This window comes from Motacilla alba, chromosome 7 (assembly GCF_015832195.1).
Source record: "Motacilla alba alba isolate MOTALB_02 chromosome 7, Motacilla_alba_V1.0_pri, whole genome shotgun sequence".
Classification (NCBI taxonomy): domain Eukaryota; kingdom Metazoa; phylum Chordata; class Aves; order Passeriformes; family Motacillidae; genus Motacilla; species Motacilla alba.
The window spans coordinates 4,242,729-4,386,907 of NC_052022.1; the positions used below are offsets into that span (position 1 = coordinate 4,242,729).

General features: G+C 40.3%; 2 protein-coding genes across 5 annotated transcripts in view; both read right to left on the minus strand.

Moving 5' to 3' along the window:
* Positions 1-19,110, minus strand: part of ARHGAP15 (Rho GTPase activating protein 15) — a 320,771-nt gene extending 301,661 nt beyond the window's left edge. The window contains exons 1-3 of the mRNA XM_038142951.1: positions 18,984-19,110; positions 18,764-18,824; positions 1,927-2,106 (exon numbers count right to left, since the gene is read on the minus strand). Of these exons, the coding sequence (XP_037998879.1) occupies positions 1,927-2,106; positions 18,764-18,787 (204 nt within the window). The 5' untranslated portion in view covers positions 18,788-18,824; positions 18,984-19,110. The remainder of the gene's footprint in view (positions 1-1,926; positions 2,107-18,763; positions 18,825-18,983) is intronic.
* Positions 19,111-33,181: 14,071 nt separating this feature from the next.
* Positions 33,182-91,722, minus strand: KYNU (kynureninase). Of its 4 annotated transcripts, none has more exons than XM_038143277.1 (14): positions 91,625-91,722; positions 86,259-86,448; positions 80,879-80,999; positions 74,144-74,226; positions 68,458-68,519; positions 67,078-67,149; positions 65,513-65,587; positions 64,039-64,185; positions 57,736-57,834; positions 56,913-56,986; positions 40,122-40,174; positions 38,598-38,683; positions 34,708-34,938; positions 33,182-33,507 (listed from the first exon to the last, which is right to left on the minus strand). In XM_038143277.1, exons 1-14 carry the CDS (start codon positions 91,679-91,681, stop codon positions 33,355-33,357), a joined length of 1,503 nt encoding a protein of 500 aa, XP_037999205.1. In that variant the 5' UTR covers positions 91,682-91,722; the 3' UTR covers positions 33,182-33,354. The 4 variants fall into 4 exon arrangements, with proteins under 4 accessions (XP_037999205.1, XP_037999206.1, XP_037999203.1 ...); XM_038143278.1 differs by having other exon boundaries at positions 91,541-91,669; XM_038143275.1 differs by lacking the exon at positions 91,625-91,722 and adding an exon at positions 90,854-91,005.
* Positions 91,723-144,179: the final 52,457 nt, after the last annotated feature.

Below are 144,179 nucleotides of genomic sequence, written 5' to 3' on the forward strand. Positions count from 1 at the left end.
CAAGCTTTCAATCTATTATGTCGGAGCCAAGTTTGCTTGGTAAAATGACATATACTCGGTAAAATTCCGCTTTTATGTAATTAGCTACTAAAAAAATGCAACACAAAGCAACTTTCCAGCTCCCAGCCAATGAACGTATATTGCACCTGGTGTGGTTGTTGGGATACAGCAGTGAATATTTATGTCTAATTTAACTTTTTAGAGCCCTTGCTCTGTAACAGTCCAGCATACTATCCCCCAAACTAAAGTTATGTAACAAGGTAATATCAACAATGAGAAACTGCATGATAAAATCCTGCCCAAAAGTGAAAAATGCTAATTTTGTCTCATTTAGCAGCTGGATACAGAAATGCTCATTAGTTTTAAGAGGGTTAATCCTTTTAACTTTTGCATATTGATATGCCAATTATGCCTAATTGTACAAGAGGCATCAGTCAAGGTAATAGTGCATAAACACATGAAAGTTATTAAGTACATCCCAACATGTAATAAAGTAGGTGTTAATTGGTAGCTGAGTTCTGCAGGCTATTGAGGTGGATAATTCATTGAGAGATGGATCACTTGTAATTTCTCTACATAATTCCTTTTGCAGTCTCATGCTGTGATGTTTTCATGCTTGTCAAAAACAACTGCAGCCTAGTGCCTTTTGTTAAACACAGCCAATAAAATGTTAGGCACCATTAAATATACTTAACTTTTAAACTTTTTCAAAGGTACAGTTCTTCCTGGTATTACATTACAGTATTCCCAGTGAATTATTATAAGCACTGTTCCAAGTTTTTGGTGGAGGAACACTGCAAGTCAGATAAAAGGGGGAAACATATGCAGTGTGTCTGAGGCAAAGAATATAATTTAAATAAATGGTAAATGAGTATCTTATCAGCTGCTAAGATCTAAACAGATTTTTCACTCAAGAAATATAAGGAGAAATGAGTCAAGCTACACCAGAGAAATTAATCACTAGAATAACATATTTCTAAATACTTCTAAATTTTGAGGTTTAATTTTGAGTAAAAAGGAAATACTGAAGGTCTTGTGGCTATCCTCCATTTAATAACTTTGTCAAAAATCTGAATATTTCATAGGAACCCATTTCATGAACAGCAAAAAAAAAATAATGGTTGGCATGGTTGTGAGAAGTGGCTGAGATCTGGGACTCTGTCCCCAGCTAACAGAGTTTTCCCCCTCATTTGCATTCTCTGAGAACAAAATGGATCTGGAGTCCAAAAAAGTGGCTAACATTGCATAAATAATTTTGTAACATCGTATGGCCTCAGCTGCAAGTTGCCACCATTATGGAAGAAAATTAACCAGGGGAGACTCATACCAATCAGTTTGTTTAGTAGCTCACAAGGAGTACAGGGGCAGGGATGCAACTGGCAATAGAGTTCATCACTAACTATTTAATTTAAAAAAAAAAAGCTAATGGATAAAAAACTACTCAACTCCTTTGACTCTGTTTAGTATTGAAATAACAGCATACATTCAGTGTCTGATTTTTGTACAATTCATTCAGTCTTACGGCAAGACTTTTCTTTTTGTTACAAAGTTATTTGCAGAGTTTGAAATTTCCATTTGTTTTCTTCTGTCTGCTTTTAAAGTTTGCCTTTTGAGAAACTGTGAAATGTATCTGAAACTGGAACCTGCTATTCTCTACTTACTTAAGCCTTACTTAGGTGCTGTTACGACTGAGAGTTGAAATGCTGAGTAGATGTTATGATCATGGCCACCAAACCCAAATCCTGTATTTCATGAAGGAAAATTGTTATTCCAATGCCTAGAGATACTCCTAAAAATGTATTAGTGACTTTAAATCCCTCCTTTCAAAGGATGATAATGGAACCAGTGTCTTAACACGCATAAAATAAATCTGTAGATTTTTTAAAAATTGGAAGACTCAGAAAATATTAGGAGTGTTTTACTTACGGGCTCGGCGACTTTCACATTCTCAGAGAGAATCATAGATTTGCTTTGGCTCAGCCTGTCGTGGTGACTGTTGGAATTTTTGATCCTCATTTGAACAGCCCCTGTGCTATGGTGGGAAGGATTAGGCTTTTCAGAGGCTGTATCAGAAGTTGAAGACCTTTCCATGGTTGCTGGGTTGACCTGAAGAATGTGAAATAAGAGCATTAATCTAGGGACTCCTCATACAAAAACGTATCAATGCCAGGTCTGTGTCACTGCATTCAGGAGAAGAAGCAGAATTGTCTTGCTGGCAAGATCTTGATCATCTTTGAACACCAGGATAACTATCAGCTGTGTCAGCCTGCAGTTTTATTATTGTCCTTATCACCCTCCCATCCAAACTGCCTTGGAAGAGTTAGTTTATGTAAAAGATTATCCTTATCTCAAAAGCCATTCTCCTCCATGGTGTAATCTCCCTGCAAGCCTCTGCCACGTCCAGCTGGCAGCCACTCCACTTTGTCTTTGGCCCTGCTCACACGACACATTTTAAATCTTGCAAAGGGAAAGGACACGCTGTGAAGCCAATTAACATATCTTACCTCCACAGTCCCACACGGGCCAGCTACAAGTGCATCTCAGGGCCACACTGAAACCCTGCAGTGTCCTGGAGCCAAACCTGGAGCTGATAAAATAGCCCTTAATTTTCACAATCTTACCAGCAGCATGGATGAGATTTTTGTTTCTCTGTCCATTTTTAAAATCTGAAATTGAGAAATGGCTGAGCTCTCAAGCCCTTGGATGGGGAGTGGACCTAGAGAGATCACAGTGCTGCTGTTCAGCCTCCCATTTTAGTGTTAGAACAACTCAACTAACTCCCTTCTAGCTATTCAAAACATTTTTTGTAGGCAAAAGTTGCTTTATGTTTCCTGTAGAAAACACCAAGACAGTGATGTACAACACTTGCTCTGTTTTCCTCCCCTCCTTGCTCACCCTCGTACTACTACATGTAGCTCGTGGGTGCAGCAATCTACTGAGAGTCACAGGAAAACTGGCTCTTTATATTGCTGTGTAACCACATGAGAAAATGTGTAAGGAAGAGATACTATACAAGCTGAAAAAGCTGGTTTCCCAACTATGGAGCCAGGGAAATGGAAATCCATTTAAGAGCAGTTATAGTATAAACTGTTGAAGAATCAGCGTTTTCCAAATGGGTTGGAGAGCATGGCTATTTCTAGCAACACCCTGGCAACTTCTGAAGGCTCTGAAAGATTAAATTCCTTGATTTCAAGGAAGCCTATTACTATGAAGACATCAGAGCAGAGAACACAACATCCTGGCGTGAGGGTGGGAGAGGGAGATGGGGAGCTCTGCTGCACATCTGTGGGCAGGACCACAGCCTGTACAGGTGGGAGGACACAGCTCCCACAGCTTCAGCCTCTCAGCACTGATAAAATTATCCTTCACAGGAAATTGTCCTTTATGTAGAGGATGATAACAACAGGTCATGCAGTCAGAATGGCTGAGGGTGGAAGAGACCTTGGTAGGTCCAACCCGTTCAAGCAGGAACACCTAGAAGTGGTTGGCCCATGTCCAGAAGGCTTTTCATAAAAACCCAGATTTTCTGGGGGGATTGGATCACATCAAAGATCACTTATTTCCAATTCCCCTGGCATGGGCTGGGACCTTATATGCACTCATGATAGCACCCTCGACAAAAGAAAGGAAGTGCTTTAATATTAGCCCATTTCTCTCTCAAAATGATGTGCCATGATAGAAACACTGAATTTAATCTGGAGAAATCCATACCAAAAACAAAGCTTGTGCCCATTGGCTGTTTCCTGCATTGACTCAGTTACTCAAGGATCCCCACAGAAGTTGAACCTCAGGTTACAGAAATTAAATTAAAGCTGTTTCATGTTACTTAGGAGCATGCCTGCCTCTGACTGCTGCAGAGCTGGTGTATTGTACTTGAGAAAACTCTTTCCAAGGATCTTTGCTGGGCAGCACTGTGTGTTCTCCCTCCCCAAGACACTTCTCACCACCCTTCAGAGCAGTCAGCACCCAAATCCATGTCACAGGGATACTTTGCCATTTTGGCAGTAAGGACTGCAGGAGCTCCAAGCAGGAATTTTTTTTTCTTTCCTCCTCCTAAACTTGGAGAGTCAAACCATTTTGTATTTCATGTTGGTATCAAATCAAAATTGCTTCTCAACAGATTTTCAGTAGGCTCCAGGCTGGAGAGCAGATCAGACTCGAGAGACGAGAGCAGCACTGGCTCTGTCACGGATCCAATATTTGGCTGGAGCACATTGCTCAGATTTTCTTCTGAAATCTCCCACCTATAAAGCTCTGACATATCCCTTCTCGGGAGCATTATGAGTTTTAATTAGGTAGTCTCTGCCTGGTGTTGTCAGTACATGTTGTGCCATTAAGAAGTTTAATAGTGTGACAAAGTCACGCCCTGGATGACAAGTAGGAGCACAGTCAGTAAATGGCAGTGCTGCAAAGACTTCTGAAACTCTTGGTTCTAATCTCATTGAACCTTGGTTAATTTTCCTGAAATTTGAGCTAATTTGCATACATCAGAGTATTACAAGGAGGCTTTCCAAGATATTAAAATTACAGGAGCTACTATAAAAGGAAACAACAACAAAACCAAAAATGGAGCAGTTCCACCATTAGATTTGTCTTAGTGTAAAACACAGTGAGATCCTGCAGAATATGAAGGAGGTCTGGCATAATATGGAAGAAAGGTACAAAGATTTTGCCCTTAGGATTTTCAGGTAGGAATCCTTTGCTGTCCAAGCTCCAGGCAGGCTCCTGACAGCGTTACCAGCCCTACATGCCAGTAGATGGCACCCTGAATATGAGCTCCACAAACGCAACAGCACGACATTTGCATTTGCAAGGAGGATTTGGTAATCCTCAGACTCTGCCCTGCCTCTATTGTTTGCTTATTTTTGTTCTTTTTTTTTTTTTTTTTTTTTTAATAACAGAGGGGAAGACCATCAGGAAACAGATAAAATATAGTCAGAAAACATAAAAAGGATCCTATCTTCTGCATTTATGGGTTGGTGCTTCCAAATTGTTATTAGAAGCATCAGGGCCAAGTTTGGGCCCATTTTGCTGGGGAATTTGTTTTGCTCCCTTTGGAAGGCAGAGCTGCCAAGCCCCATGCAACTGCTTGTGTGGCACTCCATGTCCATTATATAATTATCTAATTTGCCTTTTGGCAAACAGTTAGCATCTGGATATAAATTTCAGTTTTGAAACCTCCTATGGTTGATTTGCTAGAGAAAGGCATTAAACCAAGGCAGAATTTCCCCTCCTCTCCACCTTGTCGTTTAGAGTGTCCCTGGAGTAAAGGGGCAGGACAACTTTGAGACATTAACCTAAGAGAAGGGAAACAAGGATACACACTCAAAATTCCTCTTGGAAATACCTGGTTGGGGCACTGTGGAACAGAAGGGGCAGGTGGGAAAAGGGTGAGGAGTAGTCAGGGGCAAGAAAAATCCTTGACATGAGGACAGATGGATGATGCAGGGAGAGAAAACTGATTCATAGGGTAGGGAAAAGAGGTTACAGTAGGTATGAGAAAGGAGAAATTTAATTTCTGGAGAGTGGGTGAATCACTTACTTATGGGGTAAGAAGCACCACCAAGCTGGAGGAACAAAATCCCATTTTTGGCTGCAGCAGCAAAAGCAATTCAGTCCTACACAACCAGTCACTTTCAGAGATAATTCAGAAGGTCAAAAGCCTTCTTTGAAGGAGGAAGTCCTTTATCCTTTCATTAAATTTGCAGCCTCAGTGGGCCAACTCTTGCAAAGACTTTTCCCACAGACGGGTCCATGTGTTTGGAATGCTCCAGGAGGATGTAAGTCTGCTCCAGTAAGTAGCATAGCAACCTCGTAGTGCAACAGATTGAGTTAAGCCAGAGCTCAGGCACCAGCTACAGGGGAGAGCTGGCTGATAAACATTCAAGTGGCATTTGACAGTTCCTAGAGAGTTTAAAACTCCATTTTCTAAATGTACAGCTGACTTTCAAACACATGGTGTGGAAATAATGAGGGTTGTAGAGGTGAAAACCAGAAAGGTTATTGCTGATGCAAATCCACAGACAGCAAAACCATCCCAGTTCTGAGAATCCACCCCAGGTTTAGAGAATTCACAGCAAATAGTGAAGATCAGATCTCCTCCTTCCCCACAAAGTGTTGGGAATTGCCAAAACTATTCACCAGAAGATTTTCTGTAATATTTCATTTAAAAGTAGAGCTTTCACAGAATCATGATGTTTGATGACAGTGAAAATATGTCAATTATTTTTGTTTGATGGGGAAAAAATATTTTCTGTCCTTCTTGAAAAGAGAAGGGAGATGACAAAGCAAACAAAACGAAAGCAAACCCTTCTGTTGCTATTTAGAGTTTCTATCAAAAAATCAAAAATACACTTTTTAGCTTTTCGAAAAAAGGAAGATAGTGAATTGCTCTTATCCCTACCATTCTTACATCCTTTGTAGTTGAGCTATGGTTTCTGTCTCAGAATGTAAGTCTGTTAAGTACTGCCCTCCTACAGCACGTCATGGACCTAGAATGAGTTTCATATTGAAATTGTCAGTATTTTAATCCATTTTATACATGCTAATTTGTCCAAAAAGTCACCCTATAATGAGTGAACTGATTGGTATTAGCCAAGAACTTTATTTCCTGAGTTTTGCTGCAGTACTGGTAAAGTCAGTATATAGATTTTCTACAAAGCAGAGAATTAATTCTTCAAGAAACAAGAAGGTAGCAGTATTTCCAAATTTTGGCTTGAGCTGTGCCTACGTTTCCTACAGCTACATACAGTAGAAGACAGAATGCAAAGGATAATTCAGCAGCATCTTGTACCAGAGAAGCTGTGGCTGCCCCATCCCTGGAAGTGTCCAAGGCCAGATTTGATGGGGGCTTGGAGCAATCTGGGATAGTGGAAGGTGTCCCTTGGCAGAGGGTTGGAACAAGATGGTCTTTAAAGTCCCTTCCAACACACATCACTCCAGGTTTCTATGATTAAACAGTGGTAACATGTATTTTCTCCAAAAAAGGAAAAAAACCAAAAAACCCTAATTAATAGAACTCAATTTTGTTATATATTATGATATATTTTTCAGTATTTCTAAATAAGCTTTTAATTTCTCCCACGTTTTCTCTTAATGACTTGCACCACTGTTAAATCAGAAGCATAATGAGCATGAAAGTTCTCGACACAGCAGAGTGCAAACACTGCAAAACTGAAGTGCATCTTGTTGCACTGACTAATTTAAGTACTTTGCTCAAGAACACACAGCACTTGAAGAGCATGGACAAAACCTAATGCAACAATATCACAGGAGGATAAAAATCAGCACTAGGTTCACCATCACAGCAGACCTGTGAGCCTGCAAAACCACAAAAATGGAAGCAGAAGTTGCAGTTAAAAACAGAAAAAAAAAAAACCCAAGAGAATGCCAGACACGTGGTGGGTTGGAGCACTCCTGTTAAGGAGACGGTGTCGGTGTGTCTGTGAAAGTGCTTATCACCAGAATCAAAACAGCCATGTAAATAGTGCTGCTGTTAGGTTTTGTCCTTGACCTGTGCTGCACTGATATCTCTGCAGAGGCATAGCTCAGGGCAGCAAGGGCTCAAACACACGCAATGATGGAAAATAAAGATGCACAAATGAAAAAAAAACTACAAGTAAAGAGAGAGAATAGCCAGGAAATTGCTCCATATTTTTGTTGTTTTGTTTGTTTTTTTTTTCAATTATTCCTATCTGCACTTTGCTGTGTCTGTTTTATTTCAGCCATCCCCACCGTGCTGCTCTCAGAGCTGACACATCACACCCCTGTGCCCAGGGCAGGGACCCAGACAGGAAAGGCTGCTGAGGGATACAGTGTCCTGGGCTGGTGCCCAGGAGTGTCCTGAAGCCAGTTTATCTGAGTACTGGAAAGCAGAGAAACCCATTGGACTGAAAATACAAAGCAGATATAACCTTCCTAAGTCTTTTCATTTGCAAAAAAATAAAAAAAAAAAAATTAAAAAAAAATCAGGTACTTAGGAAGCAGGATTAACTTCAACCATCACTCCTACCTTTAATCAAAGCAGGAGATCAGTTGTGACACAACATCACCACCGCCTGGTTCTTTACCCCACTTTTGTGTCTTCACATCAGATGGACAATAAACCAGAATTTAGTGCCGGGTTCAACCTGCTGTAAAATGTTCAATGTCCTCAACCCAGCAGCTCAGTTTCCCTTATCATGCAAAACTGCAATCTCATCCCAAAACTGATGCACCCTAAGTCCTACAAAAACCATGTTCACCAGCATCAATTGTCACACCCTCTTTTAATTTTTTACCCTGTTGCAGTCATATTAGAGTTTTGCTGGTGTCTCAGAACACACAACACACACAGCAAGGATCATGGAGCTCCTCTAAAAGCTGGCTTTGTAATTTCTCTTTTCTAGTCCAGTACTTGTGGACTTTCTGCAAATAAAAGCAGAAATGGCCCACTCCAATTTATGTGTACAGTTACTCAGCTCTCTGCTGTGGTCAAAGAGAAGAGCAAATCATCTTTTATGCTTTGTTTGGAGCCATATCTCACTGTCCAGAATTTCTCTGTCACCATGTGTGGCATAAGCTGCCCGAGTCGTTATTCACAATTTTTTATGCTCTGAGGTATATCATTCAGGCTCTATGAAGGGTGCACCTAAAGGCAAATTTCTCCACACAGCTTGACCCAAATCATATAATCAGGGAATAACTGAGCTTGGAAAATACCTCTAACATCATCATGACAGGTCCATCACTAAACCATGTCCTGAAGCATCACATCTCTATGTTTTTGAACACTTCTGGGCACTGTGATTCCACCACTTTCCTAGGCAGCCTGTTCCAATGCTTGATCACCCTTGCAGTGAAGGAATTTTCCCTAAAATCCAATAGAAACCTCCCCGACACAACTTGAAGCCATTTCTTCTTCTCCTATCACTTAGCAAACCATCTAAGTAGTAACTCAATACAAGACTAAAGCATTAAACAAGTCTTTAGGCTGAAAAACCTGATATCTGTGAGATTTTAATCTGATCCTTGGTATGATGACAATTTCAACTTCTCTGATTTATTCTCTAATATTGAGAGAAGGCTATATTTTACAACTCATGGTTAGCAACTACATAACTCTCACAACAGAAATCTCATGTACCAACCTAATATCCAGTAGGAACAAAATGTGTTTTCATATAGCATAATTTCTTTCTGGCTTGTGCAATACAGAAAAGGTGGTTCCAGGCAGGTCTTACAGGCCTGATTCTGATTTTGAGCTGAGGCTGATGGAATTACAGCTGAGCAACAGCAACATTAAGGGCCTCTGAGAAGAGAGACAAAGCATTCATTACATTATGGATCAGGCAAGGAAATGCACTTTGTAACACGAGGGAAGGGCACAGTCTTGCCCCATTGCACAGAAGAAATGGTTTTGTTCAATTTTGGGTCTAAGAACATACTTAAAGTTTGTTTTTTTTGATGACTCATTTCCTAAGAATTGAAGTATTGGAGCGTGGTACTTAATTTCTCACTCCTGAGGGTTTTCCACAGATATTAGGGATATGTTATTCTCTACTTACAGCAGGTCACAGACCCACACAAATGCAATCTGCATCCCACAATGCCTTACAGATTGTACAATTGGCACTTCAGTGATTTCCTGTCCTGATGGGCTAAAACTATGAGTGGCTTATTGATGTGAAGATTAACTGCAGTCTTTTTCTACTTTTTCAACAAGTAATAGCACACTACAAAATAATTTAAAAAAATAAAAATTAAGGGATAAAATATAATAACAAAGGGCTTATATCAAGTCCCACTTTCTAGCAAGTGGCAGAAAAACATCTTATCCAAATGTATTCAATGGAAATATTGTTAATTTTTACAAATTTTTGCTTGATTTCTCTCCAGGTTTGGATGGAGGGAAACATGAAGAGAGAAAATCTGTGTGCCTCTTCTGGACTGGCAATGGTTATCAATAAGGATTTAAAAGGGGCTCAAAGTCCTCCTTTGTGTTATTCTGGAATTTCATAGAGGATGATAACCCCAGAGTCTATTCCCTTCTATACTTAGATAGAAGAGCAGGGCAGAAGACAAAGGAAACCAGGAAAAATCTGCTTGGTCTCTACAGGGTAGAGACTTGCTCCCTCTGGAAATGCTTTCCTGTCTGTCTGGAAATGTTCTGAGAATTAGAAAGAGAGGAGAATGAGAGAGTTACTATTCCAAAGTTTTGTGGATACAATGACAAACACTTCACATCCACATTTTATGACTCCAGATCAGCTCTAATCCTGTGATGCTCCATGACTTGCTGTCTGCAGGTCTTCCCTGCACAAATAAAACTTGCTTGGAAATGTCACTGGGATATTATTGAAAACAACAAAACCACATTTAATGGGGTAAAAGAAGTTCATCAAGTGACTTTATATGGTCATGCCTGCTCTTGCACCACTTAGTTTCCTAATTATGTGGAAAACATGGGAAAGTTACATGGGAAAGTCTCAGCAAAGGTAGCAGTTGTTTCAAAAGTTCTTGTGTCCCAATATATCATATGGGATAGCATAATGGAGTCTATTTTCACCATTCCCATGTCAATTCACTATCTCAGCTTCCAATGGAATTTGAAGCTAAAAGTATCCTTTGTGTACGGTTTGGCCTGCATATGTTCTGGGAACAGTTGTCCATAGTAGAAATTCAGTTGAATATGTAAAAGAACATGCCTGAGGAAAAAAAAAAAAAAAAAAAAAAGCTACTTCTAGGTCTTCCTGCTGGCAGCACCTTTAATTTCTTTCTGGATTGCTTCTCATCCAGGACACCTGCCTCTATTTTCTGTGCTGTGCAAGCTAGACTACAATCCTCCTGATGGAGAATATTGGTTCTATAGATTAAAAACCAATCTGTGAGTATCATCCCATGCCCAGCACTTCCAGTGCTTCCTATGGCCCTGAACAGCAGGGCTGGAATGGTTTGGACGTTAGACCAATGGCATTAAGTAATTTACAGCAGCATAAAATTTATCCTTCATGCATTTAATTGGCTTAACTCTAAATATGACCTAATAAGTGCTAGAGGAGAATGTTTGGTTATTCCTGACATGTCCTACTCATAAGGAGAAAAAAATTTCCTTCTACCTCTGTCCTTTATTCTAAAGTTTTATTTATTCCAGATAAGTACAGAGTAGAGCCATGGCTTTGCAAACACCTCAAGACTGACCAGTCTAAACTCATTTCACACCTGCACCTGATGCTTGTTCATGGTAACTTTTTAGTTTAAAGCTGTCTAATTCAGAATTTAAAAAAAAAAAAATCAATGTTTTCTCTAGGAAGATCACATAAGAATCACAAATTTTCCCCGGTGCTTGAAAGAAATCTGTTCCTATAGTCTAAATGTTCAGAAAAGTGTTGTTACTTTTAATGTTGCCAGATCTGGAGTGATGAGATACTATGGGAAAGGTTATTCTTGCAGTATTTACAGATACAAGCAGAAGCAGAAGTGACAGAAATTTCAAAGTAAGGCTGCTTGAAATACTTCCAGCTCAATTTTGCAGAACTTCTCCTCACAGAGATTTGGATATTCATCCAAGCTTTCCATGCTTACCTGAACTAGACATGTGGTGATGGTAATTTTGGAACAGCCCAAACTCTCTGGAGAAGTAGAAGAGTTTGTACCACAAGACCAACTGATGTATTAGAAAAATATTTTTTAAACACCTGAAAGCTTGCTGCAAATAGCCAAAGAAACAAACTTCCTGTAAGTTCTAAATTTCAGAGCTTTGCCACCAGAAATTTTGGGCTCAATTTGCCAGGGACAGGACTGTCCCAAGGCCTGCTTGGGTAGGATGTGACAGACCCTTTGTGCCCTCCCCACAGCTCCACTGGATGATTCATTGGGAGGAAGCATTTCATATTCACCACTGAGTAAAACGACACACAAGTTTTATCTCACTCTGCCTCTGAATCAGTGGGGCGCTACTGAACATGTGGAGCAGTTTTAAGTCATGCCTCACTTTGCCCTCCAGCCCTCAGTTCCTGCAGCAGCACCATCCCCTTCACCAGAAAAAAATGCCTTCTTGAGTTCTGTAATGCCTCTGGTGAAGCAGCAACAGCAGTTTTAACCTCTTAGAGTGTCTGAGAGCTCCTCAGCTTAGCAGTTTCAATGCACATTTGCTATGTCTTAATCCTTTTTGCAGTTCCATGTACCCATCATCCCACAGAAGACATCTGTCAAACTGAGATACTGAGATTATTGAATACCAAAGGCTTTAAATCTACTCAGACTTTAAAAATAAATTAAAGAATAAAGTGAATTTATGATAAACTTATTTCTCTTTTTATTTAAAACTTACAATAACACTTTTTTTTTTTTTTTTTTTTTTTTGCTGACCCTGTGTGCCTCAATAGTTCTACAAAGAGGTGGCTTGTCCTTTACCCGGGCAGAGAGATGCCCTCCCTCCCACTCCCCCGATGATGTTTGACTTCCTGTGCTGTGCACATGAAACAGTCCCTCCCACCCTCTCCCCATCTCCCATCATCTCTATCTGCAGCAGTTTCTGTGCTGTGATCCTGCAGCTGTTCCCTTACTTCTTCTCACTGCTCCCACTTCCCATCTGAGGGAGGAAAAAAATCCTCCAGACACTTTTAATCTGTTCCCACACTCCATCCCCACTTTCCTCTGCGGAGCTCCTGGTGCTGCACTTCCAAGAGAGGCTGCTGTGAAATGCAGCAGAGACGGCACCTACAGCTCTAGGAGAAAACTTTTGAGCTGTTGCAGGAACCAGGAGGGGAAATTCTTTGTGGTTTGCTTTGAGCAAGCCCCTCTTCTGCATTTCATAGGGCCCCCAGGATGCTTTCTTCTGCAGCAGGAGTGTCTGCCCCAGCAGGCTGCACCCCAGCGCCACGTGGCACAGAGGAGACAAAGGCCCTTGTTCGGTGTGATAACATCTGATATCACATCGTGCAGCTGAGATGTCTGCACAGGGAAATACCAAGGGTGCTGTGCTGTCAAAAAAGTTAATTTCATAGACTCATATAATGGTTTGGGCTGCAAAGGACCTTAAAGATCATCTATTTCCATGATTGCTTTGATGACACAAGTAGTTTGAGCATAGACTCTGTTAATTATATATATATAGATATAGATAGATAGATAGATAGATATAGATATAGATTTTTTTTTCTTTTTGTTGCAAATGAAATTCTTTAGTGAGGGACCAGAGAACTTTATCTCACTAAGGTGCTTCCAGAAAACCTGGTACACATTTTCTGCAGGCCAGGAGGCCACCGCCACCTGTGTCCCAGCACAGATGTGCTACACACAGCCAAAGCCAGTGCCAATGGCACCAGGAGCACAGCAGAGCCACCTGCAAGCACCCACACTCATAGTGAGACAGTCACAGCCATTCGTCTGCCCCCAGCACTGTTCAGGGCAAAAATACTTAATGACTCTTACATTTTCCACTGGGTTTATGAGGTAGCATCCTCAAATCCTTTTTTGGATGAAATAGCTGCTCTCAGCTCAAATGAACTTCCTGCAGTCCAGTGCACCTGAATTAAAGCGTCCTTAGACTGCATCAACATTGTTCCCTAAATACCTGAATTTTGCTGCAGGTACAACTCTGATAAGAAATATCTTCATTTAACTTCTTTCATTATTTTATTCTATACAATTTTTGCTCCACATCTTAATAGATTTCCTCTTTTCAGCTACCCCCACTCCAAGAAAGGTTTTACAAAAGACTCAGACTTCAGAAGAAAATGAAAGCTGGAAAGGAAGTTTTCAAATTCAAACTCTGTGCAGCAATTCTGAATGTCTCAGGTGTCTGTGACTGCATCCTACTCAAGCAGGAGCTAATGCTGGACTGTCCAAAAGAAATTCAAGAATGGCTTGAAGACATCACTCCCTCTAAGCTTCTGCTAAAGCTCAGGGCACTCCTTGCCTTTTCCATGGTTTAGGATTAATGAAGGAGGAGGAACTGACATGCTTTCACTTGGGCTATTTCTGCTTTCTTTGGCATTCCAAGAGCAGATGGATTAATGGTAGATAGATTAATGCTAAATGGGTTAATTCTAAATCTAAAAATCATCACAAGAATTTGATTACTCGTTACTATGCTTTGTTGGTTTTGTTTTGGTTTTTTTTTCCAATAAACTAGCGAAGAATGCAATGTACGGCTGATAATGGAAATGTTAATCTCTCTGGATCAAACCTCAGCACTACTCAGCCCAACACACAAACGGCAGCATGTGCCAGAACTCTGAGAGATGGCAAGGCAGATGTGACACCCTCCCAGGTGTAAAACATTTATTAATTCATAGCAAAACTGTTTTTGAGAGAGCCCAGGGAGGCTTCTGTTGGTGTTTGCTGTGGGTGTCCATGGTGTGGCCATGGGGCCCTCCTGTGATGTGTGTGTGGGCTTGGCTCTGAGCCCCAGCTGCAGCAGAGACAGCAGAAAGCTGAGAGCTCCTGACACCCAGCAGGCTGGGGACAGATCCCCCATCCATGGAGGTACTCTCCAGAACCCTCTCAGAGACAGAACTCCAGAGCTTCAACTGCTTTCACAAAACATCTCTGTCATTTCCTTCCTCACCCTCAAAGGAAGAGAATTTGTAACATCCTGAGTAGCAAATAAACAAGTTCAGGTGCCAGGGCTGTGTCCTGCCCAAGAGCACTTCCAGTAACTGGTATCTGATTCAGCACCAAATACAGAAGAGGTTTTGCTCAGGGTGTGGCAGAAAAAGAAATCCAAAACAAAGAACGAGCACGTATTCAAAGCGTGTCTCTTCAGCTCTAAGCCACGTTCACTTCCGTTTCCCTTCCTCCTCATCTCAAGTTGCAGGTGTACTGAAAAGTGATGGATGCTTTGCAGAAGGAATCATAAGTCCCTTTAAGTTCATTTGTTGAGGGACTCTGCCTGCTTAGTGTACCAGGCACAAGGTTTGGAAGAAATATTCATGAAAACCACAGTAGAAACCCACAATACCCAGCTTAACTGCAGGTGAATGGTTTAATATCTGTCAGTCTCCTATGGCAGAAAGAGTTATATGTATCTTAAACAACCTACCACCAACCCTAGCACCATCAAACTCAGTTAATTTGTTGAAGAAATGCTTCAGCAAACACCTGAGCACTCCTTGAGTTAATGCAACACACACAGTAGCTTAGCAGATAATTTGGAGAATATAAATTTCTATTTAAACCTCTGTTACCTTTCCTACTTAATTCTAAAAGCATTTCTTTCTCATAAGTAAGGTGAGTGAAAATAAAGACAAATTAAGAGGAAAAGGTCAACATTTTTAAGCATATATGAATTTTGGTTCCTATTTTCTGCAAACAGGATTTGTTTTACATGTGCCAAATGTCAACATTTCCAGATTACTTTAATATTAACCAATAATGCCCTGAAAAACTTCTCCAGCATGGCCTGGATGCTTCCACTGACAGCTCTGGCATGGGCTAGAGTTGCCCCATCGTCAGTTTGCAACATCTGAACATCTGTGCCCAGAAAATTATTTCCTAACCTTCCTAATGAAAATCCAAGTGCTTTCCTTTTGCTCCTGTCTCAGCCAGCCTGGAAGTTTGCAACCCAGGGAGCTTCAAGTTGTGGCAAAGATGATGCAACACTCTGTGACACTCACTCTTTAGGTAAAAAATAGCTCTGCATTGAGGAAGTCCCAGTGTAAATGAGGACCTAGCCGTGCCTGTTTTGTAGTGAGTCTCCAAAACAACCTTTTTATAGTATTTCTCAAAGCAGGGAGGACTGACAGAGGCTTGCTGAGGGCGTGAAGGCACGATCCCAACACCCAGCACAGCAAGGAAAACATCTCTGTCCTTCAGGGGCTGGTGAGAGTGAAATTCAGATTCACTGGTTGAAGCAGACCCACCTTAAGAGGTTTCAGAGCAGGTAACACCAAAACCTCCTCACCTAGGACCCCAAATGCTGAAGGCAGCAGGGCATTCAGCCCACCCTGACCCTCAGAGGTCATGACAGCAGTTTGATGGTGGCAAAAGCTGCAGGAAGCCACCACAGAAAGGAAAAGGAACAGTTTCATGCAGGTTGTGTAGCCAGGTGGGGAAATCTGCTGCAGTGCTCTGAATTGCACTTGAATTATCGTGGAAAATCTGGGCCAAAATTGCATCCAATCTGCCTTCTTCAAGATTTATACTACCAAAAAGTGAAACTATCTGCATATAACAGGATCCATCAGCACCAGTTTCTGCCTTTGTAGCATTGAGAAACAGGTTTCATGCATCCATATGGAATTCTTAGGAGGTAAGTGGAATGTAGAGACTTTGGCTGGAGCTCAGGTGATGCTTTTTTTTGTTTTTAAAAGAGATCAGCCCAAACAGCAGCAATAGAGGATTAGGACACGTTCTGTACAACTGCTGTGTTTCAGGTTAAAAGTTAGGAACACACTTAAGTACTGGCAGACTTCTTCAACAACAAGAGATGGTTTTTAGCCCCACACAGGCTTTAACAACTCATTAAATGGTTAACAGCTCATTAAATGGTTAACAGCTCACACTGATTGATCTGACACAGCACAGAGCTATCAAACAAAAAAAAAATCAAGAAAAATAGGCAAGTATCAGAATTATACATAGTGAGCATTTAAAAAAAACCATAAGACTCTGCCTATAGCCCACTATCCTGGATGTGATTGAGTAAAACACACCCCAATACAGCAGTTAACCTGGCTCAAAGCCTAGTAGCAGAGACCCAAGCTTTGGGCAGCACAGCCAAAGCCATTCTCACTGCAGCACTGGAGGTCACAAAGGGAAATCCATCCCACTGCATGGGATGCTGCCTCTTAAACCCTGTCCTGAAGCTCATTGCTGCAAAGAAGTAATGATTTATGGGACAAGAAACAGACAGAGAAATCCAAACCAGAGCTGTTGGAATTCTCCAGCACCGCGTTGGAGGTTGTGGAGTTTTGCTATCCAAACACCAGGAGGAAAATTCAAGCATGGCTCTGCCACCATTTTATTTTCTGTTTCCTGTTTCACTCCAGGTAGGGAGGAATATACCCAAGGCCAGGATACAGCCCCCTGGTGACAGGGATTACCAAGAGTGTCATGCACTCCAGCTTGGTTGGAAGAAGATGGAGATCCTCTTCCAAAGCAGGATATCTTTGTGTCAAAGCAAAAAGAAGTTTCTACAACAAATGCTGTCAAAAAAATGGCAAATTTTTTTGGGTTTTCTTTTTGTAATTCAATAATAGTGTATAGCAGGAGATTTAAAATACAGAGTGCTTCTGCTGTTCACTCTATTTGGAAAAGAAAATGAACAAATGTACATCACAGATGTAATTGGATGGAGAGGTAAGCTGAACAAGACATGCTGCTTTAAAATGAATTTGCTTTGGACACAAAGAGGTAAGTTGCAGAGAAAGGGAGAAAATAAAGACATAAAACTCTGAGAATTCAAACTACTTCAGCAAATCTCACAGCTCTTTGGAAAATGCATTTTAAATTACTCTAAGACTCTGCAGCAGGAACATAAAAATCACGACAAACACAGCCCAGGAAGAGAACATATTCTTTTTATACAATTTCCCTGTCTGTGCTGATTTGTGTATGCAGGCAGGACAGCTTTTTTTTTCTCCAAAAAGTACAGAAAATATGAAATGTGATCTTCCAACTTTACACTAAAATCTGTCTCCAATTAGTATGCACGATTCCAAAATGAGCTCTGAGCCACGTGTGATATCTTTCAACTCTGACCTATATTTCCAAAAAAATCCCCAAGTTGCCTGTTTGGAGAAGGCAATCAGTTACAAACAGGAGCACAAGTCATAAAGTTTGCAGCAAGCTACGTGTTACTGGGATAAAAAACCTTCAGCATAAAACAAGCCTTGCTAATTCTGGCTCTCCTTTATGTGGCCCATAATCAAAGTGCTTTATTGTGTTATTTGAGCATCTTTCTGAATTACTATTTCTTTGCAAAGCTGTGCTGGCCAAAAAGTTGTTTGCCTACCAACAGCAACGCAAAGATGTCTTTGCTGAGGGAAAACTTTGAGGTCAGGACATAGAACCCTTTTCTGGCCAGCTCTGAAGGATGAATAAGTCTGGGTTTAAAAAGCCCACGCAGGAAACACACAGCCATGACATCTCCACTGAGCAGCTCCACCATCAACTGCCCACAGAGAAACCCAGGATATTTTATGTAAAATATCCTTTATGCCCCGTTCTTTGCCTCCCTGACAAATAACAGAGTGGTATCAAAATTCTTGATATTGAGTAGGGCAAGAAATCCTTCTATCAACATCTTCAGACTCTAGAAATACCAAAACAACCAGATACCTGCCCTTAGCACTGCCTTTTACAGTATCCATGGCTACTAATCACATCCCTCATGGTCACCAGCACAGGAGCCAGTGAATCAAGCAGGGCTAAACTGCACTCAGGAAGGGCAAATGCTGGGAAAAGTGAGCTAATCTCATTTCCCAGCCAGTGCCACAGACTTTTCTACATTTTTGGGGGGAGCCAGTTAGTTCCATCGGGATATGAGAAAGGATTAGTGGTTTGGGGTACTAGACAGGGTCAGGTAAATTTGCCCCTTGCACAGAATGCGACAGATTTGCTAAACTCTGAGCACTGATTTAAAACATCATTTCACATCTGTATCCTCAACACTTTTCTCCTTGCTTTCAAATTTACAAAGGCGTATAGAAATAAAGTGATTGTGAAACTAAACCAACCTGATTTGAATGCCTACAAAACGCTCGTAGCTATGATTATTGTAAAATTTTTTAGCAACATGTTTCCCAAACTTCACTGAGAGGGATCAGAGGCTCCTTACCTGCAGCCTCAGGGACGTTGTCATCTCATCTCAAGCCGCCATCAACGAGCAACAGTTTTAACTATTTCAAAAGAACGGAAAAGATCGAGGTCACATGTCTAAAGACAGCACTTGAGTTAGTCCCACAACTCATAGAGAGTGAAAAAAAGCAGGGAAAAAGTAAAATAAAACCACTTCCTGCAAGAGCAGAAGTGAACCATCTCACCAATGAGTGACTTACTTCTAGAGGTTAGTGCAAAATTCTTCTGGATTGGAGAAAAAAAAGGTATTTTAAAGTATGAAAGTAAAGTAAAGCAGCTTCTTTGTGAAAAGTGCAGCAAACAGAGAAGGTTAGCTTTTGCAAAAGGTAAAGATGAGGTTTAAAAGGAAATGCTGAAAGGAATTACGATTCTAAGCCTTAAGACAACTTCCCTTTTCTTGCCTTCAATGAAACCCTTTGAGTACTGAAATAAATAGCTTGCAACAAATCTGCTTTGCTATTTTGAAATATAGCTTTAGCAAGCAGGACATTTACTGTACTGGTATTTAGATTAATAAAGTAGCAAGTTCTGGACAATCAGAGAATTTACTTCTAAAAATAAGCCTGTAGTGACTCATACTATTGCCTGGCAGAGGTCAGGCAGGCAAACACTTCTGTTTCTTTGATTTTCTGCTTTAAGACTTCTCCACGAAGCAGCCCTTGGAGAAGCAGGGGCACACACAGCTGCTGCCCTGCGTCACTTCCCGCAGCATCCCACACCCCAATGGTCCCTCCCAGGCAGGGGGAACCCAGAACACCACCAGATTCAGGCACAGCTCTGGGCCTCTGGGGCTCTGGAAACGCCCCTTCCTTGTAAATGCCTTCATCAGCATCTGCCACGTGGCTTTCTTTTTCTTTCAGCAAGGAACAATCATATTTTTCTGGTATTTCTAGGTCATGTTGCAAACTGGAGCAGCGGGGATTCCCATGCAGGGCAGGGCTGTGCTGCTGTGGGCACAATCACAATGCTGCTCAGGCTGAAGAGCTCTCTGGTAATGCTTTGGCAGAAAAAGGGGTCCTTATTTGGTTGTGTCCCACAAAAAAAAACCAAACCACCAAACGCCTGCCATACGACCTGAGAAAATCATGGCTTTCCTGATATTTAGGTTTTTGTCCCAGCAGTGAGGTAAAATGAGCTCTGTTGAGAAGTGGAGCTCCTCAAGAAGCTCTGTCCCATCTGTACAGAGGTCCAGCAACAAAGACCCCCTAAAAGAGGATCACAAAGAACAACCCATGGTTGTTATGGAGGGAAATAGAGATAATGGGGAGAGCAAAGCCATCCTCATGGAGATAGGGAATGAGGGGTGGGGTCTGTGCCAGGACTGCAGCTTGGGGAGCCCCACCAGGGGGTTGTGACGTATTTTACAAGGCTGCAAAGAAAAGTCTGATTTGCAGGCGGGTCATTTCCTTCTGCAGCAAGAAAATGATGCAAGGAAGTTCCTGTAGAGAGGAACCTGTTTTAGCCCATCATGCACTTACTGAAGCAGTGGGGAAGCAAGACCTTCAGGGACTAAAGTCCAGCGATAAAACAGGGGGACACAGCCCTGCTGAAGGACAGCAGAGCTCTTAGGCTAAAGAGAGACCCTCTTATAATTATTATTCCTTTTTTTTAGTAACTTCTACAAGATCCATTTCATGGCCAAAGATCCAATTATGCCAAAGGCCACACAAAGCCAGAACCAAGACTGTCCTTGTTTCCAAATGCAGCCTGTGTGTGCCTAGAGGCAGCACACAGGGACGAGCAGGAGAGGGAGCTGAACAGCACAACAGCTGCTCCTCACTGTTCTAAACTATCATTTCTTTGGAGACCCTGCATTTCAGGGATGTATTTTAAAGTTGGAGTTTTGAAATAAAAAAGTGAATGATGTCTATGAATCCTGATGAGGGGTTTCTCCCAGGTTTGAGGAGATGAGAGAGCAATACAGTATTTTTCTGTAAACTAACCATTTCTAGTAACCATTTCAGCAGCACTAATTAACTGTTAACTCTTTTAAAAGCAGTGTATATATGAACTGATTTTGTCATATGAAATAAATTTTAATTAAAAATCTATTGTAGCTGTGTGGATCTCAAGATTTTCCTCATATAAAATCACTGGAAGCATTCTTCCAGTCATGAAATATTTGTGAGCAGTGCGGACAACAGAACTTAACCATTAAAATATGAAAAGCCACCATCAAACCTGTAAAATGCTGCAGCAGAAGCTGCCTATGTTACCTGCTCCAAACCCTAGATGACTGGGGACATGACATTTTTCATGAAAACATCTTTCACTGCACACCTAACATTTCACTCGAGTTGCAGACTGCGTCTGAGCTCCTTCACATCCATTTGACAGTATGTCAGCAGTGACAAAATTCTATAAAAGGATGGCAGCTTTGCATACAGCTCAAACTTATGCAGCACAAGCTTCCTGTGTGATCTCTGAAAGGCTGAAAATACTTTAGATGTGAAAAAAAAAAAAAAAAAAGAAAAGCCAGTTTAACAAAATCTAAGCGCACATTTAATCTAAGTAAAACTGAGCAGGAAACAGAAGCTGCATAGACACTACCTGGAGCAGATTGCTGTGCAATAGGTTGGCCCTTGTGTTTGCTGTGCAAGTAAAAGATGGAGCATCATTTCTGAGGCGCTGATTTCTTGTCCCTGTTTTAGTGGCTGATGGCGTCATTGCCTCTGAGATGTGTCACCAGGCTGGTGAGCATCCAGATTGCCTCATCTCATACCTCAGAGAATTAAAGCTAAAAAAGCTGGTTTAAAAATCACTGTTGGGTGAAGGTGCTGAATGCCCAGCAAATGTTGTCAACTCTGTTATAATAAGCTCAAGAGGTATCATGAGCTTCCTCAGGTGCACAAACAGCTATTCTGAGACTTATTCTGGACCAGCAGTCTCCTGAGGGGGAAAGAAAACTTGACTTTTTCTGTTGTTTTTGCCTAGTTCAGCCTTTACTCCCTGTTGTGATGACTGGCAGGCAGCCTGGTGTCTGGCTTGTAGAGCAGACACCCAGTAGCAAAACTAATTCAGTGCTTAAATCAAACCATAACAGACAATACAAACCTGACAGCACACAGGCACAGGCCTGGAAGGACAACTGTGCCTTGTTGGACAAATGTGTCCATTGCCTTGTTGCAGAAGAAAATATTTTTTTATTAATAAAAATGCCTCAAATGCCAAAATTTTTCAATTCACTGGGAAAAACCCTAGGAAACTAGAAGACTCAGTGATGATCATGGAATCATGGAATAGTTTGGTTTGGAAGGGCCCTTAAAGATCATCCCATTCCAACCTCTTGCCATGGGCAGGGACACCTTCCACTAAACCAGATTGCTCCAAGCCCCATTCAACCTGGCTTTGGACAGTTAAAAGATAATGGGTTTTTTCCCACATCTTTTGCCAGAGAAATGTCATTTTTTTCATAATTTTAGAACATTTCAAAAGGAAAAAATATACTTTTTTTCTGCATGGCCAGTAATTCATGTTCTTGCTCATAGCAATCATTTGCTCAGAATGCTGATGTCCATTCAGCAGCCATTATTTTTTAATTTTTTTTTGCTACAAGGGCCTTGAATATTTAATCCCAGCAAAAATGTTTCTGGAACCACATTCTGATGTGTCAGGAAGGCTGTGCTTGTGGCCATGTAACAGCTCCAACTGCTCATAACCCGAGTGAGCAGCAGCCTCTAGTATCACCTGCTCGGGCTGTAAATGCTCTTTGTGCAGGAGCCTGAATGTAAATGTCAATGTAAATATGTAGAAATGGCTGAATTGACACAGCCCTCTCAACCACAATGTGCACTGTAAACATGCTGGTACCATCTTCCAAACCCTTTTACTCTGAGCTGCCTTTCCCCCCCAAACAATCCATTTCACTCACCGCAGTCTTCAAAGTGCAGGAGACGTTTGAACAAAGTGGTCACAGGTGGTAGGGAATAGATCTTTAGAGATTCTTCAGCACTCCAATGCTGGCTCTATGGAAGGAACATATGTGCTGTGACTTGAGGTCTAAATCCCAGAACATTCACATTTTAGCAGAAAAATGGTCTTGCATTAAATCCCTTAATGGCTGAGTCACTGACAACAGATAGACTGTAGAAAGCAGCAGAGAAGTTTAGGATAGAGCTCTCTGAACATTTACTCCTAATAAACTTCATTTTGCCTTAAAATGAGGTTTGGATTTAGGAATATTCATAGCTGAGAAAAATAACATTTTTTTGGTTTAACCTCATTATTTTTCAACCTTAGTTACTGCTATATTTCACTGATAAAGAAAAAAAATAGGACACTAAAGTTAACGAAAACTACTGGGTAAGAAAGTTCTATAAAAATCAAAACTAGTCTTTTTCTCTCTCTTTCCCAGGTGTTTTTACAGATCTTGCCATTTATTTTAAAAGCCAGCCTTGCCTAGGGCTATATTTAATAACTTAGAAAAGCCACTCCAATCCATTGTATAGCCATACTGTACTAAAAAAAGAGACAAAACCCCAGCATATGTTGATGCATTATGTAAAGACTTTCCTTGACAGGATTTAGTTACATGCAAGCTTGAAATGCAGTGTAAATGTATTTTCTGGAGTGCTAAAAGTACTACAATACCAAAATGCCAAAAAAGGTGGTTTTACCCACTTTATCACACAATAAGGAACCTTAAAAGAAAAGAATCGTGCTCTCTGGGAGACAATATCTTGATCTATGAGCCTGTGATCAAGTCAGAGCTACAAAAACAGTATGCTTTCATGGTGAAGGAAGAGTCTGGAAGGAATATGTCAGTCCTTAGCACAAAAATGATGCTCAGCCAGTGTTGTTTCTACCTCTGTTAAGAGTTTCATCTACTTGGTGAATAGTTTCCAGTGGAGAAAGTCCCAAATCCTGTAAAATCCCATGCTGAGGATGAACAGAGAAGAAAGATAAGATGTTCTGAGATATTTTCTCCTTCTGCTTCAGCCTTTGAGGAAAATAATTTTTTCAAAAGTCTCATTTCTACAGTACCAAGCCCCCATTCACAGTAAATAAATAAACAAATACACATAAGCAAGCAGCCAAACAAGCTATTCAGAAAAACAATGTGTCCCCATCAAATCTAGTGGAAATAAGAATTGCTGAAGTATTTTCCTGTCTCTTGCTAACAGAGGCTTTATCCAAGTGGCAGCTCTGCTCTCACCCATGCTGCCTCCCAGAGTGCACCAGAACTGTCCCGGCACTGGTGCCAGGAAAAAGAAAACAACAAATGCAAGGGAGAGTCAGTTGCAGGATGTCAAACTCCTCTGCAGACAGATGAATGTCCTCTCTTGTGTCCAGAAGCTTTCAGGGGAGACTGTGCTGCTTGGAATGGACTGGGAAACATCAAATAAATCAGTTTATCAAAGACTTGAAGCAGTTAGTTGAATTAATTAATTCCGTATGTCAGTTCCAATCCCTTCCTGTGATTTTATTTGCTCGTGTAATACACAGATCCTTCTACTTTGTGTGCAGGGCTCTACCCCCTTTGCCCTTTTCCTCAGCTCCCTCCTTCTGGCAGGCAATTGCTGTGTTCTCACAGGATCTGGGAGATGTCAGGAAATCAGGTTATTGGTGAATGGGGGTATCCAGATCTGAGGAAGGAAAAAACAAAAAATAAAGAAAATAAGAAGGGCATATTCAGAGCAACTCATAGCCACCAAGCTGAGCATTGGATATGTTTGGCTGTTTGCACTTCTTGGAAGACTTAGTCACAGCTGCCACTTACAGAAAATAAGAATGTCCTTACTCAGAGCACGTCAACATGTCCGTGGAAATACAGCGAATTTCAGCTTGCTCCAAGCACACAAAAATAGAAAACTGATAGCCCTTATTCTATAGCTCTTGAGCTTGTTCCAGTTTTTCAGTTCCTTTTAATTCTATAGTCTGTGGATTCTCAAGTCAGAGACTTCCTTTTCCCTTGTTTCTCAAGGCCGTGTTGTGTGGCTGTGTTCGAGGGTCCCCAGGACGAGGGAAGAGATGAGAATCTTGATTTTATGTTTCAGAAGGCTGATTTATTATATTATGGTATATATTATATTAAAAATGCTATACTAAAACTATACTCAAAGAATGGAGAAAAGAATTCATTAGAAGGCTAGAAAGGAATAGAATGGAATGAATAACAAAAACTCGTGACTGCTCAGAGCCTCGACACAGCTGGACCAATGATTGGTCATTAAGTAAAAACAATTCATGTGCGACCAATCAAAGATGCACTTGTTGGTAAACCCTCTCTAGATTACATTCCACAAATATCAGATAATTATTGTTAATATTTCTTTTCTGAGGCTTCTCAGCTTCTTAAGAGAACATCCTAGTGACAGGATTTTCATAAAATATTACAGTGACAATATTGTCCTCTTTGCTCTGGCCCATGCCTGTAATATTGACTTTTTTTTGGGCCCCTTTTTATTTCATTCATCTGCCAAGATTGAGAGAGACTCTCCTAAAGCAGGTACCCAGCACTGTCTTACCCTGGTGCTGCAGTCACCTCCATAGGTTTTCATGGAAGAATCACCTCCAGGCTACAGCAGAAGGAGCCTGGAGCTATGTTTTACAACATTTCCACTCTTGCATGAGGTGTGGGTGGGGTGTGTTTAGCAAAATTATTGCAATGCTGATTTCTTCTCAGCCAGAATTGGACCTTCTGAGCTGTGAGAAATGTTCATCCAGACCCATTATTTCCATAAGTCCAGGCAAACCCTGAGACAGGAGAAAGTGTATCATCAGCAGTTCCAGAGAAAAGCGGTATTTAGAGCAAGGTAATAATTTTAGGAGTATTTAGGATGTAGGAAAGCGTGAGAGAAGGAGTCTCTGCTGCAGCCTCTGGGTTTTTATAAAAGCTTAATTAATTACAAACCCTTCAGTCCCCCTCCCCACCTGTGTTATCAACTCACCTTTATTTCAAGTGCCAGTTACTGTGACCCTCCTAATTCTTCTGAGCAAAAAAACCATTAAACATTAGGCCTGTTGGGAAAAATACTGTCCACGAGGCTTTTTAATCCTGGTTTATTCTTCCCTTGTAACAGGGTCTGCAAAACCAACTTGCACTCATTACTGATTTCTTCACAGAGCCAAGAGTTCTTTTTGATAACCTTTAACAGCGACAGTTGATGGAGGCACCAGCCCCTCTCCCCCTGTGCATAAGCTTGCAAATCTAAAATAGGGCCTTAATGAAAAGAAATTTAAATATTATAACTCCACAGTATATGTCATTATGATATATTGAATGCAAAGCAGCTGTTCCTGACAGATTTGGCATATAACAGGGGTAAAGTAATTTTACACAAATCATTATGTTCATTATTTTAAATTAATAGATTAAAATTAGTCAGCGATGTTTTGTAAGGCCATCTTACCCGCAGAGCCCTTTATCCTTAAATTCTAAAAGGTTTTTTTTTGTTTCTCCTCAATATTCTTTGCAGAGAGGACATAAATGCCCTGATCACTTGCAGCATAAGCCCCTAAATTCATGGCTGTTGAGCCTTTTCCAATATAAGCATCTGAAGAAAAGGTACTTAAGGGAAATAGAAAATGACATCATTTTTTTCCTGATCTTTTGAAGAATATTTTTTTTTTTCCCCTCATCCTACAGGAACAGATTCTGGACTAATTTTTCCTACCAAAGGCTTTAAAGTCTAAAATTCATCAAACATCTTGTCCTCAGAGACAATGTCATCCAAGTTCAAAGGATCTATAGCCCAGCAAAGCTGATGTCTTATTTCAGAGCTAACGCCTTTGTTTTCACTGAATGTTTGATTTCATCAAATTAAACCACTTCTTTCACATCCCATAAACGTGGAAAAAAATAATTAAAGACAGAAACAACTGATTCTCTGGAGAGGAGCACATATATACATACACATACATGTACATGTATATCATATACATTAATTTGGTATGTTTTTCTAATATTTTTTCGGGGATGGACCTGTTATATATATCATCAGGTTTTTCATATGCTTTTGAAGAGACTTTGAACTGAAAATAGTAGTCTTCCAAGACATTTGTTTCAATGATCATCATTATAATTAAGAGCATGCTTTTCATAACTAAGTATAAAAAGAATTTTTTTCAAGTCAAGTCTGAGGCTGATTACTGATGGAACAATTTCAAGATCTTTTGTTGAGAAGCATTTCAATATTCATTCAGAAAAATGTCAGAAGATCAGACTTCAACATAGAACTTTGGTGTTTCATTCTTCTTCTGGTGTTTTATCACTTCAGCTTTAATATCCAGTTAAAGAGAGAAAGTTTGAACAAAATAAGAATACTAATGAAAATCGAGCAGTCATATGCTACATCATCTTCCACAGAGTTTAGGATATTCCAAAAATTGACACGTAGCTTTATCCTTCATCCATATCTGATACAGAGCAATGTAGAATATTTCATTTAGTGGTTACATTTGAAAAGTTGAGAGTAACTACTTCTCAAAATTTAGTGTACTAGTCACTGCTGTATTAACATAGAATAAATTTATCTTTTCTAATCCAACTTCTTTCAAAATCAAATAAAACTTAAATGTTATAATGAGGTTTATAAAGTCATTAAATTAATCTGGCACTGTACTGTATTGAAAGTAGAAGTCAAACAAAAAGCAGGGAAATAGTTTAGTGGTGGACTTGGCAGCATCAGCTCTAAGGTTGAACTCAGTGACCTCAAAGTATTTCCAACATAAATGAGTCTATGATTCTATAATAAGTGGGATTTTCACATCAGTTTAAAAATAAGAGAAAGCCTCACACTTTCAGGGTCAATGAAGAGAACTCAGAAGCAGGTGAGTACGTTCTTTCACTCACAATTCCCCTAAATGAGAACTTCACGTTTTTTTCCTCTATAAGTAGGAGCAGTACAGAAAAGTCCAGAAGCATCCTTAAAAAGGAAGGTCCGCAGATTACGCAGTTGTGAGGTGTTTTCCACAGAAGAAGGGAAGAATTGACAGCATTTGTTGCCTCGTGGCCACGGTTTAAATTAGATAACCACACAAAACTACATCTTTGAGGTTTGAGCATTTTGCACAAACCTTCAGCTAAGATGTTAAAACTGCTTCCTCGTCTTGTCTGAAGAATGAATATTTCTGAATATTGCTTTTAACCTCCTAGGAGAAAATTAAAATAACACATTCATTAAGAAGAAACAGGGTGTTGTGTGCTTGACACACCTGAGTGAATAAAACAGAAAATACAGGCAAAATAATTACAAGTGTGTTTCTGCTGAGATTCATTGATGGCATTTCGAAATTCCCAGTTCTTAATGCCTTGTGCTCAGGTATCAAAGGGAACTTTGCAGATGTCCTCTCCCAGTTACCTTTGGAACAGCCATCCCCCACCCCAGGCTTTCTAAACTGAGGCACCAAGAACGTCCTTGGAGTAGAAAAGTTGCAGTTTGAACTCAAGAGGTTGGATTTGGCCCCTGCTGCCAAAATTATGTGGCAACCCCCCCCCCACCCCACCCCACTTCATGCATATCTTCAAATTCATGCCTTGTACAGGGATGATACAGCTGCCACTCACTTTTATTTCAGACGAAGGGGTCTCGGTGCTGCTTGCCCCCACGCTCATTTCAGAAGCCTGTATAAATCTTCCCCCACATGGGAATCATTTTGAACATATTGAATAATGATTTTTCTATGTCTCTGCCACTTTGATGTAGCCTCTGAGGAGAAAGAACTATCCTGGATAGACCACTTGGTCATGTTTTAACAATTTGAGGATCGCTTCAAAGTTCCTCAGTAAAATGTAAGGTAAAAAAAAAAAAAAAACCACCAGAATTAAGTTCAGTTGATGAGGCCCCACCCCCCCAAATTATAATGCAGAAACTTTTTGAACATATACTTTAAATTCACAATTCGTTTCTAATTTTAAAGCTGTATTTTATCATTTGATTAATTGCTTAAAACTGTACACAAAGATAAAGGGAACTTTGAAATTCATACCTTGGAGTATTAACATGTACTCAGGACTAGATGTAAAATGTCAGAGAGAAAAAAGATCTAATGAACTCTTTATTGGTGAAATACAGTATTGCAGCTGCCCAGAATTTTAAAAGGTTTGTAGCCAGCTCCAAAGCCAAATAACTACAGAAGTTTACTTACAGCAGGACTCTCATTCAGCATTTCCAATCTCTTCTTCCAGGGTTCTTTTAACATTAATAAAATGTCCAGAGAAAAAAATAATAAAAGAAAAAAAGTGCAACCGCAGAAGAATTTTTCTGTCTAGAAAATTACACTACCATAAGTTTTCCTTTTCCCTGATGTCTTCTCTGCCATAATAATGGTTTCAGGATTTAAATCCTTTGCTGCTATTGTGACTTCAAAGCCTTAAAACTGCAATTGAATGAAGTAGTTCATCTGTCATTATTCAAATATGAAGCAATTATGATGAAATAAAGATAGAATTCCATTGAGAAATACCCCAATCAATTCTCACTTATATTTAACTAGAAACATAAAACGATGCTTAGAAGAGTAAGTTTAGGAAATAAAAATTCGGGATATAAAAAGTATGAATTACTGATCTATAACTTACTCATTTCTGAATAAGCTGTCTAAATATATTTCACAAATATTGACAAAAGTTTGAGCTTACGATGCAAAACTGTCTCTCAGCTGGTCTCAGAGAGTGAGCAGCTTTTCAGAAATAGATTTGCACCAGCTTCAGAGCCCAGAGGTTCAGATGGGAACCTGCAGAGGTTTTGGGGGGCCTGTGGGTAGGTCAGCTCCCTGTGAAGTGTGTTTTATAGGAAATGCCACACCTACCTCAACCATGGCTTCATTGTAACAGTGAGCATGGCAGTGCTGGGTGAGTGGCTGGACTCAATGATCTTGGAGTTCTTTTAAAACCTCAGCAATTCTGTGACTCAGGGAAAGGTATTAAAGTAAAATATTGATGTGGCTGCTTTGATGTCGACACATCCTGTCAGGCCCCTCTGTGGATTTAGCCCCAAAATATTTCTTTTCACCTTTTTGAACCCAACCAAAGCCCATCCCTACCCCGGGGGGCTGGAATTTCACAGGGAATTCCCACTGTACCCAGTTCTGTTTGGGAATGTCAAGCACAGGTTAAAAAGTTAATTATTTTGTTTTAGTATCTTCCATCCTTTCTTGCATCTTTCTTGTTTAATCTAACAATGTATAATAATTTGCTGGTAAAATGAAATCAAGGTGGGTCCTGTCACTGTCAGACAAGGACTTTTTGGGGTTTAAACTCTTCAAATGAGTCACATCCTTCCCACTCTCAGTAACGGCACAAGCTCAGATGAAACAATTACTATCTTATGCCTTTTCCTTCACTAAGAGTGTATTGCTCTTTTGGAAGACAAAGCCATCCTTTGTTGCTTGTGAAGGGAGACTTTGCCTTGTCTTTGGTGTTCCCGTGGCAGAACAGGGTTAAAAATGCACAGATGGATCCCATAGTATTTCTTGCTCATATTTTCAACTGTTGCAGTGAGCCTAAGAGTTCTGTACATTTTTAAATGTTGTTGTGCTGAAAAAGATCACACACAACCAGGGATCTGTATACTCACATTCGCCTTCATTTTGTTGGCATTTTCTTACTCTACCTGGGTATCAATTTTCTGTCATCTACAGATCCTCATGTCCTGCAGTTCAATTTGAAAAATGTAATTTCTTCAGACAATCCAAGAATGAAATGTTATCACAATTAGAAAGCTGTGGTACCTAGTATTGAATTTTAAATCAGAGATGTAACTAGCAAGAAGCATTCGGGGTATATACAATTAATTATTTCACACATAATTATTCTTGATATTACTCTAACTGTGATAACTTAAAGCATTTGAAAAAGCAGACTGCAATATTTTTTTTTCACAGAAGCTCTTTCCCTTGATATTCTTTTGCTAAATAATATGTAAAATACTGACACCTAATGTTAACTTCCAGTATTATTCATATTGCAAAACTTTTACTTCAGGTAGGGAAAGACCATGTGAAACTGGTGCTTATGCTGAAATTTTGTTTCAGTAAAATGAGTAAACTGCAATACAGGCTTCCCTCACTTTTTGGAAATAATTTTCTGAATTTATTTGTATATATATGCCTATAAATGCAAAGAGGTCTCAGTTTTATTATCACAAGTCACAGGCAAAAAAGAGATAACAACTCAAAATAGTTGAAATGAGTGACTTTTGATGCACTGAATTTAATCAAATCCACCAAATGGGACACAAATACATATTTGTAAAGTCGATATTTGTACCTGTAGCCTGAAATGATACTAAAAGACAAAATACTATCAAATATTTATTATTAATCTGTTGAAACCTGAACTGCATATATTCAGTACTTACCTACTACATGGTTCACTTTCCTGAAATAGTGACACAAAAAAATATTTTCACAGTGTGTGAATCAAAGGCAAATCTCAAACTTCTCAAAAATCACTGTTTGTCTCCCCAGGATTGCCAAGACAGCATGTCCAAACCTGAGGTCTAGATGCTATTTACAAAGAGATTTTGGCATTCTTACTCCTCTGGGGTTTGAGCTGATATCACAATAAGGTATTTTACAATATTATCTACATCCATATCTGAATTTATATTAAGCTTGCCAAACTTTAAAGGGAAGATGGAAGAGCCAGCTGGTATTTGCACACAAGTGCTGCAAAGGCACTGACACTGAGTTCAACCCCTTTTCAACGCTGTGGACCTGCACATTTTTATATTCAGTGCTTTTTGCATCAACTGTCACTTTATGGAAAATGGTCCTTCTCTAAGGTCAGATGAAGTAGCTGAGCTGCAGGTGCAAGGATAAAAATAAACCCACAAAAACACAGATACCTGGCCTGCAACATGATCCAGCTCAGCTGAACCGAGGGGAGATGACGTCAGTGCAATCAAAACCTCTTGAGTGAGACAGAGCTTTCCAAATGATTAAGACTCCTGTGCTATTCTTTATAACAATATTCTGGTTAAAGGAGCTCTTCTTTCTCTTCACAAGCGCTAAAAATACCAACAAATGCTGTATTTGCAGTTCTTTCAGCTTTCCCCTGCATATTACAACCAATAAAACAGGCATCAGTGCAGCAAGGGTTTTAACTCTACACATCTTTGGGGCATTTTAGAGTACAGGTAGGTGCTGTGAAGGCCCTTGGGTTTCCTTGGAGCAGGAGGTGCTCTACGGGTGTGAAAGTTTCAAACAGCAAAATTAACTGTAAGCAAAACTAGAGAAGACCTCACTCCCCCCTGAATCCTTTCTCACTCTAGAAGCAGAATAAAAAGTATCGTAGAATCAGAGCAGTTTGGGTTGGAATGGACCTTTTAAAGGGTTCCCCTGCCATGGCAGGGACACCCAGAGCAGGCTGCTCAGAGCCCCATCCAACCTGGCCTTGAATGTTTCCAGGGATGCATCCACCACCTCTCTGTTCCAGTGTTTCAGCCCCTTCACTGTAAAACCTGCTTCGTATATCTATCCTAAATGCACCCTCCTCCAGTTTGAAACCATCCCCCTTGTCCTACCACACCAGTTTGTCCCTGTCTTTATTATAGGCTCCCTTCACATATTCAAAGCACTACTGGATGTAATTTTCTAAGTGTTTCATACCAGAAATGAGACACATTGAACATCATCAGAGAGGAAGTTTCAGCTGATTCTTGGAAAACGCTGCGTGAATAGCTACAGACATTAGGGCTTAATTGCCAATTATGCCAAGGTGTTATTTATGCCTTAAAACAACTTTGGATAAAGAGCTGCTGAAATGTAAGCAGTTTTTCTACGTTGCTCTTGCCTGCCTGGTGCAAATCTCTGTAAAAATTTGGGCCACACGGTGAGCTAACAATGAGATGTTTTGCTGCTGCTTAAAGAGCTCAGGGTTCATTTTGCCTAATCCCAGCTAAGCCTCACTAAAGCTGCAGGGAGTGCTTCTACAGCCCTTCACGCTGCCTTACACGGGTCTACAACTCTCCTCAGCTTCCTCCAGCTCCTTCTCTCCAACAGGACTACCTAGAAAGATAAAATGTTTTGTTTGGGCCAACTGTATCACACCAAAGAAGGTATCTGCAATGTAAATTCATTCTTCAATTAAATCATTCATTAATGCAAAATTTCAAAATATTGGGCCCTTTGAAAAACTCGGTGTGCAGCAGTCAGGAGTTTTGAAACAATTGTTCAACTTTTACTTTTCATGTATACCCTGTACTTTAAATAGAATTACTAAATTAAAAATGTAAATTGGACTGTATCTTTTAACAGTTGGTGATTTGTCTATTTTCCACATTCTATTATGCATAATTTTTATAATAAAGAAGGGATTTTTTTTATCCCTGTTCTAGTTGATAGCAATTTTTCCATGCTTCTCAAGGCTAATGTAATAAAACTACATAAAATGTTTAAGAAGAGCCCCATTAAAATACACAAAGCATACTAATTCATGAAGTCAAAGTCAAAGCAGAGTGGAAATACGAGCTTTAATAAAACTATGTCTGTTGTAAATAACTATTCAAGCACAGTCATTTTTTTGCAAATTGCATGGGATATAGCTCGGTCTACTCGAAGCAAAGAATCACTCAGCAGGATAAATGCATCTTAGTCAGAAATAGATTAAAAGGTACAGCTGAGCCATCAATAAGAACCAGATAGCACAGTATTATTTGCTGTTTGTTTTGAAGATGTAATTGCAGATCCCAGGATTTCAATAAATCTGTGCACATCAAGGAAGGAATTGTAGAGAGGAACTGGAGCAACGCGAAGAGCGTTTGGTTCTCGCATGTCACACTGCAAAACAGAGAGGGAACATCCAGTAAATTCAGGTCACTTCTTGTCTATCTGTCAGGCTGTGTTTTTAAATGCCACAACTTGTCTTCAAGGAAGAATGACGGGACTGACAAGGAAGCACATGTAAAACTTTTGGGATGCTCAAGGAGCTACAGTGAGGAGCATGATTGTGAAAAATTTAGTAAGAAGAGTAGTTTTGCCTAAAAAAATGATGCAAAACTCAGGATGGGCGGGACTTTAGCAGTGCCATTGAGGGCTTCAAACCAACCATGTAGCCCCAAAAATCACTTTAATGGCTATAGCAACCCAGAGTTGAAGAGGCACAGAGGTGGCCAAAAAAAAAAAGCACAAAACCCCCCCATTCCAGTACGTGAGTGTCTTGTTCTAAAGGCACATGTAATGGCACAGGCATTGCAGTATTTTTCTTCCCCTCACTGTGATTTTGAACATTTTCCTGAATATAATAATCTCTTATATTTGAAAAATATCACTGCATTTCAAAGACAAGCCAACAGTGTGAGGCCCAGTGCCCTGTTAAAAGCAGGAGTTCCTGGAATTCCCTGGCAGCACCAAAGCAGCTGCATACGTAACCTAAAAGAGGTGCCCTTTGGGAAGACAAGTGACCAGCAGAAATAAAACTGATATCTCATTTATATGGCATTATGCTATCAGCCTCACCTCCCAGCACATCTAAATCACCCAATGTGCAGCCCTAAATTTCACTTTTATTCTTTTGGAGCAATGCTCAGTGGTAACAGTGCCATTACAAGGAAGTGGCTGCTTTTTCTCAGTGCTAAAACACATCTCCAGGGAAATGGCAGCTTTTCCATTGCTCCATCTCAGTGCTTCACAAAGCTTTTGGTCACTTGTGGATCAAGAAGGGGACTGATGTAACTTCAGAGTTCCTTGTCATGTAAATGTGTAGCTGTGCATCCCATCCTAATGCACCCATGATACAGCTAAGCTCAGCAGTGACTCCAGAACTCCTGGAAATAAGTTAACAGTGAAAGGGCAATACAGAGCCTGACAAATAATTTATAAAATAACTCTATGTATTTGACTGCTTGTACAAGAAAAAAATGAAATTGTAAGAAATCGTCATCAGTCCTAATGGGTTTTTGCCTTATATGAGACTACATTTGAATAAAAGCAAATTAATAGTTTGTTACTTGTAAAGAAAATGAAGTTTGATTTACTTACAGCCACTCCTCTCTTCTCCAGCTCTTTAAACACAGATTTGATTGGCAGGGAAAACGACAGAGTGAGCTGGCATCCTCTCTCCTCAATCTGAGATGGTGTGATTATTCTTACAAAGGGCTTCTCTGGATTTGCTTTATCCTCACTGTAGTGATGCTTTATCAGGTATTCCAGGTAACCAGTGAGTAGAACAGATTTCCTCCTCAATGCTTTCATTGTAGTTTGACTAAACACCTGTGATGATTTGAAATCATTAGAACGAAAATGTGTTGCTGCAGAAAATGAAAAGGAACTAAAGATAGATTTCTCTATATATTATCACTGGGATCAAGTAGTAACACCAGAGAGACATTTCACATAAACATGGCAGGATTGGGCTTTGGAAAACACAGGATAGTGTTATGCTTTAGATAATGACAGATATTTGTGCCTACTGTTTAGAAGTTTCATAAGCATCTGTGTCTGCAGAAATAACTTGCATACAAAGCCAGTTTGCTCAGAGAGCATTCCTCTGCATGTCTAAAGAGGATCCATAAACCCTCTATAGGTGCAACAGTGCTGAATGAAACTCAAAATCACACAAAAGTTTTCCCTTGCATGTACCTTTAGTATACACCTTCCCACTCTCTACAGCTCCCTGAAAGGAGGGCGTAGCCAGGTGGGGTTTGGTCTCCTCTCCCAGGAAACAACTGATAGGAAAAGAGGGAACAAGTGGCACCAGGAGACTCAGTTTGGATATTAGGAAGAATTTCTTAACTAAAAGGTTGGTCAAGCACTGGAACAGGCTGTCCATGGCAGGAATCACTGTTCCTGGAAGTGCTCCAAACCATGTAAGTGTGGCACTTGAGGACATGGTTTGGTGGTGGGCCTGGCAGTGCTGGTTTAATGGTTGGACACAATGATCTTGGAGGTCTTTTCCAAGCTAAATGATTCTACTAACCAAATCCAAGGGCTAAGACTGAAACATCATGACTGGTGTAGAAATTCTTGTCTGTGAAAGCACAAAATGTATACTAACATTGACTTCACAGCTTTAAATCCTGTACAGCCTCGCCCTCTCTAGTCCACATGAAGAAAATAAACACATTCACTGAATTATTTTTCAATAGCTCTGTGCTCCTGCACAGCCACAAGTGAGTTTCAGACACTCAAAATATCATGAGACATGCAAAGATGACTGCTTGAAAATGGCAGTGCTGTTTGGTCACACAAACAAGACCAATGTGTTAGAGGAGTTTGAGAGGAGAAGGTGAGACAGCTTCTGCTTTTGCTCTGGAAAGGCTTCATTACAGGGAATGATGGGAATGCAACTCCAGAAACAATTTACCCCTTCCTTCCTCAAACCTCCCTTTCCTTCTTCCCATGGAATTAGCTGCAGGGGAAAATGACAAGGATACAGACATGCAAGTGCCCAACAGCCCCTTCAAATCTCATCCTGGCACATCAGTGCTTGTGGACAGCTCTGTCTACACTGACTGCAGCTGCAAATCAGAGGCAAGGCAGTGCCCTGGATGAAAATCCATGATCTTCACTCTCAAGAAATCACTGTTCCACACTAGAGAAGTAACAATTTTAAGAGTACTTCTATCAGAACCTGGAAAAGCATAAAGAGAGATACCTGAGGAATCCTACTCAATATATAACAAATTCTGGTTACCAGCAGCATCTGGAAATCATTGTTTTGTAGAACATCCCAAATCTCACTCCCTGATGCTATCACAGCAACTAGATGCTGCACAAAACCAAGAACCCCTGCATTTTGTGCTTGTGAAATGGAATGTGGATGCTGTAAGACAGACTTTGCAAGGGAATAAATGTGACAGGGACCAGAGCCATCAGCAGTCAGCAGTTGCACAGGTCAACAAAAATCTAGAGGTGCTTCCCTCTCCACCCAGGCGGGCAGAGCAGACACAGACTGTTCAGTGCATTACTAGAGGGAAAACAGACCTGCCTCCTATTCCTCCAGGATTTGCAGGAGTATGAGGGATGGATCTCCTTAGGCTGCATGCAAAATCTGCTTCCACAGGCTTTGTGCAAGGAATACTTGGTCTCCTGGGTGAAATTTTTTGAAAAAGGTCTTTAAAATGTGTCTGTAGAGCGCTCCCCTTTTTTCCATAAAAGGCAGCAGCTAGTGCCATAACAGTCACTTTAAGCATTATTGAGGAATAACATCCATTAACACTTGCAGTTTTCATTGTTTCCATTGGAAACACTGCCTTCTGCTTAATGTGTCCCAGTGAAGGTGCCATGCAATTTCACTAGCCATCTCTTGCCAGACATGAAAACTACTTTGTTTCCCACTGTATTAGAGCAATTAGCACTGGGAAATCCTGGCTGTGCCAAAAGGTAATGTGGGCAGGGAAAGGGGAGGCAGTGGAAACTGCTCAGCCCTCATTGTTCCAGGCTCCCTGCAGTGGGCTAAATGACACCAGCCCACACAAACCCGAGCACTCACAATCTGGGTCATGGCAGAACAGCTTTCAGCTTATCTCCAAGGTCACATAAAGTTTAAAACAATATATTGGATGTTTAAAGACTAAAAAAAAATAAATTGTCAGGCGGAACAAGAAGCATGGCTGTGCCCTTTGCAGTCCTTCAGTGTTGCATGTAAGATGGAGAGATCATAACTGGCAATTTTCTGACTTTGTTTGCTTAAGATGCTGGTTTTTTTCAGTAAACACAGAAGAGGGATGTGGATCCTGCTCTTTGTTCCAGCATCATCTCAGCCATTTCACTAGAATTAATGAAATGCTAACCAGAAATAAATTTCTGCCATTTATGCTGGTGGCAAAACCTTGCTACCCAAGGCTGCCTTGAAAACCAGCTTAAGGATGATTTTACAGTAGAATATATTGCATACAGCAGGTAAATCTGAGTAACACCACCTTTTTGAGCCACAGAGACCGAGAGTCCTGATTTCAGGGGGGAGCCATACTTAAGGGAAATGCTGAAACATCTTGATATGAAATACAGGTGTTTGGGGAACAGCTCCATCCCATCAAACAGGGATGGGCTGTGCTCTCCAAAACGGATCAGAGGCTTTCAGCACATGGATCACACCTTCAGAGGAGGAGTTATCTCAGTATGGCAGGATCACCCTTCCCACAGCCACAGTGTCAGTGATTCACACAGAGATAGGTCAAAGATGGGGCTCTGCTGCTTTGACCACCAGAAAACTAATGATTCAATGAGAGAAAAGACAGCTTGGAGCTATGCCACGCTCATGGATTCCCCTTTTAGGAAACATTTGCAGATAGTTTGTGTCTCTTCTGCTTGTAATCAAAGGCAGAACAGGTTCCTTGAGCCACTGAATCAGTTGGTATAGTACAGCCAGGACACCTAATTTTCTTTCATAAAGGATATAAGCCTGCTATGCTGGTGGAATATAGGAAGCAGCAGCCCTGAATGCAACTTTTCAGACTTATGTGATTTCTTCTTAGGAAAATGCTGAGCATAATCCTTCCCGTGAGTAGTACTGAGACAAGGCACTGTTGGACTCGGTGATCTCAGAGATCTCTTCCAACTTTAATTATTCTATGATTTTGAGCCCTGAATATTTCTGTGGGATAAAGGTGCTGTTTGTACTGAGCTCCTAAAAGCAGGGACAAACGCATTGCCAGAGTTCAGGTTTGGAGGTGCAAACCTCAAATACTGTTGGTCCAACTCAGGGTCCTCCAGCAGAGCTTGTAAGAGATGTGGGGAGATGAGTATATTCATTAAAGGCCTTGGTCTCTCAGGGCTGTGGGGTTATTTTGCTTGCTTTTCATTACTTCTCCTCTTCCATGTTCAAATATTTCACATATTTCTTTAAGGGAGACAGCAATAATACACGTAGCATTCATTAAACATTTCTATACTCTTAAATTCAGGCTCAAAGTAAAGCAATTACTTACCTCTAAACTGGCCTGCAGAGCACAGACCAGTAAAATTGGAGGATTTGATAACCGGAATCCATTAATTCCTTCACTTAGTTGTAATTCTGGAAAATGAATAACTTATATTAGTGTTTTTGATTTCTTCATTTTAATGGATTGGACCTTATCTTGAAGTCTGTCCTCACGCAGTAAAATATTTCCCTAATGTGGCCCGTAGGAATCGGTCATTAAAAGGAAATAGTCATCTATTCCCAGCTAATACTTTCAACTTCGAGAGAAGCCCAATTTTATCCAGCAGAAGACCTCATTAGCAGCTTCATGGGAACCAGAGAACTGCAATTAATTTGTTTAAATGGTGTGTGCTAAAACCACCTTTACACTTGAATCTCTTTTAAGGCTGGCACGAGGCAGAGGAATTCCAAGTCAGCAGAGGCACGCTCACGCGGAGCAAGGAATCACGTTCCTTTATTTTATTGAGCGGATGAGACACATGGGAGGCTGCATATGCAGCTAAGTGTAGCTTCAGGCCAAGGAGAGGAGCTGCCTAGACTTTGGGCTGTGAAATTTCACAAAATCTATTTAATAAATCTACAAAAGCCTCGCTGTAAGTTCTGTGTCACCGCCGATATTTCACGCTCCAGCACCGGAGCGGGAGGACGCGGCGGAGGAAACGCTTTTCACGCACAGCAGACTGGCTAATTTTATAATGCCCAACTTCTCCCCTGTAAACTGCTCATGGAAATGAATAAACAACGTTTTTCTTCTTCTAGCAGTATTTCAAGGCAATTTGTGTCTCCTGCTGGCTTTCCATAGTGCCACTCTCTTGCATTTGGTCTGAAAACAAAGAGCAGACTGAGGCTATTAGAGAGGTGCTCTCCAGCCAAAGCCACATCAACAGGCGCTGCCACAGAAAATTAAAAATATATTAAAAACAAAACAGCCAATCAAACCAAAAAGCTTCTTTCTCATCCTGATCCCTCAGGATATTCCTTCTGCCATAGCTTAAACTGGAGCTGAACAGTCTAGCTGTCAGATTTGGAAAGGAGTTCTCATTTTGTGTTGGGACAATAAACACTATTTCAGAGCAGGTTTGTCTTACAACCCATCCCTCCCTAGTACAGGAAATTTGGAGATGCTGAAACATTAGTGGGATTTCATGACTTTTTTTCAGGTTGCCCTACCTGAATTTGTATAATTTCTCATTAATTCCAGTAGAACTAATCCTGAAGAAAGATATTACCCCAGTGACTGATAGCAGATCCTCGCTCCTCAGAGACTTATGAATTTAGTTCACTGAGATACTTTGAAAGTTTCATCCATATTCTATATCTGCTTTTTGAAGATATTTCAGCAAAATGTCTAGGAGCAGACAGTCAAACCCCCATGCCCACACAAAAATTTATTCCAACATTTATTTTGTTAACTCCACTGCCTCACATATTTAGGATGAGGAAATGCAAAGTTCTGTCCTTTCTCTTCAAACAGTGAAGCTGGTTATATATAAATAAATCAAATAAGGTAAAATTGAGAGTGTATACATACTGTTTTCCATGAGGAATCGTGTCTTGAAGTCATGGCCCCACCAGCCGATTAGCCTGATTTTTTAAAAGAAAATAAATTAATAGAAATCTTAATATCTTTCAATTTAGCTTTGAGTATTAAGAATTATATAAGATTGAACAATATATAAATTTCTAATAATACATTTTATTTCTAACAATGACATAAAAATGCAATAAATTCTATGAAGAGTTTGCACTAAAAACTTAACATTACTATTTGAGAACTTCTCTTTTACTGCAAATAATAAAACACATCACATCTTTCAATTAACTATTGATTTTAACAATATCCATTTTCTCTGAATTCACTTCACAAAATAAAAAATAGTACAGAAATATTTCCACTGTTTGGTTCCAAGGCATTAAATTCAAAACATTCTCCCCTGCTCTTAAACTTAGTTTAATGAATATTGAAAGCTAAAAGGAGTAATAAAATCTGACTTAGTTTCACCAAGAAAAGGACTTTTTGGTGAACAACAGGCAAACACGACCTTGGAAAAAATATTGTGTGGGTATTGCCCTTACTGTGAGACCAGTGTGAATTCTGCATACACTTTTACTTTCCTGAACTAAATTTATTATTCAAAAAATTTTCTTTAAAATAAAACCCAGACCAATTTAATGCTATATTCCCTTTTTTAAGATCATATCCTGAAAAAAAAAACCAAAAACAAACAAACAAAAAACAAACCAAAACATACAATTATTTAAGAAATAGTATGTCTAAGCTTGGGCATTAAAATGACATTACATTATTAACTTATATTTAATGAAAAGTATGTTTGAGGGCATTGCTACAAGCAGTTTTCTAAAGCAGCTGGATGTACTGGATCACCTACTTCCAGGGCACAGCAGATAAAACCAATACTGCAAAATCAGGGACTTTTTCCCCACCTCCCTTGGGTTCCTCACTTCTTATCTCAGCACACAGTGATATTAGTGATTCATAATGCCAGTCCTACTTGAGAGTCCCCTGTATCAATGCTTTTACAATATCAAGTCCCCATCACAGATTCCTTTCTGAACTTCTCGGCTCTCCAGAACTGGACATGTTGGACACCATTTCTGCCAAGGCTTTGCTCAGTTTTCCCCATGCCAGATAGCAAAATTTTAGGAGTGAAGCCTGGCAAAACTTGTAATGATAAAAAAAATCTGTGTTTAAAGGACACAGTAGATCAGCCTTCCTGGAAGCAAACAGGGAAAAGAAAGCCATGGCCCCAGTCTAAAGGAGCATTTTGCAGTTTGCCTAAAAGAGCTGAGCTCTGCAGAATTAAGACCACATTTGAGTTAGAAACTTGTTATATGAATACTGCAGAGTGTAAAATAAAGTAGTTCGTATTTCTGTATAACAACACAGGTTTTATGTTTACTTCTGTGAGCTGCATCTAAACAGAGGCTCTAGAGAAAGGGATGTTCTTTTCTTTATTGCTGCATGATGTTTTTATTATTCTGAGACCCATGAAAATTAATAGTGCAATATACATCCATTTTAAATGAGATATTACATTGCCAAAATGAATACACCCCAAATAAAGTACAACCAAGCGTCTGCCCAAGCGACTCCGTTACTGATGCTTCGAATCATAAAAGATATTTCAGTTATTTTATAGGAATTCTATAATATATAGACAACATTGTACTGAAAAGCCAGAATATTGCATGTTCCTGCAACAATCTGCTGATATCAATGGCTACACACATTCTGTGAATTTCAAAGGTTTGAAGCAGAAAAGAAATCCATGGGAAATAAAACATCTGGGCAAATAGTCTGTGAGAAGGAGAAAACAATACTATGTTCCACTTGGACCACTCCCAGACAGCAAAGACAAAATACAGATCAATCAGACCATTATCCAGATCAGGGCTGATGAAAAGCTCCCTGGTTGCACTTCAGATGCTCAAAACTCACTAATTCTGAAGTTGGCTTCAACCCAGATCTCAGCTGCAGCACCACGGAGGCAACTTGGAAAGTGAAATTTCAAAACTTTTCCAAAATGACAGAATGAAGGATTTTTTTAAAAAGACAGTTTTAGCTGTCTTGCCCTTTCCTACCATAATCTGACAATTTGCTTTTCCTCTTTTTTATTTTTTCTCTTTTGGCTGTTCTAGAACTTCAGAGGTGTCACTGCAGGATGTGCACTTTGAGGCAGCTCTGGTCCTACACTCTCATTGATCTAATGGTCCATATGGATGTCATGTTATTTGACATTTAAGTTGACAGGCTTCAAAGCGTGGAAATTAACAAAATCTTCACAAATTATAGCGATTTGCTGTTTACAATTTTCTGTGAAAATTTTGAAATGAAGGTTGCCACCGCTATGCCAAATTTCAACCTGTTGTGATGGGAGAGAGCTAAGGTGTTAAACCCCAAACATAACGCTTTATAAATGCTCACTAAAAATAATAGGCAATAAAACTGCACATTAACTTACTGCAGTAAAATTTCTTATTAAAGAGTTGTTACTCTGCATGCAAAGTGAGCATTTTGAACTGCAGTCGCCATTTCAACTGTTCCTGCCTCAAAAACAAAGGCACCAAGATCGAAATAGATTCTGAATTCCAACCCGTAACTTTTGGCAAAATACATAAAGTGGAAGGCTCTGAAAAGCCATATATGATGTGCTTGTGATTAAAAACACCTTAAATATGTTAGCAACGGGACTGTCAAGTCACATGCTTCCCATGGCAGATAAAACCAATTGTGGGAAGTGTGTTAAAATCAGCATCTAAGGAGATAAAGGTCTAATATAGCAAATGTTCCATTACAAATTAAAAAATGCAAATTTATCCAAACTGAGCCCTTGTTTTAACACATTACTAATCAAAATTGTTATCTCAGTGATAGATAGTTTTTGGTTGCATCCTGCTGCCAGTCCCAGCAGCCTCCCAAGGCTGGTCAGCAGAGATGCTCCTGGAACACCTCCACAGAGAACGTCTCTCCATCCTGGAGCAAAAGCATATTTGAAATCCATTGAGAAATCATGCCTGAAATGAGAGCAAATTAGTGCCAAACTAGCTGTATCTTTTTCTGCAAGGTGAACATGTTCTTACGAGCCCACTTCTGTTAGAAAATAACCTTTTAAGTAGATTGTTCCCTTCTATGCCTCAAATAAAACCACTGCCATCATAGAATGCCTTGGGTTGGAAGGCACCTTGAAAAGCATCTCTTTCCAACCCCTGCCATGGGTAGGGACACCTTCCACTGGACCAGGCTGCTGAAGGACCCATCCAACCTTGTCTAGGTCCTCACAGTTTGATAACACTGAGACTGTCCCAGGGTATTCTGCCACTTCCAGTCTTTGCACAGAATTTTTACATATGCCACATAATATTTAAAGCAAACTGTTATTAGCTTGGCTTCATGAAACAAGTAAGAATATAATTAAATATTGCTGAAATGTTTTCAATTTTTTTTTTTCTCCAAAATGTTCTCTTGTTTTACAAATCAATGAACAAAGGTTTGCTGGGCTGGAAAATGACTGCAGAAAAGAACAGTATCCTCTTATTTAGTCATACTCTCTTTAAGGACATTTACACCAGGGAACAATCCCTTGAATAAGTATTTTTATTTAGCTCATTTTCCTCCTTCATATCTGTCTGCATTAGACTGAAGCACTGGTTGTTCATAACTTGAGTCATCTCATTTGTAGTTGTATTAATGATGCAGGAGTGAAGCATATAATGATCATGATGTATGTGCAGTGTAAACATCAAAGACGATCCAGTTAAAGAACACAGAAAAAATACCAAAAAAAAATTCCTCTGACCTTTGCTTCAGCATTACAGATGATCATGCTACTCATTTATAATTTACAGCCTGGAGCAACACGGGTCTCATTTCCCTTCTCAGCAAGAAAAAGAGACAGAAACTCTTGAGTAGTGATACGGAAAACAGGGAAATGCCATTAATGTGGCCCAGCTTTTACAGTCCAGGGCAATGTGTTGAAGTATCCTGTCATTATATTGTGTGAGATAATCATTTCACATCCAGAGGAAGGCAAGTTGAAAAGCTAGAGAAATACAGTGTGAAATTTGTAATACTTGATTTTACATCTTCCAGCTTCCCTGGGCATGGAGCAGTTTGTTTCCTCTCCCTTATCAGGTCACAAAGCAAGCTGGAAATTTCATAGTCATTATTTAGATTATATTAGGAGCATATACCAGCAAAGCACGTTATGTTTATGAAAGGATGGATTAAGCCAAATCATAAACAGGCAGTTTGGGGCCAGGCTGTGTCCACAAAGGCGCTGATGTAACTGCTGGGTGGCAGCTAAGCTCTTCATTCACACATTGCTTTAATTTTGCAAAAGCATCCAGGTGTTGGCAAAGATTTGTTTGATTTTTTCATGCTACTGTTCCAGCCATGAGAAAGAATCAGCTCTGAGGAGTTAATGAGACTTGTCACTGCTCCCAAAGTTCATTACACAGAGCCAGGCAGATCTTATGCCACGTCTGCAAAGGCAGCCTTGTGCAGGGAAAAGAATGAAAGGGCCAAAAATAATCATTAAGTTCAGTTTCTTGCAGTCCTGTATGTCCATGGCACAGCTGGCTAGCACAGCTAGAGGAGCACATCCATGTCTCAAGGCACCCTGAAGAGCTAAGATGGGAAAGCAAGAGACACTATGACACAAGTTTAGAGGAAAGAGGTTAATTGTGACTTAAATATCGCTCTCTTAGCAGGAAATGTGTGACAAAAACAAGCATGAGGTCTTAGAAATTAAACTGCAAAAGGACATAGAAAGCCTGGAGGCTGGGGCCAGCCTGGAGCTAGGAACAATCCACATCTGACCATTCTGGACCACCATCCTTCTGCCTAGGAGAACGTGGTGGTACCACATCCAAAGCCCAAGCTTTCATATTTCAAATTCCAGGATTAAAAAACCCAAACCAAGCCAAATACATAAAACTCCAAACCCACAAATGGTACAATCTGCTCCTCAAACCCAAAAACCTTTCTAAACGTGCCTTACATCCATATATGAATCTCCAGCTCAACTGAAAGTTTATTTCCATATTCTGAGGAACATTCCTCCAGTTTCCTGGGCTCCATGTAATGCAATATTGACAGAAAAAGTACCCAGGACTCAGGTCCTCAGCAGGAGCATCTCCTAATGCTGCTGCACTCAAAGGTCAATCCCAGACACCAAACTCACAGAAACAGTTCTCTCACACCCTCAAATCTACCTTGCTCTCACCCATATCTGCAAACAGCTCTGCAGAACCTCTGAGCACAGACCTGTCCCCAGGCTCAACAGCTGGGCTCAACTCTTTGCATTCTACTCTGCATTAATTTTACTGCAGCTTTCTAATTGCATTTTTATATGTTTTAATTTAATTTCTATGGCATTAATTTTATTGCAAGCACAGAAGCATGATTGTGTTTCTTTGGATTCAATGCCAAAACTCAGAATAAATAGAATGACACATACACACACCAACTAAGAAAACAGAAAAACCTGCTCGTTGCTTTACATGGCATATTTTTGGCTCACTGGCTGGAGTTTGAGAAGGAGTTTCAATTTTCTTTGCTATCACAGACTTGTCGGCTCACTGATGAGTCATTTGGTCTCTCCATGCCCCAAGCCCTCATCTCTAGGAATTCTGCTCAGGACTGCTCTAACTCTGCAGTGAGGGATGAGAATATATTTGTTAAAATGTACTCACATATTTAACGGTGAGGACCATGTAAGGATGAAGAAAAAGATTTATATGGAGCATCTTATACAGTATTTTTTAATATGCAGATTAAAAAAGGGCATTTGGTAAAGCTGATGTCACTTGGTTTTTTCCCCTCCTGTCAGCCTTTCCCCACATTATCCCCTCACCCTCCAAAGCTGTTGCCAGTTTAGGTTTCTATTAATTTCAGAATCTAATCTTCTATTAATTTCAGAATCTAATCTTCTTCTTAATCTAGATCACTTAAATGGCATTTCTGATAAAGTTAAAAAAAATAAATTAAAAAATCAATATTTCTGTTGCTTAATTCCACCTGGTATTTTACAGCTGTGCTGAAACAAAACAAACCCAAGTGGATGGACAATGTTATTCCACTCCACCCCACCTTCTCCATACTGAGCACCCCAGCAGGGTCCTGCTCTCACTCAGAGCTTCCCTGCTGACAGCTCACTGAAAGGGAGAAAAGACATTTCAAATGATATTTGAAATGATGAGGGGTCTGTTTAACCAAAACAAAGAATAATGGAAAAATAACTCCTGCTTTCATCACTGAAATCAAGAATTCAATGATTTTAACCCCCTTGTGCAGGTGAAATTCTTCCCATACTGAGAAGCTGTCAGTTATGGAGTATCCCCACAGTATATATCTATAAGGGCTAGGATTTGCACGGGGGATTAAGGGACTTATAGCAGCTACCCCTGTTAGACTTCAGCAATATTTCCAACCTAACTCTCACGGTCTCCTTCAGAAAACCTTGCCAAGATTGCCAGAAGCTATATTTAAAGCCTTCTCTTTTTTTCTTCCTTTATATCTTTTTAGCTATCCTTTATCCCAAATGGTAAGCTTGGACTTGTTTCATTATTCTCTTCTGTGCAGCGCCTGTTAATTTTAAGTAGGATCTGTTGTTAGGATTTGAAAAGCTTTTGAAGCCCAGGTAATTATTAGCCTCAGACTTCTGTAGTTTAGGACTTGCTCACACTCTGCTGCTTTCCTTACCCTTTTCAACTCATTACAAATGTTTCCTAATTATTAAGCATATGTGACTTGTGAGCGGCGCCATATATTATTAATGGGCCAGTCTCTTAGAACTCAGTAGAAAAAATCAAAACTCCTTATGAAAAGTTGCTACAGTGAAAGTAGTAACTTTTCATATTTAATATCAATGAGGCTTTACTTTGTCAAAGGACCAAAGTAATGTGATTGTATTAGAGGCTAATAGCATGACATTTTTCTTCTGTTAAGAGGCTTGCACTTTCAGTACTATCTAAAGGGAGACAATTTTTCTCTTCTATTTTGAAGCTTGTCTTGCTTAAAAAAAAATAGCTAAACTCACTTTCTGCCTAGCAGCAAGTTTTAACAGCAAAGACCCAAATCCAGAAAAACAGTCTCATCATTTAAACACTGACACTTAACTATGCAACTGTAATGGATGGAATTAAGAAACTTCTAGATTTGAGTAATCACCCTCTTTCGAAAAGTATCTTGGCAGCTCTCAGCTCCCTGAGCTTTGCTGTTCTTCTAGGTGGGTGATTTGACAAAACTGTTGCCACAATTAGAAAGGCTCTTGGGTGAAGAACCCGGGCTGTTTGGTCAGTGGAGTACAAGGTGATTTGCAGCTCGTGGAGAGTGCACACACTCTTCCTGGATTGATTTTTACCTTGTTAGTGTTTTAGGCTCGACACAAGTGGGAATACACCAATTTCAACACGTCCATCCGTATTACCCCTCCAGGTCAAAACAAAAGGAGATTGAGTTCAGTTTTGTAGCAGGAAACAAGTCGCTGTGGCCAGGGCATGAGGAAGAGGAATGGCTGCAATGCTGCCAATCCAATCAGGGCCCTTTGGAGCCTCACAGAGCTCTCCACCAAACCTCTGAGGCGCTTGCGATAAGGGACAATAATTTCATTCGCCATGATTAGGCAAAAGAAAGGTATGATCCAACAGCAGACAAAATGGGAGCCTAAATTAAATCCCAGGAGAAGATTTCACAAAAAACAAACCCCCTAAGGCTAATGAAGTTGAATTAAAAACTGTTAAATCAGCTTACGAACAACTATTATCACAAAGTGCTCATATAACACTTTCACTGGCCAAATATCAGATATATGAAAAGGGGGAATTCAGCCAACAGTATGTTCACACATTTAGTAAGGGGAAATTGAATATTCTGCCTAACACCAGAAATTAAAAATCAAGCAGGGAGCCAATTTACTCATGGAGATATTAATAAAGTTCTCAGTGATTTTTATAAAGTACTGAATAGCTCTCAATTATTTTATGGTGATTAAAAAAAAGTTATATTCTTTAAGAATTCCATAATTTTTTTCTAGGCTGTTTCAAATAGATTAAATTAAACAAGTAAAAGCAACAGTCTCTCCTAGAGCTACTTTTAAATGTGAATTCTGACTTAAAGGAGACTTAGATAGTTTTGATTACTATGATGTGCTTACTGAACTATACAGTCTCTGCAATCCCTTGAATAAATCTTTGAGGGGAGGATATCTAGATAGATTTCTAAATAATAAATACATCTGACTGAAATACAATATAAAATTTTTAAGATCTGGGAAGTCTTTCTTGTTTTTGAATAGACTAATCACAATATTAATGCAAGACCTTTATCATACCAGAATCCTTATTAACTAAAATGTAAGTTATCACCTCTGCTCTTTGCCTGAAACAAAAAACAATCCACATTAGATGACACTTTTTTTTATGGCAGTGGCTAGAACTAATTGAATTCATAGTTTCAAGTGCCAGAAAATTTGCCACAAAATCCACAAAGTAGTTGTGTTACAAAACATTTACTAAGTGATACTGAAAGAGGAAAACTCAGATGAAGTCCTTTCAGCTGAAATCTAAGACATGAAATAATTAGAGGGAAACAGAGATGAGCATCTTTCAGAGTTGTTTTAAAGAGTTTCTCTTCAAAAATATTAAATTTCATCCATCACTAGAAAACAAGAACAATGTGACTTAGAGGCCTTTCTTTACTGGGCTGAGGTTGCCCAAATTTTCAGTAGCACATAAATTTAACAGTCTTATGGGGTCTAAAACAGATTTGAATGAGGTCCAATGTAAACATGTCATGTTTGACATGAGGTCCTACACCAGTTCCAGGAGCTCCAGGCTCTTCTTACTGCAGAAAGAGGTGAGAAGCATCAAATAAGGACATTTATATGGACTTATTGTCCAGTCAGAAAATAACTGTATCTGCAACTCCGACCTTCAACACACACTGACAAAATCTCTCTGCACTAGTTCACAATGGGTTGCTCAAAAGTAATCTCAGAAAACCATCTGTGAAAACAGAGGGATGCTGAAAAACTAGATTTCAGTAGGAAAATATTCAATTTTTGCTCAATAATCTGTACACAGCTAAATAGAATACTAAATAATTCTTCACATTGAGCAGCTATTTTTCATGGCATGGGACAGAAAGAACCTAACATTTTCCCAAAACTCTTGCACTGGTGTGATTAGATGAGGGAATTGATGTCATGCTGACTGAGAAATTAGGGAAAGGAAAAGGAAAGGGAAGATTCTGTGTTTTTCCCAGCACCTCACTAGAAACTCCTCTTCAGACACTTGAGTGAGCTCTCTACAGCTGGAGCTGCCCTGCAGTTTCCACACAGTGGAAGGCAGCAAGAGGCAGCTGCCAGCAAGCACTGAGAATTACTCCGGTGAAAGATGAGGAGCAGTCACTGTGACAGTAAAAACTCACCAGCAGAGACTAAGAGGTGTGAAAGTAAGTATTTCACAAATGGAAAGTGAGAGGAAGGATGGCTTACAGCAAGTGGGCAAGAATAGACAATATATGTCATGAAGGCCTCTAGGAAGCTCCTGATGCAAAGACATGTGGAGATGGGTGAGAAATAAAAGACAGCAGGCTGTGGATGTCTTTTGCTGGACTTTAAGATAAAATAGATTTGATTAAGGGAGACAAAAGAAAAAAGAAAAACATGAAGGTTTCTGACCTGGTGAGACCTTATCTTGGTTGAATGTTGGAAGGAAGTTTTAACCTGGAGAAAGAGGGAGTATGAGGACCAGAAACCCCCATGAACATGTGGAAACAAATAGGCACAAGTAGTAAACCAAGCAAAAAAAAACCAACAAAAAAAAAAACCCCTTTCATAATGCCCCCATGCACAAATCCAGAATGCCAGCTTAGCAAAAAGTAACAAGACTGAATTATTTCCTTAACCTGAACAATGACATTCCAATGACCTTTGAAAATTCTTATGGTTTGAGTCAGGTGCTGGCTGGGACATGAATCACAACATGAGCTGTATGTGTGACCCCAGAGCTGCAGCTGAAGCCAGAGAGGTGCTCAGCCAGTTCAGGGACACAAACAGCTCTGGGAGACATCCCAGGCACAAAACCCCATCTGAGCACGTAGCTGAGAATTACAGGAACATACTCCAGGGGACAGAAATGGAGAGAAAACTGGTGACTATTAATGGCACACAAAAGCATAAAGGCTCTTGCTGGTGTTTTCAGCTTTGAGCAATTTCAAGCCATACCATGACCTCGAAGCACGTTCTATAAGGAGAAATTAGACACATTTTCCCACTGTGGTCTAATGAACCAATACAAAAGCATGAGCAAACCTAATTTTTAAAGGGCATGTGCAGACTAGAGGTTTAACCGACAATCTTAGGAGGAAAGCTTCATAGAAAGTTCTAAAATTTCTGAAGTAGAAAAAGTGAAAAATGATCAAACACTGAAAGTGAGTCAACATCTAGTAGGAAATCCCAGATGCAAAATTGCATTAGTTCCAGCACATTTCTGCACAGAGGTAAGCGAGCTCTTAGTGGAAACAGCAGAAGATTTACTAGAGGTTTTTTCATTAGAAATAAACTCTTTCCTCCCTAATATGGAAAGGTTCTGTGAGGTGCCTACAGAAACACACAGATGAATGGATAAGAAAATAAATAACTCCTATTTTTGTGACTTACTAAAAAAAGCAAGCAAAGAAGGTTTTCTTTCCATTTTCTTAGCGGTGCGCAACACCAGTACGAGTGTTGCATTTCTGTAAATTAATTCAGCTGGAAGGAAGCTTGATGCTTTGTCTTATTGGGAAAAATCAAGACACAGCAAAGGGCTTTCAAAACTACTTGCCTGGAAGTGGAGAACTGAGGCACACAGAGAAGGCAGAGAACAATACACAGTCTTTGAAATGCAAGGGAAAATCACAGCAACCATCCAGACTCCAAGGAGAGCCCCAGGATCCCTTCCTTGCTAGTTAACAGGATGCAAGAGCTGCCCCCAGGCTACATTCACCTTTCCATCAGGCTAAGCCTGCTGGTTCCTTTCATGTGTTTGAGCAGTTGTGTCTTACACCATCCATGAGAAAGCTCGAGGCACTGCAGATGGGAAAGCAAATGTGGAAAGAACAGAGCCACCTCCCTCTCGTTCCCGAGGCTGGGAGTGGGACAGGACCACGGCACAGGACACCAACTGATGTTCCCTTCAGCACGATCCAGGAGGAAAAATGCTTGGGATGAGAGCAGCACATTTCTTCCACACTCACCCCTCAGGTATTGCAGAGTTCACACACAGCACCTTTACAATCACCTTAAAATCCGACCAGGGCAAAGATGACAAAACAAAGAGGAGGACCTTCAGGAAGGAAAGAACAAGAAGGATATTTGTAATGAGAAAAGAGGTGAGATTGCTTGAAGATACAGCTTAATAACAAGGAAGGATTTGAAGGAAGAGAGAGAGAAAATGCTTGACAGAGAAAAGGAGACAATCATGGGAGCCACATAAAAGGAGCCGAAGAAAAAGAATGGAAATAGATGATGTGAGTGCACATTAACCTCTCGTTTTTTCTCCCAGAGACTCACTCCAAAGTTAAAAAATGCTCTTGGATATTTGCCATGCAGTTGGTGAATCCGAGAACACACCCCTGCAGGCCCATCATGGGTCTAGATTGGCCTAATAAATCACTTGTCCCAAGACAATGCAATTAAGCCTAATTAGCCGATAGCTTTATTCCTAAACAGTCTCTTCCCAAGGGAGGTTTTAACTTTTGGTTTCTAAATTAGCTCAAGGAGCTAAATTGCTCTCATCTCCTTGGCAAAGCAACAGTTCATTTCTACCTTAGCACAGGATACTTCATGCACTCGGGGGACACGTGCTCACTGCACGAGTAGTTTATTTACATTAGCCCACAGTCTGAGTCCAGCAGGACCAGGGAGAACCCTGCTGGAAACAGCAGCATGCTCACTGCCATCTGTCACCACTGACTTCCCCACCTGGCTGCACTCAGCACAGCTTCCCTACGAAGGGAAGCTTCCCCTTCTCTTCCATGCTGCTTCTCCAGATCCTCTCCTTGACCAGAACAAGGTGCTCGGTTCTGATAAAGCTTCCAGTAGTGCTGAGATGCTCCGAGGAGACAAATTCAAGGGGTCCGTGAGAAATGGATCATCTTGGCCTATTATCTGAATGAAGTCTGAGTAGAAGACTCAGTCTGAGTGAAGAAATTCTTCTCTGTGAGGATGGAAAGGCCCTGGCCCAGAGAAGCTGTGGCTGCCCCTGCAGCCCTGGAAGTCTCCAAGGCCAGTTTGGATGGGGCTAGGAGCACCCTGGGATAGTGGAAGGTGTCCCTGCCATGGTAGGGGGTGGAATGAGATGAGCCTTAAAGTCCCTCCCAGCCAATATCATTCTACAATCCTGTGATTCCTAGAAGCATTCTAAAGATCAGCATTAGTTCTTTCCAGTACAGTAAAACAACCTTCTAAATCCTTTTATGACTGTCCTTTGCTTCCAACTCACGTTCCCCCAAAGTTACATTATTTTCAGCAGTTTTACAGAAGATTCAGCTCTTTATTTTGGGGATTATGTGACTCTAATTCAAAAAAAGACTAATGTGATATCTCCTCATAAATCAAGAGAATGAGCAAAGAAAGACTCAGCGGGAGCTACCAGTCCTAGAAGGTGCAGAGTAATCTCCTGTATAACACTTACTGGAGAGAGAAGGTTTGCACTGGAGCAGGAAGGGGAAAGTATAAGGAGCTGGAGTAACATATTTCTGTTTATCTGACACCAGGGTTAGAGTTCACACACCAAAAAAGCTGTGCAGGTCTCTATAAAGAAGTAGCAGGAAGCTATTTGTGCTCCGGCATTTTCATTGGCATCAAAATACCAAAAGGGGAAGTAGTATAAGAAAAAGAGCTGATATCTCACCTCTGTCTGTGAAAAAATTGGCTGAAGATGCCTTTTGTTCCTCAAAGCTAATATGAAATCGTTACCTTCTTGCTTCTTGCTCTTTTAAACCTTTTTTTTTTATCCTATGGTAAAAGCCAACAATACTTTGGACATCAACTGCTTCCTGCACATGCAGCATTTCTTCACATCACAGAAACTTTTCACTTTTAAACACTACCTGCTGCCACGGTGGGCTAAAGTCTTGATAAATCCCTTCATTTTAAACACTGTACAGTTTTAATTTAATCCTCTGCAAACGTTTATCTATTATTTTCCTGACTGCTTTACATACATTTATTTCCCTTTCATCTGTTTAAATTGTGCCTTACTTTTACTTAGCTTACTGTCTCAGGGCTCTGCAAATTTGTGTCTTCCTGTCCCTTTCACCCTCGGACAGCAGAGCTGAGCCTATTGCCCATCTACAGCTGCAAACACCCTGCTGGGAACACCTGACTCAAGCATCTTCTCCCCCAGGGTGCTCACAAATATTCACGTTTTATTACAGCTAAATTGCTTGGGAATTCAAGTTTATCCTTTTTATAAACGGAGAATTAGGGAGGAAGCAAAAAATTTCAAAAACTAAAATGGGAACTTTTCTGGAGCTCAAAGAGCTAGACAAGCGAAATTTCAGTATTAGTAGGTCACTTCAGTGCTCTCTCTGTGTTGGAAACCTTCCCTCTGCAACACTCACATGGAAACCTGGTGGCACAGGCTCAGCCTGCATTGACCCGATGGTTTCAGTAGTATTTCATAGCTCTGCTCTCTCCGGGTCCTTTTTTTTTTTTTTTTTTTTATTTGAAACCTTCCCATAAAGAAATCACTCTCACACAATTAGCCAGGAATATATTGCATTGTGATATATAGAGCAGGTATTAAAAAAGCTATTTGAGTATTAAGAGAGGCTTCAAAGGAGGTGAGATCATGGGAGAATGGGGATAGATCAGACCCATATATGTCAGATTGATTCAGTTTTGCTGCTCTAAGGACAAAGATGGGGACTAGCAAAGCACTACCCCACATGCTTGGGTAGAGATGTTAATTGGGCTGGTTACAACATGTCACTTTTAGACCTATGGCCCCTGCAGTGAATTAGAGAACCATCCCCAAGCTAAGCCAAGGTGTTTGCAGGGCTGCAGGGTGGTTTTTGCAGTGACACAAAACAACAGCAGGACTTAGGAGACTCTATCACCCTCAGCTTCCACCTGATCTAAAGATCAAGCCCTGCCCTCAGACATAAATCCTTTCACCAGATACTGAATTCCCAACTTTATAACTCTTGTGGGAAGCTTGCACTTCCACGAAGAATAGTGGGCCTGGTTTACCTTTTGTCTGCTGGGACATGCCAAGGTATTATTGATTTACATCAGGTCTGGGTTGTGGAGGTTTGCAGCGAGGCAGCCCCAAAGCAGAAAACAGCTCTGGCATGGCCTCAGTAGTAATGGTAAGGCTATTAAATACTTTAAATACTTTAACAATTCTATCCCATGTTGCATTTTAAAAGAAAGCTGCAAATAAATGTTTTTTGTTGTTGGGGGGAACAGCTGGAGAGGAACCCATTTTTCTTAAGCTGGGTATAAGACAAAGCATACTGACAAATTTAGGAGAAGTTAAACCAAAATGCCTAAATTCCTTTGGTGATGTGCACTAGCTGGGTTTGGGGGGTTGAAAAATAAGATTTTGGACCGAGTTGTTTTATTTTCAACAAGTCCTTTTTGGCCCAGCCTCAGACAGTAAAAGACAAATGTTCTGCCTCTCTGAATTACAGTCAGGACACACATTTTCCCATTAAGACACAATAGATTATTTCCATATTAAAATAACTACCTAGTGGACAACTTGCAGGAAATATGAAGGATGAGACAAATTAGAAAAATTTATAAAGGTGAATAAAAAGTGACTCACCTAAAACCAGCCATGAGTTAGAACAGTATTTCAGACAGCTTACACGACAAAAAGGTGTCAGCTGGATTGGAATTTAATTCCCTGCTCATGTGTGGGCTGAGGTGCAAAGAAACAAGTGGTTGGTGGTGCCTCAGTTCTTGACTGAAGTTGTGTGGCCACTGGGTGTCATCCTTGATTCAGATGACAGCCAGAGACTCTGCAGCTACAGCACAGAGCCTGCAACTTCCCGAGCAGTTAAATTCCACTCTATTTGATTGTACAACATACAGCAAATTGCTCTGCATTTAAATCAGCTATACAATTGAATACTTTGACATAGACAAATTCTCCTTTGTCTCAGTGCCTTATTTGGAGACCTGAAATGGCTGGTTGCTGCAGGAAGGAAAGAAAAGTAATGCAATGGGGGCATAGGAACTACAAACAATTTGATGAGTGATTATCAAATCTTGGTAAATATGAAGTAACTATGATTAAATAATGCAGAGGGTCGATGCAGGAAGTTTGGAATTATATCTGTAATTTGTCCCCAGGCTGGAAAAGCCTATTCCATATAGGTAATTTCATTTAAGATATTCAGTATCCAGATTCAGTGCATGAATTAATGACTATGTATGAAGGAGCTGGTTCAGGAAAAACTAATCTAAACTCTTACCTACAATACCAAGCTAGTATCCTCAGAAAAATTCCAAAATGTCATCAAGGAGGAAAAAAGACTGAAGGGCCTTGATATTTTATTCATTCCACCTATAGCTTTCTGTAATTTTTTCACACTTTTTTCCACTGTTCAGTGTCTTCCCAGTTCCCCAAAACCAGGATCCATGGGAGCCACACAACCAGGTGTGGCCATGGGAGCAATGCCTGCACCTGGCAACAGGGGAGCAGGAAAAACCTTTCCAGAAGAAATATCCAGATATCCACTAAGTTTTGCCCGTGCTCACATATAAGGTTGGAATCAGCTCACAACAGGTCATAAGTCATCCTAATGAGTTTTCTGTTATGGGTGACTGAAAAGAACTTATCAGCGTTATTTTGTTATCTCCTGGGAGTCTAGACAGTCTGAAACCAGCACACAGTGCAGCAAAGCTGCTTATTATAATATTATTTGTCTCTGGAACTTGATTTAGTTTGCGTTCTTCAAGCTAAAATAAAAGGAAGTGCCAGCAATTTCTCCAAGCATTACAGCCAGAAATGTTTACATTTGTCAGTGCATTAAAAGTATTTATCCCACTGTTCCTAATATACAGAGTATAGCCATAAAATGGCTTAAATAACAGGTATTTTTGTTAATGCAGCTAACCTCAGCTGATAGCTCAGCTTTCCATGGATTATACAGTCTTTCAGAACAGATCTCCATGTAATACTTCCTAGCTTTACCAGTGGATATAATTTTAATGAAAACATGCCACTACTAAAGAGCTATTAGGCACAGCGTTGAAACTGTCTTTGATTTTGTTCACCAACCAAAGACTTCAATGATTATTTAAAATCCATTTTTAAAGGAAGATGTTAAATATTCTCTTTATATTAAGCAGCCTCATAGACATGATTTAGAATGCTTGTTTTTAATATTACCAACACTGTCTTTTATGGTTCTATTTAGTTAAGAATTGATACCAGACTCAAAGGAGGAGACGCATTTTGGATGTGAGCCATGTGCATTAGCAATTTCAAAATTTACTAACGTTAGTGTAAAGCAACCCATCTGAAGTAACAAAGTCAGATAACCAAATTGTCTAAATGTTTACTACCCTTTTCATTGAAGCAATAAACCAGTAACAAATATTACCCCAATGAGTTCTTATTGAAACAGGAATTTTCTTCTGTTTCTATAATTATATGCATAGATGCACATGCCCATATTCTATGGCTACGAATCAACATAATTTCACTTCCAGATCTCAATTCTGAAAGGGAAGCTTCTTTCCCATTTAAACTTCACAGCACCTTTTATTTGGGAATTTATTATTAGAAAAATACTTACGCTGGTTTAATACTCTTGGAATGCTTTTCATGAATGTAGGCACCAGCAAGGCCTCCTGCTCCAGAATTTAAATACTGCAAAGAACAAATCAACATGTACATGTCATGCTCATTATCTGTAAAGTTCCCCCTCACTCTGATCTATAGAACAAACCAATTTTAACATTTCTAGTGGTTTCTAGGTGGAGATCTTAGCATTTGTCACAAAGTGCTGATGGAGGTAAAAGCAGATATATTTTTTCAGATTAGTTTTAAAAGTATCTCTCTTGGCTTACATACGGTATTTGAAGTCTAAGAGGCCAGAAAATTGAAGTACATCTGAAACAGGTCCATATCTATTTTATATATATATATAGCAAAGTCATCAAACATCAAACAATTCATCTATGTCTGATGAGTCTTAATCTCACCAGGAGTCAAAGGAACTAAAGATACCTTGCTCTGTGATCTGAACTTATTAAAGCTTAGACAAGAATATTCTCTTATTTAGGGACCACTTCATAAAATATTATAGCTGTGAGACCTTCTTGGTGTGAGAAATAAGAGAAGAGCCCCTGATCCCATGTCCACAGGGAAGATGTTTAACCACCACCAGTATCCATCTCACATCCACAAGACCTTGTACGTCATTGCCACTTTTTGGACCCACTCATAACAAAGGCCCCATTAAAGTCAGGGTTCATCTCTTTGCTGTGGCAAATTCAAAGATTCAGCCAAGTCTTGCTCAACTGTTCAGGTGCAGCTCTTATTCACCTGACCTGTGTGCTGACCCGTGAGATAAGTGACATTATGGAAAACAGTCTCCAGCAATGAATCTGTTTTACCTTGTAGGAGCACCAGCAGGCAAAATCTACTCCCCAGTCATGCAAATGAAGCTCTACATTCCCAACAGCGTGAGCCAGGTCGAATCCGACAAGGCATCCCTGCAGGAAAGAAATGATTATTGGGTTACTTATTAAGATAATCATCACTGTGATATTATTTTGAAAAGAAGTCCTTCAGAGCTTAACTTACTCTCAGTATGTGCAGGCTACCTAGAGACTTTTTACAGAAGCAGAGAGTGATAGGATAAGTGGGAATGGATTTAAACTCAAAGAGGAGAGATTTAGGTTAGATGTTAGGAGGAAATACTTTTCTGTGAGGGCGGGGAGACACTGGAACAAGTTACTCAGAGAAAGTGTGGCTGCCCCATTCCTGGGAGTGTTCAAGGCGAGGCTGGATGGGGCTTGGAGCAGCCTGGGATAGTGGAAGGTGTCCCTGCCCATGGCTGGGGTTTGGGACAAGCTGATCCTTAAGGTCCCTTCCAACCCAAACCCTTCTGTGATTAATCTATCAAGTCCTATCTGTTCTTAGGGATTACTAGAAACAAGTTTTCTACACCAGAGATACACGTAGAAATCACCGGTTTTTCTGTGATTTGCCTTCAAGGATGCTTGGATAGGGTTTAGATTTCTGAGGTTTTGTTTGTGCAGTGAAGTGGAATCACTTGAAATGAGTACTGAGGACAAATGTATAAACACAAACCCTTCCTGTATGGCACAACAACCCCCCCGGCAGAGACAAAGCAGTAATGGTCATAATGATGTCAGTTACCCATGAACAATCACATTCCAATATATAGTCATGCTCAAGGTGTCCCTGGTATTTAAACAAGGAGGACCTTGTTCTTTGGGAATTCAAATGGATGAGATAGCAGCTTATGCAATTCCTTGATCTTTAAGAACTTCTACACTCGTCCTGAAAAAGAAGGATTCTGTCATTTCTCTGTGAAAAGTCTTGTATTTGCCATAACCACAATTTGCACAGGGCACCGAGAAAAAGGTGGGGGGAACCCAATATCAAATGACTGAGAGATTTCTAGATCTAAAAGTATGAGTTTTACACATGAAATAACCACTGGATGGCAGCATTTTTAAACTAAAAAGTTATTCTAAGCTTTGCTATTTATTTAAGAGCAGAGAAATAAAACTGCTTTTTGTGCCTAGACTACAAATTAAATGCTATTTTACATTTTGCTTTTAAAACACAAACAGCTTGCTTGCAAGCAGCAGGGTAGGAATAAGAGTGAGAGCACAGGCTTCAGAAAAATCAAGGTCCAATAATAAAACAAAGGGTTTTTTTAAGGATCTCCTGCTGCTTCTTGCATGGAGGGAGTCTTAGCTAAATTATTTAAGCAGTACTTTGGTATATTTAATCTTCTGTATAAACTAGATAACAATTTGTATGGAGCAGCATTTTAAGAAGATGTGACACGTTAATTTTAATGGAGACATTTGTGAAATTATCAGCTTGAAAAATTACTCCAAAACGATGGGAAGAAAACTCATTGCCATAGCAAATGTTGGAACTAGAGTCCCAGTAAATAGCCATGGTGGCTTGATTTCACAGGGACACAGAGAACTGAGTTAAGAGAAATCAACAGAAATTGTGAAGATAATGCAGAGGCTGGGACATGCAGAATTCCAATGGGAATGCTTTTATTCGAGGATCAAAAGGCTCTGGATCACAGAAACAAGCTACAGCAAACTAAAGCCAATTGCCAATGAATGAGGAGGTTCTTGTAGGGTTTTAAGGCATTAACTTCAAAACTTCAGTTGACTGGATTTAAACCTTAACAGGTACGTACATCCCACACAAACTTTTGGAAGCAATTCCATGACAGATGCACTGGTTTCAGTGGAAACCAGGAATAACAGAGGAGGGTCCTGCAGAATGTGTGTGCCTGGCTGTACATTAACAAAATTGAAACAAACAAACAAAAACAAACAAAAAAAAAGTCGCTCATAAAGAAAAAGCATGTAAGAAATTTAATTCTATAAATCATGTGCCCAAACCAGTTGTCCTTTCCCTGTCAGTATGCCATATACTCTATAAAAAATTATGTTCAAACATATAATATCAAATTATGAAAATACAGTAGAGATGGGAGATAGGAGAAGATAGCTTGGGACAGTTGGATGCCCTCACAGTAACAAGGCTCCATAACCACATCCACACATGTGACCTTGACATGGACAGATGTTCTTGGGCACTGACAGTGGCTGCAACAGATCAGCTTGAACAAAAAGGAAATGTCATTGACATAACACCCATGGGGCCATCCTCCTGAACTCCTTTAGCTGCTCCCCACCACTTTGAAACTGGTTGGCAGATTCTACTGGGCACTGTTTAACAATATTGAGGCACAGGAAATTTGGGTTCGGTGCTGGCAGGGTTCCTGCATCGTCTCAGAAACGCCCACTCGCACCAGTTTGTTCGAGTCGTCATCTGCAAGATGGGGTGTGCTGGTTTGCTTTCCTAGGGAGGTGTCTGGCACTTGAGTCACACAAACAGCAAATGTTTAGCCACACAGATTGCATGGAAAAAGTAAAACAAACTGAAGCAGCTCTCCCTGCACAAGCCACCAAGAACCAGGACTGCGTGGGAACGGCGCTTCTCCAGACTGGGGGGAAAACAGAGCTCTCCATCTGCTCCGGGCAAAGGAGAGGACATGTGCTCTCCCCTGCCTCTTCGGTTTTATTCTAACATCTAAAAGTCATTTCTGCCAAGTGTCTGGGTAGCTGCTGATAACCAGCAGGTAACAACTCAGCATGGACAATGACATTTGGAGAGAGGGAGAGAAATGACAGCTTCACGCCAGCAAAGCTGGGACATTTAGAAAGAGAGACAGGAAAAGAAATGAAGATGAAGGATCTTAAAGCTCTTCCTACTGGGACTCAAGAGATTAAAATATTTTACATAACGGTACAGAGTCAGTGGAAAGTACGATATAACTTATGAAATTAAAATTGCATTTGAAAGGTAGAGTCTCCTAAAAGTCAGCCATTTTTTCACTTGTAGAAGAATAAAACAACTCAGCCTCCTCCATCCTCTAGAGCAAGCTTGAAAGTATGAAACAAGGAAAACTGTTACATCCTCCTCAGCCTGCTGATGAGTCTCTTGCACAATATGTAGTAATTTCGATTTATCTGAGAGACCTTAGATGGAAAAATAGCCTGAGGTAATTTTTCAAGCTTAATTTAGTTCATTTAATATTTAATGACTTAATGAAGCTGTCTATGTGCAGAGCTTTCACTCTGGGAGGAATCTTAATGTACGCAGAGAACTTAGGAAATTGGCTTAAAAAATGTAAAAGGAAATCAGTAACTTAATTCATAAATGATTGACCTCAAGAATCCTAGGACATTTTCCAGGCCTCCAGAGCTCACAGCTCAAATCTCTAGCCAAGCCCTGATAGGGCACAACACTGTGTGACTTTATTTCAACAGTACATTAAAAGAATTATTAAGACCATCTGTGTAGGACTTTTCTCTCTGACATACTGGCTGACAAGTGATTTTTTTCCCCTCTCTTCTTCTCAAATAGCATTTTCACCTTGTATTTTCCCCTCTTACTCGTTTGCATGTCATTTCTCCCCAACCTATTTTCTGTTCAGGAGTGCGGGGTCATTCACCACCCTTCATCCCTGGGAAGGAGAGCCTTGCATTTTTGCTACAAACATGCCTTTTCAGCCTTATCTGCTTTTAAAAGAACTTTCAGCCTATCTGTGACAATATGTTGACGAGAAGACAATTTTGGATTCATCAGGTCCAGAAGCTCTTGAAAGAGATATGGTAAGTCCAATTAAAGCCATGTATAGAGACACAGTCACTAATGACTCTGCTTCAGCAGTTGTTTTGCTTTCCTCTAATCCAACAGCAGCTCCTAACCCCAGCTCTGGCCTGGGAAAAGCTGAGAGGAGCCAATTGTTTTGAAAACCCCACATTTCAGGCATTTTGATAACCAGAAGCCCTGAGTCCAAGATAAGCAGCAGGGAGCAGAAATGCTTCTTACCAACAGAAACTCTTCATGAATCAACGACTTTGTGGCTGCTCATGTAAATATTTGTCATAAGCAGACATTGAAGTGTGGTGTAACAGTTTCTTACATAGAGGGTTTGTATAAACATATAAACATCACTTAACCTGTGGGCAGAATCTGTAAGGACACTGAGCTGAGTGTATCTGACAGGAGGGAAATAAAAACACGGCTGGCTCACGCTTTTCAAGCCTTAAGGGTACTCAAACAGTTCTTCAGGTTGAATTAATTTTGCTTTTTCAGTATACTAATGTTTTTTTAGTTCATTAATCTACCTGGATTTCCATCCTGCACACTCGAACCACTAGAAATTCAATTTGATTTTGTTTTTTTTTTGTTTTTTCCTCTCTCTCTCTCCTGAAAAATCTGTGGAAGAAGAGATTCATGTCTACATTATGTCATTTCTAGCAGTCATTCAGATGGAAACAGGCCTTTGACATCTACCTGTTCCTGCTGGAATACTGAATTGCTGTCACAAATTGCTCTCCTCTTCAGGAACATGACATAGTCTCTGGGTAAAGTGTGTGGTGGTTTTGTGTGCATCCCTGTGGAAGCCCTTACCCTTGAGTTAATATTATTTTTATTTGCACTACCTTGCAGAAATTTTAATCTTCCCCCACCAAGTCCTGGTTATCTCTTCAGATTTTATAAACATCAAATCCATTTTCCCTCTATTTAATAAGCTGTGAGTGACTACTGTCTCCCAGAACACCACTTTGGGGCAGTTCAGAGCTATCAGTGAAACTGCATCTCTTCCACTTATCCAGGTCTGCAGCCCACAGTCCAGAAAGTGTCTCTGGAGAGGTGGCAAAGTGATGGTTTTTCCCAGGTTGTTCATCTTTATGGAAAGGAAGGAAGATTTCTCTCTCTCAGACACCTTTCAGACACATCACGGAGCGGCTTTCTGGGAAGCAGCCCTGAAGACATGTAGGTGTTGGCAGCTCTGCTGCCACCAGGAGAGAGAGAGAGAAGAGCAGTGGGTGGCATCATCCTGTTAATAACCTGTCTTCCCTTCCTAACATTCCAGCACGGTGGAATTGTGGTTTTTTGTGGACAGCAAAGTGCTGGCAGACACTCCAGGAAAGCACCATGATGGTGTTGCTTTTGGAGCTCCTGCACAAACCCACTTCCCCTGCAGCTGACTGCCCACATTTCTTTTCACCTTGCTTTTCTACATCCCTGTCAGAAGTTGGTTTTGTTTTGTGCTGTTTTTAACACTGGGTTTTAACACCAGGTGCTGCTCTTTGAGAATATTCCCTTTTTACATCCCACGGGCCCTGCACCAGCTCTCACACCTGCTCTGCTCTCCCAGGGGGGACTTTACCATCTCTTGCCACCAGCATAACTTACGCCCTGACGTCCAGAAAAAATTCCACTGCCAAACCTACAGCTACAGAAGATGTATAGTGTGCTGTGAGGTAGGAACCTCTCCAGCGAGTTAAACCATTAAATATAAAGAGTTAGCTGGTTTGCCAAAAACCCAGTGATACCAAGTAAGTTTACCCTTCAGTGGTTTAATCTTGTATGAGATAAGCTGCATCCAGTAAAAGGCTGCCAGCATGGAAAGTCTGGTGATGTCCTGTTGATAAGACAACTTAATTAAAAAATATTTTCTCCTGGATTCCTAAGGCAATTGAGATGGTTAAAGAGTTTTCCAGCTATGTCCACAGAACACACTGCCTGCAAGCTCTGAAGGCTGAGTCATCACTAAAATACACTCATCTTGTGATGTTGATGTGCTCCACATTGTGCCTGTCTCCAGAAAACTCATCAGTGCAGTCTGAGCAGTGCTGGCTCCGTGGGGATCTCACCTCCCTGCTCGGGGGGGCAAAATCTGCCATAACACAGCTACTGGAAAGGAGGAAAATCATCAAAGTCTCATGTTGAAAAAGTTCAGGAAAAGCTCAGAAATCTTACACAAACTAACTTTCAAAGACAGGTTAGAGCTGTGATTGCCTCCTCCTCCTCCTTCACTGAGGCTTTTGGTATTCTACCCTTCAAGAAAAGCCATGTCAAAGTTAATACTCATGAATTACCTTTTCCAAATAGTTTAACATTCATCTGCCTGAAAGATTGCTCCCACAGGGCTATTTCTTCATGCAGCACACAATCCCCAGAGGTCTGGGCACAGAGTGCTTTTACATTTTACCAGAGACCTACAAATTTCTGTGTTTTGTTCCACAAAAAAAAAAAAAACCCAGTGCAACTGATTTTATAGAGAAAACTGATCTAAAATTGGTATGAAAAGGACACATCTGGAGCAGTCCTACCTTTTTTTGGCCAGCCCTTGTTATTCTAGGGATGTCAAACAACTGTCCCGTGTAGTACTGCACCCCACTGAACATAATGACAGCAATAGAGTCCCCTTCCTTCTCAATTACAGCCAGGATATCTTCAGTCCTCAAGGTCTCCTCCCCCTAAAACAAAATTAAAGGACACATTTTACATCAACTCTGGCAGTAATGACATTGCCATTCCTTATTTCTTAATCTATATTTTACCACGAAAGGAGATCAAAAGCAAACCCTTGTCTTGGTAATGATATACAAAGGTAGTGCTGTGAAGTAGCCTATGAGCAAGTAACCTCAAAAAAATAATCATTAGCAAGTGAATCTTGGAAGTGCCTGTTATAAAATGTCTATTCACTTCATGCTCTAACATGCTTCATACTCTTTAGTATTTCTGACAGTTTTAATTTACAGTCAAAAATTCCTTGTGCAGACAGAATATGTAATGATTTTTAAGTGGCATCTGAAATTTGTGACACCCACAAGATTTGAAAGTTGTCTATCAGCTTCACTCTTTACTCTTCTGATAAACTTGGTATCCCACAGGAAGCTATTATAAACCTGACATATTCATATTTCAAAAACAATGTCTCACATCATCAAAAGTACAAAAATCCCCAAACCTGTGGTCATTAAATATAGAAGAATTTCAACCACAAGAAAAAAAAATCAACCTCATTTTTGATTCTTTACAGGAAAATTACTGCCCCATCCTCCTCCTGTCTTCCTGGCAAGGGATCTTGTAAAACATACCACCACCTAGGGATCAATTAGGCAGTGAAAACCTAGAATTAAATTAGACTTGTTACTGAAAAAAGCTTGGGCAAGATGGTTGAATTGCAAGGGACTGTTATTATCTCAACAATCTCTGCAAATCTATCAAGCGTTCAGGAGTGGGCTCTTTACTCACAAGATGACTCAGATTTCAGAAGCAAAAGGTCACCCTGGGTTTATAGTTAGGTGACAAAGTTCTTAATGCTGCAGAAGTGAAGCGAGGCAGCATTTCAAATTAATCTGAATTGCATATTACCGAGAGCAGACCTTTCCCTCAGCCCGTGCTGATGCAGACACAGCGGTGCTCGTGTTATGGCAATCTCTTACCTCAGGACATTCAAAGGACACTGGGAATTCTCAATGAGTCAAAATCATATTTTGCAGGTGACTCAGGATGCTGCCAGGTTTGTTTTTTTTTTTTGAAACAGGAAAAATAGAGAGAATGGCTTTTTTTGTTGTTTTTGTTGTTCCTCTGGGAAAGTTAACTATTGAATCAGCAATTATAATATGGGGTCTAATGTCAAAAATATGCACGGAAAGACATCTGTTTATGATTCATGCATTTTATCTATATTTTAATGCACAGATTACAACTTTTACACTAGAATATTTGAGAATATTCACGTGTAAGGTGTTTTTGCCCTTGGGGGCAGCAAGCAGAAGTGACAGATTCCTCACCAACCTGCCGTGGCTGCAGCAGGACCATGCTTTTCTCCACATCCAGCCCATGCAGTCGGAGCTGGGACTCCATAGCATACTGGAAGAGAATTCCATGCAGACAGCATTAACTCAAATACATGATAAACAACTACAAGGAAAAAAGGACAAACGCATCAGAACTTGAGAAAGGTGTTCAGATGCCTTGCCTTTCACTAAAAATAATGCTTGAAAGCATAATCCAACTCCACTGAGAAATTCACAGATTTCCTTTGGATTAAAAAAGATCTGAACTTAATTCATGTGAAAATTAATTTAATTCCTTTGCAAGGACAAAGTCAAAGCCTGAATCCCACAGGATAATCCATGGAGCAGAATGAGGGTGGAGATAGGACCCTTAGCAACCCATCCAGTGGGTGGCATCCCTTCCCATGGCAGGGGGGTGGGAACATGATGATCTTGAAGTCCTTTCCAACCTAAACCATTCCATGGCTCTGTGGCGATGGATGCACTTCACCAGAGGCCAGAAAGCCAAACCTGCCTTGGGATAACAGCCAAGGAGGACTGAGCATCCCTTCTCCAGGAGCCTTGGGTACCCACATGTCCTACTGCAAACACAAACAAGGTTTGGCCAGCACAGACATCCTGCCCTGTGACATTCTCACCTCTTCTATTTGCTGCACAGCTGGAGGGAAATAAGAGCTTTAAACTCTCGAGCTATTTAAAAAATCCTATCTGCCAATTTTATTGATAAATAATGGTCCTGGAGATCAAATAACAATCATCAAACAGCAGTATAAAAGAGTTTAAAATTTCATGACAGGAACTGAAGCGATGGCAGTTGCAGAGATTATTACTGAAGTGCCATAGAAATTTAAGAGGATGGAGTGTAAATGTACAAGTGCGTGTGGAACAAATGTGGGATTAATCTGAACATTACTTAGAATAAAAGCAATTTGAGGTGTATACATCTGTGCCAGCATCTTCATTACAAATAAACCTGTTAGTAGCTCGAGTCACTTTTATTGCACCTTAGAGATCAAATTTGTTATCAATTTCCAGGAGTTTACGGTGCTTATGATAAAGTAGCAGTGCCCCACAAACCCAAAGATTAATTTGCTCAAAGCTCTGATGCACAGGCTATTGTCTCTTATTTTATAGCAGACAAATGATGTTTGAACTAGTAATCTAAAGTGCTAAGAACAAACATTTCCATCTCTGTCTGGGGATATATAAGTGTTAATGTTGTGAGTTTGTATTGATTTGGTTTCATAAAGTAAAACAGCAACAAGAATTAATAAAACATTTACAACTTTAGTTGATTTAGGCCAGTAGTTTGCTCGATGTCTTTAAAAAGACTAATAAATCAATGCACCCATTCATTCTTTTCCTCATGCAATACTTCTTATTTGAACAAAAGGAATAAAGCTACGATCTGTAAAGTATGCTGAGCTCAAAAGTTTCTGACAGATTTTTTTATTGTAATGTTACTTGGACAAGATGAGCTAATAAATATTCAAATCGTACTACTGATATTCTTTGGAAAAATATGATTAATAATACAAATATGGTGAAATATTAATTTCTTACATGGTCAGATGGAAAGGCTCTTGCTTCTAGAAGAATTTTATAGCGTCTTGGAGTAGGCTTAAAGAAAGATAGCTGTTAAGGCAAAAGAAAGAAAGAAATATTGAAATTTATCTAAGCAGAGATGAGAAAGATGCTCCCAGCATATAATTTAATAAAGACTGCTTTACTATCATGGAGACCTACAGAGAATCCCCCAGAAATTACAAATGTTTCTTTGTCCATATAACATTTATCAAAGTAGGAAAGCGTTATAATACTGTATTTCACATATCCATAACAAAGCCACCAAAACCCAGCAGTGAAAACTTGCATTTACAGGAATCAATGGCAAAGCTTTGACTGCAGCCAGGCAAGCTGGGATTTCACCCAGCTCCATCCAGCAATCAAAAGCAGCAGTGAAAAAAAATTAGCTTTAAATCCTTGCCCTTAAACTGTAGTTATGGAAACATCCCTTACTCCGAAACAAGGCTGACCAAAGGCCTGATCTCAGCACCTAAAGGTGGGTGGTATTTTCTTCTCAGTTCCTGGCAAGCTGAGGTGGCCACCGTGCCAGGAGGACTAGGAAGACTCACAAGCCCTCCTGCTCAGTTTAGCTTGGGTTACACAACCCTCTGCACGGTCTGTGTACTCCAGAAATTCACACCTAATTCAGGGCAGAGTAGCCACCTGACCTGACTGTACTGAGCCCCACCCTGCTCCATGTTCATCAATTTTAAAAGGTCCAGAGGAGCAGATCCAAGTGATAGACCTTGTTGTGAGAACCACACAAAGGGAGGCTTCACTTCTACACTAAGTGGAACCAAATCTTTGGAAATGTTGGAGAATGAGAGACAGGCTCTATGCAGCCATGGGAACACTTGAGCATAAATAAGACACATTTGTGGTCACTACGGCATGCAAGTCAAAAATGCACATTTTAGGCACATATAAAATAGCATAATTCTAAGTGTCATCTCTTGCATGCAGCTGCATCTGAAGCTTGACTGATATTACAGCTTTGTCTTGCTCACTGTTGAGCTCCTGTTCCCTTAACTTTGAGATTTGCCATGGAATTGAAATTTGAGAAGTTACTTGTAAATGTTTCTTGAATAATAAGATTTCCTCTGGCAACTGACATACAACACACATGAGAACAGCTGAAACTTCCCCTACAGAGTCCTTGAAAATATTTCTCTGTCCAGCTTTCCTGCTTAGTATTGAGTCAGGCTGGGTCTTGCACATACATTATTCAAGATACAACTCCCAAGGCTTAAAAACTTCATCTGTCACCCAGTGCTGTCTCTGTGAGGTCCTCAGAAAACACTTTGCTTACACACACACACAAAGAAAAGAGAAAAATACTTGTCAACACAAGATCAAATATTCATCATAGAGACATACCATCAGAAGGTGCAAGTTAACAGTCAGCCCATTCATTAAGGCTATTTCTTGTCTTTTGGCCCCTGAAATAATAAAAAAAGATAAAAAGTTTGAAAAATGGTCGGAGCTTTTCTTTTACATTTCAGAGAAGTAGAACAGAGAGCAGAGAACAGTAGTGAGAAAGCAAAAGCATGAATTCAGTCAATGTCTCTCCAAAGCCTGGAAAGGAGACAAATGTTTGAGGTGTCATCAGAGTGAAATAAAAAGATTTCTTGTCTGACTCTCTATGCTGCACTGGCAGGAAAATATTTATTTTTTCAGGTCAGACACAGAAAACAAAAAAACACAACTAAATCTTTCAATTTCCCAGCAAACCACCAGTGGATTTATTATCTTGAATACCTCAGACAAGTGAGGTCACAAAGACTATATGTAAAGCAAGACGTGAAGACTTATTTTTGTCAGAAGTTCATATGCAACACAAGTGAGAAAACATATTGAGATAATCATCTGTTGTAAGCGGTTACTGTAATGTCAAGATAAATCTCATCCCTAATTAAAAAATGAAATAAGCAAAATTGACCTATTGGATAGAACAGACCATTATTAATGTATGAGCTTCACAAGAAGCCATACCCACATTGCTCCAAGGAGGATAATAACAGATGCCTTTGGACTACAGCTAATCACAGGCAGAGCTAATTAGTAACAACTAATTGTTGTTAGCAAGTATTTAGTAACAAATTCTCCAGCATTTGTCAAGCCCTGGTGAAAGGTTTTAGGTAGGACAGGGAATTGTGTGTTGGGCAGCACCAAGATATGGAGAAAATCAATTCCTGTTTCCTTCTGGTATGCTTGGTGTCTGTTGTTGAAAAAGAGAGATTCATTCTTGAGACAAATCAATATTTTGAGAGTCTTCTTCAGATGGGGGATATGTGCATGCACCTAGTCCTGATTCTCACTCAGCCACAGAATCACCAAACGTGGAGAGAGGTTGTAGAGAGGGAGGGGTGAAGAGAAGTGTAAGCAGGCAGGGAGGGCACCAGCCACTTTTGGAATCAATAAAGAGGAAGGAAAAGATGATTTTGGGATATAAAAGGGTAAGTGGAGCCACAAGAAAAGGAAAGCTGAACCCTGAATTTCTCCTGTCCCTGCCTTACACTGCCACCGTATCCTAAACAGTTTAAATTCACAGAGTGATTGCTTGGTCAGTGTAGGAAAAAAGATTTAACCATGGGTTCAACCCAATGCAGGCAAATATAGCCAAAAACATGGAAATCTAGAATTATAATTAATTCATACATTCCTCCCAAGCAGGCCTCAGCTTCTGCCAGCCCAGGAAAAGCTGAGCACCGTTCTCAATGAGGTGTTCAAGACATTTTCATTTATTGCTGAAATCTCCAGGTTTTGGACGGAAGGATTTGCAAAACAGGTGTCAGTGACTGGGAATGATCAGTCCAGGGGATGAGCCACACAAAAATGAGATGTCATGAATAAGCTCCCTCCTCCTTCAGACACCAGGAACATCATCAAGTTTGTGGAAAGAAAAATATTAAGGACTTTCTTCATAGGGAAAAATAAGCTTTTTTCTTCACTTAAACCCCTCTCCTTTGCTTTGTTTTCTTCCCTCTGATGGCATTGCATCTTAAGGCTCCACGCTCCTGGAAGAGGTCACCTTGGGTTGTTCTACTGCAGATGCAGGAGACAGCTAGAGAGAGTGATTGCAGCTCAAAACAGTATTATTTGCAGTCTTAATATTTCTATGGAACTCTTGAGACTGAAAAAAGTGACAGGATCAAGAAATGGTATTGTTCTTATTTGTCCCTCTGCTCCTTCCGTGAAATCTGTGGCTTTCACAGCAAATTCTGCACGAGCAATCCTCTGCCTGCTGTACTGATTCTGTATAAAACAAATGGTTAATCTGTAGATCACTTTTAGCTGCATGTTAGCGTCCCAAATTAAATATGACACTACATTTGTCATGTAAGTCTTGGTCTTCCATAAATTATATATTTATTAAAAGCCTTGCATTATTGAATTTCATGCCCACAAAACAAACCTCATCCATGTCATTGGAAAACTGTTATCCTTTATAACCTGCACTGCATTTCAGAAAACAACCTTTCCATGATCTAATTAACCTATTACAATATTCAAAGACCCGGCACACGGGAGACAAAATTATGTTTGCCTTCCTTATTTCCTAACTTTATACCATATCTCCAGGACAGGCTAAAACCTGTATGTTCTGCATGATAAATCTCCTCTTTAATAAAAGGAAGCAGCGTTTGCAAAGTACAACTTCAGAGACAATTATGATTGCGTTAGGCAGACACTGCCATCCTTCTCCTCTCTGACTGCCAGGGAAGTCTGATCCTCGCTGGAGTAAGTAAAAAGCATTTCGTAAAATGATTGGGGAAAGGCTAAGAGCCCCAATTTTGAAAACATTTTGGTTATTTCAAATAATCCTTATCACTCAAAGTCACTCCAAATCTGCTCAGCGTTCAGTCTTCCCTGAACAGAGACCTGCCTGAGCCCATCATGGAGCAGCAGCCACACAGTTAATCTTGTTCCATCAGAAGGTGATCCTGCCAAGGTTGTAATGTTTTAATAAAGTCTGGTAGGAGAGGCAGAGATTGCCTTCACTGCCTTCTGCCACTTGGTGTGAGCGCAGGAAAAAAGCTTTGGCCTCCACTGACCTTGACTCCTCATTTCACAATGTATTTACTACTGTAACTTTCATTGAACAAGAAAATGTGACTGCCTTTAATAAGCACGGTGCTCGTGCACTATAAACCATTAGGCAGACAAAGGTGTTTTACAGTCCTTGGTCCATTCCTGAATAAGTTTTAGTTGCTACCACTGCTTAGGGTGAGAAATGACAATTCTTCCTCCTCCTCCTCCTCCTCCTCCAAAGCGTTCAATACTGAATAAAAAACACAGTAAAATTCTGTTATTGTTCTTACATTAAAGTCAATAAGAAAGTAAATTCAGAATTCATTCCGCTATGTACTCGTACATAATCAATACTGTTCTTTGTTGGAAAATGGTACTTAAGCATAAAATGTGAGGGCTGGAACTTTAAGATCCCTTCTAACCTAAATAATTTCATGAGTTTGTGGATGACTACATTGAAAAGAGCATTTTAACATGGCTTTTCCCCCCCTCCATCTATCCTTTAAGCCTCTTCACCATTGCCTACAATTTTAAAAATTGGAATTTACTATGATACATCCATTATTTGAGAAATATTTTCATCTGCATTCTAAGAATCACTCACCTGTGTCCTGAAAAAAAAAGCCATGAGGGTATTTTTTAAACAAAACCCTGCACACAAATTTGAGGGCCAGATGTGAGCCTAGACCACATTTTACAATTTAATCAAACAAAGCCCTAAAAATTCTGGAGAATGGAATCCAAACCATGTTTTTTTTATCTTTGAGAAAAAACAACAGGAAGAACTTCCCAGGAAATAATTTTAAAAACAAAATATTAGGTTAGTGTTAGGGTGACTTCAGTCATAATTTTCAATTGAAAATTTTAGAATATTTGTTTACCATGAAGAAAATGATAATAAATTCATTGTGGCTAAGGCATGGTGATGTAAAAGCACTGGTGTCACATGAAGCTTGGTAAATAAGAGGAAAGTAAGGAGATGGATGAGCAATTAGATGAAATTTAAACAAAGCTCTCATTTCCATCTCCTCACACCTACAGTGCATCTTGTAGTTAAATTAATATTAAAATAGAGACTTAGTTGGCAGCCTCTACAAGACAGATGGTTAAGGGTAAAAGGGTCCCAGCCTTGTTCTCTGCTTTCTGCAGTGACTCTTAACCTACAGCTGAGGCCAGAGGGACCCTGGCAGGGGCAGAGGCAGCAGGTCAGGGCTCAGCCTGCCTCCAGGCTCCACATTCTGCAAACAAAGCAGAGGCAAACAGCCACAGAGGTGATGCAGAGAAAGATGATAACTCAGAAGCTTCCAGCTGTCCTTTGGGGAATCTTGGCTCTTTCTCTCATGGTTATGTGAAGAACGTCAGTGGTCATACCTTGATTACTAATTGGGGTGCCTGGGAGTATGATATAAGAGAAATTCTTGTCTGCCTGCCTAGTTAAATTCAAAGTTTCCAGTTGAAAATTCCAAGGCACCTTTCCACATCTTCACAGTTGTACCCTACCAGAACGAGAATATCCACTGGACCAGAGAGGTGGGTCATACTGGAGAAACCCCTAAATCAGCTGTGTTCAGCATTTCAACACCCTCCACTCCCTTTACATTTCCACATTTTTATGTCCCATGATGCTTAACAGATGAGGATGCTGAGCTTGCCCTTGAATGTAATGAAAGCAAGAGAAGTAACTTCTTAACCTCCTGAGCAGCACCAGGTACAACAATAGCAACTTACATAATAAGAATCTCCAATCTGCATTTTGAGAATTTTATTTCATTCTGCAGATGGGATTTTTCTCCATAGCTCAGTGATGCCCAGTGTAGCCACACTCGTATTTATATTATTTCAGAGTTTACACCATGGATAGACCAACTACAACAATAATTTATTGCATTTGTTCTGCTCCAATAATAACACTCACTATTTTAACTATTTGGAAACTTCATAAAGAATTCAGAGAGGGAAGTTATTTATAAGTTTATAAATAAACTTGTCATGAAACATTCTTTAATGTCTCTGTTCCCAATTGTTCCAATCCTATTTGCTTTTCTTGAAGGAGAAAAACCATAATTTTCTCATTGAACACTTGTCTGCAGTTGGAGGAGGAATTACGATACAATATCTAGAATACAGAAGGTCAACATAAAAGTAATATTTTTCCTTAGTGATGGCACAAATGAATGCCTGATAATTCAGTTCTGATAGTCACTATTGAGAGCTGCCTTCAACACCTACACTGAAATATTGGCCAGATCTCCCCCAAAATCTAGTAACCTGGCCTTGACAACAGCTGGGAGGGTTGGGGAGAAAAAGACCTTGCCAAGATAATTTATCTTCCCCCTTCAGAGACAACTCTGAAGGAAATCCCAGTGAAAGATTATTTCAGCAACTACACGGAGTAAGAAGTGGTAGAGGAGATATGCATTCCCACTCAGCTGACTGCTTTCATGGCAAACTCACCAGGAGGATTCTCCAGGGCTCCTCAATCTCTGGAACAACCAGAAGCACTTCCTGCCAAAGTCCTGCAGCACTTCAGGCTCCTCAAGGGGGACAGCAGGGTCATGGGAACTCATCAACAGCAGGTCCTGCACCAATTATCTGCTTCATTGCCATAAGCAGCTCTCAAATATGAGTCTGGATTTAGTGGCAGGGAAAAGAGGAAAACTAGAAAATGTCTAGATAGAAATAATTTATCAAAGGGGAAAGTTCATAATTTTGCTTCTGGAAGAGTGACTGAGACTCTGCAATACCAAGTGCCCTTTAAAAGGGTTTCATGTGTTAGTCCAAGTGGTTTATGATGCTCCAAAAAGCCCTCTGCTGCAATTAGTTTCATGATATGCACATCACACACATTCATCCCCTAAAACACTTGCAGCCTTAAAATAAAATGTTAGTTTATGCACAAGAAAACCTGCTTTCAGACATAAGAATAAAAGGAACTAAATTCTGCCTACAAAGTTTCAGAGGTTTGAGTCTTAAAGCAACTAAATTTGTTTTTATTTCTGGAAAAAGGTCTTCCCCTGCACGTCACACCTACCAACCAGCTCTGCCATCGGGTCCAGGATGCACTCGTCTGCCAAAGCCCACGGGCGCTGGCCATTGAAATGGCCATGGACACCTCTGAAAAGGAATGGAAAAATGATGAAAATGTGTGGTATTCTATTTGGATCACTCCTAAGAATCATATCTAATTTGGACACTCCACATTTGGAGGATGAGACTTGCGTAAGCTGAGCACAACTCTTTTCTCCTACCATTAATCCTCAGAGCAAAGGCAATTTATTGGTTCATGACAGGATTTCAGTTGCTTGAAAAAAAATATTTATTTTGGCCCATAAAATTCATCTAGAAGTTCCTCAGAATTAAAGATTATAGCTTTTTCACAACCCCCCTGGACGTGGCTGCATGGGCTCTGGAAGACTCTGGGGACAGGAAAGCTGGGACAGGGCATCCCAGCATGGGATGGCACCCGCTAAGCCAGGCTGACAGCACTGAACAGACAGCAGAGATCACCCCACAGACTTCCCCAGCCTGCATTTCTGGCTGGGCATTAGATGGTGCAGAGGATGATAGACTTAAATACTGCCTTGCTCCCAGACAGGAATCTTTCTTGTCAGAAACAATTTCCATCCTCCTGCATCTCCTGTCTGAGCTCACTCTTCCACATAAACCAGAGGGTACTTCATGCAGGGGCAGGTGCTTCCCTGCATCCACAGAGCTGCTTGCTAATTTTTATTGCTTCTCTTCTCCCTGAAAAAATGTTCTAGATCTCAGCGTGCATAAAGCTTTTTGGGTTGACAAAGGCTATTTTAAAACTTTGTATTTCAAACTGCTCCTGTCTGCAGGGGATCATATGGTCACCTTAAGCTCAAGTGTGCTGCTACTCTGAAGTGACAGATGTATAAATTCAGTTCTGGATTAAGTGCTCTGAACTAATTTTTCCTTCAATTATGACAGAGAAGAAAACTTCTAAGTTTTCTTATATATCTGCCATGCATATATAAATAAAAAGTTGCCTATTTTCTTAAACATGCAGGGTGTAGAGTACAGATTTAAATGCAAATGGAGGCAGATTGAGAAAAGTAATAATGGTGCTAATCCAGGGAAACATTGCTCTGGGCTCCCATCTCACACTGGATGATTTTCATATTTGCTGAGCACCATGGGGTACTTGTGGAGTTGGAAACACCAGGCTGCATGAGGTTGAGTATAAAACTGTTTCAAAATAAGGACAGAGCCAGTAGGAAGCCAGGTAGAGAGCAGAAGAAGCCCTAAAAACTTTGATGTGAGAAAAAAGAAAAGAAAAAGTAGTAAACCTTTTAAAGAAGGACTGTCCCACAATGTTCACTCAAAATCACAGGAGGACAGCTGGCAGATTAAGACATGAGAAAGGAGGATGCATGAGACACTACCCCATCCTCAAGGCTGTTTAAAGGATTGGTTTTCCCCATCCACCTCATACTTTTCCCTCTCAGGTAGAGTTTCATTCTGTCTCTTGCAAAAATTACCTGGGCATTTTACAGTCAGACCCTTTTTGATTTACTTGGGTCTAATTCACACCTCATGGGGATACTTCCAAAAAAGAACTACAATCCTAAAAAATAGGGGAGCTGATGCTTTTAAAAAGCACAGTTGTATTAACCATTTCAAGCCTCTTATCCTTACAAAAACACCATTTAATTTCAGGCTAGAATAGGTCAACAGCTGAAGGAGTGAATATCTCTTACAGATAAAATAGCATCCCCATGCTCAACAAGTCCAGTCCCACACAGACAAGGAGGATCCTGCTCCTCAGTTTGGATGAGGTCCTGGTACAGCAGCTGACTGCTTTCCTCCATTTTACAATTGCTCTCTGATGAGTCCTCGACAGCAGAGAGCAGGCAGTGTGAAATAACCCTCATTTACAAGAGCGTTTCATAGATGAGGAATAAAGGCAGTGGGTGGGGAGGGGAGAAAATGCTGTGAGGGGCAGGAGTAGTGCTAAAATTTCCTCCCTTCTATGAGCCCACAATGCAGCTGCATTCCCTGAAGACAGGGGTATATGTTTCACAAACAGCAAGACATTTATTGGTAATTTCCTGTCTTATTCTTAACTGTAATACAGTGATCAAGGGACTTTAGGATAATGCAGACTGTTAACATAAAACCCCCAAAGATTTTTCAGTGGCTCCCAGCCTGAGGGAATCTGTATTGCTGAAAGAGGATAGCAAATATAATAAGATGGGAAAAATAAGTCCTAACTACCTATGGGATTCTCTTTCATTAGCTTTCCCTGATTTTATAGCCATTAGTGTCATCCTAATGGGAATTTACTAATGAAGGTTCTCTCTGTCAGCACACAGGACTATCAAAATTTCAGAATAAATTTCCAAGTTATCATGAAAACAGTTGTGAGATTTTGGTCATGAGAATGTTTTATTTTGAGAGGAAAACATGGACATTTAACCACATTGAAAGAAGGGAGAGGCAGCATTTATTATTATTCTTATTATTATTATTATGGCACAGCTTACAGCTTGCCTCCCTCTTGATGGCCAATATAAATGCCAAGAGACAAAAATTATTGCCTCTAAAATGGTAGTTAAAAGCATATTCTTGGATCCTTTTTTTTTTTTATTTTAATCACATGAAACTCTGTAGACTTTGCTGATGGCACAATACATCCTATTACACTTAGGTTGTAAAATTCTATGCTCTGCCTCAGAGAATTTATATCTCTGTATATTATGCCACCCCTCTCTCAGCTCTGGTAGGCACTGGGGGTAATAATCTTTAAGGACACAAGTGCAGTGCTCTTGGCATTCCCCTCATACATGGAGAGCCTTTTCTCCCCCATCCCTGCACCCTAGGTAGCAAAAGAGATTTAAATTGAGGTCTCCAAATTAATGAATACAAAACTTCACCCATCAAATCACAGAGCATCAGACAAACAGATATTTCTTCAACTTCTATGAGAGTTTCTCATTGTGCAAATTAATTTTTAGTCAGTTACCATTTTATTTTCAGTTTGGCAGGAAATCACAATTCCACGTTTTATTCACTGAGGTCTGATTTAAAGCTTGCTAGGGGAGCTAGAAACACATTTTCTGAGATGATCCCAGGGTTTCAAAGGCGGTGAGAAAAGGAATTTAAATTAATTGCCATCTTCAGGAAACTTCTGCGCTCATCCAAATCTTGTTCAAGTGCAAATTTCCTTCTTGCTCCTTTGCCAAAAATGATGCAAGGTATTTAATGAGCCAGTACAGACTCTTAAGTTGGACCAAGGTTTCAAGCAAAGAAACAGCCAAAAAAAGGGAAGGTGCGTCAAAAGAAAAAGAACTGTATGGACCAGCAGATTAAAGACAAAACTCACAATCCCAGGGCATTAAAACAGAAATTTGCAGCTCTACCAAAGCACCTGCTGAAAGGCAGAGTCCTGAGAATGGCAGGAGAGGTGGGGATGTCCAACAGGGCCTGGCCAAGCTGCCTGTTTGCAGGCCAAACTCCTGTTTGCAGCCTTCTCATATCTTGCAGGATTGGTTCAGCACACAGACCCAAAGGCACCTTCTGACTTGCTGAAAACAGTCTTTGCTACTGCAAGTGTTATATTCCAAAGCCTTTCCAAACTGGGAGGTTGTTAATATCCTATGTCCATGTCAGCCTCTTGCCACACCACTTCAATAGTTAGAAGTATATATATGTTTTATTTCTAGCCTCAATTTATTAATTCCTTGTTTATATTTACTATGCCAACATGCTTTTCATATAAGTGGTTCCTTTCCTCCCCTACATTGACACATCCACAGAGAACAATCATTTTCCCTTTCAGTCTTAATTTTGCTCAACAGCTCCAGTCCTCAAGACTTGCGTGCAGCAGGTTCCCCACTCCCCAGTCACCCTGCCAGCCCTTCACAGGAGCACAACTGGCTACAGCAGGCTCCCTTCTGGTTTAATTGTTCCACTTTAATGAGTTATTCAGAGGAGAGACATTGCCTGCTGCAGTGAGTATGCTCACACACTGTAATGATTCTATAAAATATTTTAATTACCTAACCAGTTCTGGCAGAGCAGAGGGGAAAACAGGGCACTGCAAAGCATTTATTGGCCTTCCTCCAACCAAAAAAGTCCCTTGAAGTTTGGACTTCTAAAACATTGGGTTATTGGCTATTCTAGGCTAAACATGAGGGAACAGCTCTTCATCCCTTTTCACCCCTTATTCAGTAAATCTTGGATTTAGCTGAAATCATAACTGAAAGATGAAGCCTCAGAGGCTGCTTTTAAATCCATACTAAGAATGCCAGTGGCTTGGATTTGTAATCTTGCTACATTAGCATAAGGAACAGTGGAAAGGGATATGGAGAGGAAGAATACAAATCCAGAGAAGGTATGTGGGAGGCAGATGTAGGATGAGAGCTGGAACCCACCAGTTAAAGTGGAGGTGAGGGAAAGGAACTGAGCACGGAGAGGAAACACAACAAGAGAGAGGCTTTTCCATGCTTTTCTCTTCCAGCTGTTTGCCTGGTGAGTTGCCCTCACTACTTGGAGATAAAGCTACAGCTCCCCTGCCCTTGACCAGCAGTGGGTAATCTTCCTTTTCACTCTTGCCCTTAACTATGAGCAGTGAAAGCCATTTAAATAGACTCACAGCTCTTTGAGAGGGATCCCAAGACACAACAAACAGAAAATGCAATAAACCAATTTATAAGAAAGCCAGAATCTATACCACGGCTGACTTGATGGATGTTCCTAATTTACATGCCATTTCCTAGATTCTTGCTACTTATTTATCTAAGCCAGAGCCACTACAACCCACACTGCTGACACAACAGCCATTGAACAGCCTTCAGCTGGGAACAGCTACCACCTCAGACTGGGTTTTGCTAAGCTGTCCTTGGTGACTGGAATAAAAGTACTCATTTCTGTACCTTCAGCCACCTATTCCTTTGCATTCCATTCACCACCTTCTCTAAGCATACACTGTTCCCCTCAAAATTAGCTTGATCCTACCCTGGCTGTCAGTTGCTTTAGGTTCAGGATTTTATTCTGTTTCTTTGTTGATCATAATCTGAGGGGGTTTTCTTATTTGGTACTTTGGTTTTGTTTTGGTTTTATTTTTTTTTTAAACTTTCTAATTTATTCTGGGTGAGGCTTTTTAGGCCAAGCCGTGTTTTTGGCAAGCAACCTTTCTGGTTGTGCTCCCTCTCTTGCAGTCACTTGAAATCAATGTTCAGCCATATTTTCCCCCATGACACAGATCCTGAAGGCACTTATGATCTGAAGGAACACACTGCCTACCTTTTTTCTTCCAGGTTTTTACAGTCACTGAGGAAAAACTCATCTTTCACTGCAGCAAAGACAAACACAAGAATAGAAGTGAGGCAGTGAAAAGATACAGCGGAGGAGATGAAATACTTTTGCAGTCCCAGTGCATCACTCTAAGAATGTTATCTGACTTCTGCCTTTTGAAGGAGCTCAGCTGTTTCCCTGACAGAGTGGGATAACAGCACAGAAATGGACAGGGTTGCAATCTTTTCAAACGAGTGGAGAAACTGCATTGCTGTGCTGCCTGAATAACCAGAAGGAACCAGCTCTTCCCAAAGTTCCACTCATTCCCACTCATTCTCAGCCTTCTCACCTACAAGAATACAGGTGAAAAATAGGAATCAATAAACCATATTGATGAGCTCTCAGCATTCATACATTTACAAGTGGAAGAGCAGCTACAGATTTCTCACATTTGCATTGAGAAGCCTCCATCTCGACCGTTCCTGCTGAAACAAGGCTGCCCACTTAGCAGAATTCATTTTCCCTCTTCTGCCTCTCCATATTTCCTCTGCTCTCTCACCATGAAATCACATCTGTTCCACTCATATCCCGCACCCTATAAAAGAGTTCATCTCTCACCCAGCTCACTCACTCATCTGGATGTTATTTTCCTTTCCCACCTTCAGTTCCCTGTTTTTTACTCATCATTTTCCTTACTCATCCCTGCTCCAGCTGCTCAGGCAGGTGCAGGAGATCTCAAAGCACAGACTCTTTATGGAACAGAACATAATATTAGAAAAACCTAAATAAAGAGCAAAAAAAGCTTTTTCTTTCCCCCGTGTATATTAAAAAGTTCCCCATTTGTTACAATGACAGTGTCCCTGCAATGTGTCCTTCTTTTACCCTGTCTCTTTTACATCAGGTTGATTTAGCAAAGCTTGTTGTAATTCACACTCAGCTCCTTACTGAGAAGACAGGAATGTTTCTTTCTAAATAAAATGAACTTGTCAGGCAGAGACATGGTTTAAGAGGAGCCAAAAACCTGCCAACATGGCAGCAGCATCACCTGCACTGTGTGCTGTTTCAAGGGGCTCTGCTCATTGCAAAGCCTGCAGGGTGAATCACGCAGTTAAAAACATTAATTAGAAAATCACAGGGCCTGGAACCCCGCCACATTCACCAGCAAGCAGCAGCAACCAAATAGGTTTGTGTGCTTTGTGGGGACACTTTTTATAAACACTGCAGGGTGGGGAGGGTTAAACTGCAAAGGTCCTCCAGGTGAGCTGAGTAGAGCCACCATACACAGCACAGGCTATCACAGCTGAAAGGGTCTATTTGCCTGTTTTACTGCTCCTGCCTTTAAAAGAGATATAAAGAGCACTAGGGAAACACTGAACGTGTTTTACTCCTGGGCTGCAGCACTTTTAATGCACTCTTCTGCTGCTCAAGCAGTTCCAAGGAAGACCCCAAAATAAAGAGCTCCTCTGAAGCACAGGTCAGCATCTGGCACACCCTGCAGGGTACTTACGTCCGAGCCCACTTGTCCAGTTCTTCATCCAAGTAAGTTTTAACTTTTTTTGGCTGGAGCCCAAGAGAATTTCCAACAAAGTACACACAGCTCTCCTCTCCATTCACCAGGGTCAGGTCAGCTGTGGAGGGAAACCAGAGAAACAAAATGCACATGGGACTGAGCACAGCAGGGTCAGCACAACACGTGGGACTGAGCACAGCAGGGTCAGCACGTGTGGGACACAGCACAGGAGGGCCAGCAGGTGTGCACACCCCCAAACACACGTGCCACCCCCCAGAGCTCTGTCCATCCCCCATCCCCTGGGACATCACGGTCCCCACATGCAAACAGAGGTGTCACATCCTGACCTCTCTCCCAGAACATCACTCAGGTAACCCTGAAGAGCATCTAAGGAGACAATTTGCAAGCAACTATTCACCTTTTCCTCCTGCAATTTTTGGAGCTGATGAGAGTTCAGGCACCACTACATCCCCAGCTCTCAGAGGCTGTGTGAGAAGCAGACACTGGCACCAATTTTATCAGGTCTGTAACCAACAGTGAGTAAATAGGGAGTATTTTCCTCAGGCTATGCGCTTTTCTTCCACCACCAATATATGCCTACTCTGAGTGATGAAGCTACTGGAGTTATGCATTTAATAAAAGTTAGGACTAGGTAAATCTCTGTCTTTCATGTAAGTTGTCCCTGCACGATTAAATCTCTATTTAGAAAAAAATGTAATCGTTGAGGAGAATATTTTCAGGCAGTGTTAAAAGTTCTTGTCTTGTCAGCAAATACTGTGAGTTGCACTTCATGTCATCATCATCATCTGAGGAGGAAATCTATGTTGACAAATCCTTTCAATGATTAGGAGAAAAGCAAGGCAGTAGAAATTTATAAATAATAGCTCTAGTGAGGTTCTGAACAATCTAATTACCCTGTGTCATCATCTATCAATCCAAACACAGCCTTCTTCTGTTATTTCTCATGTTAGAGATTCTTGGAGGGACAAGTGATGGTGACCTTCTAGAAGTGGTAATTTGCATTTGTTTATACCTATACTTACAATATCCCTGAAAGCTAATATCACATATAATTTTGATAAATATAATTGATATCCCTCAGAACAAGGATCAAATGAATGAGCATGTTATGATACATGCTGAAAATGAACCATAAGATTGCAATGCAGTCTCTGAAAATGTTGTAAGGCCGGTAGGAAAACAGCCTGGAAAAGGTTTCTTACTACCTTCTCCACTAACAATTACCAATTTCATTGAACTTCCCCAGAAACACATTTTTCAGGACTATAGACAACTTGGGTAATTTCTTAATTAAAGTTTTAGAGGCTTTTAAAAAGCATAAGTCAGAGAGCAATCTCAGCCTAATCTGTTTTGCAGATGCTCTGTCTGTTTCTCATCTCCATTGTAATGTGAATGAAAACAGAGAGGCATAAATATCATCCATGCCCCCAAATTGATTCTATTAAAAGTTCTTTTCCTACCAAGAAACACAATAACACTGTCCCACTGGGGATAGAGAGAAGGATCCTTGCTCAAGAACCTGGAGCTCGATCTCCCCAGTGCTCACCAAGCAGTAAAACAGGTGCAGAATTATCAGCAAGGCAGCTTTTCTTACACACAGTCCTTTCTAAATAAAAACAGCCCTGTTCACCATTGGAGAGACAGGGCATTGCCTTTTTGATAAAGTTATTTTAACACCTTTATACCTGTTCATTCAGATATTCTTTTCTTGTTGTGTCATCAGTTCTAAATCGGGATTAACTTTTTTTTTCCTTTTGACAAAAACCTCTTTACTTCTCCCTCTCTGACATCACTAAAAGATTCATTTTGGACCATTGCTGCTTGTTTTTTTCACCATCTTTGTAATTTCTCCTGATCAGCACCTCCTTGTGCTCCAACAACTCTTCATTCACTGGGATATTCTTTTTTCCTAGCACTTGTCTTTCCCCAAATTACATTTATGTCTCACAGTATTGGACCTTTTAATTTCTGGAGGTGCTGTGGTTGATTTGAAACACATATTGAAATAGTCTAACAGGAAATATACACAACTGAGGAAATAAAGGCAAAGAAAAAAAAAAGAAATAATTATTGAAATGTGTTCTTAGAGTAGTCTGGATCAAAAAATACATTTGCATTAAGATTAATTAAATATATTATATATTCACACACCTACTCAGATTCCTGCAAACTGGTCAAATCTAATCACATACATATTTTGCATGCTAATTATACCCATTCATCTACATTAAAGATGCACTTCTATACCTTTTAAACCTAAAAGGAAAAGCAAGTTTATTGTCAGAAATATTCAGTCCAAACAAAAGGGGAAAATGTAATGGGTTAATAAACCAGAAAGGAAGGACCAAATCTCCTTTTATATGTCTGAGCTCTGTCCTTAGCAGAAGGATAAAAGATCTCTTCTTTCACACCTGCCTGTACCCCCCTCACCAGCCCTCCAAAAAGTCAGGTTTTTATGGTCAAGCACTACTTTTAACCATTTCTTCTGGAAATACAGCTCAGAGCTTTCACTCCAGGGCATCTTTTTATTCCCAAAAAACCCAAGTGACGCCCTACTCCTTTAGCAGGTGACAAAGCACGAGCCACAGCCTCTATCAGATGGGTGATTTGGTGCCCAGCTGCAGTCCAGGCATCCCTGCCTCCTCCATGTGGTACACGAAGAGAGGTTAAAGAGACTTTGTTGTCAGCTCTGAGAAGAGCAACAAGATCCAAACATTTCCCTAAATATTCTGCTGTCATCTTTTCCTCATTTGCTCACCTGAGCCTCGTCTCTCATGCTTGCACATAAAACCTCCCAGATTTGCAGAGAGTTAGGCTGCTACCGGTTTCCTCTTGATGGATACAGCAAATAAACAGCCCTGACAGTTTATAACTTGATAACTAAATTAAACTATTCTAACGACTTCCTAAATATTTTCCTGTACGTCATCTTACTGTTGTCTCCTATGGATGTTCTCATCTGCTTCTTGTACGGTTTCATTTTAAAGCCTCATTGTAATGTTTTATGTAAATATATAAAGAATATTTGATGGCTAATATCTGGAATGACATTTATCTTCAGGAACGTCTTATCTGGCATCCGCTCCTGGGCGCAGATAAATGTCATGGCAGATCTGTCTCTATGGTATAGTCACACAATGTAAATATATATATATTTACACCCCTGCTGCTCTTCAGCAGGGAAGCTGTTCATGATGACAGCTGAAGCACAGAAAAGAAGGACAGGAAAAAAAGGGGAGGGGAAAACCTCTCGATTTATGTACACCAAAATGATGGGTTCTCTGTGCTTTTTAACTGGTACTACTTTGTACATTGTTTATCTTCACTAAAATATATCTATTCCCAGTCTGGGGACTAAATATTATTGCAACTGCAGAGGGGAAAACCCCACAGCAGCAATCTTTGGGTTTAAATATTGTAGTAGTTGAGAACCAAATAATAATGGACGTTGAAAGGGAAGAAACCAAAACTGTCACATGGGTATCAAAACCTCTACCTACTTCTCAGAAGATTCTTTAACCTAAAGCTGCTAGAACGCTACACTGAAAAGTGACCTTTGATGTCCTGGAGAGACATTTTACATTCAGCAGTCAAAGATCCAGCTGCTCCTTCTTGGGCTGGATTCCAGCAGCACCACTGCCATGGGAACTGTGTTCCAGCATCTTTCCAGCTTTAGTGGCACATCTTGCAGCACTATGGTGGCAGCTGAAGGAGCTTTGGGTACAGAATAGTCAAATATCCAAACAGAGGAGGTTTAGGAAACTCTCTTAAGCAACCCGGGTAAAAAAAATGAAAAAGAAAAATTACAGGGGCATGGAGGAAGCACATAGTCTAAATATGTGCAAAGTGTCCAGTCCTGCTCTGAATAATAGAAACAGCACAACTCAAGGATTTCAATGTGGGGAAAGATAAGCCAATGCCACCAGAACACAGAAAACTGAGATTTATCATCCCTGTGTCCCAAGGGCAGGCAGACTGCATTCCCAACACTCAGCAGGAAGGTACTGAAGACAGACTGTATCGAAAGATGGCCAGGAATTCAGACTATTGATATCATTTTCTATCATAGTCCCTTACTGGACACACTTTGGTGAATGCACCTGTGATTTCTCATTTACCATCAGTAATGTCCTCTCAGAAAAAGGAAATCTGCAGAAAATTCTGTCTGCATTCATTGAAAAATGAAAAAAAAATAAATTCCCCAAAACTGCAAGGAAGTTCTATTATTTTTTTCTTTCATTTTCAATAGGTACATTTAGTCAAGGCAGGAAAGAAGGAGAGTGACTGTGCCTGTGTGCGTTCACCATCTAAGGAAATAATCTGCCATTTCTCCAGTGTGCAGCAACCAGAGCCTGCAGAGCCAGCACAGCTTTTGCTCTCCAGGTAACTGAGACAAAAATAAACCCAGACAGGACTTGGGAAGCAGGAGAAGAGACCAGAACTTTGCTGCCTCCATAGGTGGCTGCTCCCACTCTTGGTGGTTTCCCTGCATGAATTTGGCTAAACATGGTGCTATTGCAGGTACCAAAAAAAAGCTGGATTATAGTTTTGACAGTCTGGGAGTACTGACCCTGAGCAAATGCTTCCCTCTCAGCCTGCCACCCCCCTTTCCACCCCCCCTGCCTCCACACCAAGCCCTCCCCATGCCCAGACATGCCACAGGCTCCTCAAAGCCACCTGTGGAACAGAAAAGGAGAAAAATGTCCAGAACATTTTCACATAGCTTCACTGAAGTCAGGTGCTGTCTATTTTTAGGCAATTCATGAGGAAAGTGGAAAATATCTTCAAATAAAAGGCTTCATTATGAATTATTTGCTCAGATCAATTATTTGTTCTCAGGCACAATCTTCCATTTGGCCTCAGTGAGAAAATAGCTCCACCACCAGCAATAAGACATAAATGTTCACATAATATATATACTGCCTCTTTCATTAACTAAAATAATTGTAACCAGACAGATAATTCCAAGCTGAATCACACCAAGGAAGCAACTGCTCTGAACTACCCAAGCGAGGCTGCTGTTTCGAGCCATTAGACAGAAAAGCTCCTGCCTATAATTTTCAATCAGTCACTACATTGTTCAAAGCTGCTGACTGACAGCATAAGCACCACATAAGTACTGTATCCTCACATTTGATTCAGGATGGCAACGAGAACATAGAGCTTTTGGTGCTAGAATAAGCTGATGGATTGATTTAGCAACAGCGGGGACATTCTGTGCTCAGATATGACTACAATTGCTCAATTATCTCATAAGTGACGATGATTTCCAAAGACTTGTGATAAACACATGCAGAAGATGTGAAGCCCAGCCCTTTCCCCCTCCCTCTCCCTCAACAGCAATTATAACTCTCACTTGGAGGCAGATCCTTGACTTTGGGGACACAGAAACATTCCCGAAGATGCTTTAACTCATCTTTTTCATCTAAGTGGAAAGCAAGTTTTTTGTCCGTGGGACTGCATCCGAGCTGCAAGGCAGTTTGTTCCAAAACGCTTGCTGGGAGCACAGGAGAGGATGGATCCATTTTCAGGTCATTCAATTTCACCTGAAAATCAGAAATGGCAGTTTAGCTTCTGCAGTTTGCATAGCCACGAGTGGCTGATAAGCAGCCACTAAAGCTGCACCATTCAAGACCCAAACTTACTTGATTTAAAGCTTTTACAAAGTGAAGTGTCTGAATAGAATGGTAAACCTGATCAAATATTTCCAAGGCAACATATTGCTGTAACCCCCAAAGGGTTTTTTTCTTTCCCTACGATAGATACAAAGCTCTTCCCTTTTTAAACTTTATCAGCCTCTTCTAAGTTCTCCCACCAGACTGACAGCAGCTCCAAATGCTGGAGTGTCACTCACAGTCTGGAGACGTCAAAGCCAGAGGCTGCATTATTGTTTCTGCAGTCTGAGCTCCTAAGAATAGCAGGTGCACAGATACACTGAAGTTGTTTCCACATTTTTCAATATTCAGCCCCTTTCAGCATTTTTTGCCTCAAAAACTGGAGGGGGTGTTTGTATATAGTCGTGCTCATGTGCAAGGGCAGAGCAGGCAGGATGCAGGTGTCAGGCAAGCACAGCTTTCAAAATCAGGGCCTTGAATTAATATTTCCTTTCAGCTACACCAAATATCCTGCTGGTTTAGATCTGTTTCTCCTGGGAAAGGAGAGAAGCCCAAGTGAAATCAGAAATATGACAGACCATGAATTCTAAGAGATCGCCCAAAACTAACTGCAAAATTTAGAAGCTCGTTGATCTTGATATGAAAACAGTCCTGTGACTGTAATGCTCAGAGACACCACTGTGCTCCAGACAGCACTTGGGCGCTTGGCTTTACAATTGGCAGAGAAGGTTTGCAGCACATACTCTGCACTTTAGGGCAAGACTTCCCTGCTGTGTTTTGTGGCAGCAGGCAGCCAAGAGGCTCAGTGAGGTGCTTGGTGCCTGCCCCAGTTTAGGGAAATGTGTAGTTACACCACACAACATTCTCTGCCTTTTTATCATCCCCAGGAGTGTTGGTGCAAAGGAACCCCCGAGGGGATGGGCTGAAATAGGATAGATTAGCACATAACAAGGAAGACAGGCCCACTGGAGAATATCACTTTTTCTCTCTGTTTGAGAAAGAAAACTCTTTAAGCATGTATCTTCCATAAGCTCTCATTTCTCAAAGCCAAAATATCCTACATATAGCTATCAGAAACAAGCTGTGGATAGAACAACAGATGACTATTGAGAAGAGCTTTGTCAACACATATGGGAAGGACAACGGTTTGGTATTTAAATATAAACTCCCCAAACAGCACAGCCTCCTTAGTGCTAATTAACCCAAACCTGTTTATACTTTGGCCAAATGGCCAGCATGATGCTACTTACCTGCTTTAATCTGCTATCATTTGGTTTTATGATGAGAACATAATCTTTTACCCCTCCAGACCTAATATTTGACACGGTAACAATTTTTCTCCTCCCACCAGCATACAGAGTTAAAATAAAAATAAAAAAAAAAATAGCAGCAGAGTTCTTTAAAACAACAGTTTTCATTTAGCTAATGTTCACCTTCCCCTGGGATTTATTGGAGACATCCTATTTTTATGCTCTCTCTACACAGGTTGTTCCCACCTCCTCATTGTCTCCAAATTTATCATTCCCACTCATTCACCCTAATCATCATTTAGCTGGGGAAAAGGAAAATAAAATGTCAAAAATGTTTTGGGGAAAAAAAAAAAAGGTATTTCAGCATCTTTGTTTTCAGAGTGCTTTTCCAGGTTGCTAGGAGGCACAGGGCTACACCCAGACTGGGCAGCTCAAGTGGCCCCAACTCTCCAAGAGCTGCCACCCCACTGAAAGCCCTGAGGAAGGTGTGACCAGGCTCCCTGTGCCCCAGGGAACTGCTCCTCTGTTCCTCCACAGCTGAGCAGCTGGTCCAAGACCTCTGCTCCTTGCTGGGATGCAAGTCACAGATGTGCTTTTCTGCAGGTCAGGACCTTCTGCACCTGATTTGGCAGACACCAGGGAGGATGGCTTAGGGAGCTTTATTTCCTCCAGATGTGAACCAACAAGAAAAGCAAGTTATTGTCACAGACACCATGGCTATCACTAATACAGTCACCTCATTATACACATAGAGTAGCTTAAGTTTCACTTCCCCAAATTACAGGATTAATGAGAGCTTATTTCCAAGCAGTACTTGGATCAGCACTTGGAAAGCAGAGCTAGGTTTTGTTTCCAAGGCTTGTTTATTTGATTTACAACCCCAGCATGGATGTTCTGATCCCATTATCAAAGCATGTCCAGCACATACATAATAAAGATAGAGCCCTCTGTTTTTAATAATGAGCACTTAATGCAAATTATGAAATTATGTAAAAAAATCCTTAGATAAGCGTTTGAAACCCATGTCTCCCTGACTGTCTCCTTCCAGGTAAAAGAATTGCCAGTGTAGTATTGTCTGTAAAATCTCCTTCCCACTCAAGTTAATGCCTGGATTTTTCTTTTTCTTTTTTTTTTTTATTTTACTCCCTGGTGACATACCTCCTGGAGGTAAGGAGCCTTTTCAGCTCTCTAAACAGATCAATCTTGAGTCAAGAATATTTGCTCAGTGATGCTCAGCCCCCATGGTCCCTAAGAAGTATGGCCATCGCCTCTTCAGAAGAGGATATTGCCATATCCTCTTCTGCAAACAGCCTAAAGGGGGTTTGAGAGCCTCCAGCGTTCATCTCCTGGGACCACTGAGGTAATTACCCTGAAATTTGTGATCAGGAGGTGGATGATAAGGGTGCTTGAAGGACTATTTGGCATTATAACCCCATTCTTCTCATCCAGCCTGTGGAATCCTTGCTCTACACCACATGAACACAGCACAGCTTCCTATCATTTAGGAATTCCTATGATTTATCTCAACAGTCACCATTTTTTAACAAGGATACCCAGTGATTGCCGTGGATTTGTGGCCATCATCTCCCAGGTCATCCACTGACACACCTGGCAAGCACAGATGGGTTTTGGTTCCATTTGAGGCCTGACTCAAACCTTTACTGAAATCAATAAGTGGCTCTATTACAGACAGCAATTCCTGGATCAGGCTCTTGGTTCCCTGTCATTGCTGCATCTGATCAATGACTTACATTTATTGTGATTCTTATTGATATTAGATTTTGACAACAAATATAATATTAAATACAGAGAGCTAGAAGTTAAAAATGATTAAGTGCTCAGGGGTATTTGATTTAATACAAACATTATGAAATAAGATAAAACTACTAAAATAAAATCAATCAAAATCCTGTTGGGGAATGAAATCCCAGAGATCCAATTCTGAGACCAGCATAAGAAAGTACTTTTGCCCTTTGAGTGGGAATTAGGCCTTATAGAGAGGAATCCCAGAATTGCTTGGGGTTGACTTTTCCCGCCCCCCTAAACTCTGACTGGAATTATTGGTTTTGGTTTTTTTTTCAGAATAGAGTCCTGTGCAAATATTTTACCAGAATTCATGAGTCATTTGTTGTTTTCTACATGTAGAGCAAACATATTTGTATAAGAAGAGCACACTTTATCTCCTTATGACTGAAAACAATATTCAGTAACCTCTTCAAACTAAAATTCAGACCCATCAGTGGAAAATGCATTTCCCGCTTTGATAAACATGGCTCCTTACCAGAATTTTTTTTTTTTCATACAGCTTAGAGAAAAAAAAAAAAGAATATTTTAAGAGAAACAATTTGTCTCCACTACCTACTCCACAAAAAGTCATTCAGGTGATTTCATATAACCCCAGAATGGTTTGGGTTGGAAAGGATTTTAAAGGACACTTTGTTCCAATCCCTGCCATGGGCAGAGACACCTTCCACTAGACCAGGTTTTCTTCTTTCTTTCCTTGAAAATTTATTACAATTTTTGACTTAACAGATGACATGAAGTCAGTATATTTTTACTTTTTTCCTCTTTCTTTGTTCTTTTGTTCTTCCACAAGACTTGCTTGTACTACACTCTGACTCAATGTAAAAACTCAACTATGACTGTAGGCAATCTTTCATATTCAAAAAGATCTGATGCAACTTATATTAAGAAAAAAAAGTCATTTTTCCATAATTCATCAGCCTCTATCAAACATTGGCCTCTACTACTTATTTCCCATATTAAAGCTATGAAAGACAATGGGTGAGAATTATTCAGGCACGAGCGAATGTCTGGGTGATTATTTCAGTTTTGTCCTTTATGCATAATTTACTGACCAAATAAAAAAAAAAAAGTGAATATTAGCAAGCCATCTTATCAAACCTCCTCAGGAAGGTCCATTAGGCTTAATTATAAGAATGATAATTTGTCCTGGTTTAGATCTGCTTGTATCTTTATGGATCTCCCCTCTGTCTTGATGTCTTTGTAAAAAAAAAAAAAAAGTAAAGTTCCCTCAACCCTCCCCTTAAAAACATTTTGCTTAAATATTTCAAGATGTTACTCACAGTCTTCCTACCCAGCACAGTGCTGACAGGCACACAATGAATCCCCACTTTACGCTGTATCCTCAAGGGAAAAGGGTTTATCATGGAAATGTCCTGCCCTTTCTGCCCTCCAATAGCTGTTCTCCGGGTTGCTAAACGCAGCTCAGCCCACAGACCTTTGATACGCTGGGGCTGGTGTCCTAATGCACCCTTTGGGGAGGAAAACTGGGGGTGTGCACATGTGTGAGTGGGGAAGTTTGCAGCACAGGTCCAGGCTGTCAAAATACACCCACTGAAAGCACCAATAGCGCCGTAATTGGGGCTGGTTTAGAAAACAAACAAAAGAGGAACTCCAGAACTGCGCAGCGTGTAAGGGCTGATTCTCTTCCCATCCTTACACCAAAGAAATTGCTTTGCTTGGGTATGATTGTGCAGAAGGAAGTTGCTAAAACAGCACAGCCCAAAGCAGCATGCAGTCTAGATTACTTCAGGTTAAATACACTTCAGTGAATTTGTTTAAATTACGGAACCAGAGAGAAAGAAAAATCTAAATATTCATAATATCCCCAACAACAGACACGCAGCAGCAACCACCACTGTATAATTAAATAAGTTATACAGCACAGTGTCACAGCTGCAGCAAGGGAATGTGACAGAGAGGAATTATAATAAACTCAGTTACTTTGAGTAATTTAGGCACTTATTGACCTTCATGTCAAGAAGCGCTATGGTGCTAAAAGTAATTTTACATAGAAAACTCATCTTTTCTCCTCTAGAGTGAAACCACGTTACCCTGTGGTCGGCAGCCGTTCCTGGGAGGGGTGATGAAACTCCTGAGCAAATACTCATTGCTGCATGGAGAAACAGCCACGAGTCACGTGCCTGGCTCCCCAGACTCTGACCCCACCAGCCACATGATCTCCGAGTTAACCAAAAGCCAGGTGAATATGTAATTATTTCTCCTATCGTCTTTTCCTTTGTCACCGTGGTGAAATTTAAAGCTCTGATTAAATTGGGAAGGTACCCCTCTTCCATATGGGCATGGGAAAATAAACACAGCTGTAATGAAAGTGGTTTTAGACCAAACTCTTTTACCTTCATGAAGGAGACAATCGATAGCAGAACAGCAAGAAGCCAGTAGTGTTTGCAACCACATGGCAGAGGGAGTGGTGGGAATTTACATAGAATGCAGATTTGCCAGCGTGGAAAACAGAAGAAGAATTGTAGGTGAAATCAGGAATGAACAGAGTTGATATCTCTCTTTGCTCTCTATAAACATTATCTCAAACCAGCCACGTGTTCACTCAATCCCCTCCATTCAAGCTGGAGTGTCACCCATTCCTACACATAGCTAGAGCACAGGAATATGGGACAAGAAAAAACTGTTTCCATCCAGTCTTTGTGAAGATTCAGAGGAGGGTTAAAAAAAAAAAAAAAAAAAAAAAAAAAAGAAAGAAAAACCACCGAAATATATAATGGAACTGTGAGGAGAGATATAGGGGCAGGAGGGTCAGAGTTGTGGACTAACAATGTAATTCAGAGATACATCTCCATCCTGGAGTTCTGTGTGCCCAGACCCCTGCAGTAATGCTTGTTTATTATCTGGATTTCCATTTTCAGTAAGCACCAATAGATGTGACACTCTTGAACTGTAACATTTCATCTTCTTTGCTAGAAAAAAAGCCCAACAAAACAACCACACAGAGCACTTAATATTGACCCAAAATAGAGCTGACCTCTATCCATAAGTTCCTGGAGTATCATTGCCCTCTTTTGCACTGTCAAATGACTTTTTCTGAGGCTTCCCACTAACTCTGCTTGTTTACTCCACCAGCAAGATAATGGGACAGCTGCTCAAGAAACTTCATCCTGCCAGGAGTCTGGTCTGGGAAAGAAGCAGGAGATTGGGGCACTTCAGCTACTGAAGCAAAAGGGATCCAAAGTCAAACACAGCCCAAAAGGGTATTTATTTCTTGTTTGGTTGGCCATTTAGGTCAAACCAAGCTGAAATACACTGCAACTTTTCAATTTGCCTTTGGAAATAAAACTGCACAAACAGCGGAGTGAAAATTTTCCCACTGCATTTCCCTTTGAATGAGCATCATGCATTTTAACCTTGATTGTGGATGGTGGCAGGAAAGCAGCTGTGCTGGCAAAGGCCATATGCTTGCAGACTTTTCTGAGAATTGGAATATTGACCCCGTCTTTCCAACTATTCTTCTCAACCCTTCTGCTGGAATGAAAGAAAAACAGAGACAAAATCCTTTGCCCCTAAATTCAAGGATCAAACATCAGCAAACATATAGCCTGGACACATTGTTTTTTAGCTGCAGAACAAGAAAAATGATCTGGTTTTTTTTGTTTTTTCTTGGTGTTTTGTTTTTTGTTTGTGGTTTTTTTTGTGAGCTTGTTTTTTTTTTCTTTTTTTTTCCCCTGTATTGCTGTGAAGCAGCCAGAGGACAGGAAGAGAAGGAGCTGCTGTAAGTTATAGCAAGACCAATGTACAGGGGAGTGAGCCACACGAGATGGCCAAAGTCCCAGCGGGCACAGGTCTAAGGGGCAGAGAGTACAACCAAGGGCAGCCCAGCCCTCACCCTCTCAAAGGAGCTGTTAGGAGCATGATGGGAAGGCAGGGACATCAGACAGATCGTTTAGAGGAGAAAAAAGAAGAATAAAAGTAGCTCTGTGTGTCTGTAACTAAGGATTTTGTGGAGTACTTGGGGCAGAGAAGGCATTGAGGGGTGGGCAGGAAAACACATTTCCCATTCCAGCAGCTTCCTTGCCTCGTAACATTGAGCCACCCACTGCCAGCCACATCCTCAGGTGCGCCGAGACTGCTTCCTCTCAGCCTCCCCCCAGTCATTTGCTGTGCCCATCTGCCATCCATCACTGCCCCTCTCAGACTGACCAGAGACCACTCAAGCCTCGTCCCTTGACTGGAAGGAACTGTGTGAGCTTTTCCACAGGGGCACCCATAAAAGTTGTAACAAATTAATTTAACAAAACATGTGCCTTCTTCTGAAGGCATGAGATGACAACAAATAACCAAGGGCACCCTAAAGCAAACTCAGCCCGTGCCAGGTGGGATGCCAGGACACTGGGTCCTTTAGGTCATGAAAGCTTGCCTTGGCACTGCTGGCCCTGAACCTTCTTGCTGTCAAGAGGACAAAATGATCCAGCAAACAAAGGAGGATTCTCTCTAACAGGAATAGGCAGGTCTTACCCACAATGAGATGGCCTGGAAGACCCTCAGGCAGGAAAACTGTGGTTCTTGCAGTCAGGAAAGGAGCAGCAAAGCAGTGACTGCCCAAGCAGCACACACTGCACCTGCAGCACAGGCTCTGCTCCGGCACAGATGCTCAGAGAAACCAGCATTGTCTGTATTTACAAGGCAAGCCCCACAGCTATTTTTTAAAGCATGCCATCTGCACCTTGTGATGGCACGATGCATTTCACCTCGGGCTTCACAGCAATCGCTCAGTAAACAACAGCATAAAACCTTTGGTCTCCTCCCTGCTGAGCTTGCTATAACAACTTTCTTATCACTTTTGTTTTCTCTCCACTCCATCAACAGCCCTGCTCTGCCCAAAAGCTCCTCTGCTACCTCAGGTCACATTTAAACCCTGTGTGAAAAGGATGCCCTACACCTGCACCTCACTTAACTGGTTCTCATCCCTCCTCAGCCCCAGCTGAGTTGCTTTTTTCCCTGTGAAGTTATTTGAAGGGAACATGTATATTTGACCATTTTGCAGGATTGGATTGCTCTGGCTGTCTGATTTTTTAACTTTTGGTCTTCTGATTAAGAACCCTCACTCAGTCCATTAAACTTTACTTTATAGAGACTTCACTCCCTATAATGATGATGCAGTGTTTATTTTTTTATTTATTTATGAAGCAGTCATTAGTAGCTCCTGCTAAATAATTAATTGCCCTTTGAGTAGCCAAAATGAGCTCCTGAAACCTTCCTCCTTGTCTGAATGGATTTTCCCTAATTTCTTTTCAGTCAGACTTTTAGGCACATCTTATCTAAATAGATATGGTTTTTTTCCTGTTATGTGACCTGCTCCTAGTACTGTTTTTCTTCAGGCCCTGTATTAGTAATCATTTTCATTTCTTTCTGAGTCATTAAACATAATATTTGTCCTTTAAAATCTATTCTCAAAATAGTGCCTCTATGAAAAAAAAAAAGACAAAAGAAAAAAATCACAGGAATAAGAAATTATTTACTTTTCTGCAGTACCATTTAAGGAGAACTATTGCACTGCTGCACTGACAATAATAATACCCAGAGAGGGACAATAAGGGAATGAGAGTCAAGTGATTTCCACGTAAAGGAACAAGAGCAGTAACTCCCCACGACTCTGATAACTCCATGGTAGCTGCAGCAGCAGGAGAACACATTTTTGAATAGATGAAATTTCCTTGTGTCTCTCCAAGGTAGCTGTTACTAATAAAAGATGACTGTAGCTTGGGTGCCCTCACCTGCATTTCCAGGCTGGATGCACACACACATTGGTTTTTTTAAAGCCTCTTGCTATAAGGAATGGGTTACCACTGTTGTTGATCTTAATGTTTTGCAAAGAATAAGAGATTTCCCCCACCTCTGGTCAAATATTTGGTCTCATTGTTTGCTCTGGGTAAGGACAAGGACAAGCAGGGACATTTCGAGTGCTTTTTACCAAAGGCAAGGACAGGAGGGGGGCCATGCCCATCCCTTCCTGAAGGAGCAGTAGTGTGATGGCCAAGGGTACATTTGAGAGACTGAAAGAAAAATGTGGGAAGTGGGACCCCCTTTTCTCATGGCAGCTGCTTGGTATCTGTTATAAAATCCTAAAAATCAAACGGAGCACCTTGGGGATGGATTTCCAGCCAACCTCCCAACTGCAACTCTTTCTGCAAAGTGCTTTTAGAGGTGTTTCTGTATTAGATGTAGCCTCTTTCTACCTAGCCACATTTTCCTCACCCCCAGGTGACCAGCTGCATGTCCAGATCTCACAGAACAACACAACCACCAACTTCTCCATCTGCCTGTGGCACATTTCCTGCCTGTGGTCACAGAGCTTCTGAGAAAGGGGAAATCAGACACCAGCTACGAGCCAGATGCAATGGGATGACAATAACACCTCACTGAGAGACTTCCCACAACACCAGAACTTTCCTTTTGTCCTAAACATTTGTGCAGCACGTCTTTTATGATGCTCTTCACACCACTGCAGGCTGACAAATAGCTGAGGACATGAACTGAGCTGAGGCAGACCAACGATCCTGGTGCCTTTCCCCTCCTTTCCTCTTCCCTTGTTTCCAGCTCCATAAAAGTGAATGCACTTCACACTTTTCACTCTTATTTTTAAGCTCTTGCAGCAGTTACCACCTGGAACAAAGCTCAGGGAGGGGGGGAGGAAGAAAAGGCAGGACAGAAAATAGCAAGCTGAGCTTGTACTACATGTGGGTTGTATGAAAAGTGAAAATAAAATAAAATAAAATAAAATAAAATAAAATAAAATAAAATAAAATAAATATAAAATCCAAAGGTCACACATAGCACAGTACAGGTTAATCACATAGATCTGGATCCTCCAAAGGCTGGAATTGCAAGGCTGGGCTCTGCCTGATTTAAATAGCATGCTACTGTTCTGGATGGCCTGGAACGAGCAGAGGAACCAACAGCACATAAAGGATGGTGACAAAGTGGTGTGTGACACCTGAGGGAGGCCAGCAGTGGCTTAGGAAGGAGATACAGTCACACATATCCTGTGATAAGAAACTCATTCTGCAGCTTTCTCTCCAAGCAGGTTTAACAGCACACACAGAAACATCGGGCATTCTCCTTGGCAAAGCTGAACATGCTGGAAAACTCTCTAATGCCAAATAACACAAGAAAAGCAACAAGCTTTAAGGCCACCAGGGCACAGCACGGCTCTTGCAAGGGGCCAGAGGTGAGGAGAAAACCTTGAGCTTTATTCACAAAGCCAGCAGGCTGCACGGGAACACAGCAGCACCAAAGTCTGTCCGGGAGAACAAGCAGGTTCTTGTGCTGCTCCGAGGAGGTTTTTGCTATCCACACACTCACTCCTCCTTCCCCCAGTCCCAGACCCCAAGCTCCCAGCCCTCCCTCAACACAGATTTTATCTTTGCTTGATTCACTAATAAACTGATTAGGCAGCAGATCAGACCACAAACCGGCCAAGGTTTAAATGACACTTTAGCCAACATTTAACTCCATATTGATATTTATAATCCCCAAATAACCCTTTGTTTGCCCCCTCTCTGGTTCCAGGCGGTGACTCAGCAAGCACAGGGCTCCATTAATATTCCCAGAGCATTTCCTTTCCACTGGCTGTCTCCCTTGTGCTGTGATCAGACCTATCAGGATGTGGTGAATTGCTCTGAGGAAGGTTACAGGTCTCCATAGGGACTGCTCATGATCTTTGAAAAATGCATTTCCCTCTAGCAAGCTATAAATGCTTATGAGAGTTGCTAAAGATCACTCAAAATAGATTATTGAACACTTTGATGCTGCACTCTCATTTTGCGTTATCATATACTTAAAGTATATTAAAAGATTCCCTAAATGCCAAGTGCATTTGCCTGGAAGAGATTTGTGTTTTCCAAAGCCAGAAGAAAATATCTTTGTATCATTCCAGGATATGTAATGTTTTTTTCTGCTATCCTGCAGAATGGATTATAAGTGTTTGACAGTACTTTTTTTTTTACCTTCCCCAGAACCACTGACTGTTGTGATAGACTTTAGTTAACTTCTTTGGATTGTTTTTTGCCTCACTAACGGTCTGCAGTCAAAATGAAAAATAAGAACCTTCTGGATCCTGCCTTGATAAGGTCAGGCTGTAGAATTTTTCTTTCCAGCAATTTAGCCAGGCTCTCTCCTTGCAGAATACATTTACTTGGTAATAAACATCTCCAGACTGCCGAGCTGTACAGACTGGAAACAATTAAGCCAAAATTGGGGAAAGCAGTACATGAATAAGTATTTCACTTTTCAATGAAATTAGACTGAAAATTTCAGGAGCAAAGAAAGCAACAACATTTTCAAATTGTATTAATTAGACATATTTGTAAAAACCTGTGCTCATGCAAGTACATTATGCATATTTTAATATCAAACTATGAAGAAAATGTGCTGGGTAATTACAAGCCTTTGGTGCTGTCCTGCTGTGGTCAAGCACAGACACACACAAACATGTAGGGAACATAATTCAGTATCTAGTAGGAACAACAATGAAGTTTAGCTATATTCCTTTGGCTTTACAAAAGGAGCTCTGCTAAGCAACAGGTTAAAAGGGTTAATCTAACTAAAGCAGAATAAGATCAAAATGCAGTTTATTCCAGAAATGAATTAACAGTTTTTGAAAAGCCTAATCTCTCAGGTAAACAATGAAATAAAGGTTTAGATGTCCCAGCTTGTTGGAGATCCAAGTAAAATTCCTTTGTAACAACCCAGAGTTTTTCTACCATCACAAACACTTCACCAGCTCCTACATTCCACAGTTTTCCAATTTTTGCATAAAGACACTTACTGCAAATCCACCACCTGTTTGCATGCAGTAAGAGAACAAAAAGCATCTGTTATGTTATTTTTAATTAGTTTACCCTCCTACACCTCCTCTGTCCAACATCCTCAAATAGTTTAGATGTAAATTCTTAAATAATTTTGAACTGAAAAATTACACATCATGTTTGTGACATCATTTGGTGTGATTTTCTCAAGAGTCTCAAAACTGGCACAAAACTAAACTTGGTTTTAGAAAGAACTGAGTTTTTTTTTTTCAGTTTGGAAAGTTCACAGCATTTTCCAGAGGAATTAATGAACATTGCTAATAGCTTGATCCAAGTTATAAGGCATTAGGAGGACACAAGCAGGAGGAAAGGCAATATATAACCTTTAGATGAGACAATTAGAGATCAATTATTAGAGCCAGAGAAGAGCATTTGAAAGCAGCTTCTTCATTAATCAAAGATTATCTCAAATTAGAATGTTTAATTATTTGCCACAGTTCCTTGTATTTTCTTCTGCACAAAAAAAAAAAAAAAAAAAAAAAAAAAAAAAAAAAAAAAAAAAAAAAAAGCCGGAGCTTTTTGAAAGCTGCTAGGTTTTGAACATTCAATTTTAACATGATTTTAAGCCTAAAATACCAAATATTGTAAAAAATAGGTAACAGTGAAATTGCATAACTGAGGAGATTACATTGAAAATGCACAAGGGATGATTTTTATATGCTAAATCTGTTGGGTTAATCTATTAATCTATTTGGATGTCCAGATACCTGGAAAAATTATTTTAATACAAACAGCAATAAAGGGAAGGACGGGAGCATCCTATGCACTGTAGCGACCTGGGGCAGGATCCAAGGGTTTGATGCTAGATTTAGATTGAATTGGTAGATGGCTGAATTTTAGATTCTCAAAAAATTGAGCACATCCAAAACCTCGAGTGGGAATCAGCATCACCAGCAGGCACAGGAAGGGTGATCAGAGCAGCTGGAGGGCAGAAAATGCTGGGCAATGCTCCAAGTGGGAGCTGCACAACCTGCTGGAGGCTGGGTCAGGTTTACCTTCAGTCCTGGGGTGACTTTATGATGCTCACTGTATCCCCAATTTGTCTGTTTAACCCAGAAATAAGTTTTGCACCTTTAAGATTGGTTCTGAGAGCCAAGGGGAGAGAAGAAGTGCACAGTTTGTTTTCAGAAGCTGCACTCTCTCCTCCACATTCCTGCTCCTGAACTGTGTTGTCTGTGGATGGACAGTCAGCAGGACAGAGCTCTGCTTTGCTTTTAGTTAGTTTTTAGCTAACTGAGGCAGAGAAGTTCCCTGGACTGTGTTTTTTCTTTTCCTTGGAGCTGTTTAACCTGCTCTGGATCGAGGAGCGCTGACAGCTCGCCCCTGTGGCCCAGCGGGCCGGGCCTGGGCCACGCCATTTCCTGATAAGAGACTGAGAGCCGAGCTACAGCTCACCAAGGGGATTTTTTGACTTTGTCATCTCTTTTATAGCAGCAAAAGGTTTTATTGTTTAATATTATTCCTTTTTTGTGCTGGTGAATGCTTTGCCTGTTAAATAAACAGGTTTTTTCCACTTGTTTCCAAGGAAATCTTTTCCCGAACCGGTTAGGGCAGAGACCGCTTGAATCTGCTTTCTAGAGGAAATCCTTTGGAGGTTCTCTCCCAAATTTACCCTAAACCAGGACACTTTCCCTGGTCTGGGGGCCACCACTGACCAAATCAGCACTGGCTTTTGTAAGTCCTGACAGCTGAGATAAGAGCTGGGAGGAAATACACCTGGAGAGCAGGAAAGGCCTTTTGCCAACTGGGATTTTGGAGTAACACGGGGCAAAGAGAGCTTTGCTGAGACCACTCTGCAGTCCAGTTCAGTGCGGCTCAGCAGGAACAACTGCTACTCATCCCGAAGAAGGGCAGGTCCCTGCTGAAACATCCCCAAAACCTCCTATCCCCACGGACACTCTCCAGCCATCCCAGGGCTCTGAGGGAATGCCATCTGCTGGCTGCTCCTGAGGGACAGACCGGTCAGCCTGTGCCTGCCACACTCACCATCCATCTCCTGGGAGGGAAAGAAATGCTTGGTGACCACAGCAGCAGCTGTCCAGGGGGCTGTGCCCACCTGATTCCTGCTCATGGATCTTCTCAGGAACCGTGTCCCAGCACGGTGCCTCAGCAGTTATTCTTTAGTGACAGCCAGGCACAGATGTAGATCCAGGCTGGGGAACCAAGCTGTTCCCTTTATGAGATAATTTTCTTACACAGACACTTTTTTTTCCCCTTGGCCAACCCCATTCTCAGGCCACAATAAAGCTATTTTATGCCTTTATTCCTTCATAAGGTGTATCCTGAACTTGGATACAGACTTTCTTCTCTTGGATGACCTTCTCTCCTTGCAAGGCCCGTCCTTTGTTGGCCAGGTTAGGTTGACCCCAGGCACGTTCAGAGTCACTCAAACTAGGTTTTTAGAATCATTGAATCATTTAGGTTGAAAAGACCTTAAGATCATCGAGTCCAGCAGTTCCCCCAGCAGTGCCAAGTCTACCATTAACCGTGTCCCCAGCTGCCACAACCACACACCTTAAACACCTCCAGGGATGGTGACCCAGTCACTGCCCTGAGCAGCCTGTTCCAGTGTCTTATAGTCTTTTCAAGGAAGAAATGTTCCCTAAAATCCAATATAAATCTTCCCTAGTGCAACTCGAGGCTGTTCCCTCTCCTGTCCCTGCTCCCAGGGAGCAGAGCCTGATACCCCCTGGCTGTTCCCTCCTGTCAGGAGCTGTGCAGAGCCACAAGGTCCCCCCTGAGCCTCCTTTTCTCCAGGCTGAGCCCCTTTCCCTGCTCCCTCCAATCCAGCTCCAGAAGATGCTGCTCTCTATGCAGTCACAGCATCTTTTGCACAAGAGGTAGTGGAAGATACTCTTTGCTAAAACAGGAAGAAACAAAAGCCCCTTTCATTGCCCCCCTAGTTTTTGCCTCAGAAATTATTGTTATTCTACAATCTTACTTAAATGAAGTAAAGGCAAAATGTGCCTCCTGCTGGCATAAGCTGAAGGAGTTTATAACAGACAGAGATTTTGAGAGACAGAGCCCATAAAAATGGTTTACTGACATAAGTGCCAGGCTGCACATTTCTGGCAGAAAGCAAGTCTCACTTGACCTTGGAGGGAAGAGTTTCCAACGATTTAACAACAAGGGCTCATCCATGTGTCTGTTTCCACCAGCTTTACCTGTCTGTGAGCTCTCCACAATCCTCTTCCCATGTTAAGTGTTGAAAAAATGAGGCCATGGAGTCACATTCAGTTGCAGAACTAAGTTTAAGATAAAATTTTTGCTGCAGAGTGCATCTTTTCATTATGGAAGTTCAGATCCTAAAAGATCCCAATATCTCCCCACAGCCTCTATGAGCTTTGACAAAAAAATAAAAGATAATGATTGCATTAATAAAAGGCACTGAAGGTCTGGTCAGGATTTCAAGTTGTCCCACTCTGGTATATGTACTAACCTGCCTTTGAAAATAAAATACCTGGCTGGTGCAATTTTCAATGCATTTCCCACTTAAGTAAACAAACAAAAACCCAAAAAATAAAACCAAACAAACAAAAAAAAAACAAACCCAAAAACAAAGAAACAAAAAGAGAAAAAAGCCTGTTGTTCAGCTATTTGAAAACTAGCTGCATGCATGTTGAGTATGTCTACAGTATATCAGGCTTAACCCAAAAAAGTCCTCAGATATTCCTCTACACTCCATTACAAAAGCTTGAAAACAGAGTTTGTTACAGCTTTATTAAAGACAGCACCATAATTTTGATGTCTCAGGGGTGATTGGAAAAACACATCCCTGCAGGTTATCCCTAACTCTTATTAATCAATACCCAATCTTGTTCTGTATCACACAGAAATATTACTATTTTCAAGCCTCTCAGAGCAGAGCTAAGATGCAGCATCTGCCAGGTAAGAGCCAGTCCTGCCAGCCAAGCTCTCAGCCTCACCACAGGCTTTTTCTACATTTCCTCTAGTGCAAAAGATCTATAAATACCACCAATAAAACCTCTTTCCTGTCTTCCCAGTGTAAGTCTTAGGGATTTCACTGCTGGAGTAATATCCTGCCTCCTCCAGAAGGTTATTTTTATGGAAAAAAAAAAAAAATATATATGTTTGTGGGAACCCAGAACACTCCTCTGGGTGCCCTGGATGGCCAGAGCCGCTGGCAGGGGGCTCTGAGACCCTGGCATGCAACCAAAGACACACGTGGGGTTTTGATCTTAGCCTGTGGAGCAAATTACCAACTCTGTATGAAGAATTACAAGCCACACACACAAGTTTAGGTATTGTAGTAGAAGTAGTCACGAAGTGAAAGGAAGGATTTTTGAGTGCTGTACAGGGGGGTTTTAAGCCTTGTACGCAGGGGTCCAAGTTTTGTACATGGAGGTCAAGAGTTTTAAGATGGAGGGATTTGGGTGTGCCCTGTCTTCTTTCTTTCTCCTTCCTAGCCTCCATGTCTTTGGTGATGTTGGCACTCACAGATTGGTTTAGAGTAGAAAGTCACCATTCAATATAGATAGTAGGCATTGGGGGAAAAGTATAAACATGTAGTACGTAATATATGATATAAAAGATGGCACCAGCCCCCTGGGAGGGCAGTGTGCCTTTGTCTGACCTGCTGAACTGTCGGGTCTCCTGCCCACCCAGGGACGCCAAATGTGGGGTTTCACGTCCCGGATTGTGGTGACCCCAAAAGATGGAAAAGTCTCTCCTCCAACCTGTGCCTTCAAAGAAAGACTCAGTAGTCTTCTGTTGTCTGGTCTCAAGGTTGTTTATTGTTGTTTATCTAAAAGATTCTTCTCCTGAACTGCTGTGGCCCGTTCAGCAGCTCAGACAAAGGCACACTGCCCTCCCAGGGGGCTGGTGCCATCTTTTATATCATATATTACGTACTACATATTTATACTTTTCCCCCAATGCCTACTATCTATATTGAATAGTGACTTTCTACTCTAGACCAATCTGTGAGTGCCAACATCACCACAGACATGGAGGCTAGGAAGGAGAAAGAAAGAGGACAGGGCACACCCAAATCCCTCCATCTTAGATCTCCTTACCCCCATGTACAAAACTTGGACCCCTGCGTACAAGGCTTAAAACCCCCCTGTACAGCACTCAAAAATCCTTCCTTTCACTTCGTGATTATCTCTACTATGCTATCTAAACTTTTGTGTGTGGCTTGTAATTCTTCATATAGAGTTAGTAATTTGCTCCATGGGCTAAGATTGAAACCCCACGTGTGTCTTTGGCTGCATGCCAGGGTCTCAGAGCCCCCTGCCTGCGGCTCTTGCCATCCAGGGCACCCAGAGGCATGTTCTGGATTCCGACACTGAACGGGCCACAGTAGTTCAGGGAGAAGAATCTTTTAGATAACCAACAATAAACAACCTTAAGAACAGACAACAGAAGACTACTGAGTCTTTCTTTGAAGGCACGGGTTGGAGGAGAGACTTTTCCGTGTTTTGGGGTCACCCCAATCCAGGGCACGAAACCCCACATATGTTAAGCTAAAAAACCTCAATGCCACAGCAAGAACTAGTCATGATATCAGTCAGAAACCACTGAGAGATGCAGTGGTACCACTCATGATTGTGCTGAGGGTGGAGTGGCTGCTCAGCACTCGGCACAGCTACAAAGCCAGGTGCTCCTGCTCCTGCAGGAGATACGGCCCTGCAGAGGGGCAGGTTCCCATCAGGAAGCAGCAGTGACCCCATGCACAAAGAAATTGAGTCATGAGGTCTATAGGATAATAAATTCTGAATTAAAATCCTACTAGTAAGTAAGGAAATTGTAGTCTGGGAAAAAATCCATGATGGAAACAGCCCACGTATATGTGCATACAAATGGAATTTTATGTTTAAATACAAATGTTTTAACACCAACTCAGTAATGAGGCAGGTTTGGTTTTAAATGTCTGCTATCAGATGCTGGAACAATTAACAGTGTGTTCTGAAAATGACATTCCCTAATCCTCTCTTTCCCCTGACTAAAGAAGGACAAATGTGATTAGCAGAGAGCACATACACCTGCATAGGAACATTTTCTAATTATTCACGTGGCTGTAAATGATCCCTGTCATCTCATAACTTGATGAAAACTGAAGATAAACAGTACATGGCACTGGGAAAAGAGGGCAAATACTTCCCTGTTTCCCTTGAAATGAAACTTTTGGCCTTGTTATGGCAAAGGAATAAAATTGAACACACAGTTTTATGAAGGTTTAAGGTCTCCTCTTGTGTTGGCCACATATTTCCAGCACTTCTCCCATGCCAACACCGATTATCAAGTTGTTTAAAAATTGTTTAAAAATTAATTTTATACTTTTTTAAAAATTTAATCTACCTTAGCTTTCAGCTTATTATCCATCTGTCCAGAAGGTCACTCAAAAGTCAGACTGCTGGCTTATGTGGGAGAAACATGGATGTTTGCACAGACAGAAGAGGGGTGAAGGGATGACAAATTCAGTGCTAACTTGGACCTTTCAATCTAATTGTAAACCAGAAATTGCTGATTTACCCTCATCTGAGGAAACAGAGATGCCCATATTACACAAGGACCTCTGCAATCTTTCATGGTGTGTTTGCACCCATTAACTGCAGTGCAAAACCACACAATATCATAAAACAAATTGGTTCTGTCTGCAAATGGGAGAGAAAAACTTGTTAGAGAAGATGGAAATCTCTGCATTTCACTCAGAAACAAGTTTTACAGCTTAGCCATAAATACCCAAAAATCTTGGTTTCTAATAGAACTGTGATACAAGTTAATATATTTTGTTTCTAGGTGGCACATGGAGAAGTAGAAAATCCAATGTGTCCCCACGGCAAAACCTACAGCTGGAAGTTGAAATTATTATTTTTTATACAGTTTACCTGCACAGGAATCAAGCTCAATCTAGTGCCAGCTGAGAATTAACTCAGTCCCAATGTTTATTACAGCAGCACACAAAATAAATTAAATCAGATCTGTATTGCCATAAAATTATGGTGTATAGTTTTGAGGCGGCAATGCTAAATAAATATTTATGAACTTCTTAGAATAGTGATTTTGAATAATAGTTATTTTACAATTTGCTTTGATTAATTTGCTGATGGAAGCATTATACATTTTTCCTATTACTTCTGTTTTAATGGAAGAATATCTTTACTGTCCTCTTCTATTTCAAATAATTACGTTATACTGAGATAGCTTTAACAATTCACAAACCATTCAGAAAAAAAAACCCAAAATGAATGCAGTTATTAAAGCGACATTAAGTGCTTTAATAATCATTTTTGGTCAGGGCAGATATGTTATAAATAAATTCAAATGCTGTATTAACCTTAAATAAAAATAAAAAAAAAAACCAAAAAAAATCAGAAAAATCACAGTCAGCAAGAAAATTGGATATCTTACCAAACTTTGCTTTGCAACTTCTGAATTCCCCGAGAGGATTTTACTGGAAGTGATGCTTAACCTTTAGATGTCGTGATCCTGGAATGGCCAGGTCTACACTTCTACAGCCAGGCCAATTATCTTCAATTAAGCAATAAATGTGCCAGGCTTGTTCAGTGCCAGTAGAAATTCCCCAGATTTATACCACACCTTCAGAAATACACTAAGAGTTAAAAACCAGAATCATCTTCCAGTAAGATCTTAATGAAACACACCTTTATGTAACTTCACCATTTAATACTTTTAATTTGGATTTTTTTTTTTTAAAGTTTTACAGCAGCCTTAAAGAATAAAACTGCTTGGCTGTCCTAATTTGAAATAGAAAGCATATTGCTCTAGTGCCTTACAGGAGTGTCTTAACTACCCACCACGGATATTTCTTCCAGACAATGACCATATAAAAGATGAACATGTTGAATGTGTTCATTGTAAAACACCAAATTTATTGGAGCAGTTCATTTTTTTTTTGGAATTTACTCTAAAACATTGCAATCACCTACCCTGTAGGAACAGCAGTAATATATCTGTAACACAGCTTATTCACGTGGTACTTTGGGGGTTGCTATTGAAGAGGAAGAAGAAATAGAGACACATGCGGAGAGGTTTTTTAAGATGCAACAAAAATGTTATTTAATTTTCCTCAGAAGTAACATATTCTGCTCAGGTGATTTTAGTGATCAAAAGGCATTAATTGCAAAGGTATAAAACAGGGGCTATATGGACTACCCTGGTGTTATCAGGACACAAAAGAAAACATCCAACAGGTGGGAGCAAAATGAGGTACAGTGCTCTCACTGATTTTAACGGGGTGTTTATGGGCCACTTATATCACACTTTGCTTTATAACACAATCCCAGAGTGCACAGAACTTTTGAGATTCCCAGAAATGCTGTTGTGCTTTCCCTGATCCCAAAAAAACCCAAAAAAAAACCCCAAAACCAAACCAATACCAAAACCAAACTAAACCAAAACAACAACAAAAAAACCAAAAACCAAACCAAACAAACAAACAAACAAACAAAATCCACAGAGAATTTTTATTGTGTAGTGAGAGAGAAAGCAATACAGGAAAAATAAACCACAAATTTGCAACAAATAGTTGCAGCACAAAAATGCTGCATGGCATTTACTACCATCCGATGTGCCTTTAAAGCACATTTATTCTCTCATTCCTCCAACATGTTTTTCCAAAAGTGAGTCTTGCAAATAGGAGTGAAATCAAAGACCACACTAACTATGTCTTTTCCTTACTAACTGGCAAGATAAATCACTTTTTATATCACTTTTTGTCCATATCCACTTTTATTTACATTTCTTTACAAAATTGCAGGACCAGTTAAGTCCTTCTTTATGTAATATCACCACTAAACCACTGATCCATAAAAATCAGGCAAAACCATGATGCAGAGGACAACCCCCAGCTCCAGCTCATCTCTGTGATTCACAGAGCCACACTCAGAGCAAATAACTCAGATTTTTATATTCCCAGGGCCAATGCAATGGGTTGAGTCTCAGCAACCACATTCTGAGAACTATGCTCTGCCAAACGTGCAGGAGACAAGGTTAAAAATCCAAAATATTTAATGTTACTTCTGTGTGTGAGTCCTCTGTTGGTACATGAAGTGGTTTCTGTGTTTTATATTGCTCTCTGTGTGTGAAATTAAGTGCACACTGACTGGCACTGAGAAATTTGGGTTTAATCACACTCAAAACAGGCAGAAAACATTCCCAAGCTCCAGCCAGCTGGGCAAGGGATAACACAGATTGCTGGATGGAGCCCCCAGCCACATTTCCCTGCCCTCCATCTTACTGACACAAGGGAACTCACTGGCTTAGCATTAACCAGAAAAACAGAAAACAACTGCACCAGCTGCCAGGCAGCCTCAGAGGAAACATCCCATTATTTACTGCAGCAAGAAATTCTTTACTTTACCCTTAAATATTTTCAAGCATTTTCAGACTAATTCTTTAAAATTTGTTAAATAAAGCCACAAGCTTTTAGGCATTTCCTGTTCCACATTTAAAAACCCTCTGCTGACAGGATTATATTTTGCTGCAAGTTTCCAAATGTTGTATAGCCCCAGATGTCTAATATGACCATGCCACAGAATGAGGTTTTAACACGACCTTAGAAGTACCTCTTTGTCAATTGGATTCTCCACTTCTCCCCAGTTTGGGTGGTGAGCATGAGAGACTCACACTCTTCTCAAAAGAAACTTTCAAAAGCAGCTGTTGAGCAGCTCTAATAACCACACTCCTCTCAGAGTCTCCAAATCCTTCCAGCGATGTCTTTGCCTGGCACTCAGTGGAGATATAAAGGATTTCACTAAAAATATCAGCCTCCTCCTCCCTGTTACCTTCTCTGGCTGTGAATTGAAAAATTCAGGCACTGCTGAGGTAGGTCTGTGATGGAAACATGGGCCTTCACTTCTGAATGAAGGCAATGGAGGTGCTTCCTTTAGCATAATTTAAAATCAATCACAAGGGCTACAAAGGAATCCATTTCTCAGGTTTGGTCTTCTTTGGCTCTGTCCAAATGAATTTCCCGGAATATTTTCTTTATAATTAATAAAGAAACACAATAAACATGCATTTAAATAAGAGCCTTCTGTGTAATCCAAGTGATCCAACTCAGGACAGAGAGAAGGAGCTGTGCTGTTATGGGACCTTTATTTCATAGGTGCTTTTTCTTTATGGTGAGTTATTTTATAATGCAGTGCTTTTATTGCTGTAGCACTAGTAATTACAATAAATTTTCTTATTAACTAAATAAAATATAAGAAATATATATTTCTGAAATTTTTGTTAAACCCAAATCATAATGTCAGTGAGTCCATTGGGAATTAGTTAGAGGCTTGCAATAGCACCTTTTTCTCTGAAAAAAAAATTGAATTTCTGTACAGTACATGTTAGGTGGAGCATGTTACCTTCGTACCTAGCCAGTACATACAACACAGCCTGCAGCAGAATCACATCTACAAGTCACAGTGACAGCATCAGAGAGTCAGGAGAATTTAAAGAGCTGTGGGGTGAAGTCCCACACACTTCTGCTCCCTTTCTTAAACCAAGAATAACACTGTTCCCTTTCCAAGATGAGCTGTTGTGAGGAATTGTGCAACAGCTCCAATATTATCCCCATATCCATTTAAGCTTATCCATCTAAACCTCAGGTTGTGCCAAGGAAGGTTTAGGTTGGATTTCAGGAATAATTTCTTCACCAAAAGAGTTGCCAAACCCTGGCACAGCTGCCCAGGGCAGTGATAGAGTCCCCATCCCTGGAGGGACTTAAAAACCATGTGGATGTGGCACTTGGGGACATGGGTCAGTGCTGGCCTTGGCAGCGCTGAGGAAGGGTTGGGCTCAATAGTCTTAAGGATCTTTTCCAACCTAAAAGAATACGCAATTCTCTGGATCTTACTCAAACAGTGAGAAGAGCAGCTGGCTTCAACAAAACATGTTCAAAAAGATAAAAACCATGGCAACTTCACCTGATTTGGTTTCTTCCCAGAGCAGAACCTGAGCATCCACAGAGGAGCTGCAGCTCTCAGCATCCTGTTGCTGTCTCCTTCCTAGGACAGAGAACATCCTGAACAGGAGGAACACAAAAGCAGAAAGCTGAAAATTCAACATAAGAGCGCTTCCAAAGAAGTCTTATCACCACCACCTGAGATGTCAGAATTAAGAAAAAGCCTCAAATTTGAAATTTAAACACTCTGACCACTGCTGCTGCTCCACAGCATCACCTTGGTGAGCTATTATAGAACAGATATGCAAAGGACAAAAATAAAATTACAGACAATTACACACTTCGCATTTCTTAATTCCAAAGTGTTTACCTTCTCAATTAAAATACTGCTTAGCCAATAAGGTTATTTTATGTCTGATATATGCTTTATGAATATATATGGAGCTGTGGTACTGAAATCAATATAAACATCTCAAAAATACTTTAATTTGTTTCTGTTATTGAATGAAGCCAGTGGATCTTTTAATCCCTATGTGTATAGCTATTCATCTCACTTTTTTGATCCCTCTTGGTTATTTTTTATTTCCTTGTCCTGCTTTGATTAGGCTCATGATTGATTCTAAGTCAGGAAGACCCTTCTTGAAAAGTGTCTGTACTGTATCTGTGTTTGAAAATATTAACATTATTCAGGATTTGACTTTTTTGCACATACCCAAGGCAGTGAAGGCAGGATTATTTTCAGCACTCCCAGAACTAATTTTTATTTGTGATGAATATCAATTTTTCTTTTCTCAAAATGAGATTTATTATAGAATGCCTCCCAGTTTAACATTTTTAAATAGGAATTTGCCATTGATAAGATTTGTAAATTTCAAGGACATTTCAAACTTGTCAGCAGGAAGCCACCACTATTACGTCACTCAAACTTTATGACAACACATCCCCAATATCACTGACAGATGTCTGAAGAGCAAGTCGCCTGTTACATCCAGGGGTTTGTAGCTAACACTCTTCTGATTTTATATGCTAGAACTTTAATGTACAATAATTTAAAACTGTTTCTCTCCTCAATGGCTTTGAAACAGATAAAGCCCTTTGTTACACAAGCCAGACAATTTTTACACTGTGGCAGTGCATCCCACATTTTTCTCTTCTGCAAGGGTTTTACTCACAGCAGGAGCAAAACACCTATTTAATATCATCCAGGGTAAAACTCACACTTTTTTTTTTTTTTTGTGTTCAATTTACCAAGAAATGCAATGAGGTCCTAAACATTTAAAGTGAATTACCCCATGTTTCTCTGCGTCTTGCTGAACAGTTTGCCAGTTCAAAGGGATGTCAGGAAGAAGCAACATTAAACTAACAGCTGTGTGCATTGATTTTCTGAAAGATTAGGTATTGCAAAATTGCAAGGAGAAAAAACTGGGCTTCAGAAATTTGCTTGACATAAGGGAATGAGCAATGGAAAGTCATTAATCAAAGTCTACAAGGACTTTATTAATAATCTTGTCTGATAAGTTTTAAAAGAAAATAATGATATTTTAAAGCATTTAGAATATTTTGGGTACCTGCAGGAATTGCCTTTGTCAGAAACTGTCTTCAGGCTAAAGCTCCACTAATAAGATGAATATTGCTGATATCAGTTTGAGAAAAATATGAGTAATTTGGGCAGGGGTGGGTTTACAAGAATTCAGAGTTAATGAAAGCATCTGAGAGCAGTCCTTTGGAGCTTTCTTAGTGACACAGCTTTCCTTTTCTAGTGACACAACAGCATCTCAGGGTAGTAGACCAGATGATGGTGTAAAAAAGAAAAGGAAAAGACCTGAAGTTTATTTTATTTGTTTCCTTTAATGACTTGATGTAAACAACAGCTTGGGTTTTAGTACATGGGGTGCAAAACAATTATTTAGTTTTTTTTCATGGCGAACCTATAAATTTTTGTAATTAGTCAATGAAATGCTGGCAATCAAGCCTGTCTCTCTCATCTGAGCTAATCCAGAGAGTGAACCCAGTGTTTAGGGAAGAATTGCAGATTTTGGGGTTAAAGATTTATTCCAGTCTAATTCTTAAATGTAACAAAATGTTACTTGGATGCCATTAGCAAAAAAGGTCATTCTAAACTATAAAATGATTCAGAGAGAAGTCTTTCCAGAGACAAATATACAATATTGATAATTACTTTGTTAGTTAATTAAATTAACCAGACTTTCTGTAGTGGAAGGCTTATCCTGAACTTTGGTGCATATTATATAAAATTATTTTTTTTATTACATAAATAAGTATCTAAATGAGCACAAACTTTTATGACTATTCAACCAAACAGAAAATGTGGTTTTCAGTTTAAATAATGCTTATTTTTCAGCTGCATGGTCCTATTCCTTTTAAATTTTGCCTTAAATGTTCCTTTCTCTGCAAGATTATTGTGCACAGCATTTGGTGAGGACCTCCACAAAGAATTTTGCTTAAAAATGAATAAACATCCTCTACTTCGGTGCTTTAGTCCTGCTGAATTTGTGAAGATGTCATTAAAATACGACTTCTTTTTTTTTTTAAGACCTTGGTGTAGAACCACTAAATTGTCATTACTGTACTCACCTCCTCAGCAGTACTCAGAGAGAGCAATCAGGCCATATTTTCCAGTCATGCTTATGTAAATCACAAATAAATCATTTGCAGCCAGCAGGCATGACCCAGTGAGAACAGGTTCCCAGCTGTTCAGCATGGGCTTAGTCAGGAAAGATTTGCTGGATTCGGTGGTTCATGCTAAAATGAGTAAAGAGCAGCTTTATCTCTGCTCCTGGTTTACAGGACATGCCTGGAATTTGGGGTTTTGTAACAGGTTTTATCGCTTTGTCCTTCCCTGAATGCCTACAGAGAGCTAATTACTGTGAGGAGGAGTGGTGATCCCATTCAGGCTCTGACTCAGCCCTCGGCTCTCCCTGAGCATCCTCCTGCTGCCCGAGCATCCTTCTCTTTATCCCAACCACACACAACAGCGGCAATTCACTGACAAACTCCGGTCCGGGGGGAGAAACAGTGCATGCTCATTTTACCATTCTTGTGGACTAATTTCCTCGGGATTCAAAAAAATTCCAAACCCTGAGCACCTCCAAGTACCTGGTCCTCTCTTCCCTGCAGTTGTCCTACCATCTGCCTCAGAGCTGCCATTTCCAGCTTGTCCCAGGAACTAGCCGGGTTTGGAGAAGACACATGGTGGAAGCATCAAAAAGCAGCTTGCTTTACATTTCTTTCCTTATTTATCCTAAACATTTGAATTGGTTATTCTGAATATAACATTTTATACTTTGAGAAGAGACAAGCAAGACTGGGCTAGGCCTGGGCAGAGTTTGTAAATTGTCCCCACACAGTGACAGATGGATGTACATCCAACCTCGTACAGCTCGAGTGCATGCAAACATCAAAATCAAATTTCATTTCTCCTCTATCAAATAAGACAGAGCATGCTGTAGTCTTTGAGTAATCAGTGTTATCTGCTCAGGCACTGATATTTCTGATCTCCTAAACTCTGTTAGCCTGGCCCTTGGAAGATCTTTCTCTGTGATTAGAGAGTGGGGATAATGTGGTCAAAAGAAAAGAATGGTTGTATCAGTACACAATTGCCTCTGTCTAAGCACTGATATGGGGAAAACAGATCCCTCCTGGTAGGCATCCTGAAATCTGGGATGAAGGCAGTGTTAATAGAGCAACATTGAATAAGAGCTGCTTTCCCAGTTCTAAATTTACCAAAATTTATCTAAAATTTCTCAGTACAAAAAGACATGCAATATCAAATCCCACTTGTGAAAGAAGAGATTCTCCCCAGAACCTGCTGAATCTCTGATTAATAAAGTTATAGATTTAATTAAACCAAAGCATGATTTTTTTTTCTTTAGTATCTGACTTTCTAGGGAATAAAACACAATAGTTTGGGTCTTTCAAAAAACATATCTTCCTAAGCTTGCATTTCCATTCAATAAAGCAGATGCATTAAGGGACCAAGGCCTTATTCAATCTAAGCATTTAAATTACTTAATGGAATGTAAAACAGAAGCAAAACTTTCAGCTGATGGCTATCGGCAGCCCTGAGCTTCCATGGGCTTAATCGACCTCTTTGTGGGCAATGTCCATCAGTCACAGCCGGGCTCCTCACCTGCGGGCTGAGCGTGGGGTCTGTGCCTGGTGCAGAGCCCAGCCCTGAGGGTCCCACGCACACTTCAGGGCTCAGCTGCTCTGAGCCAAGGAGGCCAACGGCACTTGGCCTGGATCAGGAATAGTGTGGCCAGCAGCAGCAGGGAGGTCATTCTGCCCCTGTCCTTGGCACTGGTGAGGCCACCCCTGGAGTGCTGTGTCCAGTTCTGGCCCCTCAGTTTGGGAAGGACAGTGAGATGCTTGAGTGCGTCCAGAGAGGACAACGAGGCTGGAGAGGGGCTGGGAACACAAACCCTGTGAGGAACCACTGAGGGAGCTGAGGGTGCTCAGCCAGGAGAAAAGGAGTCTCAGGGGTGCCCTCATCACTCTCTGCAGCTCCCTGGCTGTAGTCAGCTGGGGTTGGTTTCTTTATCCAGGCAGCACTGACAGAACCAGAGGACACAATCTCAAGCTGCACCAAGTTTTTCATGGAAAGAGTGATTAAATACTGGAATGGCCTGCCCAGGGAGGTGGTGGAGTCACCGTTCCTGGGTGTGTTTAACAAAGCCTGGTGTGGCACTGGGTGCCAGGGTTTAGTTGAGGTGTTGGGGCTGGTTTGGACTCGATGATCTTGAAGGTCTCTTCCAACCCAGTGATTCTGTGAATTCTGTGGGTTTTCATCATGGAAAGAGTGATTAAATACTAGAATGGCCTGCCCAGGGAGGTGGTGGAGTCACCGTTCCTGGGTGTGTTTAACAAAGCCTGGTGTGGCACTGGGTGCCAGGGTTTAGTTGAGGTGTTGGGGCTGGTTTGGACTCGATGATCTTGAAGGTCTCTTCCAACCCAGTGATTCTGTGAATTCTGTGGGTTTTCATCATATGCATGCTGTAATTACACTCCATGGCACCCAGGCTGTCTCTCTGTGCCGACTTTTGGACCCCACAGATCACCTTAAGGCATTTGGGACCTTTTCACCATCCTTGGTGCAGTGAGGGCTTGGCTCTTGCTTCCACCACTATTAGCCTTTCACTTTTAGCCTGGCTTAGTTTAAAACTTAATTAGGGCTTAGTGTCTGTCCTTATAAACAGGCATCTGTGTGTTTTTTTATTATTAAAGAGATATATTTTCTACTAAAAATAAAAACCACAACTTTCTGAATGATTCTTTATATGACTACTTCAATTTTTAAACAGACGTAGCAGCAGCAAGAACAGTGAGAGTTCAGCATTTCTTAACTCCTGGAATCAGGAATCGTTCAAGCAAGTAAACTCAAAACAGCTGTGGTAATTGGCTGAAATTGCCACTTTTAATGACACAAATTATACCAGAGTGATGTTTAATGAAAGCTACAATTCCCAGTTTCTATATGCAAAATTTAAAACATTCTCCTAAATTGTGTTGACCTCTCTTGTTTAATACCCTGCTAATCATTGAAAATTGGAAACAAATGCTTCAATTAAGAGACAATTAATTGACAATTAATTCAACAATAAGCAGATGGCCAGAAAGAGCATCCTGCTATTAAATGAATCAAATGTGAGAGGGAGCATTTGACCTTTCTTATGTAAAGCTCCCCTCCTTGGAAAAAAATGCTTTTCCCGAAAAAAGAAAATGTGTAGATTTTTTTGTCTCTTACTCTGCAGAGCTATAACTTTGAAAAATGAAAATAAAAACCTTATTTACATCAGTATTTTGGTCTAGGGGATAGGAATTGTGAATTAGGAGGGAAATAAGGAGCAATAGCATGCACAAGTGCAAGAGGATTTACAATAGCTCTTGCACCCCAAGGCCTAATAGAAGAAAATAAAGCCACCATTATCATCAAAACTGCAGATGATCTCATAAAGGGCTTGTCTACATGGGGAGGTCAGCACAGAACAAGCTCTGTTATGAATTTTAAGTGCAGTTGAAACTTTTCCTGGCTCCCTGTGCAGGAGGGGCGGCTGCTCTTCCATGGTTCCCGTGGATGAGGCACAGAGAGGGGCGGGGGCAGGAGCGCGTTACCCAAAACTGCAGCGAGGCACCCCGAGCACAAGCACAGCTCAAGCAGGGCCTTCTGCAGGGTGGGGTGGGAAGGAGGCTGGAGAAGCTGCTCTGCACATGGGGCAGTTCAGCACCCTGTGAAGGAAAAGGCTCTTTGCATTCGCCTCTTTACTCTTTCCCTTGTAGCATCCCCGTGCAGATCAGCCTGATGGGTTCTGGTTCTAGTTGTGTCGTGGCATTCATCACAGAATGGGCTGGGCTGGAGGGCACCTTAAAGCCCCTCTCATCCCAGCCCCTGCCATGGGCAGGACACCTTCCACTATCCCAGAGTGCTCAGAACCCCATCCAACCTGGCCTTGGACACTTCCAGGGATGGGGCAGCCACAGCTTCTCTGGGCACCCGGTGCTACAGCCTCTCCACCCTCACAGGGAATGATTCCTTCCCAATATCCCATCTAACCTGTCCTCTGGCAGTAGGAAGCCATCCCCCCCATCCTGTCCCTGCAAGCCCTTGTCCAAAGTCCCTCTCCAGCTCTCTTTAGGCCCTGGAAGGGGCTCTAAGATCTTCCTGGAGCCTTCTCAAGGCTGAACAACCTCAGCTCTCTTATCCCTTTGCAGGGCTGTATGAGGAGAAGGCTTTAATTCCACACCAAAAGTCCCTTGGCAAGTCAAGGTTTCACTCTACACACCTCAAAAACTCAAAGCCAAATTCTGAGTGGCAGTGGGATATTTTCAGATAATTTCAGAAAATGGTCCTTTTCCAGCTCCTTGCTTCTTGGAGAAAATGTGTAAAATTCTAAGTTAGCTCAGAGAACCATTGTATGTGCAAATAAAAATTTATGCTAAAGTTGTAATGTAGTACATAAAACAGAAAAGCCACTTGTCCCATGCAGAAAGAATTGTATCTATAAACCACTAAGAAATTAATTTTGCAAAGGTTAGTTATTTTGTCTCAAATATATTGCAAAATTAAATTGATGAAGCAAAAAAAAAAAAAAAAGGAAAAGAAAGAAAGATAGATTGGACAAAGGAAAAAGTTTCTTTAAAAGAACTCGATCTACAGATAAACCAGTTTCTGTTCTACAAATTTTTACTGAACCTATAGTTAAAAAAATAACATGGTTAATGATTGAAACTCATAAATAAATAATTCCTGCCATCCCTCACACAGCACTGCAGGCACTCTGTGTTTCATTTGATGCTGTATTTTATGCAGTCTGACTACGATTTCATTGGTAATTTATACTGCATAAACCTTGACACCTGGGTGGCAGGAGCAGTAAGCTGAGCTTTCTGGGGCTTTGGCATAGGTAAAGCAGGCAGGTTAATCATTGCTTATACCTGGAGCTGTCTGGGTGCTGTTAATATTCATCAGGTGCTCCTGCCCTTTATTTCTGTGGCTGCCTCTTAATCCCACCATGAGAACAACCTAATCCAAAAGCTGGAGCAGCAGGACCATTAAGCAAATTCATGAATACTTTCTTCATAATTCTCATCTTTCCTATGTCAACATAATAGGGATGTTTTTTTTCCTTTAATATTAATAACACATTTGTACTTGAAAAAAGGGATTTTTTTAAAGAATTCCAGAAGTTAAACAACCAAATAAAAGTCGCTGTGGAAAAATCAGTTGTATTTTGTGAGTTGTGCTTGGTGTGCCCTGGAAAGGACTTCCTGAACTGGTGAGATTCTGGGTAAAAATTTGCATCATTTAGACAATAAATGTGCTGACAGAAATAATTAGACTGGCTTTCTCCAGGTAATTCATGGCAAGTGGAAGTCAGTGGAACTGGAAATACATTCTATTATTTCAGGAGACAAGCCAGAAAGAGGAGAGGAAAACCAATAATTTCAATGCTAATAAAACCAGAGTCCTTAAATATTTTGCTATCTGAGAAGGAACCAGACAGAAATGTGGTGACACAGAGAGGTGGCTCCTGGTGGAGCCTCCAGGAGTGGCAGGGCTCAGAACTGGCAGCCAGAAACAATCAGAGAGTTTAGTAGCACCAATGTTCTTTTAGTCAGGATGAACTTCCCAGCCAGACCTCTCAAGTCTTAGGGATGAATTATTTTACCACTTTGATTCCTCTTTGGTTTCTCTTCAGTTTGCTCCTGCTCCTGCTTAGTCCATGAGACTGTGAGAGCATTAAGGACATGAGACTGTGAAATAATAATGACATGTTGTAAAGAAATGCATGATGTTCAGAGCCATAAAGGAATATTTTTTTCTCATATACAGACTTTTTATACTCAAATAGTGGCTTTTTTTTTTTAGCTAAGTCACTGTCTCACTTGTTTTCATGCTCAAGAAGAGAGGTGTTGTTACTGATTGCTAGATTATCTTGCCTTCTGCAAGGATTTAGTTAAACTTCCTGAGTTAGTGAACTCTAAAAATCACTTTAAAATTATAGCACTGGTTCAAGTTTCCTTCTTTAATTAAATTTTAACAGTTCCCCAGCAGTTTTGTGCCTGTCTCCTCCCTTGGAATCTCTCAATCCATTCCCAACTGTTATGCTCAGAGTGCTGGGTCTGCACACTCATTATCAGGTACCAGAGAGATGGCAAAAGAAATATCAAAAAAGCAAACCAACCAACCAACCAACCAAACAAACAAACAAAAAAAAACAAAAAAACCCAAAACAAAACAAAAAAAAGAAAAAAAAAGGGAGTAGATACTGAATATAGTTCAGGAAAATTAATATATAAATATGTGTCATAAATATATGTGTTTTTCTTCACATATTGGTATTTTAAAATATTTTAGATTTTCTTCTGATATCAAAAATACAAACATATTTTCAAATGAGTACATTTATTATTAATGAATTACACTTGTTTTAAGCTTGAAATAAGGAAAACCAGGTATTTTAACTTTTTTTCACTTTCATCTTTCTAGTTCATAATACCTTTTTAAGGTTTGTAATGTAACAAAGGATTTGAAAAAGTGAAAAGCAAACAAAAAGAACAAAACAAAACAACAAACCTCCAAACAAATGTATTAAAAACATGAAAGTAAAATGTTTAGGTTAATATAAAGTAAATGTTCTTAGGACATCTGTTATTTTTAATTTGCATGCCAAAAAGAGATTAGAAAAAAGTATAGTTCATCTAGAAAGAACAACTTCCACTGATAGTCTAGTTGTATAATGTGAATTTTAGTAAACATTGTTTTTCCAAAATAAATCATCTAATTTTCTGAATATCATGAAAAGAGCTTTTGTTCTGAGTGCTATAGTTTTGTCTACTATTGCTAAGATTAGACGTCCTTTGATTTTCTGAAAATTATTTGTAAATTGTTTAATGCCTGTAGTACACAAGATAATTAGAAAAAATGGGGGTTTATTAGTTCCGCACTGGAACTTCTAAATATCTGGAAAAGCAGCTGTTATAACCACTAATAGAGCTTTTCTTTGTAAATATTCATTGTTGAATTAATATTGGAATAATCTGGGGATGTTTCAATTGATCAGAAAAAACCTGAAAAAAACCTCGTCAATGTTTTAACAGAATGCACAAGATCATCTGTGTAATTCTATATTTCTTAGCCTTTTATTCTAGGCTCAATCTTATTCTCTAATGGCACCAAAATTGAGGGTTGGACTAATACAATTCTTATCCCTCTGTAGCAATGATAATGTGAATAAATTGATGAGGGTGCAACCCTGCACTGTGATCCCGTAGCCAGACACATTTAGATATCTACAAATTCCAATCAGGTTGATTTCCTTTGTCGGTGAAGGTATTTGAAATAATAAAATGTACAAATTAGAGTGTCTTTACTATTCAATCGTTAAGAAATCCAGAGACAATTTGTTTCCCTACAAGTTGTTCCTATAAAGCCAGTACATTTCAAGAGACAGATGTGGGACCAGAGACTTAAATGAACCCATGATCACTGAGGCCTTGTGTGCAGTTTTCAAACAAAAAGAAAAAAAAAAAAAAAGGCAAAAAGAAACAAATTAACAGACTAAAGTCTTCTGCCCTCATTTTTCTTTGTTGCTACTGGAACATAGGCTTAACTGGGGGGGTTTTGTAGCCCTTCATCAAGTCTTGGCAGCTTATCTGCAGCTCCAAGGCAGGATACAGGTTAGCAGGGTATTAGCTCTGTGTCATCTTCACTTGAGACCAAAAAAGCATTCAGTCAGCTCATGAAAGATATAGTAGACCTGGCAGTTTATTACAAATCCTGTGCACTCCTCAGCAGTCCCAGCCAGCAGGTACACCCCTGCAGCTCAGTTCAGGGATGCACAGAGGATAATGCTCCCTTCAGATCCAACTCTCTTCTTTGCTAATCTCCTGTCAGCCAAATTCTCCTTGCTCTTCTCCATTTCGCACCGTGTTTCATTTTGGAAATCCTTAATTAGCCACCGAGGCAGGTTGAAAAAAAATTGACACAACTGATGAGTCAGCACTTGGAGTAACAATTGCTAAAGTTTTGGGGTATTTTTTTAAAGTCCCAAACTCAAGAAGAGTCTGGCTCTGCAGCTCACTTTCTGGGGCTTTGAAATGCAAATCACTAAGTCCAGTAGACTAAAACTCAATTTGAATTACTCAGAAGTGTCACAACAACAAAGGCTATGAAAGTGCAATGCCCTATTTAACAAACCTTTGTGAAGAGATCATGGTGGAGAAAGCACCTGAAAGTCTTTAAAAAGTTGTCTGCCTAATCACAACTGCCAGACCTTTCTGAGCAAGGATTAGATAACACAGATATAAAAGTCCATCCAGCTCTCCAAAGACCATCTTAACAGTTTTTTATAATGTGATTTAGGAGTGGTGGTACAAAGGGTGAAGAGCATGACAAGCCCAGGGCCAAATCCTCAAACCCAGCTGTATTCAGCCATGATTTCTGCAGCTCACATTCTGCCTCAGTGAGGCACATGAAGTGTCCTTAGTCCCAGTGAAGTTCCACCTCTGCAAGGAGACATGAGGAAATGTCTGAGAATCCCCTTGTCTGGATGCTTCCCTGACAGACTGCTTCCTCCCATGCAATAATTAGCAGGCATTGATTCACCATAACTATTTGTTCCTGTAAAATTTTGGAGAAGCACAGGCCTTCAAAGCCCACACCAGAAATATCCCACGCAGTCATTAACTGTGTGATTCACCAAATTTAAATGCTGTACAAAAATATCCATGTGGACACTCATTTCCAGATATGTGACATCTGATTTCCTCCTTTTCCAGAGCATGAATTTAAATATACCCATGAAATCCCCTCATTTGCCATGTGGTTGCCTTGTTCCCTCACAGACATGGGGATACCTCCTGTTTTCCCAGCTGCTCCTGCTCATTTCCCCTCTCCAGGTCTCACACTCAGCACAGTGGCCTAAACCTTTCTGCAAGTTGTCAGCCACATCATTCTACAAATAAAACACCTCACAGGAGAGACCCCTTTCCTTAGCAGGAGAGAATAAAGAGGTAAAAAAGATACACTGGGATCTGCTTCAAATTTACTCAGCATTATGCCAGTAAATTTACAAAGCAAAATGGCCCTGACTGTGCTGGGGAGGATTTTCAGAGCAGACATCAAGGTTCATCTCAAGGAGAGGGCTTTGCAATATGACTGGAAAGGTCTGTTGGCTTCCTGACACACTGATAATCCTTCTGGAGAGTCGGGGTGTTCAATGGGGTGGCCACTGCCACTGGGGCTTTGATGATGCCTGGCAGAGTTCTGGATGGCAGCCAGAACCTGCCCATCCTCCTGCTCCACCTGGGCACAGAGTGGTTTGCCTTGCAAACAGAGCCAGGCTGTATTTCCATGTGGGTTCACTCCACAGAATGGGTGCAATCACAAGACAGAGCTGAGTTGATGCTCCCAGCAGCCTTTTCTACCTTGCAACCCATAGATCAGTGAAGGCTGGTGAGTTTCTCACCTAATTATACCCATTTGGGATCTCTAAACAGGAGAGTTTCCTACTAACACAGCCAGGAACCCATTTTCAGATAGAAAGAGCAACTCCCTGCTTTATGTGAGGTGAAGCCTTAGGTCAGCCTTTTGCTGCTACAAAACACAGATGAGCTCAGCAAAGATCTTTTAAGCAAACAGACCTTCTTAGACCTAATTTCAACCACCAGTGGAGAGTTTGTGCCATCGTTCTTTCCAGCCAGCCAACGCCTGTGAGCTCAGCCATTTTGTCTCCCCAATAAGTTACTTCAGATCAGCACTGTCAAAAATACAAATAACATCTTTATTTCAACCCATTGCCATTCCACCAACAGGTATAGAGCTGGAGCATCCTGCTGGAATAGCAGACAGAAATTCATCCCCTTGTTTGAGCCCAAACACCTGTGCACCATCTCACTTGCATGAGATGGTTATTTGGCAATTTATAAACAGAGCTCTGAGACTAATGCCTGTGTGCTCTATGGCTGCCTGTTTACCCCCAGCTCCTGTTTGGCATCTCCCATCTAGCTAAAGGAAAAAAAACCACCAACCAACAACAAAACAAAACAAATTATAGGAATAATGAAGGACTGTGCCATGAGATACCTGCCCAGAACAGAGCGATTAATTCAAATTAGCATAGGGACTTTAGTGGGCCACGGGGACACAATGATTTATGTGAAATACACTTCATGCTAGAATAACAAAGGAGACTTACTCACTTCCATCTATTACAGCAATTAGAGAGGAAAAAAAAAGTGAAAAAAGGATGTGCAGCAGTTCCATGGAGGTTAAGCTAAAGATACATCTATATCAGTCCTTAGGGCCCATGGTTGCAACCCAAAATTCACCCTCAGCACTTCCTAAATCTTCCCAGTGCCTATCCCTGCAGACACAAGCCTGTCTCCCCTCTCCCCAGCAGCTTTCACGTGGCTCTGTCACACCTTCTCAAAGGGAAGTAAAACAAGTGTGGGGAAAGTGCAAACAAACAGAAGCTGCCACATACATGTTCTGGAAGAGCTTATTCCTGTGTGGGAAGTGCTACTGTGTGATAAAGGACTTTTATATCTGGGTGACTGTAGTGCCCTGGGATTGTGCCAGCATTGCCAAAGATGGAGATTTTCACAGCCCTGGTTAATCTGGCTATGGAAACGTTGTGCAGGCCAAAATTAGATTTAATTTATATTAACAGTGCTCATTGCTCACAGTGGAAGTTGTACTTTCTCAGCAGGAGGAGACCTTGTGTGTCACACAGGGGTATACTGTGACCTAAGGTACCTGCTTGGTATCCACAAGATGAACAAATATTCCATGGAAACTTTTGCCTGCCTTGTATCTCAGAAAATAAACATAAATCAGAAAAACTCTGATTTGAAGAACTACGTGCAATTTGGTTTTCTTAACCATGCATTTTTAATGAATGTGAAAATGACCTGACTAAAACCTAGAAATTTATATTAATAAGGATCAATCAGTAAATAAAAGCATCCAAATGCAATGTTGTCCCCTATGGCCAGAGACAATACCTTGTATTTGCCTTAGCACAGTGAAGTCACTGAACTGATAAATAAATAACAACCAGACCCAAGAGTACTGTCATCGTGATGTGCCAAAGAAAGCAGCACACCACATTTACCAGGAACAAAGGCAAAACCAATACCTGGCATAATATGGTTTCAAGATAAAATTTAACTATCCTGTGAAGTAATTAGCAAGTACATGAAGCTCGTAAACAGAGAAAAAGGGACATCTCCTGTTCTGCATCTCAGGCTGTCAGCCACGGATCAGGAGTGAGAACCTGCCTGACAGCGACAAGGCACAGCGGAAAGCGTGGCACTGCTCGGCTGGCAGCATTTCATCAAACCCCAGCTCCTTCAGAAGGGCAAATTAGCTGTTCTTGTTCTTCTTCCTGCCCCTCCTAAAATATGTTGTCTGCGTCCAAATAGAGACATCGGGACACGAGACAGCTGGGCTGTCAGGGATGCTGCTAACCCAGATCTGTCAAGGTGAACATGTGAGAGACTTCAGTTCTCCATAGGCTGGGTGGAGGAGGAGAAGTCTGCGCTGTCCGTGCTAAGCTGCTGCAGCCAGGGAGTCAGGAAGCTCGCTGAATACACAACTTACTCAACCTTTCGTGCCGTGTGAGGATGCTACCCGCATGGAGGGGCTGCTGGTGAGGCAAGACTCGGGACAGAAATCATGGCTTGCTTTGTAGAGCCAGGGTTGTCCCATGCCCAGCAGGTTTTCTTTAGCTGGGACTCAGGTACCCACACCACCACTGTGATGAAAGGATTGAACTCTCTGAACAGAAAAGGACTCTCCTGCAAAGCCAGGAGCATTTACCCTCCTTTTAGTATTTCTGTAGCAGAAAATCCTTTAAGGCTCTGTCCTACAGGTGTTGGCACCCTTTGGGGTGAAATGTTAAAATCCCGTCTGTTCCATTTAAGAGCTGGTCACACTTTGTTTACAAACTGGAGTTCACCACAACCTTCCTGGCTTCTCCCAGAGATAAACTTTAAATTTTAACACTGATTTCTAAAGGTTCTCATTGAAGTTCAAGTTTTGCACATTTTTGTACTTTGCATGCACAGACAGAATCACCACTGTCGAACACAGAAAAAATTTGTTGAAATAAGACTAAGAGAGCATCCTGTGAAGAAAAGGCTACACTGGTAAGTGATGTCCTGACACATGCTCAGCAGATACCTTTTCCAGAGGAATCTGGTCAATATTAGGATGAGTTAAGAGAATACTTAGAGAAAGCAATAGGTGTTTTCAAAATGGATGGGCCATTAGCAGCAGATAATTGAATACCTGTGGTTAAGAAGTGCCATTGAGTTCAAAAGGAGCTGCACATCCATCTGAAGCCAACACAGGCTTTTGACAGAGCCCGGATAAGGTGATGGGGAAGCAGAACATTTCTGAACAACAGGGGAAAAAAAGCTCTAGGTTACAGTAAAAATTGCGGGGGGAAAGCAAACAAAAACGAACCACAAATAGGAGTTAAAATATTTTCAGTGTGGCCAAACTTCTTCCAAAATGAAAAGCTTGGGTGGAAAATTGTGATTCACTCTCTTTGGTGCTGCTTTGTAGATAGAGTCCCCCTTCCTTCAGGTCTGGTCTGGGGAAAAACAAAGTTCTGGAATGTCTCACCAGCTGTAGCCCTTCACCTACCATTTATGATGAGGAAACTGGTATGTATATTTATATAAAATCATAGAGAGTTTGGATTAAAATTCAGTGTTCCATGGGTCACTGAATTTTGTTCCTGTCCAAAGAACAAGAAAACTGCTCCTACATCAAGATATTCCTGCTTGCTCACGAACTTTGACATCCTCCAGACCAAAAACCTGACATTTGTCAAGGGTTTTATACAATTTAATAATCTCCCATAGGGAGATGACAGAATTCTCATGACAACCGAAATAAAGGGGTTTTTTGGAATGCACACCTCTGGCAGACACAGGTGGATCCCATTTCAGCTCTTTGCAAATCCAGTAAGTGCTGCAGACCCTCTTCTGCTCCTTGGCATCATCTTCTGGCCTGGGAGCAGCCTCCAGGCCCAGTCTCCAAGGCAAATGAAGGCAGTACTGATCCACCCAGCTGGGATGAAGCAGCACAGTGTGCAGCACAGGCAGCACAGGACTGAATGAGCTTCTCACTGACTTACGGCACAGCAGTCAGTCTGCTGGGGACCTGTTTGTGCTTGTAGGGTCATAGCAATGGATAAAGTCAAAAAGAAGATTTCACAGACTTCCTTCATGCTGTGAGCCTTGACTTCCCTGATAAGGAGGTCCCAGAGCTGACCTGAGCCATTTGTTTCTCTCTCTCTGACCTTACACCATATCTGTTACCTCTTTTACATTGCTAAACACACATCTTCTCATCTAGCTCTTTTTCTTTGGCTTCAGTTGCCATACATTTGATTATCTCCCTGCTTAACTGAAAAAGGCATTCCAAATATTCTTGTTGCTTTTGCTTTGGCACTAATTATGCCCTGTTTTTGTCTTTAATTTGGATTCTGGCCGTATATTTGCAAAGTAGATTTGCTGGGAATGCATGCAGCATCATTTGTCAGCAGCTGCTCTCCAAAACTGCCTCCTGAAGAAGGTCCTGTGCCAGACAAATAAGTCTGCAAAGTTCAAAAGAGCTGCACAGAACTTACGAGACTTTCTCCTAATTAAAAGTTTAATATTTGTATTAAGCATTTGAAATAGGAGGTGAATTTATTCAGCCTCAATATTATTTTCATGTATATTTTGTCGATCTGAGAAGGTATTTCTTTGCTGCTTCCCAACACTTCTCCTGTATTCCTATAAATCTGTTGATTACAGTTGTAAAATACAGATGAGCTCTCAATTTTCTTGAAGACAGTGTTAGGACTTAATCTATAACACTCTTCCCAATACATTTGAAAAAGACAGAAGTGAGGATTTCAGAGACATAAAGCATACTAATGTCTGTGTTCACAGACATTTTTCCCAAAATGAAAATGGTTAATTTAATCAAACTTGGATTTTGAATCTCCAGTCACTGATAGATGGATGTTTCCCTGATATAAAATGACATTATTCAACTGACATCGATACAGGAAAAACAAAAAAAAGCTTTCTATCTCCTAGCTTTGGTTGTACTTGACCCATTTTGTTTTAACTAACTACTTCTGAGAGCTAAAATAATCATAGATTCACTCTGATTTTCAGTTAGTTTTTCTGAGGCATCAGAAACCTGACTTTTTTTGCCAATCCCACAGGTTATGCATGAGGGCCAGAAGCACAAACTACATGGCACAAACTACCCCAGTAATCTTAAACACAAACATTCTGAGGCAATTCCAGAATGATATATTGGTCTCCCAGAGGTGGTTTACAGTCATAGTTTTGTTTACAGTTTATTCCTTTGTAATAGTTAAATATTTTTCTGGTACTGAAAATTGAAGATGTTATATTTATCACTTGAGAGATGTTGAATATAAAATTGCAACCTGCATTATTCAGCTTTGTGTGAGGTCTAGCAGCACCAAAAATTCTCTTTAGCCTGAAAAATATCTGTGGAAGGCTCCATTTGTATCGGGAATTAAATAGAGAATGAGGAACACGACCACTTGAAAATAATTTGTGTCTCTCCCCCAGCCTCTACTTAGTCTTAGTCTTTTCCTAAAAAATAATTAGCTATTGTGAAAAATGCTCAGAAGTTCTGCACACTGAAAGGAAGAGGAAAAAAAAAATCACAGATTTTTATCCTTGTAGCTGACAAGGAAGAAATGACTGTGAGCCAGTACATTTTGCAGATTTGGGAACACTTTGTGCAAGGGTAATGGTGCCAGTGATGCTGCCGGTCTTTTTGGGAGCAGTGACCTTTGCAAAGAGCAGCAGCACCCACAAACACTGATTTAGAGAGACAGAGGAGGAACGCACAGAGTCCATAAGCACCTGGAACCAGTTGTTTAGAAAGTAGCCCATAAATATGAAAATCCAGCTCACAGAACACTGGCAGCTCTCTGCCAGGCAATGCCACCAGGAGCTGTGCCCTTCCACTACAGAGCACAGATATTTTTTAATATATATTTATATACTTTTTTTTTTCCAGTCCATCAGAATTTGTGCTTGTGCTCTGCGAATCCATCAGGCAGCTCTGAAGGCATAACAATAGCTGGTCAAGGACAGAGCACACAATGTCTTTTCACAAGGGGCAAAGGCAATCAAGAGATTTCACACATATTTGTGCTGCCTGAGAAACATCCTTAATGTGTGGGGACACAGACAAGGGTAAGAGCAAGAAAGATAAATTATCTTGCTCCTAGCTACAGTCAGCCTGTGGATAGAAGCAGATTGACACAGTTGAGTACAAGCACCACGAGCCAGAGACTGTAAATACCTGTTAGAGTGCAAGCTGAGCTGAGCAAGGAAAAATGTCTGTCTCCTTCCTCCTAACCCTTCTGCTCGTCTTTATCTGTCTCTCCTGGTAATTTTATCATCCTTCTCAGAGAGCAGAGAGGGGATGGAAAGGGTAAGTGGCATTTCTAACCCCAACGCTGGATATTAAGGGTGAGGTATTTAAATCTGCAAGATAGATTTAAGAGTCATCAGCCTTCGGAGACAAGCTCTTAGATTAGCAGCTCTAAAAACTCTTCAGGAATTACAGCTAAAGCAACCCAGACAAAGCCTCCCAGTAATCCCATTTTTGCACATTTGCAAAAGTGGATTGAGGAGGCTGAGAAACATTCAGCCCTCAGAAACCCCACAGCTTAAGTGGCTACTGCTGCAGACTTTGGCTAATTACACTGCCAGGTGTGGATCCTACAGAAAGATTTAGGCCTGAAAAGAAAAACATGGAAAAATGATGAAAATTTCTTTGAAATTTTCCTATTTGCCCTCCTCCTAAGTCCTTCTGTTTCTGCATATGTTGTGAAGCTGCTTCTGCTTGGTGATGGCTGAGGCTTGGACAGAGAATGCAACACACTGGGACGACATCTCACTGGATTCGTGTCTGGCACTGCACCATCACTCCTGAGCAGATTGCGATAGCAGGGATTGACCAGATACAGCCAAGAAAATAAGGGACAGCCTCTAGTTTCCTGGTGCCCTTAGCACTCGAGTGTAGCAAAGCCTGCATTTTAGACCTTCCCTAGGACAAAGCTCACTGTGCTGCTTTCACGGGATGGTCCCACCCCTTCATGGAGCACAGAGAGCTTTGGGATTGCCTCATGGAAACCCAGAACTAGCAAAAGGTCACTAAGAAGCTGATAGTGCTGTTGTGCAGTCTTTCCTCATCATTCAAACTGCAGAATGGGATTCTCTTTTACTCCATTCCAAAGGGCTTATGCAGGCTTCCCTTCATGGAAGGTCAAGGGGCAGAGAGCAGCTGAGTATCTAAACCTTGTCCTGTCATTTACAGGGCACAAGTAGGGCGTGGCAGCCTGTAAATATTTGAATTAATTTATGGGTCAATTGGAGGTATGCTCAGCTATGGCTATGCCTAACCTAATGAGGTCTGCATCTGGGAACATCCCAGAGAATCGTTCAACAGAGCCCGTGCTCCACGAGCAGATGTGGGCCACAGCTCACTGCAAATGTGTGTAACGGACAGGAAAAGTGGGAGTCTTGCTGGTCACTTTGTCTGCTGACATTCCTGCACTGGAAAAGATGTGGGAGAGAGCTCTTTGTACTGAGGAACCAATATCCTGAATTCCAGGAGCAGCACGGTGATCATCTGGACACACGGCCATATGGCAGGTCATGTGTGCCCGGAGAAGCTCCCAGGAGAGGAGTTTCCACCTTCAGAATATGACTGCTCATCTCTGTCCTCCAGATTGCAACAGGCAAGACACAGAGCACCCCATCAGACTCACAGAGAGGTTTATAAAAGAACTAACATGTTATGTACATAGGAAATTCAGTGCAGTATTGAAATATGAATAAAATAGAATACATTGGAATAATATTATCAATGTATCTTGAAATGCAGCAGCAATACAGTTTGATAGTCTCCAATTGAATATTCTTGTTTTGCTTCACTTCAACATCTGAATTTTGTTTTCTTACTTTGATTTGGAACTCATTTCAAGTACAAAGGATTTACCACAAAACAGGAGAAAAAAAGTTGCTCATCGGTCAAAAGCAAACACTTTGCATTTAACAAGGAAACACAGCTCCTCACAACAGTGTAAATCCCTGATCAAAAGATAAATTTCTTTTTTTTTTTTAATCAAATATTAGTGATTACTGTAAGGATCACTGCAAACACCAGCTCCATGAGTGCTGGAGGAGCCTACTGAACTCAGGATCTAAGCAGACATGCTAATAACCCTAAATTAGACTAGAGTTTACTGAATATTAATATTGCTGAATATTAAATAGGAAACTTGCAAATTCCTACACAGCTGATCATCCTCTAGATGAGCCAGTGAATAAAATCATCCCTGAAGTGCTCAAATTCATGTACTGTTGAATCAAATTTTTCATCTCTGATTGAAGAGCAGAATGACTCTGTGTTTTCTTAGTTTTTATCTCCATGGAGAGCTAAAGACAGCTACTGTCATCTTGTATGCCAGGTCTGTCACTCTTGGGACATCTTGCAGTGGGAGCCTAAGAGTATTCAATTTTTAAGTAAAGTCTTCTCAAATGCAAGATACAAGCTGTGAAAAAAAATCTTACCAAAAGAGGAAATTAGAAATTAATTGCTCAAGTTGCAAGTCAGAGGAAAAGGCACACTTCTCTGCTGTTTAATGGTCAGGGAGAAGGAAAACAGAAGAAAAATCACAACCAAATGCAACATTTTATCATTAAAACCACAATTAAATCAAAACATCAGAAATAATGTCTGTTTGCTGTAATTAAAACTCAAGGCACAGGAGTGAGTGCCTTGGAGGCAGCTCTCACTGCCTGCCAGAACCCATATGTTTGCTTAGGTACCAGGTTGAGAGCTGCTTAAGAAATGCTGACAGACATATTCAGTTGATACATTAGTGGACTAAGTGCAAAACAGCAACAAAAACATTTTACTTGTGAAAACAGATAAGTTAATGACATTTTTTGTTTATATATCTATATATCTATATACCTATATATCTATATCTATATATCTATATATCTATATATCTATCTAGATATTTATATATATATATAAGTGAAGAGTGTCCTGGAATGAGGCAGCCATAAATAAGATAAAAGGGAAGCTGTGCTGTACCTGAAAACTCCTCATCCCACCCTTCCTCTTCTTTTTTTCACCTTGTTTGGTTCAAACTTTCACCTTAAGGCTTTGAGTGAACAATTGCATCAACCTGGGTCCTACTGGCCATCTGCAGGAGTCCTCAGGAATTTCCCCAGTCCCCAAGGATGTGGCTCAGCCCAGCTGGAGAAAGCTCCTCACACACCTTTTGTCTGGGGGATGTCCCAAAATCCCTGTGCATTACCCAAACCAGCTTGGTGGTACTGAGTGAGCCCATAAGCAAAAGTGTTGGACTAGTGAGAGTTTAATTTTTTGTGCTGGAGAAAGTGTGTCATAACCAATGCCTTTTGTATTGAAAATTAATTGTCTTAAGCAGCATATGACACTAAAACTTAAATTTGCAGCTCACTCTTCTAAGGTGCTGAACTGTATGGCTTTAATCCCCAGAGGCATTAGTGCAGGTATTTAAAGTTTTTACATGTGTAGTCCTATTGATGTAAGCACTTGGCTAAAAAGGGCCAGATTTCAAAGCTTCTTCCAGAATCTAGCCCCAGCAGTGAAAAGAAATAGTTTAGGCCAGAGATATCTGAGTGGGCTAGAGCCCACATGTGTTATTTGCATTTGGAATGAAAGCATTTTAAGAATTTAATCACTTTTGAAAAGCATTGTGCAGAGACGATCCCCAGTCATTTTGAGGAACTAAGTCCTCTTAAATTCTAATTCTTACCCTTCTGCTTATTCACAAAATAGCTTTAAGGAATATCTTGGCGTGCCTCAGCTTTTCCATCCCTACAATACGTACCTCAAAGGGCCATTGTGCCTGTCATTAAATAGTGCTGGTAAAGCACTCTGAATATCTGCACTGGTATATATATTCCACAAGAAATTATTACTGTAGCATTAGTACCATGTGAAGTTTGATATAAATCCATGAACTATATCATTGGTTACAATTCTTTAAACACTATCTCCAGCACAAAGATATTAAGTGAAAGAAATAGTTGACTACTTTAGAACATGGTTCTCTAAAACCTTTATTCTTACAGCTATATTATATTCGAATGTCAGAATATATCCAAACCCCTATTTTTATTTTAAGCTTGGCTGATTTATTGATGGCTGTGCTTAATTTTTAAAACATTTTCTCCTTTAGAAATTAGTCCTCTGTCAACCTCTCTAATGTACACAATCTGGAGTCACAGCATTCATCTTAAGCAGCTTAGCATTAATGTTTAATTCTGCACTCCTTACCCTGGCTGTGCAGAACAGTTTGATAGTTTATGTCTTTTGCAATCAGTGGTTAACATATATTGCTGTATTCTCCACTGTACTGATAGTAAGTTGCTGTTCTCTCACACTCTATTTTTCTTGGTTTTTGCCCCTTAATTTCTACCTGGTTTAAGATACTTGATTTTTCATTAAGAAGTAATTTTGAGAGCCAGCCATTGAAATGCTGAAGGACACAGGATCTCTGGCCCCTCACCGAATGCTGGAGTTCTCCAGATGTTTTGAATCAGATGGTCTGGGCACCTGTGGGCATGACTTGCTTATTTCCTTCTGTGGGTCATGGAATGGTTTGGGTTAGGAGGGACCTTAAAATCAGTTCCAACCCCTGCCATGGGCAGGGACACCATGCACTAGACCAGGCTGCTCCAAACCCCATCCAATCTGGCCTTGGGGTGTCCCTTGGGCACCAAGGGCTTTAGCTCCCCCAGCCCTTAGTGTTGTAAGTAAAATGCTTTGTTGTCCCACAGAGCAGACCTTCACACGAGGATTGTTCTTGTTTCAACAAGCAGAAACAATGCTTTAAGCCTCTCTCACTCTTCATGTAGGACAGAATAAACCATGGGGTGCCTTATGCACTGATACACAGTCCCCAGGGGAATTTAGGCTGGCTTGAGCACACTGCTTTTCTTCATTTTTCATATTTCTGCCTACAGCTGTACATGTCAAACACCTGCACTTCTTATACACCCCAGGCTTTGCTATCTGCCAGAATCCACACTCAAGCAGCTCACTTTTCACATGAGAGATTTGAGGCTGCTACTCTGAAGTACTTGGAGGTTGGGCAGGCGAGTGTATGCTTAACATTAGTCCATGCTTATCTTCTATTAAACCTAATAGGACTTGGTACTTGTTTGATGTTAATTATGCCCTTACGTGGTTTATGGATTGGGGCTTGGATTACTTATTTGATTACAATTAGGCCTGTGATTGCATGTTCACTGAGCTGAGACCATTCAGCAATGAGCCTGAGTGCTTGTCTACTCCCCCCTGCCCTCCTTTGGAGTTACAGAAGTCACTCCACTGGCAGTGCTGAGAGGTTTCTCTTAGCCTCATGGTCATGATGGATTAAAAAATAAAAATACCATTACTCCTTTTCTCAGTGCCCTGTGATAGTGAACAGATAGAGCTGTCTCAATGAGAGGGTGAGCAAACCATCTCCAAAACACAAACCTTTTACATCTTTGGTACATGAATATACACATGCATTATCCCATCCAGAGAAGCTGCAAACAAGATGAACTCTTCTAACCTCAGTCAAAACTGTCAAACTGAAAATCAGAGAACAAATGCTCTGGTGAAAAGGAAGAGGTAGAGCAAACTTTAGCAGAGTCACAAAATCTCACACCTTACAAGGGAAGAAATGCCCATCCTAAATTCCCATCCCTGCTAAACACCAACAGGCTTAGGGCTCAGTGTGACTGCAGCAATTTAACTCTTTCTTGCAGAGTCAAAACCCATCGTCTGCTGGAAACAATATTAATTACAGAAGCACAAAATTCACAATTCATTCTGTGCAGGGCAATGATTACAAAGTTTTTTAAATAGTTAATTTCCTCACACAAACTGTCTTCCCTAGACAAACACATGAAGAAAAAAACTGATATCCTCATCATAATGGTCTTGTGGTTAAGGTAACAGACTGGGAGTCATTCCTGAGGTCTGTGTCCTTTTAGTGTCTTATCTTTGAGAGACAGATTGTGAACCAGTTATTCTCATTGATGAGCAGCACTTGCACCAGTTGCCCCATACAAAATAATGATACAGCTCATGCAGGCACTCATCCATCACTCCAAAAAAGACATTCTCAATGTAACCTTTAGGTTGAAAGAGATGTTCAGGGAAGTCACTATCTCCTCCTGCATTTAGCACAAAGGTCTTCCTGCAGCTGGCATGTCAAAGGATCTGCAACATAAGTAAAGACAGCCTCAACAGTAGCCAGAAAATACCTTTCTAGAATATTTAAGTAAAGGCTATTGCAGGTAAAATAATAAAGTATTTTCCTCTGTAAAATCATTGTCATCCACATCCCTACATCTCAATGATCTTAGAGGTCTTTTCCAACCTAAACTGTTCTATGATTTTGTTTGAGGCCTCAAGGACAAATTTGAGGCTAAGGTATAAAATAAAAGGAATAGTTAAATACTGATTCATACAAAAAAGCTTAGTTCTTTTTTATTTCCATAAATGGCAATCATTCAAACTATCAATCATCTGGAGAGGAAGAATCAGCAGGCAATCTAATTCAAGGAATTAGATTGTAATGTCTGATGTAGATCTACAAGTTAATTTAAATAATGAGTCACCTGGTAGGCAATCAAATCTAGGTCAGGACATTTAGCAGGCTGAAAATAATGAGTCTAACAGCAACAGAGCTAACAAAACAATCCAGATAATAATGACAGCACAGAATGACAGTCCTAACGTAATCAGACAGTGTGCACAAACTGTAAATAGACAGAGTAAAGAGAATGAACTTGTGTAGGGAGGCAAAACATATTCTCCAATGAAACTATTATAGAAGAATTATGTTTGGTTAAAAGGAAGCATAGTGACAATCACAGTGAGGACATGCAATATTTATGTGCTCTGACTGCATCTACGATATCAGTGAAAGCCTTCTTTCCCAGGTTTTTAGTTTGTTTTGCTTTGTATGAAAAGCAAACACTGTAAAATTTGATTGTTGTTGGATTTAGGAAGTGAGGCCCCCCATTTTCCTACTGTCCTTACTTGACGTTTCCTTGAAATAATTTTTGATCTTGATTTTAGAAATAGCTTCTCAATTCAAGAAAATAAGACTGGGGGAGAAATAAAGTAAATGTTCAAAAGCAGCTCCCCCTGCAGTCCCCTCTGCACACATGGATCAGGATATTGGAGACACAGGTAGCATGGACAGGGAATTTCACACCGGCATCTTCCACAAGCTCCTCATCTAATAGATGTCTTGGAGCCCTCCACCTTGTGCTCCCCAAGCAGCCCAGGGGCTGTCACCACACACAGGCACTTCTGCTCCTGAAAAGCACGAGAAGGAGACGTGTTTGAGTGGGAAACACTAGATGTCAGCAGCCCTCCTTGCTCTCCAAAGGGTGCTGCCTGTTCAAGAAGAGTTTGCAGTTTATCCATCTGCTCCTCTCTGGATGCACAGTTCCCAAATGATGGGTTTTTTATCTCCACAGAGTCCTGACTGAGTCCAGCTGCCACAAGGTGTTTTCTTGTGTGTGATTTCAGCCTGTTCATTCACACAAGCAGAGGGTGATGTGTTCTGGTGGTGTGTCAGGAAGTTGGGGTCTGAAAATTCTTTTTTGTACAGCCTAGAGTGCAAAGCACACCAGTGACTCTGCCCTGCTCCAGAAATTTAAGAATTATAGAATCATTGAGATTGGAAAAAGCCCTCTAAAAGTCCTCAAATATAAAGACCCCGTTAACCCAGCACTGCCAAGCCCACTTCTAAGCCACATCCCCAAGTGCCTCATAATGACCTCTTTTAAATCCCTTCAAGGATGGTGGTCCCTCAAGCAGTGCCCTGGGCAGCCTGTTCCAAAGCCTGACCTATGTTTTAGTTTGGAGGGGGTTTTGTGGATCTTTGGGTTTGTTTTTTTTTTATTAAGATTAGCTCTGTGTTACCAATGACACTACCAAGTTTTTCAGACAAAATGTGGAATGGTGACAGATTTACCTATTGAGATGAATTTTATAATCCATTACCCAGATGATGCTCCAGGCAGCTGGAGCTCTGCTGGCTTGTCACTAATGCTGGGCTGTTGGGTTTATTCAGCTTCAACTAATCGGGGAGCATATAGGAGATGACTATCAAATAAATATCCTTCAACCTCAGCATCTCATTATGCCTTCAAACCTGGCATCTCATTATGTCCTAAAATGAATGATGGCATTACTTACCATAACTCCAGGTAGCTAGCTAACGCTGAACAGCCAATTTTTTCCCCTTTGTGAGCTGATTATTTAGTTTATAATTACAATTTCAGTTTTAAAAGCATTGTTGTGTTCCACTGACAGATTTTAAAAAGTGTAGGGCTTTGTAGCTCAGCTTTATGTTTTCCAAGCATGTCATGGACTCCTTCAAGAGAATCTGTGGGAGCTCTTGTGATTCCTTACATCATGACTTTTTTTCTTTGAAAAGTCAAAAGGGAATGATCAGACTTTATTTTTATCTACATCAGTGAGAATTATCTCTGCCTATGAACTGGACCTACTGTGGTGATAAGGCAGTATCTGGTAGCTACTTGTAAAAACTTCATCAGGTTTCAGAAATGAAAAATGGGTGAAGAGTCTAAACTGGGGTTTATTGAAATGCAAAAATTTCATATTCTAAGATAATTTAGTCACTTCTTTTAGGACTTCTGAGCTCCGCTGAAACCCAAGTGGTGAGAGGAAGAAGAGATTGCAGATAAGTCCATCTTCCCTATTCTGCTGTGTAGATTATTCACATTATTTGAAGTCAGATGTCTGGTTTGATGTTCTTATTATTTAATTTTATGTTAATCTGGTTTATATCTTCTCAAGGTAACAAGAACTCCCTAATACATCAGAGAAGTGGTGTTCAATGCACAAAAAAGGTTGTGGAGTATTTTGAGGTCCACTTCAATGAAGGGAGCCTTATATAATGAGAAATAATAACTAAAGAACTAGCCCAGAGATTTTAGAATACACAAAAAAGCACCAACCTGTGTGGGCAAGATGGAAATCACAACCTTATCCTTAATTCACTTATTCAATTTATATAATTTGTTTCACCAATTTTGGAGCCTGTCACATCTGGAAACTCTTCCACAACTGGAGAGTAGCACCTTTAAGCTGTAAATTGTAACATTTGGCTAGCAGGGCCTGCTAAAGCGCTAATCCCAGAAATGGCAATCTTCCTCTTTTTACACATACTTAACAGTGTTTTATATGCCTGAAATAGTAATGCCATATGTAATTCTCTTTCTAGCCAAGCCTTCTTAAAACGCTCGCTCAGAAGTAATAAGTGCAATATTTTTTCTAATCAGGTCCCCTTGGAATGAAATCATGGAAAAACTGTTCCTGCCAGCTCATGCTGATTACCTGTGTGTCTCATTACTCTAAACCCTATCTGACAGCCACACAGTCGTAACTGTCTTTCAACAAGAGCTACCACCGAGTCTTTTAAAATAATTTCATTTCAATTTTAGCTAGTTCTAGCTTAAACAGCACATTTAATTGCCTAATAAGCAGTTCATAAGAAGAACATAATTTCAAAGTAAAATGCTGGACCTACCCGGTCTTTGACAGTGAGGGAAATTAGAGATGCCTTTTAAGCCCTCCAGTGCAAGTTATTCTGCAGCAGAGGAATCAGCAACCTGGAAACTCGTTAGAATACTGATTGCACCTTCAAAGTATGCACAGAATTAAAAAATAATAATAATAAAAATTACTGTAAATATTAAGCAATTACTGAACGCAGAAGGTAGAATGTTTTAACTGTTTCAGAAGTAGCAGTAGGCTCCAAAGTAATAAGAATCCCAGCAGGAATTTGGTTTGTCTATAGGGAAAAATTCCCATACCACTGGAAACTCCTGTTATTTCATTACACATGAAATATCTGAATAAATGCACAATGTACCATGTGAAGGGGCTAATTTTGCCTGATCTCCTGTGAAACAAAGACAACTGAACTCAGTCCATGTGTTTTTCCTTTTAGCCCCATTATCAGTGCCTAATGAACTCCCAGTTCCAGAATGCTGCATTATCTTGGGGAGTCCCAGAGATGATAGACTGGGCCAAGTTGTATTAAATCTCTGAGTTCAACAGGGAAATTCCCTAAGGATTTACAGGTGGACTTCAGCCAGCAGTGTTGGAATATCTCACCTCCTCTGCTTTGTCCCCACGTGTCCTTGGGTCTGTGCATATGGGATGGATCCTCTTGGTTGCTTGCAAGACCCATGTCTGGCAGGGGAAATCCAGGCTGCAAGGGAAAGCAGGCAGGGAAGAGGGCAGGAGGACCAGAGCCCTCCAACCTGGAGCTGGGACATAACTGGGAAATCTTCTGGGGTTCATCACATCCAAACAAGGCATGGCCACAGACCTCAAGTCCTAATCCACCAGGTGAGCAAGTCTCTCACTTTCTGGATTTTCGTCATGTTGAGTCCTCAAATAATTAAACATTAAATTCCAAAGCCTAAGGCAGAGATAATGGCTAAGAAACTGCCCCTTGTTTGTCCATTCTGGATGGCAGAGCTGTCGATTTTTCTGGATAATGTGTTTTCCTGCCAGTGTGAATATTTCTAGGATGTTTAAAAATTTCTGGCAAGGTCCTGAGGAATGAAAAGTGGCTGACTACCAACCTGGGCATTTATTTGACATCCAGGAATGTTTTCTGTATCTGAAAGACACTAAAGCCAGTTACTACAGGAAACACTCTACAGAAAGGCAATGAAATAAATTAAGATTTGTAATGGAAATATTTTTCTATTGAAAAAGTATTCAGTTCTGGAAATTGATGCATTTTGTCACAATGTCTTGATTCTGATTAAACTGTACAAACAAAAAAGAAGAAAAATAATTAAACCTCAGTGATATTCGTGAGGTCAAATATGCTTCCATATATCTGTTCATTGTTTTGGACTACTTTTTCTGATTTTATGAGAACATTACAAATTGGATGACCAAGAAGAAAAAATTCTAAAATTTCTATGCTTTACTTTTATCTGAATTAAATGGGAGACTTCTGGCCTCATTTTAAATGAAATATTTTATTATTAAGTTGCAGCAAATTTTTCATCAGATCACTTTTAAGAAAAAAAAACCCTCAAGAAACTCTAGCTGTAAAGAACAAAGTGAAATAAAATTGCATAGCAATATTTAGGAAATATTAGTAAATACAAGAAGTACTGCTGAAGAAAAATCAATTTTCTTCACATATCAGCTCAAAATAGAATTGCCTGGTTTTACTCCCAGAAAATGAGGAAATAATTTTGTCTATGAACATTGAAAAACTGATAAACTAGAAGTGTAAACTATGAAGTCATAAATCAAATACAAAACAAATTTCAGAAATGATCAAACAATAACTCATTTTCTGCTATAGATTTCTCTGTATATCTGCCTGTGAAATACCCTTTTAACCCGCCTTTTCCCATGTTTTTTGAAAGTATGGTATATTCAGCTCCTCAAGAAAATTCTTATTAGTGAAAGCATTAATCATTGGCTAATTGTAATTACTTAGCCTGTGGAAAATTTGGGAATGGAATTAGACTGTGACTCCAAGTCAAATAAAGTTTGCTTTTCCTATTGATTTAAACATTTTTGAGACAGATGTCCAATATGGTTTGCTTGGCATTTTCTTTTTTTTTTTTTTTTTTTTTTTTTTTTTTTTGATGCTTGGTCAATGTGCTGAATAATAATTGAACTCACTCTCTACACAAATTTTTGCATCCCATAGAAGTTACCTTGTAATCATCAATTTTCCTAACGACAGAGGACAGCACATATATTGCTTTTCCAATAAACTTGCACAAATGTACAAACCAAGATATTTTTGAGCTTCTATAATTTTTTTTTGTTGTTGAACTGAATGTTCCTGACAACATTAAAAATTATTTAAAGCCTGCACTACACACTTTGATACCTTCTTTAAAGACATTTGAGCTCTTTCAGTATCACAGCCCAATGCTCTTTATTTAGGACAGAGTCTCAATAGGATTTCAGTGTTGGGATGGGGCACTGCCTGCATCTGATACTGCGTTTTCTCCAGTCAGTTAGGAATGTGAAAGTGAAGATCAAGGGCTTAATTTTACCATCATTGGAGTTATTGTCTTTTTTCTTTCCCTTTTTTTTTTTTAAGATATATATCACTTTTAATGTTGATTACTTCAACTATTAAGAAAATATTAATTTTTTCACTGATTTTTTTTTTGTTTGAAACTGGATAAGGACCCTTTCAGAACTAATCAACCCCATCATGGTAAAATTTTGCCAAAACGTAGATTTTTTTTAAAACTGAATTACAACAGAGAGAACCTTCCCTGAAAAATCATAATGTCATAATCTATCAACATTTATTTTTATTTCATGCACATTTAAGGTCACTAAAAATGGTTTTCTGAACCAGCCATACATTACCACTTCCAGTGGTAGATTACTTCACTTTCCTAAAGTCTGCTTTTCTAAACTTAAGTCTGAATAATAACAGCCTTATTTTCTTGTCCATTCAGATTTCAAATATAAAGTTAATGACATTTTATTATTCACGCAGTTTGAACCTCTTGTGAAACACTTGCTTTTAAAAGAATGTCTGAGAACACTCCCAAATGGGAGGGCGGAAAAGCATATTTATTTAGAACAATTTGAGCTGTTTCATCTTAAATTCAATGCCAAAACGCTTCCGCAGTTCCCACCATGACCTCCCTTAACATGAGTCATCAGAGATAACTATATCTATTATTATGCTGCAAAAAGGTAGGAGGTTTTGCTTTTTCAAACACTTTTTAGCTAACTTTTCCCCCATTTCCAGTGCAGGCTAAGGTAATAATTTATCGCTTGGCAGAAAATTACAAGACTTCCACAGTGACTCATCTATGCTGCTTGGGTTTTACATGAAAGCAGCTGTATAGCACAAGTTTTCCCCACATTTTTAAGCTGATTTATTCTTAGGTTGAAGATTTGGATGCTTTTTGGGATAACAAGATGGGTAACAAAGTGAAGAGGTTTTGACGTTACAAGGTTTAGGCTCTTCAGCTCTAAGCTGCTGGGAGAAGAGCAGACAGACAAACCTGAGTTTGTCAAACAACTTTCTGAGTTCTCCTCCATCCCAGCTTCTCCAGAAATCTCTGCTGGCCGCCTACTCCCATTCCTGACACCAAAGGACCAGCACTTGCAGCAAAACCACAGACTGCACATTTTTTCTTTTCTTTCATCTGTCTTTTTAAGTGGAGGTGATACAATAAAACCCACTAACGGGTCTGCAAAGTCCTTCTGATACTCACAGAATTCTCCAATCCATAAGGAAGCTCTTGGATGCAAGTCACAGGCCAGATTTCATCAAGCCTTGCGGGTCATTATATGGGAAGGAGGACTCCTGTAATGAACATCTCATCCATAAATAAAAACACGTTGTTTTTCTGAGAATTCTTTCCCAGAAAGAAGCATAGTAATAATGAGTGTATTCTTACTTACAGAGTTCCCAAACTAAAGCCATTATTCAAAGCAAAAACTTCAGAAGAGGATGGATACAGAGTATCAGAAGTCAAGACTTAGTATATAATTATAAAGGACAATATCAGCAAAACATTGCATTGGTGTCTCGACATTTGGTCGTGCTATAATTCATCCAGCCCAAATCCTTTTGTAAAAGAAATAAACTAGTAAGATAATTTTAATGAGTTTTAAATTGATGTTATACTTTGCATTCCCTCTAAATCTAAATATTGGTAATAATTTCCTCACTGAAATATTTCCTTCTATTATAATTTCAATAACTACAGCGTATGCAAGCCAAGATATGACTTAGTGAAAGAAAAGAAACACTGGATAATAGATCATTAACCTTAGGCCATATTTTATTCTTCATTTCTAAAGGTTTCCCTTTCTGTACACTTTATTCATTTTGCATTTCCTGTTTGCCACAAGCAAATTCAGCAAACATTATTTATCAGAGTTCCTTTGTAGGCAAACAGCAGCCTGGGTTTCCTGATGTGTTGTGGAGGACAAACCAAGGAGGCAGATTCCACAAAAAGAAATGGTTGATGCCCAAGTTAGTGATGTATTTCTTTAAACGTAGTGGAAATAGCCTTAAAAGCTGCAAGGACACATAATGAAGTGTCCCAAGAGGAGACTAACTCATGCTCTGACCTTTTATACCAGTTTGGTTACAGTAGGTATTCAATTACCCAATTAAAAGAAAAACTGAGAGAGAGAAAGAAGAAAATGGGTATAAATCCATAGCAATATCATCTTGATGCCTCTGATTCCTGAACTGAATTCTACCTTATTCAGAGGCTACAATGAAGCCCTCAAAAGCAAAAATTCCAAGCGCCACAATATTTCTGAGAAAATATTCTGAATAGAATCAAACTTTTTTATCAACAACTCTTTTTATGAAACTGCCATTTTTTCCCCTGTTCTATAATACCTGGGTTTTCCTGCCCCCTTCTTCCTTTCTTCTCTTCATAAACCTGGAAATAAGAAATATGTCCTGGTTTGAAATGAGGAGGAGATACCTTACATCAAAGAGTAAGCAGCACATTTCTATCCCAGTAAATGAGGTCATTTTGCTATTTCTCCACTCTGCTTTATTCTTTCTTTCCCTGGATACTGAACTCTGAAACCAAATTATCCCTACTTCCTTTTCTGAAGAACTGAAAAGGCAAAATTTGTGTATATCATAATTTGTAACAACCACAGGGGTTTAAATTTTGTAGCCCATAGCTAAATGCAACATTTTCTTCTAGTTAAAAGAACTTCTTCTTCTTCCTCTAGCATTACAATGTGTTATTTAATTGCATTGTACATTCAGTTTCTTAGCTGAGTGAAAGTTGCAAAGCCCTATCAACAATTATTAAAAATATTCTTTTTTCATATGATACCCAAAGGGATATTTTCATACTAAGAACAGTATTTTCAAAAATATCTACTTTTTTTGGTTTATTTCATCACTGTATGTTTGCTAAACACGCTGGATAGATCTGTGGAGGACATTCGTTGCTGTTATTTAAAACTGGAGGTGTTCATCAGTTTTCAGATTCCAAACTCCTTCTTTCTTGGTATCACCAATGTCAGCCTGAGTTCTGTTGTGTCAGTGGTACCACGCTCAAGTCTATAAATTCCTGTGACATTGGAAAGTCTAAATTTCATCAATGTCATCAATCATGAACTGATGAATAACAAAGAGTTTTCAAGGATTTCTTATCTAACAAGAATCTGTTGCAAAAAACCCCACAAAATCATCTTTGTTACATCCAAGACTGATGCCAGTCCACATCGAGTGAGATTCTTTACTTAAGAATTACTCATGCCACTAAAAAAAGCTGGAAGGGTGGCAGTAATATTTGTTACCATGGCATAATTACTTTCATAACTGAGAAAACATTGTTCAGTTTTATTTTCAAAAGAAATTATTGTCTTTTTTCCAAAATTCCATCATGAATCTTTGTAAAGAATGGCTGAGGACTGAATAGAATTATGATCCCCTTCTGTCAGGAAGAGAAAGATTAGAATTACAATACTCTTCTGTCAGGAAGAGAAAGATTAGATTACACTTCATATTTTATGTGAAGAAAATTGTGGCTACTTTGGCCATAAATATAGCCTCTAAGAAGAAAAAATACTGAATTTGGATTGCCAGTGCAATGCTATTATGCCACAGTAATATAATATCCCCACAGATATGATAGGTGCTTTCAGAAAAGTCCAGCTATGTAACATGATACACTACAGTGCAGATGAAACCTTCTCTTAATATATAACCTGCATAACAATTTCAGTGTAATAAACGGTGGGTGGATTTCTTGTTATTGATTTTACCATCCCAGGCAGTTGGAGGTCATCATGCATTTACACAGGAAATACTACAAATCCCAGTGGTCGTAAGTTTGTTACCTCAGCCTATTTTTCTGTGTTCTTTTTTCATATAGTTGGTACAGCAGTAAACACGAAGAATAATAATCCTTACTGCTTAGCAATTTCTTTTATTGTCCTTTGTATTATATACAATCTTTTGGTGGGAAAGCTCTTAAGAGAAACAAAATCAATAGGACACTATGAAACTGTAATAGGAGTCTACAAAAATCACTCTAAGAACCATCAGATATAATAGAAAGTGATTAAACCTCCATAGGGCTTTTCTTTCTAGGGGAAAAAAAAAGCTAATAATTATAAAAAAGGTGAAAAGCTTGTTTGCTGTTACTGAGGTTGTGTTAAATTCTAACAGGGGCTGAGGGAGGGAAGGTGCAACTGTGATTCTGAACATAAATGCACAGGAAAAGCTCAGCCCTCAGAGGAGGACTTGCTTCCCATTCCCGAAGGACTCATGGAAGACTCTTCCAGAGCGTCCAAATGCTTCAAAAGGAAAAATTATAGAAATTGGGAAATACCGCAGTGTTCAGGAGTTTATTTCTCCAGGTAGCATGAGATCTCAAAGAGTTAAATTTCCAAAGCAATTCCTGAGATCCTGAGTTGCACCAGGGCTGTTCAGAGAATAAGCAGGTGAAACAGCTCCTTCATCCAGCCACCAGCGCTTCTCTAGTTATCTCCTGGAAGGAAATCCCAGAGGAAAGTTCTTTAGGTTTTTGCACAACTCTTTTTGCAGGTCTTTGGTATGAGCCTGCACACTCTATCACAGTCTGAGAGCTTTATCTCTGCAGGGTTCCTCCCTGATATGGCCCATGCTGATGAGCTGATGACTCACAAAAGATTTAATGCCAAGAGCACCACAAAGTTATTCTCACTTAATTTCTATTCAATGATATTCTTAAAACCTTTCAAGAAGTTTGAGAGGTGATGATAGCATAGGTCCTGATCCAAACTTACCTACAGTCTGTAAGAACTTAGACTTTGACTTACTTAATCCTGATTGAGCTAGATAATAAAGCCAGTGCTGAATTTTAAGTGTGCAAATAGTTCTATATTATGCATACAAATCCCTTTCCAGATTAGGCTAAATGGTAATCAGTAGAACACCGATAGAACTCCCCCAGTCAGCTTCCTTTTCACAACTAAGAAATTCACAATAGGGAGACTCAGAATGACTACTTCAAAATTATATTCAAAGCTTCAATGATCTGCTGGGCTGGACACTGGAATATTCCCTGTCAATTATTGTACTTCTGAAACCTGTGACCACGGGCTCTTCCTCACATGGTTCAACTTGTGGTATCTCATGGAGGTGTTTTGAATCTGTAATACCTGTCTTTGCTGTACAGCCTGCTTGGGCTCTAGCTTTGCATAGCTAAAATATCTCAGAGAAT

Excerpts from the sequence above, each read along its gene's own strand:
- KYNU (XM_038143275.1), bottom strand. The coding sequence starts at position 90,937 with ATGATAAACCCTTTTCCCTTGAGGATACAGCGTAAAGTGGGGATTCAT. Across the intron at positions 86,449-90,853 it reads CTGTGCTGGGTAGGAAGACT|GTGAAATTGAATGACCTGAA; the intron begins GTGAGTAACATC and ends TCTGATTTTCAG. Across the intron at positions 56,987-57,735 it reads CCTGCTGGTGCTCCTACAAG|TATTTAAATTCTGGAGCAGG; the intron begins GTAAAACAGATT and ends TGTTCTTTGCAG.